This window comes from Balaenoptera ricei, chromosome 11, assembly GCF_028023285.1.
Source record: "Balaenoptera ricei isolate mBalRic1 chromosome 11, mBalRic1.hap2, whole genome shotgun sequence".
Taxonomy (NCBI): domain Eukaryota; kingdom Metazoa; phylum Chordata; class Mammalia; order Artiodactyla; family Balaenopteridae; genus Balaenoptera; species Balaenoptera ricei.
Window position 1 is genome coordinate 5597518 of NC_082649.1, and position 144179 is coordinate 5741696.

The 144179-nt window shown below is 42.1% G+C and overlaps 2 protein-coding genes and 1 non-coding gene across 4 annotated transcripts; 1 reads left to right on the forward strand and 2 right to left on the reverse strand.

The window, feature by feature from the left end:
• Positions 1 to 3338: 3338 nt before the first annotated feature.
• On the reverse strand, positions 3339 to 52168 carry CAGE1 (cancer antigen 1). 2 transcript variants are annotated; one of them, XM_059937872.1, is made up of 11 exons: positions 51206 to 52168; positions 43841 to 44364; positions 31862 to 32920; positions 29705 to 29854; positions 27719 to 27829; positions 25715 to 25795; positions 25395 to 25502; positions 8057 to 8161; positions 7381 to 7451; positions 6396 to 6464; positions 3339 to 3575 (listed from the first exon to the last, which is right to left on the reverse strand). In XM_059937872.1, exons 1-11 carry the CDS (start codon positions 51267 to 51269, stop codon positions 3497 to 3499), a joined length of 2421 nt encoding a protein of 806 aa, XP_059793855.1. In that variant the 5' UTR covers positions 51270 to 52168; the 3' UTR covers positions 3339 to 3496. The 2 variants fall into 2 exon arrangements, with proteins under 2 accessions (XP_059793855.1, XP_059793856.1); XM_059937873.1 differs by lacking the exons at positions 3339 to 3575; positions 6396 to 6464; positions 7381 to 7451 and having other exon boundaries at positions 8063 to 8223.
• On the forward strand, positions 51924 to 82182 carry RIOK1 (RIO kinase 1). Its single transcript, XM_059937874.1, has 17 exons — positions 51924 to 52509; positions 55554 to 55758; positions 58040 to 58130; positions 59024 to 59093; positions 60258 to 60300; positions 63558 to 63650; positions 64968 to 65080; positions 65192 to 65272; positions 66352 to 66438; positions 66853 to 66990; positions 67406 to 67509; positions 67727 to 67833; positions 70199 to 70264; positions 71053 to 71172; positions 72005 to 72058; positions 73955 to 74122; positions 75512 to 82182. Exons 1-17 carry the CDS (start codon positions 52439 to 52441, stop codon positions 75620 to 75622), a joined length of 1722 nt encoding a protein of 573 aa, XP_059793857.1. The 5' UTR covers positions 51924 to 52438; the 3' UTR covers positions 75623 to 82182.
• A 27970-nt stretch (positions 82183 to 110152) lies between these two features.
• LOC132375514 (U6 spliceosomal RNA) lies at positions 110153 to 110259 on the reverse strand. Its single transcript, XR_009506058.1, has one exon. It is a non-coding gene; the product is annotated as a U6 spliceosomal RNA (small nuclear RNA).
• Between the last annotated feature and the right edge of the window lie 33920 nt (positions 110260 to 144179).

Here is a 144179-nt window from a genome sequence, read left to right on the forward strand (position 1 = left end):
GGGAATTCCCTCAAAATGCATAATGGACCTCATCATTCCTCCACTTAAAAGCCTTCAGAGCTTCTCAGGACAAAGTTCGCGCTTCTTCACAAAGCACATGAGACAATTCACGATCACCTTCCTCTCCTGCCATATGAAGGACATGGGTTTTAGATTTTACTTGTGGTTCAGAGAGTATCACAGGATACCTCAGGCCTCTGTGCTGTGTGGGAAGAGCTTCCTCTTCTATCTACCTGGGGAATACCTAGTCAGTGATGAAGATCTGGCTCAGGTGTCATTATTTCTGTAAAATCTGCCCTGAGGTTTTCTCACCTAGTCCAGGGCCATTTCATCTATGCTTCTAGAGCACCCCTGACAGTTAGACCCATGCACCAATCTAAGAAAGAGTCATTTATCTATCTCCCCCACTAGATTACATGGTCCTTGGTGATCTCTGCCTGGTTTTTTGTTGTACCTTTGGCTTCTAACACAGAGGCTGTCACGTGGTTTATTGCACGTCACTAAATGTTTATTGCAAGAAGCACTGGCTTAGATGCTGCATCCTTGAGCCGTGCGCCAAAGGAGGTACGTTCACTGTGAGACAACCTTTTGGTAAAAGGTCATAAATGTCTAATAGCGCACATGGCAAACGTAGCACTTATGCACACAGCCCTGCTTGCGGACAAACTGTGTTAATCCTTCCAGTCCAACGATTTCACCATGTTCCACATTCCACACGCTGCACTATCCATCTTTTTGTTTGTTTGTTTTTGGCGGGGGGGCTGTGTCAGGTCTTAGATGCGGCACGCAGGATCTTCATTGAGGTACGTGGGATCCTTCGTTGCGGTGCACGGGCTCTTTGTTGTGGTACGCAGGCTTCTCTCTAGTTGTGGCGCGTAGGCTTAGTTGCCCCGCGGCATGTGGGATCTTAGTTCCCCAACCAGGGATCGAACCCGCGTCCCCTGCATTGGACGGTGGATTTTTAACAACTGGAACACCAGGGAATTCCCCCCGCATTAGCCATCTTAATGTTTGTCTTCCTCCTATCATATCTCAACTTTCCCTAGAGAATTCCATGAAACTAATAATAATGTCTCTTTTTAAAACCTGAATCACTTCCAAAGCTTTCAGGGCTTAATTTTTCAAATGAAACACTAATATAGCTGCAACTTACTGTGCATTTCTCATGGTTTGTCTTAAACCGTATCACAACTTTTTGAATTTGAGAAATTAACAAATTTTGCTTCAAAATTCATAATAAAATGTATCTTATAGAATTCCTCAACAAAAATAACATCAATAGTAATAGCTTTTATTTATTCAGCACTTCCATTGGGGCCAGCTATAGATTCTCCAATATTTCCCTCTTGCACTTACCTGACTAATTTAAGTGCAAAACTAATTTCAGTGAGATAAAATAATTTCTTCCCTTCCATTCAAGGTATATCTTAATTCAATAATTATACTTTCATCCTGGCGCTGGGATTTATCAAAAGGATAATATGTTATGCACATTCATTTTTCTGATACATCTTACAAAATTAGCTATCTCTGGTTTCTTTGTTTAAACTCAGAACTAATTCCTCAAAACTATGTTAAGGTGGAAGTTATAAGGGTGAAACCTCCTTTCACCTGGGTTTTAATTCCAAGGGATTTCAGTGTTAGTGTCTTTTTAAATTTGGTTAATAGTAGGAAGAACCTGCCTGCCCAGAGAGGAAAAAAAATTTGGGGTGAGACACAGGAAATTTTCGTATGTTACTAAAGGCCTGGCAATACAGGAGTGGTGTTCTGTGAGAATGAAAATTGACAGATATTTGGAAAAGAAGCCACTGTATTCAATTGTTTATGTTATATTAGAATACGTTTGATTGTTCACGGAAGAAATTAGAAGAATAGTAATCACATTTTTTGGAATGTAAAATTTCACCACTTACACAGATTTTAATGTATCACTTGTATCTGTGCATCTGGGTGCTATACTTAGTAATGACTCTCCTCCTGGAGTGGTTAACAAAAATGATTAATTGTTAATCTTCAGTCCTGCTTAATCTAAATCATTTCTATTTCCTTCTAAGATATCTGGCATATAAAAATGAAAGGATAAAAATTGTTTCTTCAGTTTTCAGGATAGACATTCAGGGACAGAAGAGCTGACTCTTGATTACATATGGAATTCCTACTCCATAAGCAGCGAGTTCTCGATTACATATGGAAAAGGGGCACAAGGAAAACCTACAGATAGATAAACTCCACAGATAATACTAATACTATATTTTAATCCATATTTTTGTTTGTTTCAACCTTTTTCCTATTAAGGAATATAACAAGGAGCAAGGTTGGTTGAGTTTCATCTTCCTTGGTTTGGTTGCCAGCTGGCAGAATGAAGAAAAAGGAACAGAAGCAAGGATCTGAACAATTCATGAAGTGACTCACCAGCAGAGCATAACTAAGAATTGGTAGTATTAAGGTGTCCTCATAACTCAACTATTACAACAGCTGCGTCTCAGTGGGACAGATAGAGACAGGCCCTTTGACTGTACCCCCTCTTCTGCAAAGCTGTGTCACAAATGGGCCATGGTATTCATGAACCCATACCCATGGCCTGACGTGGGACAGGGCGGCAGCAGGTGTATCTTCTACTAGGAATTACTCCAGCAAGTATAGCATTGGGCCTGGGTCCCGAGTCTGTCTAATATTTGACTCCTATTTAGTACCTATTATGGGATAGGTGCTTGGGGCATGCCAAAATGAATATGAGAATTCCTGCACTAGAAGAGCTCTAGTGAGGTCAGGGGATGTGCGAGCAGAGAACTGTAATGACACATCATAGGTGCTATTTTATCAGAGGGTACAATGAGGACACACGGGAGGAAGCAAGTCAGCTCTGCCTGGGTGGGAAAGGCTTCACGGAGCAGGTGGAGCTCCCGCTGGCAGGTGTCTGTGAGGCGGGAACTGAAGGAACGGGGAGAAAAGGGGTTGGGAGAGAGCATTCCAGGTTGGGGAGCTACCCGGGCAGCAGCCAGAAGGCACAAAGGTAACACGGCATGTGCAAAACATTGCAAGTGTTAGATATGGTTGGGGTGTATGATGAGAAGGAGGAAGCAGTGAACAAGAAGCCTGACTAGGAAGGCGAGGGCTAGACCACAGAGGACCTCTATGCCGGCTAAGGAGCTGGATTTGGTTCTGAATGCACCTGGGAAGCACTGAAGGGTCTCATGTAGGGCAGGAGCATAACCAGGTTTTGCTTCTGCACAGCCACTCTGTCTACTCCGTGGAGGGTGGAGCCAACTGGAGGCAGAACCACGAGTAAGCAGACGACTGTGACAGGCCAGATGAAAACGATGAGGCCCCGACATGAAGCAGTAGCCGTGGGGATGAAATTAAGGCTTCCAGTTACAGAACCAACTACAATCAGAGGCAAAAGAGGCCCTCATCTGAGGGCAGAGGGGAAAGCTAAGCTGAACATTACTGAAACATAACTTCAGGAACTCATATTTAATTTTGTGTAATTTGACAATTACATGGGAATATAGCATTCTTTATAATTATCATCAGTATGACCTACCACGGTCATGGACTTCGGATGACTTCTCAGTCTGCAGGAAACAGAAAGAGAATAATGTAAAACAAACAAACAAACAAACAAGTGGCGAGTGGTGGTGAGGAGGACTAAAATAGAGAACATAGTGAACAAGGATGCCATTATTGAAAATTTTCTTTTCCTCACTTTTCAAAGAGAAACTGTCATTTGGGATAGAACTATGAGACCCTAAAAGATTAAGATAAAGTTTTTCAATATGTAAAACATGGATCATTCTCAACTGCAATTAAATAAAAATATTGAGCCTCAGTATTGTTATGTTTTAACATTCTCCTAGATTTACTTAGGATAAGATTCTGGCTATGACTTGAAAACCTAATGAATCTCCTTGAAGTGATAAAGAACTAGAGGCCAAAAAAAAAGAACTAGAGGCCAAAACAAGACATCTGAGACTATTAAAGTGCTCACTTTTCTCTCCCTATTTCTCACTGTTTCCACTTCTAAAGACAACTGGCAAAAGCAGCACCAGAATTTTGAGACGATGCAGAGGTGGTCTAAAGCGTGTTTGCGTGCCGACTTGACTGAGGCCCATCGGTCAAGGGGAGGCTCATGGATAGTGCGGGGCTGAAGGCTGATGCGAGTCTGAAGTTCTCTAAGAAACAGTCTTCTCAGCTAGAAAGGGCCTGAGAGCTCTTCCACTCCACCTCACACCTTTGCTTCAAGGCCACTCTAAGTCTATATAAATGGGCCTCAAATCTACTGTGAAGATAGGCCAAGTATAAGTACACAAATATCTGAACTAGTGAAATGTGTGAATTTAGAAGCAAATTTTCTTATTGTAAAATAATGCCAGAAAAAAATATTCCACAGTTTCTTTCAGCAACTCAGAGAAGATTCACATTCAGTTTAAACTAGCGATTACTGAGCATCTGTAATATGCCAGGCATCAGATCATATTCTTTCATATTAGGGAGAAATCATAGTTAAACTATCATTTTGCAAACAATAGTGTAAACCTGCTAAAGGCTTTTGATTTTCAAAACATAGTTGTATTTGCAAATGGTATTCGGAACAATCATGACCCACGATATAATGAAAATGCAACTTTCATGTCTGCTCCCCATTTTAGCCTTTTTTTAAATTTTTTGGTTTTGGGGGTTTTTTTTGGCCACACCACATGGCACATGGGATCCCTGGCATGTGGGATCTTAGTTCCCCAACCAGGGACCAAACCCACGTGCCCTGCAGTGGGAGCTCAGAGTCTTAACCACTGGACAGCCAGGGAAGTCCCTACTTTAGCCTTTTTTCACTCAGGGGAGCTCTTTCCCTTTGCTGTTGGCTGAATAGGCAGCAGGCCCAGTGATTTTTTTTGCTCTAAGGTAACAATCAGCCCTCACTGTGAAGGATTAAGCACAGCTCAGTTCAGTTCGATGCCCCGTGTTAAATATTAATGGGTATATGTATAACTGATTCACTTTGTTATAAAGCAGAAGCTAACACACCATTGTAAGGCAATTATACTTCAATAAAGATGTTTAAAAAAATATATATATTAATCGGTCCTTTAACCTTCACTCAGGAGAACTTCTCATCCGTCTCCCTCAGCTAAGGCTTGTAGTTGGTGGACACCGCCTGCCCCTGAAGGTCAGTGTCTGCGCCCTCCTCACTCCCCACCTCCTCCCTTTGCAGAAGGAGGGCGGAGAAGTAAAGCAATAAGATACTTTTACTTGGCTGGGTGGCTTCACAGTCTCTGGGATTGGCTGATTCTTTCTCTTGGAGCTTGCCACTGCCAGGGACCCCTGCCCTACAGTTCCCTGGGCCCAGGCTGAGGCATCTCTCTTCCGGTGGTCACCTGATACTGCTGCACCAGCCCCTAAGAATGTGCTGCTCCCTTTCCACTTCTTGCTGCTGGCATCCCACCAGGCAGCCTTCAGCCAAGCCCAAGATGACTCAGATCTCACCTGCATGGTTCTTAAGAAACTGTCACAGACATTCTTTGTCCTGATGACAAGCTCAGGGAGAACAGGCCACCCAACTCAGCCCCTCTGTCATGCTGCCTGCCACACCTTGCTTTAATCTTCTCCGTCACTGATCCTCCCTTTCCTAAATGTGTTTAGGAAACACATTTCAAAGTTCCTTAGGTGATCTCCCAGAGACCCCTCACAAGGCTTTAGGTAAAAGAGGTAGAATGACTTGGGGTTGACGGGAGCTCATGACACGACAGAGTCAAAGAAATCTCTTCTGCAATTTTCCCCACACTCCAGATGTTTCATATACTGGATCTGGTCAAGGGATATGAGTCATGAAAAAGGTTCTTTGAAATTTCCCTCAGAACCTCTGCACATCGGGCAAACTCACTCTCGTTTTGGGAATCGGTAAATATTTAATTAGCATCTTAAGAAGTAGGTCAGGAAGAGTCCCATTTTAACATCCTGCTATGGTCTGAATCAACCCCATAGGGTTTGTGCATATACCTTGTAGCATCAAATACTGAGAGTTGAGAGTCTTCTAAAATAACGGATTATAAGATTTCACATTAGTGTAAGAAAATTTGATCATAAGATCTGGTCTGCTATATATTTACATCAGGGTAAGCTGTTTTATTGTAGACAAAATCTTAGCTCATAATCTGTATAGTATTTTTCTTAGAGATAATCATAAGTTCCATGAGAGCAGGTAACCAGGCTTTCCAATTCAGGTCCTACAAAAAACATCTATCAAAGAAACTATTTTATGCTAGGCAAAATACCAAGCACTTTTATATAATTTATATTAAACTGAGATAAGGAAAAGGGTTTTTTTAAAAATGTATAACATTATTATGCATATATTCTAAAGTTAAAGACATTATTATTTAGAAAAAGAAACAACTTACCTTGGTTTTCTGGCTCTCTCTCTGGGCCTTCTAATTAAATCTTCCAAATGTTTATTTCTCTCTTCTAAACTGAAAGAAAAAACAACTGAATTTTATGACTAAAATGGACTTTTCTAGGCTAACATTTTGCTAATTTCATTGGAGGATTTGAGTAGATAAATTTCATGGTGGTCTAGTTCTCTATACATCATCCATCCATCTTGCTTTATGGGAATCTGGAATTCTTTCCAAGCAACTCAAATTATTATTATTATTATTATTTTTTTGTCTGCGTTGGGTCTTCGCCTCTGTGCGCGGGCTTTCTCTAGTTGCGGTGAGTGGGGGCTACTCTTCGTTGTGGTGCACGGGCTTCTCATTGCGGTGGCTTTTCTTGTTGCGGAGCATGGGTTCTAGGCGCACGAGCTTCAGTAGTTGCAGCACGCGGGCTCAGTAGCTGTGGCTCACGGGCTCTAGAGCGCAGGCTCAGTAGTTGTGGCACATGGGCTTAGTTGCTCTGTGGCATGTGGAATCTTCCCAGAGCAGTGATCGAACCCGTGTCCCCTGCATTGGCAGGCGGATTCTTAACCACTGTCTCACCAGGGCAGTTCCTGAATCTCATTCTAATGAGAAAGTTTATTTGGTACTTGATATGTTTCATTTGGGGTGCATTCAAAAACTTTTGTGAATAAATTCTAAGCATAGCAATGTTACTTTACTTGAATACCATGGTAATATCCTCTAAAATTCTCGGATGTTTCTCTGTAATTTCTTAACCTCGCTCCCCCGACCCCCAAGTCAAAGGGAGTTCTGAGAAAGGAAGATGAAATTCTGCTTGTTCAAGTAGTCCAGACACTAGGCACACTAAATATATCATTGAAGAATGGTCTTGACTTACAAAACAGCACATTTTCCTCTTTCTAGGAGTCTAAAAAATGAACTTAGCAAGCCAGGGAGCAAAGTATCAGCAAACGTTTACAAAATTAAAAATTAAGCTTTTTCAACTTACTGTGCAATCTGGGAGTTCGATATTATGAGCCTTCGGTCAGCACATTCGATAATTTCTTCGTATGATGTAACCTTGAAAAACATTAGCTAAAACAATTATTCTGTGATAAATTCTAAGATATTTATTTAATTTTGCTTTTTAAGAATCTGTACAAGTTGAAGTTCAATTATATGGCTCCCATGAATGAAAGTTTTACAATAGGCAGAACATCTTCCTTACATTTTGAAATCAGGAATATGAATACAAATAGAATTGTAATGTGCCTGTTCATCATGCAGAAAAAGTGAAGTGTCAAAAAGCGGACAACTGTAGCAGCAAGTCAACTGTGATCCCTGCACGTGGTGTGGGTCTCAACCCAGGCTTTCAGTCCACGTGGTTAAAGTTCATGCAGTTTTCAAAAGGTAAACTAGCACACTATGTTGGCAAGATTTAGAGTGACCCTCAACATGAAGCAGCAATACTAAGACCTGAAAGTGCTGACAGCACAAGGACAGACACACACAATGTTCTTTGCTAGCTTTCAGCTAAAAGGCTAATGGAAGGTCATTATGAAGTGAAAGGAATCAATACAAATGTATTACATCATCCCTCAGATCCTTTTTAGCACCAAAATTCTATCGTTTTAATATTTCACACAGTTTTAAAAAGACAAATATTTATGTAAGAAAATGTGTACCTTATTTATTAAGTTGTCTAAATGTCTTTGATACTTGTCATTTTCTTCAATGAGTCTGTTGCAGTGGTCTTCTTTTAACTCTAGAAGATTTCCCAATTTTGCAATCTATGGAGAAACACCGGTAAAAATACTGACCTGGAAACTTCCATGAAAACCACGTGTGGATGCTAAGAACAAATCAGAACAGTGAGCTACACTTTATTCCAATATTCTCCTAAACTGATTTGTACCATAGGTGAATCAAGACATGCTATGAACCAGGTCCTAGTTTGATTGCACTTAGAACTGATGAGCAGAAATTAAAACAATATTTCAGCTTTCCTCCAATTTAATACTATGAAACAGCTTTGCAAATAATTAAACACCTGTTAGTGAATACAAATACTTATTAGCCCCAAATCTTCATTACCTTCTTTCCATATATAAACAATGGGTAGACATATTTGATTCTCTCTGAAGTAAAGCACTGATGTTGGGCTTGATGATGCATTTTCAGGTTTGATAAATATTCTCAAATATTCTCAAATATGCATAAATGAGAGTTTTTTTTTTTTAAGGTTCTGCTCAATGTATGTCACATTCTGACTTATGGTCCAATTTTTATTTGCAAAAAAAATTTTAACAATTTAAAAATTGTATTTCTAAAAGTGACATCTAGGATTAATTATCAGGAAAAGGTATTCACAAGTCCCTGAACAGTTACCTTAATTTTCAAAGCAATTATAGAAAAGGACAGAAATGTTCCCATTAAATAACAATGATAATAATGGCCATCAGTATTCTAATGCTTATTTAAATATTCTTATTTACATATGCTTACACGTCTGTAGTGAGATACCCTGGAGGAAGCAATGGCAAAACAAACTTGCTGCAGCCACAGCAGCTTTCTTGTTCTTTCTCTTTACATAAATATATTAAGGGAGACAATATCAAATCAGGGGTCCCAGTCCTCTGACAACACACATTATTTAAGGTAGGGAGTATAGATGTCACCTCACTTTAGCAGACCCAAGGTGAAGAGAATTTAAAAGATTTTTTTTTAATTTATTAATTTATTAATTTATTTATGGCTGTGTTGGGTCTTCGTTTCTGTGCGAGGGCTCTCTCCAGTTGGGGCGAGCGGGGGCCACTCTTCATCGCGGTGCGCGGGCCTCTCACTATCGCGGCCTCTCTTGTTGCGGAGCACAGGCTCCAGACGCGCAGGCTCAGTAGTTGTGGCTCACGGGCCTAGTTGCTCCGCGGCATGTGGGACCTTCCCAGACCAGGGCTCGAACCCGTGTCCCCTGCATTGGCAGGCAGATTCTCAACCACTGCGCCACCAGGGAAGCCCTAAAAGATTTTTTAAAGGACGTGTCTAGAAGTAGAAAAGACTAAAATCTCTACTTATCAACTATTAGCATTGGGCTTTTCCCATTCCATTCCTTTGCATCTCCTCAAGGCATCCTGGAGGGTGGGGTTCCTCTCTTAGCTTTACATACCTCATGACAGTTTACTGAAGCAACATGGAATTCCTTCTCACTTCTGTTGTTTTTTTTGTTTGTTTTTTGTTTTTTTTTTTAATTACAGACTTAATGGCACATCTTGAATTTCTTTACTGGCTTTCAAGATCAAAGTAATAACCCTTTTAAGTCCTCAGATTGATTTTTAAAAATTTGCTAGCCTCAGATTACAGAAAGAAGGGCAAAGGAGTTCTTAAAGATTGTTTATTTTAGCGATAAAAGAATTGCTCCGTAAAAGCCAGTTTTGGGGATTACAGTGAAAGGTAATCCAAAATTTTAAGTTTCCGCTAAAGAGTGTAGGGTTTAACCATTTTAAGAGCATAACTGTCATACAATAAACTGCATATATTTATAAAGTGTACAGTTTGATGTTTTTATCTATGAATACAACTGTGAAACCATCACCGCAATCAACATAATGAACATATCCACCCGCCCCCTGACCAAAGTTTCCTCTTGCCTCTTGATAACCCCTCCCTCCTGTCTGTCCTTCCCTCACTTCCATACTCTATGCCAGCCCTAGGCAAACACCCATCTGCTTTCTGTCATGACTGATTAGTTTGCATTTTCTAGAATTTTATGTAACAGAACCAAAGGGTGTTTACTCTTACCTGGCTCCTTTCAGTCAGCATAATTATTTTGAGATCCATCTAGGTTACACGTGTATCAGTAACTCACCCCTTTTTCTTTTTTTCCTTTTTTATTTTTTTATCATTTAAATTTTATTTATTTTTTTATACAGCAGGTTCTTATTAGTTGTCTATTTTATACATATTAGTGTATACATGTCAATCCCAATCTCCCAGTTCATCTCACCACCACCCCCCCTGCCACTTTTCCCCCTTGCTGTCCCTATGTTTGTTCTCTACATCTGTGTCTCAATTTCTGCCCTGCAAACTGGTTCATCTGTACCATTTTTCTAGGTTCCACATACATGCATTAATATATGATATTTGTTTTTCTCTTTCTGACTTACTTCACTCTGTATGACAGTCTCTAGGTCCATCCACGTCTCTACAAATGACCCAATTTCATTCCTTTTTATGGCTGAGTAATATTCCATTCTATATATGTACCACATCTTCTTTATCCATTTGTCTGTTGGTGGGCATTTAGGTTGCTTCCATGACCTGGCTATTGTAAACAGTGCTGCAATGAACATTGGGGTGCATGTGTCTTTTTGAATTATGGTTTTCTCTGGGTATATGCCCAGTAGTGGGATTGCTGGGTCATATGGTAATTCTATTTTTAGCTTTTTAACGAACCTCCATACTGTTCTCCATAGTGGCTGCATCAATTTACATTCCCACCAACAGTGCAAGAGGGTCCCCTTTTCTCCACACCCTCTCCAGCACTTGTTGTTTGTAGATTTTCTGATGATACCCATTCTAACTGGTGTAAGGTGATACCTCATTGTAGTTTTTTTTTTTTTTTTTTTTTAATTTATTTTTTGGCTGCACCGTGCAGCAACCAGGGATTGAACCCACATCCCCTGCACTCGGAGCAGAGTCTTTTTTTTTTTTTTTTTTTTTTTAATTTTATTTATTTATTTATTTATTTATGGCTGTGTTGGGTCTTCGTTTCTGTGCAAGGGCTTTCTCTAGTTGTGGCAAGTGGGGGCCACTCTTCATCGCGGTGCGTGGGCCTCTCACTATCACGGCCTCTCTTGTTGCGGGGCACAGGCTCCAGACGCGCAGGCTCAGTAATTGGCTCACGGGTCTAGCTGCTCTGCGGCATGTGGGATCTTCCCAGACCAGGGCTCGAACCCGTGTCCCCTGCATTAGCAGGCAGATTCTCAACCACTGCACCACCAGGGAAGCCCCTCATTGTAGTTTTGATTTGCATTTCTCTAATAATTAGTGATGTTGAGCAGCTTTTCATGTGCTTCTTGGCCATCTGTATGTTTTCTTTGGAGAAATGTCTATTCAGGTCTTCTGCCCATTTTCTGATTGGGTTTTCTTTTTTTTCTAATATTGAGCTGCATGAGCTGTTTATATATTTTGGAGATTAATCTTTTGTCCATTGATTCATTTGCAAATATTTTCTCCCATTCTGAGGGCTGTCTTTTTGTCTTGTTTATAGCTTCCTTTGCTGTACAAAAGCTTTTAAGTTTCATTAGGTCCCATTTGTTTATTTTTGTTTTTATTTTCATTACTCTGGGAAGTGGATCAAAAAAGATCTTGCTGTGATTTATGTCAAAGAGTGTTCTTCCTATGTTTTCCTCTAAGAGTTTTATAGTGTCCGGTCTTACATTTAGGTCTTCAATCCATTTTGAGTTTATTTTTGTGTATGGTGTTAGGGAGTGTTCTAATTTCATTCTTTTACATGTAGCTGTCCAGTTTTCCCAGCACCACTTATTAAAGAGACTGTCTTTTCTCCATTGTATATCCTTGCCTCCTTTGTCATAGATTAGTTGACCATAGGTGCGTGGGTTTATCTCTGGGCTTTCTAGCCTGTTCCATTCATCTATATTTCTGTTTTTGTGCCAGTACCATATTGTCTTGATTACTGCAGCTTTGTGGTATAGTCTGAAGTCAGCGAGTCTGATTCCTGCAGTTCCATTTTTTCCCCTCAAGACTGCTTTGGCTATTTGGGGTCTTTTTTGTCTCCATACAAATTTTAAGATTTTTTGTTCTAGTTCTGTAAAAAATGCCACTGGTAATTTGATAGGGATTGCATTGAATCTGTAGATTGCCTTGGGTAGTATAGTCATCTTCACAATATTGATTCTTCCAATCCAAGAACATGGTATATTTCTCCATCTGTTTGTGTCATCTTTGATTTCTTTCATCAGTGTCTTATTGTTTTCTGAGTATAGGTCTTTTACCTCCTTAGGTAGGTTTATTCCTAGGTATTTTATTCTTTTTGTTGCAATGGTGAATGGGATTCTTTCCTTAATTTCTCTTTCTGATCTTTTGTTGTTAGTGTGTAGGAATGAAAGAGATTTCTGAGCATTAATTTTGTATCCTGCTACTTTACCAAATTCATTGATTAGCTCTAGTAGTTTTCTGGTGGCATCTTTAGGATTCTCTATGTATAGGATCATGTCATCTGCAAACAGTGACAGTTTTACTTCTTCTTTTCCGATTTGGATTCCTTTTATTTCTTTTTCTTCTCTGATTGCCATGGCTAGGACTTCCAAAACTATGCTGAATAAGAGTGGTGAGAGTGGACAACCTTGTCTTGTTCCTGACCTTAGAGGAAATGGTTTCAGTTTTTCACCATTGAGGACGATGTTGCCTGTGGGTTTGTCATATATGGCCTTTATTATGTTGAGGTAAGTTCCCTCTATGCTTACTTTCTGGAGGGTTTTTATCATAAATGAGTGTTAAATTTTCTCGAAAGCTTTTTCTGCATCTACTGAGATGATCATATGGTTTTTCTTCTTCAATTTGTTAATACAGTGTATCACATTGATTGATTTGCATATATTGAAGAATCCTTGCATTCCTGGGATAAACCCCACTTGATCATGGTGTATGATCCTTTTAATGTGTTGTTGAATTTTGTTTGCTAGTATTTTGTTGAGGATTTTTGCATCTATATTCATCAGTGATATTGGTCTGTAATTTTCTTTTTTTGTAGTACCTTTGTCTGGTTTTGGTATCAGGGGGATGGTGGCCTCATAGAATGAGTTTGGGAGTGTTCCTTCCTCTGCAATTTTTTGGAAGAGTTTGAGAAGGATGGGTGTTAGCTCTTCTCTAAATGTTTGATAGAATTCACCTGTGAAGCCATCTGGCCCTGGACTTCTGTTTGTTGGAAGATTTTAATCACAGTTTCAATTTCATTACTTGTGATTGGTCTGTTCATATTTTCTATTTCTTCCTGGTTCAGTCTTGGAATGTTATACCTTTCTAAGAATTTGTCCATTTCTTCCAGGTTGTCCATTTTATTGGCATAGAGTTGCTTGTAGTAGTCTCTTAGGATGCTTTGTATTTCTGCGGTGTCTGTTGTAACTTCTCCTTTTTCATTTCTAATTTTATTGACTTGGGTCCTCTCCCTCTTTTTCTTCATGAGTCTGGATAAAGGTTTATCAGTTTTGTTTATCTTCTCAAAGAACCAGCTTTTAGCTTTATTGATCTTTGCTATTGTTTTCTCTGTTTCTTTTTCATTCATTTCTGCTCTTTTTATGATTTTTTTCCTTCTACTGACTTTGGGTTTTGTTTGTTCTTCTTTCTCTAGTTCCTTTCTGTGTAAGGTTAGATTCTTTATTTGAGATTTTTCTTGTTTCTTGAGGTAGGCTTGTATTGCTATAAACTTCCCCCTTAGAACTGCTTTTGCTGCATCCCATAGGTTTTGGATAGTCATGTTTTCATTGTAATTTGTCTCTAGGTATTTTTTGATTTCCTCTTTGATTTCTTTTTTTTTTTTTTTAATTCTCAGGCCCCACCCCAACTTCTGAATCTGTGTCTCAGAATTGGGTGATTGTGAGGCATGCTCGGGGTTTTTTTGTTTGTTTGCTTCTGTGGGCTTTTAAAATTTTTTATTTATTTATTTATGGCTGTGTTGGGTCTTCGTTTCTGTGCGAGGGCTTTCTCTAGTTGCGGCAAGTGGGGGCCACTCTTCATCGTGGTGCGCGGGCCTCTCACTATCGCGGCCTCTCTTGTTGCGGAGCACAGGCTCCAGACGCGCAGGCTCAGTAATTGTGGCTCACGGGCCTAGCTGCTCCGCGGCATGTGGGATCTTCCCAGACCAGGGCTCGAACCCATGTCCCCTGCATTGGCAGGCAGATTCTCAACCACTGCACCACCAGGGAAGCCCCTCTTTGATTTCTTCAGTGATATCTTGGTTATTTAGTAATGTATTGTTTACCCTCCACGTGTTTGTGTTTTTTACATTTTTTTTCCTGTAATTGATTTCAAGTCTCATAGCGTCATGGTCGGAAAAGATGCTTGATATGATTTCAATTTTCTTAAATTTATCAAGGCTTGATTTATGACCCAAGATGTGATCTATCCTGGAGAATGTTCCGTGTGCACTTGAGAAGAAAGTGTAATCTGCTGTTTTTGGATGGAATGTCCTATAAATATCAATTAAATCTATCTGGTCTATTGTGTCATTTAAAGCTTGTGTTTCCTTATTAATTTTCTGTTTGGATGATCTGTCCATTGGTGTACGTGAGGTGTTAAAGTCCCCCACTATTATTGTGTTACTGTCAACTTCCTCTTTTATAGCTGTTAGCAGTTGCCTTATGTATTAAGGTGCTCCTATGTTGGGTGCATATATACTTCTAATTGTTGTATCTTCTTCTTGGATTGATCCCTTGACCATTATGTAGTGTCCTTCCTTGTCTTTTGTAACATTCTTTATTTTAAAGTCTATTTTATCTGATATGAGTATTGCTACTCCAGCTTTCCTTTGATTTCCATTTGCATGGAATATCTTTTTCCAACCCCTCACTTTCAGTCTGTATCTGTCCCTAGGTCTGAAGTGGGTCTCTTGTAGACAGCATATAGATGGGTCTTGTTTTTGTATCCATTCAGCGCACCTGTGTCTTTTGGTTGGCGCATTTAATCCATTCATGTTTGAGGTAATTATCGATATGTATGTTCCTATTACCATTTTCTTAATTGTTATGGGTTTGTTTGTTGTAGGTCTTTTTCTTCTCTTGTGTTTCCCACTTAGAGAAGTTCCTTTAGCATTTGTTGTAGAGCTGGTTTGGTGGTGCTGAATTCTCCTAGCTTTTGCTTGTCTGTAAAGCTTTTGATTTCTCCGTCGAATCTGAATGGGATCCTTGACTGGTACAGTAATCTTGGTTGTAGGTTCTTCCCTTTCATCACTTTAAATATGTCCTGCCACTTCCTTCTGGCCTGTAGAGTTTCTGCTGAGAAATCAGCTGTTTACCTTATGGGAGTTCCCTTGTATGTGATTTGTCATTTTTCCCTTGTTGCTTTCAGTAATTTTTCTTTGTCTTTAATTTTTGTCAATTTGATTACTATGTGTCTCGGCGTGTCTCTCCTTGGGTTTATCCTGCCTGGGACTCTCTGCACTTCCTGGACTTGGGTGGGTATTTCCTTTCCCATGTTAGGGAAGTTTTTGACTATAATCTCTTCAAATATTTTCTTGGGTCCTTTCTATCTCTCCTCTCCTTCTGGGACCCCTATAATGCGAATGTTGTTCTTGTTCATTCTTTTTTCTTTTTTCTGTTTTGCGGCTGTGAATTCCACCATTCTATCTTCCAGGTCACTTATCCGTTCTTCTGCATCAGTTATTCTGCTACTGATTCCTGCTAGTGCATTTTTCATTTCAGTTACTGTATTGTTCATCTCTGTTTGTTTGTTCTTTAATTCTTCTGGGTGTTTGTTCTTTAATTCTTCTAGGTCTTTGTTAAACATTTCTTGCATCTCCTCGATCTTTGCCTCCATCTTTTTTCCGGGGTCCTGGATCATCTTCACTATCATTATTCTGAATTCTTTTTCTAGAAGGTTGCCTATCTCCATTTCATTTAGTTGTTTTCCTGGGGTTTTATCTTGTTCCTTCATCTGGTACAAAGTTCTCTGCCTTTTCATTTTGTCTATCTGTGAATGTGGTTTTTGTTCCACAGGCTGCAGGATTGTAGATCTTCTTGCTTCTGCTGTCTGCCCTCTGGTGGGTGAGGCTATCTAAGAGGCTTGTGCAAGCTTCCTGATGGGAGGGACTGGTGGTGAGTAGAACTGGGTGTTGCTCTGGTGGGCAGAGCTCAGTAAAACTTTAATCTGCTTGTCTGCTGATGGGTGGGGCTGGGTTCCCTCCTTGTTGGTTGTTTGGCCTGAGGTGACCCAGCACTGGAGACTACCCGGCACTTTGGTGGGGCTAATGGCGGACTCTGGGAGGGCTCATGCCAAGGAGTACTTCCCAGAACTTCTGCTGCCAGTGTCCTTGTCCCCACAGTGAGCCACAGCCACCCCCCGCCTCTGCAGGAGACCCTACAACACTAGCAGGTAGGTCTGGTTCAGTCTCCTATGGGGTCACTGCTCCTTCCCCTGGGTCCTGATGCGTGAACTACTTTGTGTGTGCCCTCCAAGAGTAGAGTCTCTGTTTCCCCCAGTCCTGTCGAAGTCCTGCAGTCAAATCCCACTAGCCTTCAAAGTCTGATTCTCTAGGAATTCCTCCTCCTGTTGCTGGACCCCCAGGTTGGGAAGCCTGATGTGGGGCTCAGAACCTTCACTCCAGTGGATGGACTTCTGTGGTATAAGTGTTCTCCAGTTTGTGAGTCACCCACCCAGCAGTTATAGGACTTGATTTTCTTGTGATTGTGCCCCTCCTACCGTCTCATTGCGGCTTCTCCTTTGTCTTTGGATGTCGGTTATCTTTTTTGGTGAGTTCCAGTGTCTTCCTGTTGATGATTGTTCAGCAGTTAGTTGTGATTTCAGTGCTCTCGCAAGAGAGAGTGAGGGCACGTCCTTCTACTCCGCCATCTTGAACCAATCTCCAACTCACTCCTTTTTCATTCCTGAGTAGTATTTCAGCGTATGCATGTACCACAATTTGTTTATCCATTTATCTGTTGATAGAAATTTGAGTTGCCTTCAGTTTTTGGCTATTATAAATAAAGCAGCTAGGAACCTTTGTATAAACATAGGCTTTCATTTCTCTTGGGTAAATAAAACACCTAGGAGTAGAATGATGGTAAGTACATGTTTAACTTTTTAAGAAACCACCAAAATGTTTTCCGAAGTGGCTGTACCATTTTACATTCCCACCAGCAGTGGATGAGACCTGCAGTTGCTCTGTATTCTCACCAATCCTTGGTATGGCCAGTCTTTTTAACAGACATTCTAACAGGTGTGTAGTGGTATTCACTGTGGTTTTAATTTGCCTCTTAATGATGCTGAGTATCTTTTCATGTGCTCATTTGCCATCCATGTATCTTCTTAGTGAAGTGTCTGTTAAAACCTTTTTGCCCATTTAAAAAATTTGGTTGTTTGTTTTCAAGGATTCTTTATATATTCTAGATACAAGTCCTTTATCAGATCTGTGATTTGAAAATATTTTCTCCCAGTCCGTGACTTGTCTTTTCATTAAGAGCTCATTATTTTAAAGTTAAAAAAAAATATTTCAAAATAGAAAAGTTTTGGAAGACAGTCTATTAAAATCAAATCACTGGAAAAGTCTAAAACATTTTTCTGAAAGCCTATCAAAAGGCACTTTTTAATGTAGACATAGAGAATGGACTTGAAGACACGGGGTGGGAGGGGGAAGCTGGGGCAAAGTGAGAGTAGCATTGACATATATACACACTACCGAATGTAAAATAGCTAGTGGGAAGCAGCCGCATAGCACAGTGAGATCAGCTCAGTGCTTTGCGATTGCCTAGAGGGGTGCGATAGGGAGGGTGGGAGGGAGGTTCAAGAGGATATGGGGACATATGTATGCATATGGCTGATTCACTTCAGTGTACAACAGAAACGAACACAGTATTGTGAAGCAATTATACTCCAATAAAGATCTATTAACAAAAAAAGGCACTTTTTAATAAACAAGGTCTAACAAGACCTCCCCTAACCCCGGGGTGCCTGAGGGCTGAGAGCAGGTGTGGCAGCACTCTCTCCCAGCCCCCCTGGTCCCCTTTCCTGAGGGGCCTGCCCGTGAGTACCAGGGCCGTGGTGCAGATGCAGACCCACAGAAGTTGGGATGGGCCTTGTCAGTCATCTAGGAGAAGCGGGTTCCAAGGGCAGGGTGGAGTTTGGTGGAGGAAGAGCACCGTGCCTGGCCCTGCCCAAAGCAACATGCACTTGACCGTAGTGGAGGAGGAAGTCCTCTTGGAAAGCTGCCCCCCTGCACTGTGAGAACAGCAGGCACTGAGAAGCAGGAGAGCAGTGGCTGCTGGTTTGGGAGGAGGTCCGCTGGGTCCAGGTGGGCTGCTCAGACGTGAATTCCTGTAGAGGAGGAGTTCCTGGGTTGGGTCCCCTCTGTGGTCCCCCGTATTCTAGATTTGTGGACACAGTTCCATGTTGATAATATATGGACTTGCCCCAATATATTATGGGACACTGAAATCCAAAACACTAAAGCAAATGAGGTCAACATATCATGTATTAGTTTCCTGCTGCTGCTATAACAAATGATCACAAACTCAGTGGCTTAAAACAATGCACACTTATTACCTTATAGTTCTGTTGCTTAGAGGTCTGACAAGTGTCTCATTCAGCTAAAGTCAAAGTGTCAGCAGGGCTGGTTCCTTTCTGAGGCTTTAGGGGAGACTTTCCAGCTTCCAAAGGCTGCCCACATTTCCTCAGCTTGGGTCCCTCCCTGTCTTCAAAGCCAGCGATGCTGCGTCTCTGACATCCTTCAGTGGTCACGTCTCTCTACGACATTGCTGGGAAGATTTCTCCACTTTTAAGGATAGTTGTGATTAGACTGGGCACATCCTGATAATCCAGGGTAGTCTATCTTCACACCTAAAGGTCCTTGATTTCATCATGCCTGCAACGTCCCTTTAGCCATAATTGCTAGCTTTCTTGTTTCATTAAGGAATGCAAAGTCCCTTTTGCCATGTTCGCAGAATAGGGCATGGACATCTTGGGAGGCCATCATTGTGCCTATCACACCCCTGAGAGGAGCACTGAGGGCTGCTGTGACCTGAGGTCCAACAGCCTGGCCTATACAGTCAGGGTATCTGGCTCTACCTAGTTCATGGTTCCAGGCTTCCTAAGAGGCTTTTGCTTGTCTTACACTCTGCTAGTGTCAACTCACAGAGAAAGTGTGTCAAGGTAGCTAGGGGGAACCTACTGTATAGCACAGGGAGCTCAGCTTGGTGCTCTGTGATGACCTAGATGGGTGGGATGGGGTGGGGAGGGAAGTCCAAGAGGGAGGGGATATATGTATACATATAGCTGATTCACTTCACTGTACAGCAGAAACTAACACAACATTGTAAAGCAATTTTACTCTAATTAAAAAAAAAAGAAAAGAAAAGAAAGTGTGTCAAGGTAGAAATAATACCATGACAGCGATGCATCAGTCATCATTATGAACAGTCCTGGAGACTGGGATATCTGAAGGCTGGCTGATTGACTGATTCCCCAATTCTTTACACAAAGGTTTTGAGATTGAATATATGCAATAAAATATAAATTAAAAATAAACAATTAGACCAGAATGTACAGAACAGATAAAGAACAACAGGCAGATATGAAGCCAGTTAAGCCCTGAGCTACAGCACCATGCTTTCGGAACTAAACTTCCTGGTAGCCAAAGCAAACAGAAACCTGGTCAGTTACATGATTTTCATTATTCATGCAATGAAAACACACCTGCTTCTAAGAAAAGCTTTTCCTAGTAGGCCTGAAGTCTCAAAGGACGTTCTCATCCAAGTGGCACTAAGGGAAGCAGCAATCTTTTTACAACAAATGGAAAAAGATGTTTCCTAGGATTGTTGAGGGCATAAAACACAAAAACACAACTCAGTAAAAGCAATTCTGTGAGGGCCAAGATAGCGTGTTCCAAGCAGCAGCTTTCTGATAACAAACATGATCCAGGTTGTACCTCAATAAGTATTGAAATGAATATATGAACAACATGCACACAAAAAATGGAATAGAACAGGATAGAATATGAAACTGGTGTTTTTTCTGTGTGTGGGCATATAGGTATCCGATCAAGATGTAAAATGTGTTTTTACTGCGGGTTACTGCTAGAGGAATGATAGGATGGCACACATAACCCTTCAGAGATACAGGAATCCTTACACACGCTCCTCCTAAGAGTTGGTCGGCAGATAGATTGAGGTTATATCCTCTGAAAAGCGTCTGCAGCGCAAATATTGTTTCTTGCGCTGGCTTTAGAATAGGATTTAGGGAAATCAGAACCAGGAAGGTGAGGAATAGGGTCAGAGCATCAGAGGAATGCCCAGGGAGCTTGGGAAAACAAGGAAATAGGTGGTAAGGTTGACATCTTCTCTGGAAACCGAGGAGCTGGGGTTCCACCTGGTGGTACAACCCTCCCACCTGTTTGACCTGAATCCTAGTGAACCCAGACCCTTCCTCAGGAGATTGGTCAGTAACACCAATGTAAAGTATACTCAAGGTGATACTGTGCCCAAATGCAGGAGCTGGCAGGTATGGTTCATAGTTCAGAGGGATCATGAGACAAGGGACTACGGTTATTTTCTTTTGGAATACCTAGAAAAATTTTCCTAGAGTAGTAATTTTATGCTTTACATATTTGTTCTTTTCTTATTTTTATGGCTATAGGACATAACATGAAAATAAAAATAATTATATATATATATGATGCTTCCTTCTGAGTATTTCTTTACAAGTTAACAAACTTCTAATTTTAAAGGCTACCAAAATAATAAATTAGGTAAATGGGTTTTTTGGTTTTTGTTTTTGGCTGTGCTGGGTCTTCGTTGCTGCGTGCGGGCTTTCTCTAGTTGTGGCGAGCAGAGGCTACTCTTTGCTGCGGTGCACAGGCTCTAGGTGCATGGGCTTCAGTAGTTGTGGCACATGGGCTCAGCAGTTGCAGCTCGTGGGCTACAGAGCACAGGCTCAGTAGTTTTGAGGCACAGGCTTAGTTGCTCTGCGGCATGTGGGATCTTCCCGGACCAGGGCTTGAACCTGTGTCCTTTGCATTGGCAGGTGGATTCTTAACCACTGGACCACCAGGGAAGCCCAAATTAGGTAAATGTTTTATGTAATATATAGAGTGCTAAAGTGAAGTGGTATATTTTAGGACAGTATTTTAGTTTTGTTTTTTTTTTTATATATATTTATTTATTTATTTTTGGCTGCGTTGGGTCTTCGTTGCTGCGCATGGACTTTCTCTAGTTGCAGTGAGCGGGGGCTACTCTTCATTGCAGTGCATGGGCTTCTCACTGAGGTGGCTTCTCTTGTTGTGGAGCACGGGCTCTAGGCGCACAGGCTTCAGTAGTTGTGGCACGTGGGCTCAGTAGTTGTGGCTTGCGGGCTCTAGAGTGCAGCCTCAGCAGTTGTGGCACATGGGCTTAGTTGTTCCACGGCATGTGGGATCTTCCCAGACCAGGGCTCGAACCCGTGTCCCCTGCATTGGCAGGCGGATTCTTAACCACTGCGCCACCAGGGAAGTCCAGTATTTTAGTTTTTAATCTTCAACTAGTCTACAATAATGGTTAAAGGATATCTTCTATAATACTGGTTAGAGAATATCTTCTTTTTTAAAAATAAATTTATTTATTTATTTATTTGGCTGCGTTGGGTCTTCGTTGCTGTGCGCAGGCTTTCTCTACTTGCGGTGCGCGGGCTTTCTCTAGTTGCGGTGAGCGGGGGCTTCTCATTGTGGTGGCTTCTCTTGTTGCAGAGCACAGGCTCTAGGTGCACGGGCTCAGTAGCTGTGGCACACGGGCTTAGTTGCTCCACAGCACGTGGGATCTTCCCAGACCAGGGCTTGGACCCGTGTCCCCTGCATTGGCAGGCGGATTCTTAACCACTGGACCACCAAGGAAGTCCAAATTAGGTAAATGTTTTATGTAATATATAGAGTGTTATAGTGAAGTGGTAAATTTTAGGATAGTATTTTAGTTTTTAATCTTCAACTATTCTACAATAATGGTTAAAGGATATCTTCTATAATACTGGTTAAAGAATATCTTATTTTTTACATGTATATGTATAACTGAATCACTTTGTTGTTCACCTGAAGCTAACACATTGTTAATCAACTATAGTCCAATATAAAATAAAAATTTAAAAAAGAGTATCTTATTTTTATAAAAAGGTTCCTATTTTACAGAAGATGGGATCTATGAGGAACTTGAGGGGTCAATCTTATTAGCCCCCCTTGAACCCGGAATGTCAGCAGTGTTAACTGGACTCTTGCCTCTTCCCTCTGACCAAATCCCTGACTTTGGTGTACCTTATCAAGGCCTTGTAGGACCAGGAGACAGTTTGCACTTGAAAGTTAAACATCCAGCTGGCTAGAGCCAGCAGGAAGGCAAAGCTGGGGTCCTGTCTCAGGATGGAGGAGGTCAGGAGGCTCCTGGGGCAGCCAATAAGATCAGAATTGTGAAGAAGAACCAAAGGCAAGGGTCAGAAGGACCACAGGAGTAGTACATGAGAAAGCATGAGAGGAGGTGCAAGCCACCAAATTTAACTCTGGCAGACCTAGTCTTCCTGGCCTAGAGTTCCTTGGAGAATGAGGAGTGAGCCTTCTAGAGCACACTTCTGCACTTCAAAACCAAAGAACAAAACTAAAGCCCTTTTCACTTTGGAAAATTCCAAAACACATACAAAAGTAGAGAGAGTAGTATAATGAACCTCCATGTACCCATCACTTAACTTCAACAATTATCAACATTTTTCCAGTATTTTTTCATCTGTCTCCAACTTCCCACCCCCCACTCTCACTCTGCCACCTTTTAAATTTCTTGGAGTATTTTAAAGCAAAGCTAGCCATCATGTTAGTTCACTCATAAACACTTCTCAGTATGTATCACTAACAGACAAGGGCTTTTAAAGACACAATGATACCACTATCACATCTATTAAAATTAACAATAAATTCTCAATAGCATCTAACACCCAGACTGTGTTCGGTTTTCTGCTGCTATCTCACGAATATCTTTGTGAAGTGGGTGTGTTCAAGCCAGGATCTACACACGATGCGTTTGCTTGATTTGTCTCAGGTCTCTAATCTCTGAGTCTAGAACAGCTCTTCCTCTCCTCTCCCTCCCCTTCCTTGTGCCAATTGTTTATGGATTAGAATTTCTCACGTTCTGGATTTTTATCATGGTCAACTTAACATGGTTCTTTATCCTGTCAGCTGGTCATGTGGTCTAGAAGCTTGCTTTCAGAACAGGTGGTTCAGGTGAGAACACCTCATGCACAGTGCCCGGTTCCCTCCTGCATCCCGTCAGGGGCATGTCTCACCTTTTGTGTGGTTGAGGCAGACAAGGGGGCTCTGGTGTTGGTCATTAACAGGTTCCTATGAGCCTTGAACTTAAACGTTTTAGCAGCCATTGTAATTGCCTGGATTCCTTATTTCATTCAGGGATGCAAAATGAAATTTTCTGCAGGTGTGTCTTCTCTTGCTTTTAATAGCTTACATTCTTCCATGAAGACCTCTCCCTCATCAATTATTTGGTTTCTCTGAGATACGGTTTGTACAAGAAAGTCTGCAGCACATGTTAAAAGCGACACAGTGTGTCTGAGCACTTCCGTTTGTGTCCTTTTCCTCACTCCAGCTTCCCACCCGGGGAAGATCAAGGTCCACTCCCATCCTTTTTATGCCTGAAGCACAGAAGCTGGTGATAGAGCCAGAGCTTACCGCGTGCCCTCCTCTCATCCGCCCACTAACAGTCTGGTCACCGTCCTCTGTGCTTCTCCCACCAGGATGCCATCGGTTCCTCCTCTGATCTCCTCTGCCGGATGCTCGTCACTGTGTATCTCTTTTTAAAAATGTTCCCTTTAGTCCTCGTAAATAATTATCTATGTATCGCATCTACTTTTCTAGATTCCTTGGAAGCAGGACTCATGGTTTTTTTTTTTTATAAATTTATTTTATTTATTTTTGGCTGCATTGGGTCTTTGTTGCACGTGGGCTTTCTCCAGTTGCGGCGAGCGGGGGCTACTCTTCATTGAGGTGGCTTCTCTTGTTGCGGAGCACGGGCTCTAGGCGTGTGGGCTTCAGTAGTTGTGGCTCACGGTCTCTAGAGCACAGGCTCAGCAGTTGTGGCGCACGGGCTTAGCTGCTCCACGGCATGTGGGATCTTCCCGGACCAGGGCTCGAACCCGTGTCCCCTGCATTGGCAGGTGGATTCCCAACCACTGCGCCACCAGGGAAACCCAGGGCTCATGCTTGATTTATCTTTCTATCTTCATAGCGACTAGCCCTGCTTAACCTTTCGTGGGAAGTGAACAATTACTTATTTAATGAAAAAAATGAACAAATTAGAAAAGAAGAAACCTTTAAGCCCTCACCACGTTGGACTTTTTTTTCTCTCTTAAAGATGAATGGGTGTGTAATGAATTTAGTACAGAATGCCGATTTTAATTAATTTATCATTAATTATTAATTAATTTTAATTAATTAATTATTTAATTTTTTGGCCAGACTGCTCGGCTTGCAGGATTTTAGTTCCCCGACCAGGGACTGAACCCGAGTCCTTGGCAGTGAAAGCACTGAGTCCCAACCACTGGTCTGCCAAGGAATTCCCTGATTTTTAATAAGTTAGAAATATGATGATAGACTTCTCTAGCTATTAAAAAATAAATTATGTTAACCTCTTTTTAATTAAGGTGGGATCCAAATGGGCTGTAACTTTCTAGATACCAAGATATTTTTATGTTCTTCCCATGTATTTTTCATGTTTTATCTGCCTTTATCTTAAATTTTCCAGCTTTATTGAGATATAATTGATGTAACACTGTGTAAGTGTAAGGTATAAAACGTGTTGATTTGATACACTTATATATTGCAAAATGATTACCACCATAGCTTAGCTAACATGTCCATCCCCTCACATAATTACCATTTCCTTGTGATGCCTTTATCTTTAGATGCCATCTAAAGTATGAGTGCCATTTTCCAAAGTACATCCCTTAATCATGATTGCTGTAGACACCTGTTGCTATAAGAATAGTGGTAGCATATGCAACAATGTGCTCCATCCTCTATGAAAAACTGCACATATTTGAAAATTTCTGCATTTTGAAAGAAAAAATCTGATTAAACAGAAATCAGGTGGGACAATATTTAAAATTTCAAAACCTGAAAATGCAAACTTCAATTGTATATTTTTGTGGGTGAATAATGCTGCTACTATGCCAGTGTGTGACCATTTCAATGAGCGAAATTTCTGAAGGTTGATAATTTCCTGAACTTGTTAATAAAATGGTGTTGTATATAAAAATGCTAGCAAAGCAACAAAAGGTGTTTCTTACCAAGAAATCAAGCTCTTCGTTTAGGTTGTGGTACTGATCCAGTTTGGCTCCCAGTAAGACAGGTACGTCTCCGACATTCTTGGCTTCATTTGAATCAAAGTCTGTAACCTGAAATGAAACATATTTGTACTCACTTCCAATATGTTCACACTCCTTGGAACATTTGACAATGAATATGTTATTAGTTTAACCATCAGAGAGATCTCTAGTGGTTTCAATAACAGATGTGTAGAACTTGGAGTCAGAATGATTTCAATGTTAAGTATCTAAAATTGTATTTTTGTATGTTAAAGATAGTACATAGTGAATGTTTAACTCACCTCAGTATCCTGATCTTGAAATGATTTTTCATTAGCAATTAACTCTCTGAAAGCTGTGATTCTGTCTTTATGTTTCAGTAGCTAAGGAAAAAAGCATTTTCTATTTCAGAGGAGAGGAAATAAAACTACATTCCATAACATTTATAATAAAGTCACCAAACTATGCACAGTCCCTGGTCTCCAAAGGTGTCTTGTTTTTAAAGCTCTTGTGTAGCAGAGAGTTCACACAGCAGGCCTGAGACTGCTGTCCTTAGAAAGGCCTGCTCGCCAGACTGCCCTCTGACTGGCATCTAGGAACTTGGATTGTGGGAGGGTTTCCATCATTTCCTGATATGAAGGCTCACTGTGCCTAACCTATTTGTACAAAGAACGTTTATGCTGAATACCCCTTTCCTTCGGGAGGGTCTGGAATTTTGGTACGTGGTAGGCAGAGGGCGCCTACCCAACCAGCCTCCAATCAAAACCCTGGACACTCAGTCTCCAATAAGCATCCCTGGGAACATTTCACGCATGCTGCACAGGTCACTGCTGGCGAAAGGAAGTGCACCCTGTGTGACTCACTGGGAAAGGACTCTTGGAAGCTTGGATCTGATTTCCTCTGGACTTTGCCCTACGTGCTTTTTCCCTTTACTGATTTTGCTCTGTATCCTCTCACGGTAATAATACATCATAGCTGTGAGAACAACTATGTGCTAAGTCCTGTGAGTCCAGTAAATCATTAAACCTGAGCGTGGGCTTGGGATCTCCAGAGAGCTTATCCTAATATTCAATTGTTTTTACAGCCAGGCTATTAAAATTCTTCTTTAAAGAAAAAAAATTAGCCAAATTTTTCTAGATGCAATTTATAGTCCTTTCTCCTTGTTTATTTGTTTGTTCCATGTAATAACAATAAATCTTAACATTCAATATTCTAACTCCTCCAAATATTAGTGAGGGCTGCACAGAATTTTTTTTTTTTTTTTTTTTTACTATGAACACTTTCCAGAAAAGAGGAAAAACTTTAATGAACGCCCAGGTAACTATTATCCAGTTTCAACTACTAACAGTTAACGGTCAGCCTTGTATCGTTAATACCCCAGCCACTTCCTCTTCCCTGCAACTCCCTTCACTGAATCAAATTACACACATCATATTATTTCATCTGCCAGTATTACAGGAATGACACAGAAATTTACCAAGAGAACATAAATATCTGAAATGGTATTTTTATAACATCCTACTCGAATCCTCAACTGGGTGTATTTCTGAAAACTGGTTTAAGAAGTGGAGGCCAGTAGTTTCTCTGCCTGTCTGTTTATTCCTTAGTCCTTTTCTCTAGAGGTTAGCTAAGAGACAAAGAGATTCCGCAGAATACCTGCAACAAATTTTCTATCCACCTCAGTTCAGAGAAGTCATTTCCTGATAATGCAGCACTGAAATTGAATCCCAGATTTAAATACGTTTTTTTTCCTTTAGCCAGATAAATTAGTCACTTCTGTATTCCTTTCAGATTAAAAGAGCACACATTCATGTCCTGTTATCACTTTCTCTGTATAACTGACTCTCCTCAGTCTCTCTCTCCATCCCTGCACCACTACACCAGGAAAAGAATGATTGAAGAAATTCCAAGAGCCTCTTCCCTTACCCTTGTCCCACTTGAGAAATAAAATTTGTTTTCAATGTATTCATTATTCCAAGTGATAAAGTTTGTAATCACTATAGAAATGTCAAAATACACTCTTCTTCAGGAATCAGTAGTACCATACAAAAGTGAAAAAACAATCATACCAAATTTTTGGTAGATGAATGAGATTTTCTAATACATACTTATGTTATAAAACAAGTCAAATGTTGAACAGTGTATCTCCTTAGTGAGGGCCAAAGTAAAGCTAATCTTGCCCCCCAAAATAATTCTTTAAAAAAATCCAAAATTTTAGGAGCCTCTTTATACTTTTACATGACCTTTTTCTGTCTTTTTTTCACTAAAAATGATACAATTTTTAGAATGAAGAATACATACAGTACCTCTTTATCTAACTTTTTCTTTTTAAGGTGAAAACTCTTCAATTTTTGTAGCATGATATCACTAACTTTCTCATTCTCTTTGAAATGTTCGGCATCGGGATTGGTGATGTCCTAAGGGTAACATTTTGAGAAGCTATATTAAAAAGTTTTCAGTAAAGTTAAAAGGAGGAAGGAAAGAACACAAATGAAATAAATCTCCCTTCCAAAATAAGTGGCTAAACCAAAGGAGATAAAATCATATTGAACTCAATTCTTCAATTACTCATCGTAAGCCATCTAATAAAGGGTTAATGTGGAAAGAATTCATATAGATTCACACTTGTATATAAATTGTTATTGGGACAAATTAGTATAATCACTGGGAAGTTAATAACTACACATGCTTATATACTCATACATACATCTGCTCTTAGCCTAGTCAGTTTACAAATCCAAATTTTAGACAAATTGTTATACCTGACACCAGAACAATCAGACATCCTCAACAATACTGAAACTCTAGATATTTCAGTGGCACCCACATTCCACAAGAATGAAGATACTTGGACCAATATAACCTAAGGGTCAAAAGTGCATGCATTACAGTCAGACTACTTGGGTTTGTATCTGAGTTCTGTCACTTAACCATCTGAGTTCTGTCACTTAACCACTTGACTTTGGACAAGAAACTCAATGATTCTAAGCCTCAGTTTGTTTTTCCATGTTAAAAAAAAAAAGTCTGATAATGTAAAAACTGGTGTAAGAATTGAATGAGATAACCCATGAAAAGCAGGGTCAACTTAAATGCCTCCAAGGACAGGTTGGGAAGTCAGCAAATATTGTTGAGTGCCTGTTAAGGGCTTACCCTGCATTAGGCAGAGGGCATCTGACATATGGAGTCTCTGATCTTGAAGGCTTAAGCAAACAGATATTTGTTTGGCCTGGGATGAGACCTACTAAGAAGAGGGCTGATGACTCACTCCCTTACTGAGAGGTCTTGTAGAGAAGAAGCAGACAGCAAATAAGACTGAGAAAGAACAGCAGCCTCCAGTGAGACAGGAGAAAGCCAAGCAAATATGGTAAGAAAGCAGACGTCTGAAGGGGCAAGGTGGGGTGGAAAAGGTTACAGCAAAGAAGAGTTTGTGCCATATTCAAATTCAAATATTAAAGACAAAACTTCAGGTGGATACAGTCTATGGGCCACCACTTTGTGATCACTGCTAAAAATGCTTAGCTTGGTTTCCAGCATTCAATAAATGATAGTGTGCAACAAATTTTAGCTAAAAGAAAGCAGGAATAAAGGTTGTGTTGGATCCGGAACATTGCAAACTCATGTCCCCAAATTTTGGCTCAGAGGAGTGCACTGAAGCTCAAAGAGATGTACAATGATCAGAGGGAAGAGGAAGAAAGACAGCTTAATAACTGAGAAGCTATCAAGTGTCATGCCCTTAAAATGTTCTCTCATTAAAATGTAGTGTTTGTAACCTCCCAGGGCAGCAGCAAATATCACTTCAGCTAAGGCTGAGAAAGGAAAATTTACTTGGCCAGGTCACACAACAGCAAGGTGGTGAAGCCGTGCCTTGAACTCACCAGACACTAACTTCATTTTTCATTCTACTAATTAATGTACACAGCTCTGCACTGCCCAACCCCTGCCCCAAAGCTGCATTTTAGATCGGGTAAACAGCTCATTTGTGTGAACAATCTCTCATCAGAGGCTGCCCTGAAGCACAAGACTATTACTCTGAGGGAGTTTTCCTGAAATGTGGAAAGCACTGAGGGAAGGGTTTCGCCTGAAGTTTTTATTTTTTTAATCTTATTATATTATCTTACTATAGATTTGTGGGAATTAGGTGTTGAAGAAAGAAAGAAGCAGTGGGAAGAAGGAAGGGCTGATTGGTTGGTTGAAGGATCTGTATTTTTACTTCCATTTTTTTTCTTTCACAACTTAATTGTCCAACCTTGATATCTCTTCTCCCAGTAAAAAATATGATTTTTTCTAATTACCTGGCACATGAGAAGTCGTACCATCAGAGCCAGAAGATTGCAAATTTTGGAGGTCAGCTGCGAAGTTCTTTTCATGTCTGGGGGATTCAGGCTCTCTCCTTCACAAGGTGAGTGATTCAGGAACAAATTAGAATGTATCATCTTTGCATCCTACATGTACACAATTCAGATTTGCCACAATAAAGACAAAGAATCTGGATTACTTTTTAGGTAAAATGCTGAATAAAATACCACTCTTAAAAACTCAGAGCAGTGGTTCTCAAACTTTTTGATTCTCAGGATGCCTTCACACTCTTAAAAATTATTGAGGATCCCAGAAACTTTTTGTTTATTAGGTTATATCTATCAATATTTATTGTAGTGAAATTACAACTGAGAACATTCAAAAATATTTGTTTACTAATTCAAATAACAATAAATCTATTACGTGTCAATGTAAGTAACAATTTAATACAAAGTTAGCACATTTTCCAAAATGAAAAATTAGTGAAAAGAGTGGCAGTGTTTACACTTTTTGCAAATATTTTTAATGCTGGCTTAATAGAAGATAGCTGGATTCTCATAATGTGCTTCCCACATTCCATCAGCCGTGAAAAGCAATTACACCATCACATGTCACATAGATTCCGGAAAACTCCACTGTACACTTGTGAAAGAATGAGAGTGAAAAAGGCAATAATGTCTTCGTATTTATTACCATGAAAATGCTTTTGACCTCAAAGATACTCCCGGAACACACTTTGGGAAAATGGACCTAAAGGTAATGAAAAGCAAAACTAAAAGCAGAGTAAAAAAATTGATTAGTCAAGATAGAACAAGGAACTTCACTGCTTTTTAAAGAAGAAAGCTCAGGAAAAAAATTGTATACTGGATAAACTTCTGCACAGTTACACTAATTTACTCAGTGTTTTCTAATTCAAAACTTGCCATGATTTGGCTACCAGCTAAACTTAAGGTCATCTTTGTTTAGGTCAGTGGTTCTCAAAGTGTGATCCCTGGACCAGAAGCATCAGTGAGATCCAGGATCTTCTTAGAAATGCACATTCTCAGGCCCCACTGCACACCTACTGAATCAGAAAATCTGGGTGGGCCCCAGCAATCTGCATTTTCACAGCTGATGCTGATGAATGCTAAAGTTTGAGAACCACACTGGCTTAGATAGTCCTTCCTTCTTTCTGGAGAAAAGATCACAGAGAGAATTTTTTAATAAGAGAACAATATTTTTCTGAGTCATTAAAAATAATAGAATTATTTACTTGCAAGCAATACTTATACTGATTACAGATTCATGAAAGAGAGTCCTCTAAGGACATCTTCAAGCAACAGATCAGCTCAGCCTAAGTTATTACGACAAATGTAAAAATAAACTCATACATTTTTCTAGATTAGATTAGCCTTCTTTCTAAGTACTCAGAGTTAATAAGATTGTATACTATAAATACTTTAAGGCAGGCCTACAAAACTGAAATAGAACAGATATGCTCTGGCTTGTGAAGATTATCACTACCAGGACATGCTTCCAGGCTGTCTGCCAAAAAAGCCATTTGAACTGCAAATACAAAATTACAGCCTTTCCAAACACATTGATATGAGGCTCTCATGATGTTTTTAATGAATGTTAAGTAGATATATTATGATGATCATTTTGCAATATATACAAATAACAAATCTTTATGTTGTATACCTGAAACTAATATAATGTTATATGTCAACTACATCTCAGTAAAAATGTTTATAACTTTACAAAATTACTATGTGATACAACATAGGTTTGTTTTACCTTGTAGACCAAATATGCAATTGTATTATTTAGTTTGAATAGGCAGATGTGGTATGAAAAGATTGCGAAACCCACCTAGAAAATCTTTTCTCAAAGGATGCTCCAGATGATTGGTCATAGGAACCCACAAAATTCCCACATTAATTTTCACCACTACCAAAATAATCACAAGAGGCCAGGAATGGCTGTTCTTTAATGTGAGTACCCAAGAACCAAAGAAACTTCTCCAAACCTGTGGTGCATTTTCCTTTCTCTCTTTTTTGTTAATGACTCTCTCTGCCAACAAATTTGTGTACGGGCCATGCCCAAATATGCATCAGAAGACTACTAGAAACTCCTGAAATTCTGCATTAGAGCTTCTGAATTTGTGATAATACCTTTGCCATGTCTGACTCTATCCCTTCCTCTAAGTCCTCCTTGAGTTGAGCTATCTCACATTTAGGGACATAATTTTGCTCCTCACTCCTTGCAACCTGCTGCTGAAGTTTTGAGTTTTCATTTTTTACTTTGTTGATCTGCTGCTGGAGTTCTGTATTCTTAGCCTTTTCATTGTCGGATATGAACTGCAAATTTTGAACTTGAGCGACCAATTTCTCAAGTCTAGATTTCAGTTTCTGTCTTTCACCCAGGTTTTCCTTTTCACGTTTCTGAAATTCCTCCTGTAAAGACAGGAACTCTTGTTCTCGGGTCTCTTTTTCCTTTTTCAACAAGTCCAGAGCAGAAGTGGTGGCCTTTTCCAGTTCTCCTTTGAGTTGCTGCAGCCTCTCTACCTCTTCTTCTTTCTTGCTTAAGGCTCTGTCCATCTCCATGCACTGACTTGTGGCTTTATTTTTTTGTTGCATTTCAGTCATGTACCTTTCCTGTAGACTAACATAATTGCCCTTGATCTTCTTAAACTCTAGCTGTAAGGTTTCCTTTTCATTCCTGGATTCCTGAAGATGTTTTTGGGTGTTAACTAAAATCTCATGCAAATCCTGCAATGTCTTCTCTGTATCATTCTTCTCTAGCATTACTCTGTATTTGTCTTCAATTAATTCTTCAACATTCTCCTTTAGCTTATTGATGATGTCCACGAACACGTGCTGTTTAGTTGTCTTCATCTGCAGTTCTTCAACCTTCTTCTCTAAATGCATGTTACTACGCTGTAGGTCTTGGATCAGAGTTTGCTGTTCTTTGTTAGTACGTTTTAATTTTCGTAGGACTTCGTTTAAAGCCATGTCCTCTTCCAGAGGTTGTGAGCTTTCCAAGCTCTGCTCTGTGTCGGGTGTCATGCAGTTCTCCCGAGCTGCTCCACCACTCCAAGAAATGCCTGTCGGAGACCAAGTTGAGACAATCTCTGGACTCTCCCTCCCCTCCACTGCGACTTCCTTTTGGTGCCTGACTGACATCTCAGGAATATCCGTAGAATTCTGTATTCCTTTTGAAGAACCTGCAATCTGTAAATTACAGTAAATAAAATAAGTATGAAAGAGTAGAAAGATCATGAGCTTTGAGGTCTGGCCTTGAATCCAAGATCCCTAGTTTGGTATTCTCTGTTCTGAAATAACAATGACAACATCTACTTCCAATACTGATGTCTAATTAACAAAAATACTTAAGTATTAATTGCTGAATGTATGTACAGCACCTAATAGCACAGCAGAGCACAAACAGTAGGTATATGATAGAGATATGTATTACACTTACTTTTACAGAGGAAAAATTAAACTTTGATACTCTCACCATTTTCTATGACACAAACTTTTCTGAATATATATAACTTTCTTTGACTTCAAATGAATTAAAACAGATTTGTCCATCACCCTAAGTCTGCAAAGCCTTTTTTAAAAGTTTATTTTCTATTGAGGTAACACTGGTTTATAACATTATGTAAGTTTCATGTGTACAACATTATATTTCTACTTCTGTATACCCTACAGCGTACTCACCACCAAATATTTAGTTTCCATTCATCACCATACAGTTGATCCCCTTTACCCATTTCACTTAGTATGTTCATTTGAGTTTTTTCCATGTATGAGGGAAATCATATGATATTTGTCTTTCCCTGTCTGACTTATTTCACTTAGCCTAACACCCTCAAGTTCCACCCATCCATGTTGCTGCACATGGCAAGATTTCATCTTGTTTATATAACAGTAGTATTCTATTGTAAACATATAAAACATTCTCTTTATCCATTCATCCATTCACAGGCACTTAGGTTGCTTCCATATCTTGGTTATTGTAAATAATGCTGTGATAAACATAGGGGTGCATATATCTTTTCAAATTAGTGTTTTCGTAGTCTTTGGGTAAATACCCAGAAGTGGAATAGCTGGACCATATGGTAGTTTTATTCTTTATTTTTGAGGAATCTTCATGCTGTTTTCCATAGTGGCTGCACAAATTTACATTCCCACCAACAGTATAGGAGGGTTCCCTTTTCTCCACATCCTCTACAGCATTTTTTGAATTTTTGAATTTTATTTATTTTTTTATACAGCAGGTTCTTATTAGTCATCAATTTTATACACATCAGTGTATACATGTCAATCCCAATCTCCCAATTCATCACACCACCACTCCCACCCCCCCGCCGCTTTCCCCCCTTGGTGTCCATATGTTTGTTCTCTACATCTGTGTCTCAATTTCTGCCCTGCAAACCAGTTCATCTGTACGATTTTTCTAGGTAGGTTCCACATATGTGCATTAATATACGATATTTGTTTTTCTCTTTCTGACTTACTTCACTCTGTATGACAGTCTCTAGATCCATCCACGTCTCTACAAATGACCCAATTTCGTTCCTTTTTATGGCTGATATTCCATTGTATATATGTACCACATCTTCTTTATCCATTCATCTGCCGATGGGCATTTAGGTTGCTTCCATGACCTTGTTATTGTAAATAGTGCTGCAATGACCATTGGGGTGCATGTGTCCTCTTGAATTATGGTTTTCTCTGGGTACATGCCCAGTAGTGGGATTGCTGGGCCATATCTCTCCAGCATTTATTATTTGTAGACTTTTTGATGATGGCCATTCTGACCAGTGTGAGGTGACAACCTCGTTGTGGTTTTGATTTGCATTTCTCTAACAATTAGCAAAGTTGAGCATCTTTTCATGTGCCTGTTGGCCACCTGTACATCTTCTTTGGAAAAATGTCTATTCAGCTTCTCTGCCCATTTTTTAATTGGATTTTTGTTGTTGTTGTTGTTGAGTTGTATGAGCTCTGTATATATTTTGCATATTAACCCTTATTGGATATATGATTTGCAAATATCTTCTCCCATTCGGCAGGTTGTCTTTGTATTTTGTGGATAGTTTCCATCACTGTGCAAAAGCTTTTTAGTTTGATGAGGTCCCATTTGTTTGTTTTTGCTTTTGTTTCCCTTGCCTGAGGACACATATCCAGAAAGATATTGCTAAGGCCAATGTCAAGGAGTATACAGCCTATGATTTGTTCTACAAGTTTTATGGTTTCAGGTCTAACATTCAAGTCTTTAATCCATTTTGAGTTTTGTGTATGGTGTGACATAGTGTTTTCTTTTTGTTTTTTTTGTTTTTGCATGTGGCTTTTCAGTTTTCCCAACACCATTTATTGAAGAGACTATTGTTTCTCTATTGTATGTTCTTTGCTCCTTTGTTATAAATTAATTGTCCATAAATGTGTGGGATTATTTCTGGGCTCTGGATTCTGTTCCATTGATCTGTGTAACTGTTTTTCTGCCAATATCATGCTATTTTGATTACTATAGCTTTGTAATATAGTTTGAAATCTGGGAGTGTGATACCTCTACCTTTGTTCTTTTTTCTTAGGATTGCTTTGGTTCTTTGGGGTCTTTTGTGATTCCATATAAATTTTAGAATTGTTTGATCTATTTCCGTAAAAATATCCTTGGGATTTAATAGGGACTGAATATTTAATAGGGACTGAATATTTAATAGGGACTGAATAATAGGCATTGAATATGTAGATTGTTCTAGGTAAATGTTAATTTTTCTAATCTATTAGCATGGAGTATCTTTCCATTTGTGTCTTCTTCAGTCTCTTTCAACAATGTCATAGTTTTCAGTGTACAGATCTTTCACCTCCTTGGTTAAATTTATTACTAGGTAATTAATCTTTTTGTTGCAATTGTAAATGAGATTTTCTTAATTTCCCTTTCTGCTAGCTCATTGTTAGCATATATAGGAACACCACAGATTTTTGTATGTTGATTTTGTACCCTGCAACTGTATTCATTTATTATTTCTGACAGTTTTTTTTTGTGAAGTCTTTAGAATTTTCTATCTATAAAATCACGTAATCTGCAAATACTGAGAGTTTTACTTCTTCCTTTCGAATCTGAATGCTTTTTGTTTCTTTTCCTTGCCTAATTGCTCCGGCTAGGATTTCCAATACTATGTTGAATAAGAGTGGCAAGAGTGGGCATTCTTGTCTTGTTCCTGATTTTAGGGGGATAGCTTTCAGGTTTTCAAATTTGAGTATTATGTTAGCTGTGGGTTTATATAGCTTTTGTTATGTTGAGGTATGTTCCTTCTATAGTAATTTTATAGAGGGTTTTTATCATAAATGGGGGTTGAATCTTGTTAAATGCTTTTCTGCATCTATTGAGATGATCATACAGTTTTTATCCTCCATTTTGCTAATATGATGTATCACATTGATTGATTTGCAGATGTTGAACCATCCTTGCATCCCTGAAATAAATCCCACTTGATCATGGTGTATGTTTCTTTTCCTGTATTGTTGTATTTGGTTTGCTAATATTTTGTTGAGGATTTTTGCATCTATGTTCATCAAAAATATTGGCTTGCAATTTCTTTTTCTGTGTTGTCTTTGTCTGACTTTGTTATCAGAGTAATGTTGGCCTCACAGAATGAGTTAGGAAATGTTCTCTCCTCTTCAAGTTTTTGGAAGAGTTTGAGAAGAATAGGTATTAAATCTTCTTTGAATGTTTAATAGAATATACCAGTGAAGCCTCCTGGTCCTGAACTTTTTTTTTTTTTGGAGGTTTTTGATTACTGTTTCAATCTCTTTACTAGTGATTTGTCTATTCAGATTTTCTATTTCTTTTTTTAAAATTTACTTATTTTTATTATTTTTTGGCTGCATTGGGTCTTCGTTGCTGTGTGCAGGCTTTCTCTAGGGGCGGCGAGCAGGGGCCACTCTTCTCTGCAGTGTGCGGGCCCCACACTGCAGTGGCTTCTCCTGTTGCGAAGCGTGGGCTCTAGGTGTGCAGGCTTCAGTAGTTGTGGCATGCGGGCTCAGCAGTTGTGGCTCACGGGCTCCGGAGTGCAGGCTCAGCACTTGTGGCTCATAGGCTTAGATGCTCCACGGCATGTGGGACCCTCCCAGACCAAGGATCAAACCTGTGTCCCCTGCATTGGCAGGTGGACTCCCAACCACTGCACCACCAGGGAAGTCCTTCTATTTCTTCTTGATTCATCTTCGAAGGTTGTATGATTCTAAGAATTTGTCCATGTCTCCTAGGTTGTTGATGTAGAGCTATTCTTAGTATTCTCTTATAATCATTTGTATTTCTGTGATACCTGCTGTTAATAGTCTCTTTTGTTTCTGATTTTATTTAGCAGAGTGCTCTTTTTTTCTTAGTGAGTCTAGCTAAAGGTTTGTAAATTTTGTTTATCTTTTCAAAGAACCATCTCTTAGTTTCATTGATCTTTTCTAATGTCTTTTTAGTCTATTTCATTTATTTCCACTCTGATCTTTATTATGTTTTTCCTTCTACTGCCTTTGGGCTTCGTTTGTTCTTCTTTTTTTGCTCCTTTACATTTACGTTTAGATTGTTTGAGGTTTTTTTTTTCCTTCTTTCTTTTTTTGGCTGCACCGTGCAGCTTGTGGAATCTTAGTTCCCCAACCAGGGATCGAACCCATGCCCTCTGCAGTGAAAGCACAGAGTCCTAACCACTGGACCGCCAGGGAATTCCCTGAGATTTTTCTTTTGTCTTGAGGTAGGCCTGCATTGCTATAAACTTCTTTTAAGAGCTGCATCCCTATATGTAGCATTTTAATCTTCATTTGTCTTCAGGTAACTTTTTATTTCTCCATTGACCCAACAGTTGTTCAGTAGCATGTTGTTCAGTCATGAACATATCTGTGATTTTTCCAGCTTTCTTCTCCTAGTTGATTCCTAGTTTTATACCATTGTGCTCGATATGATTTCAATCTTCTTCCATTTATTGAGACTTTTTTTGTCCCAACATATGGTGTATCCTTGAGAAAATTGCATGTGCACTTGAGAATGTGTACTTTGTTGCATTTGGATAGAATGTTCTGTACAAATTTATCAAATACATCTAGTCTAATGTTTCATTTAAGGCTGATGTTTCTTTGCTGACTTCCTGTCTGGATGATCTATCCATTGGTGTAGGTGGGTGTTAAAGTCCCCTACTATTATTGTGTTGCTGTCAATTTCTCCCTTAGGTCCATTAATAATCGCTTTATATATTTTGGTGCTCCTATGTTAGGTGCATACCTATTAATATATGTTACATCTTCTTCATGAATTGTCCCCTTTATTATTTTTATATGTCCATCTTTGTCTCTTATTACCTTTTTTGGCTTGGAGTCTATTTTGTCAGATATGACTATTGACACACTTTCTTTTAGCTCCCATTTGCTTGGAGTATCATCTTCCATCCCTTCATTTTGAGCCTATGTTTATCTTTAAAGCTGAGGTGAGTCTCCTGGAGGGAGTATATAGTTGGGTCTTGTTTTTCATATATATTTTTTTGCAGGGGGAGGGTCTTTGTCTTTTAATCCATCCAACCACTCTGTGTCTTTTGATTGGTGAATTAAATCCATTTACTTTTAGGATGATTATTGACAGATGAGGACTTGGTACTGCCATTTTATCTTTTGTTTTCTGATTGCTCTCTATCTCCACTGTTTCTTTTTTCTTGTGTTTCTGTCTGCTATTTTTTTTTTTTTTTTGGTGGTTTTCTATGATGTTTCTCTTTTTTATGTTTCACGTATTTGCTCTAGATTTATCTTTTGTGGTTACCATGAGGTTTGTGTAAAACATCTCATAGATAAGACAGTCTTTTTTCTGCTGATAGCATCTTATCTTCATTTGCCTATATAGGTTCTGTCCTTTTCCTCTTCCCCTCGTTTTTTTTTTTTCTCAAAATCTTTTTTTTTTTTTAATTTTATTTATTTATGGCTGTGTTGGGTCTTCGTTTCTGTGCGAGGGCTCTCTCCAGTTGCGGCGAGCGGGGGCCACTCTTCATCGCGGTGCACGGGCCTCTCACTGTTGCGGCCTCTCTTGCTGAGGAGCACAGGCTCCAGACGCGCAGGCTCAGCAATTGTGGCTCACGGGCCCAGCCGCTCCGCGGCATGTGGGATCCTCCCAGACCAGGGCTCGAACCCGTGTCCCCTGCATTAGCAGGCAGACTCTCAACCACTGCGCCACCAGGGAAGCCCCCCCCCTCTTGTTTTTGTTGTCTCAAATTATCCCTATTTATGTTGTGAGTCTTGTCACCAAATTGAAGTAGATATGGTTATTTTTTCTGCTTTTTTCTCCCTTGATATTTATGCTGTATTACAGTGTTAACAATCTATTCTGACATAGAGTTGCAATTTTCTGATTCTATTTATCACCTTACTCGAAGTTTTGTGTATTTTGCCTTTCTATTTTTGGCATAAGAGCTCCTTTCAACATCTCTTGTAAGGCATGTCTAGTGTTGATAAACTCCTTCAGCTTTTGTCTGAGAAAGCCTTTATTTCTCCTTTGCTGGATAAAGTATTTTTGGCTGACAGTTTTTAATATTTCAGTATTTTGAGAATGTTATTCCACTCCCTCCTGGCCTATAGAGTTTCAGCTGAAAACTGCTGATAGCCTAATGGGGGTTCCTTTGTAGGTAACCATCCTTTTTTCCCTAGTTGCCTTTAAAATTCTTTGCCATTGACTTTTTTTTGCATTTTTAATAAAATTTTTATTAGTTTCCCTTAATGTTAACATCTTATATACCATGGCACATTTGTTAAAATTAAAACAAAACAGGGCTTCCCTGGTGGCGCAGTGGTTGAGAATCTGCCTGCCAATGCAGGGGACACGGGTTCGAGCCCTGGTCTGGAAAGATCCCACATGCCGTGGAGCAACTAGGCCCGTGAGCCACAATTACTGAGCCTGCGCGTCTGGAGCCTGTGCTCCGCAACAAGAGAGTCCGTGATAGTGAGAGGCCCGCGCACCGCGATGAAGAGTGGCCCCTGCTTGCCACAACTGGACAAAGCCCTCGCACAGAAACGAAGACCCAACACAGCCATAAATAAATAAATAAATAAAAAATTAAAAAAAAAAAAAAAAAAAACACAAATGCACTGCTATTAACTAAACTCTAGATTTTACCATTTTCCCACTAATGTCCTTTTTCTGTTCCAAGATCCAATCCAGGGTATTACATTGTATTTAGTACATCTTTGTCATTGACTTTTGACAGTTTTAATATAATGTGTCTTAGAGAAGATCTTTTTGCAATGAGGTAATTAGATGTTCTCTTGGCTTCATGGATTTGTATATATAGTTCCTTCCTCAGGCTTGGAAAATTCTCAGCTATTATTATTTTTTTAAACCTTAATCTTTTTACATCCCTGATATGCTGTTGGTTTCAGTAATCTTTACTTTTATTTATTTTTTTCTGAAGAAAATCTTTATTCCAACAGGGCTCTTTATAGCAGTTAATTTTAGAATTAAAATGAGCAAAAATTCAAAGAGTCATGTTCCAATTATAAATCTCTGTTGTCATCACAATTCAGTCATGATTAATATTTTGAAAACTGAAAAATCTTTATTTTATCTCCAAGAAAATTAAACCAGGTAAAGAAAATTAACTTGAAGAGTGCTTTGAACTTCCTATTCACTTGAAGACATCATCTTATTTTTCCACTTCAGTATTTTTGTTTTATTGTGACATATACCTTATATACAGAAGCATGCACAAAACACTGGAGTTTACTTTAAAGAATAGTAATAAAGTAAGTACCTGTGTAGCCACCATCCAGGATAAGAAGTAAAACATTTCTCCCCCTGTGCCTTTTCCCAAAGGGAAAAGGCCCACGGGTATATATATTTTTTTAATTTATTTTTTGACCGCCCTGCACGGTATGTGGGATCTTAGTTCCCTAAGCAGGGATCAAACCCATGCCCCCTGCAGTGGAAGGTCGGAGTCTTAACCACTGAACCATCAGGGAAGTCCCTCAGCTATTATTTCTTTAGGTAAACTCTCTGCTCCCTTCTTCATCTCTTCTTCTTCTGGGATAACCCATTACCCTACTGTTGTCCCTCCTAAAAGAGTTGTATAGCTCTCATAGAATTTCCTTATTTTTTAAAGACTCTCTTTTTCTATCTGTATCATTTCTAGATTTCTATCCTCAAGCTCGCTAATCCTCTCTTCCATACGGTCTGCTCTACTTCCAAGGCTTTCTAATGCATTCTTCATCTTGTTTATTGAGTCCTTCAGCTCCAGAATTTGTTTGGTTCTTTTTTAGAGTTTCAATATTTTGGTAAAATATTCCTTCTGTTAATTAATTTGATTCCTTAGCTCATTAAACTGCCTGATTTTCTCATAGCTCCCCGAGTTTCTTTATGACAGCTATTTTGAATTCTTTATCAGTTAGATCTCAATATTCCATGACTTTAAGTTTGGTTTCTGGAGAATCATCATTTTCTTTTTGTGATACAGTGTTACCGTGGCTCTTCTCTTCCTTGGTGCTTGATGAGTTGTTCCTCTGCCAGTGCATTTGAAGTAGCAAATACCTTTCTTCTTTAGATAAACCTTTTTTCATTTTCCCCTCTCTTGATTCTAATGATTCAATAGGTTAGAAATTAGAGGCCTTTCTTTTGTTTTCCAGCAGGTGGCATACATAGCACAAGTTTTCAGTTTCTCTTACCTGTGCTACCTCTGGTTACATTTGAGAGTTGGCACTTTCCACCCTCCATGGCCTCTGACAGGTGCCCTTGCTATTGCTGCTTGTGCCTCTAAGGTGGTTGGTGCCTTGCTGCTGCTGGTATTGCTGCCTGGGGCACTGGGATGGTGGTGGGCGCTTCTGCCACGTCCAAGATCCTCTGAGTCACAGGCTCTGCCAACACGGGGGGAGGGGAAGAGAGTGGGGATCATGGGCACCCTGTTGTGCCTGGTGGTGTCAGGTTCGTGGGTGCTGCCACTGTGGGCTGGATTGGGCGGGGCAGAGTTATGGGTGCCTCTGCATGTGGAGAGATGAGGTTGTGGGCCCCACTGCCACTGCTGCCTAGTCACCTATGGTTGGGTACTGCTACTGTGGCCGGGAGGCTTGAGTCACGTGTGCCGCCTCTCCTGCTGCTACTGGGTTCTCTGAGGATGTGGGCTTAGCCGCCATGGCAGGGGGACCAGGATTGCAGGCGCCACCTCCACTGTTCCCCCAGTTCTGCCTCCTCTATGTATTCCAGTGCACCCTCCTTTAGATGTACAGCTGCGTGGAATTCTCCAGCACCCTGGTATGTTCGGCAGATGCACGTTTGTTGAGTTGTGGATGTTTTACTAGTTGTAGATTGAAGGGCTGAAACAGAGAGAGCATCTCAATCCACCATGATGCTGACGACACTCTCGTGAAGCCTCTTTTGAATAGAGACTTTTTTTTCCTCATTAAACCATTACCTCACTATGCTATGATTCCTGTGAACACTGGAAAGTCAGATGAACATACCTCATGATTGACTTTCTGCCCACAATACAGTTTTGGGTGGTTTAAAAAAGGACAGTAAGTTGTAGTAAGAAAACACTAAAATGAATATGACATAACAACCCAGTAAAAGATCTCTGAAGGGGTGGGCTGAATAACTTTCTAGAATTTAGGGATACTGGATTCTTATATTTAGTGTTTTTTTCATTGCTCTGAGATAAAGACAACTATCCTTACTGAGGCCTACAAGGTCCTGATATTGACCTTGATATCTAATCCATGCTACCTTTCCATCCTCATCAACAACATCCCTCTTCTCCCTCCAACCCAACAACATTAAGCTTCCTTCAGATCCATGAATGAAGGTACCATGCTCCCTGCAGCCACAGGGTTTTTGCACTTGTTGTTACTTCTGCATGGAATGCTCTCCCACCCACTGTTACCTAACTACTCCCACTCATCCTTCAGAGCTGAGCTCAATTACCACTACACTTCAGGGAAGCCTTACCCAAACTCCCCGACCAGGACAGGAAGACTCCCATCTTACTTTTAGTCACAGCACTTATCATAGTTGCAAGTTTATATGTAATTTTATATAACATTATATACAATTTATATGTAACTTTTATTCACAGCACTTACCACAGTTGAAAGTTTACATTTACTTATGTGATTGTTTAAGTCTATCTCCTCTACTAGGGTGTTCTTTTTATGAGGACAAAACCCACATCTTTTTGGTTTTGGTTTTCTTTTTCAGCCATTTTATAACCAACACATAGCACAGGGCCTAGGACATGATAGATGCCTGAAAGTTTTTATTGACTGACTGAATGGCTAGATGCAATGGGAAATAGGAAGGAACAATCTTGAGAAACCCTAATCAAACAACTTTTTAAAATGTTCTTTTCCAGACCTCAAAACAGGTAAATAAAGTTCTCTTGTAAATGCTGCTTCCAAATAAATGAACACAAAACCTGCTTATACTTGTAAATGATACATAACAGCCATAGCTTTCTCACCAAACTCACAATGATAAGGCACTATTTATGCTATTCTTGGATTGTTATCTATTTGCCCACACAAATTCTTAAATTTTTTATTTTTTTTGTTCAGAGAGTACATAGACTTTATACTGTTGGCATCTTCAGTGCTCTTAGGATACTACATACCAAGAATCAACAATTCAAAGACAAATTAATGTTTTCACTTTGGTAGAAAGATAAACATTTTTTGCTTGTCAGTAGAAATCCCACATGATAGAAAAACCATAAACTTTTCTTGTCAAATAATTAATACCTCTGTACTTCTTCCTCTTCTAACCTTTTCCTTACCGTAAACTCTGAGTTCCAATCAATATGATTCACCAAATATAAAAGCTTAGTATATTCAAGGCATCATGCAGATGCCAGGGTGCATAAAAGGATAAGTAAGACAGAGCCCTGACCCTCAAAGAAATTATCATTTGGTAGAACTAATCCCCAAGTATGGACTTGATTTTATTAGAAAAAATTGTTTCTAAATTGAGTAAGATCTCAGAAGGCATTTTCCCCGGAGAAGCAATGTCCCTCATGCTGATCAGATGATTTAGCACTACTTACAAAAGTCTCAGATTACATACAGTGTTTTTTGTTTGTTTTTTAAAAACACATCCTTTAATACCCTACAGGCTGTACTAACCATTAAAAATCTTACCTCCTCTGTTTTATAATTAGCTCTCAGATCAAGCAGGTTAAAGCTATTCTCCTTATAAAGTGGTTGTTCAACATCACTGTGTAAATTTTCCTCACACAAGAAGCCTTGAGGTTGACTAGGGTTGAGGGCAGATTCCATGGCAGTACTATTAGCCAGTGACATTTCCATGAATTTCAGCATCTCTCCACTGCAGTGGATTAGAGGTGGGCTTCTAGGAGGTTGTCTGACACACTCAAGAACAAGTTGATCTTTATTTGTGGAAGTGCTAGTTCCCTCTGGATTTTCTTCCTTAAATGAATCTTCCTGTATATTGGTGTCTTCTGCATAATTATATACATGACGTTGCAATTCTGGCTCCTCTGTATAAGATAAGCCTTCTGTCAGATTTTGAAATGTTATCATTTCATTATTAAATGCTTCTGTCTGATGAAATTTGCAAAGGGGTTCAAATTGTCTGAAGGAAGAAATGCTGGTGTCAACTGGCTGAGTTGGTACATTCTGTGAGTAATTTCCAACGTTGACATCTCATTAGAAAGAGAAAGATGGAAATAAGAATTAGCTGACCTGAAATTTATGACTTAACAGTTACATTTACATTTATGAAATCAACTGTTGGAGGCTTTTATGCATTACATATATTTCACCCTTTTTCATTGAGTGTATTTGTGCTAGCAGACACAACAAAACTTTTTTATGTGGAGGAAAATGTCATCAAGGGACTGCTACAAAAAAGCTTGTTATATATCATTCTTGTCAAATACCATTGCAACAAATTCCAAGACATCTTCAAAATTCTTTCGTTGTACTGTAATTTTAAAATGTTTCAAAACGATACAAACGCACAGCACATAGTGTAATAGCAAACACATATAAACTCATTTAATCTCACAACAATCTCATGAGCTAGGTACTGTTATTATCCCTGTTTTACAGATAAGAAAACTGAAACATAAGAGATGTTAAGTCAGTTGCCTAAGGTCACAGAGCTGGTAAGCAGTGCATCTGGGATTCCAGAATAGTATTTCTAAATGCTATGCTATACTGTTTCTCAATATGACAAATTACTCAGATTTAATACATTTTAAAAAATAAGAAGCAAATAAAAACAAAATGGAAAGAAGTAAAGTGTTACAAAATTAATAAATGACCCTTCCCTTCTACCTAAATTCCCTCCTTTTCCCCTCCCCAGAGAGAACTACTATACTGAAGCTGGTAAGTATTAATTCTTCCCATCTGTAGTTTTCTAATTTTACTACTCATTTAAGTACCTGAAATAATACATATCAAGTTCCCCGACTTTCTCATTTTGTGACACCTTAAAAGTCTGTAATTTTTTCACAGCACCCCTAGACCAAAAGAAATACTTAACAGTTCAATTTATTAAGTAGTTAAGCTCAAACAACTTAACGATTTTTCCTAACAACTTAGTAGCTGTTTAAAAATACACATAAACTGTAAAAGAAAAATATTTTATTTCATTCTTAAACAACCAAACTTGCCTGCTAGCTGGGTACATGACTGAGCACAGCACAATGTCTCAAACCTTGGAATCAAGCTGGACGCCAACCCTCACTTCTGACTTCACACTGATTTTCAGGAAGTACTTGCTTTTTATCACAGAAACCTCCAAAAACCCATCTTTGCAAACAAGGCAGCATAGAAAGAATTATAGTATGGTTTTTATACTGAAATAGTGAACTATCTTAAGCTAGTAGTTTGTGGGGTCCAACAGCTGTCCAGTATCACTGTTTTCTTCAAATTTCAAAATATCCTGCAGCACCCTGGGCAAACTGTGGGTACAGAGTATTATTTTGTTTTAAATTTTTTATATAAATAACATCATGTTTTATATATATCCATATAAATGTCTATTTCACTTAAATTTTTGCTTTTCAGACTTAGCCATGTAAATACATGTAGATCTAGTTCATTCTAAAGGATTACACTTTATTCCTTTTCTGTTAGATGTTTGTTTCTAATTTTGCTATTAAAAACAGCACTGCAGTAAACATCCTTATACACATTTCCTTGTACACTAATTTAAGAATTTTGGGGGGCTTCCCTGGTGGCGCAGTGGTTAAGAATCCACCTGCCAATGCAGTAGACACAGGTTCGAGCCCTGGTCCAGAAGATCCCACATGCCGCGGAGCAACTAAGCCCATGCGTCACAACTGCTGAGACTGCGCTCTAGAGTCCGCGAGCCACAACTACTGAGCCTGCGTGCCACAACTACTGAAGCCCGCCTGCCTAGAGCCCGTGCTCCGCAACAAGAGAAGCCACCGCAATGAGAAAGCCCACGCACAGCAACGAACACCCAATGCAGCCAAAAATAAATAAATTAAATTTAAAAAAAAAAATTTTTTTTTGCCTAGGCTCTGCGTATATACCTAGAAGCGGAATTGCTGGATTATAGGAAATATATATCTTCAACTTTACTAGATATTGCAAAGTTACTCTCCAAAATGGTTGTACCAATTTACACTTCTACCTTTGCTTTACATCCCTCCAACCCATGTCAGACTGACACATATGAAATGGTATTTTGTGGTGTTTTTAATGTACATCCTTTCAGGTATTTAATGGTCTTGCAGGTTTCCTTTTCATGATCTGCCTATTAGATACTATGTCTCCCCAAAACTCTTATGTTGAAGGCTTAACCCCCAGTACCTTAGAATGTGATTGCATTCTGAGATAAGGCCTTCAAAGAGGTAATTAAGGTTAAATGAGGTCATAAGTGTGGGGCCCTGGTGCAATATGACTGGTGTTCTTATCAGAAAAGACACCAGGGAGGCACAGAGAAAATGCCACATAAGGATATAAGAAGACAACTGTCTGAGAAGTCTCAGGAGAAAACTCTGCTGGCACCTTGATCTTGGACTTTCAGCCTCTAGAACTGTGAGAAAATAAATTTCTGTTGAAGGCACCCAGTTTGTGGCATATTTTGTTATGGCAGCTCTACCAAACTAATAATACAATTTGCCTGATTTTCTATTGAGTTATATGCGTCTTTTTCTTATTGGAGTTCTTTATTTTGTATACTAATCCTTTGTGAGTTGTATACATTGCACATATTTTCTCTTAGTCTGAGGCTTGTTATCTTACTTTCCTGATTATACTTTGGTCATACAGAATTTTTCTTCATTTTAATGTAGTCAAATGTGTTGATTATGGTTTATATTTCTTGTGTAACTCTCTGAGCCTCACTTTTCTCATCTGTAAAATGAAGGTAAAAACAGCCCTACTTAAAAAGAAAAAAAAAAGCCCGATTTCATAGGATTGTGGATTAAACGTGATAATGTACATAAAGTGCTTAGCACAGTACCTATTATTATAACAGGACATACACACAAAATTTTAGTTTCTCTGTTTGCATATTGCCGACAGAGAGATACTCACCACCTAACAAATTGCCTAGTGTGCTACAGATTTCTTTGGAAAGTGTGAGTTTAGACTCATTTTTCCTTTTTATATACTTTATTTCATTCTGTATTAATAACAAAAAGGCATTAATATTAATACTTCTAACCTCATAAGCTTCTTCTAAAGGTACATTGCTATATAATTTTTCTTTTAGTATTTTTTGTTGCAAGGGTAGAATGTGCTTTCTGGTATCTTTCCCCACTGTATATCTGAACTCCCTTCTAATTAAACCATACTAATAGAGTTACAATATTAAATTGCAATTAAATAAGTATCTTGCTATTTCAATATTTTGGGTTTTTCTGGTAAATCACATCATGTTACTATAAACATTCAAATATATGATAACATATATATCCCTTACTGATAATTCTTTGATGTTTATTAAATCTGGTCTAAACAACTTTAAGGTAGTTTTTATTCAAGTCATTTAACATTGCAGATACACAAAAAAAGGATTCCAGTATAACGTGGAATCTGATTTCACTAAACAGCAATCCCTAACAATTCATGTAGCTTATTTTCAAAGTTACGTTACTTCTACATAAGATGAAAGGGTTTATTAAGTAAATTAAAAATATAAATAAGATAGTAAGAGAAATATTTTAAACGTTTGAGGAAAACATTGGTTTAATCATGAATAGCGTATCAAGTATGGGGACCTAAATGATGCTCTTAAAAAATTCTTATCTCTTATTAAAGTCAGCTGGTTACAAACCTCTATTCAAAAATGCTTTTTTATAGCATTGTTGTACTTATTGAATGCATTTGAAGTACAAAAAAACCAAAGTATATTTTATAACAATCTGTTTTTTAGACGTGTTGCTGAGACCGTTCCTTCTAATTAGATTTTAAAAGTATCAAGAATAACATACATGAAAAACAAAATATAGCACTATTGACATGTACTGATGTTATATTTATACAAACTTTTTGGAACTCCTACACACTGAATTTTAGAGATCACTTCTAACACTAGTATTCTATGATATTTAACTAAAACATGCCTTTTGTTCCTTTGGTCTATACATTTTCTATAAAGAATAAAATGCTCAGTGAAACCCATGAGGAAGGACCTCCTCATATAATTTAAGACATTCATTCTTTATAATTCAATATATAGTATCTTGGTCCCTGATTAACCCTGTAATACTATGACAAAAATTTTTTTTCAAAATGAAAATAGTTCTTTATAATTATAAAAAATAATTTCGAACATTGTCTAAAACGAGAAAGTAAAAAACACTCAAAAGCCCACTACCCAGTGAGAAGCAGTGTGACCATTTTTCCATGTCAAGTATATATCTATACTATCAAATTTTAGGTTTACATATCTGCTATACATCTGTACAATAACTAGGCCCCTACTGATGAAAATTTAGGTTGTCTCCAATGTTTAGTTATTATGGAGAATTCTGCAAATATCTCATTTGTATACTTTCCTAGAGGTAGAATTAAAAGTAAAATGTGCAGTTAAACTCTTCATTTCCTACCACTAAACAGCCCTTTAGAAAGTTATGCCAATTTATGGCCTGAATCACATGAAATTGTCACTATTTGTCCATTTTCGAACTATAGAAAGGCAATTTCACATGGCACAACCTAACACACTGCTACTATTTCCCTACACTCAAGCTAACAATTATCGAACATTTAGAACATTAATGAAGACCTTGCAATATTACAACCTTTTATTTTGTGAGAAAGGGCACTAGGAATGTTCATATAGATACAAAGGAAGTCATTTACGTGCAGGGCACAGTCAATGTCATTACGAATCATTTGCAAGCTGACATAGTGGAAAATGCTCTAGACCAGATGATGTGATCTGAGTCGTTGTGCCCACGTCCCCTGGCTGCACTCATGGGCCTACACCAGGATGCTAGAAAGGATTGGTTTTAACACTCTATTTGTAAGACTCTACCTTTCTTTGTACACTAATGGAACTGGAAAAACCAAGCCCTATATTCCCCTCCTCTACACCTCCACTGGAGATTCTTTTATTATTCCTCATATTTTTTATGAAATTTAATACAGAAGACAATGTGAAGGATGAAGACATTCAAACCTCCCAGAATTTATAAGCAATGCACACCTGAGGCAAGTCTGAAGTGGTACTGCTGGTTTCCATAAAGGGAGAATCTGAGTGAGTTAAGTCTCAAAAAAGGCTGCTGAAATTCATAGCATCTGCTTCTGACATGCTTTCTAATTTTTCATGAGAAGCATCCACTTCAAAAGGTACAGGATCTGAAGGTGATGACCAAACTTTCTGATAGTCCTTGTTCCTAACTGTTGAATGATGAAAGTCCTCTTTAAAAAAACATAATTTTAGGGGCTTCCCTGGTGGCGCAGTGATTAAGAATCCACCTGCCAATGCTGGGGACACAGGTTTGAGCCCTGGTCCGGGAAGATCCCACATGCCGCGGAGCAACTAAGCCACAACTACTGAGCCTGCGCTCTAGAGCCCGCGAGCCACAACTACTGAGCCCATGTGCCACAACTACTGAGCCCGCGCCTAGAGCCCGTGCTCCGCAACAAGAAGCCACCGCAATGAGAAGCCTGCACACCGCAATGAAGAGTAGCCCCTGCTCGCCACAACTAGCGAAAGCCCGCGCACAGCAACAAAGACCCAACGCAGCCAAAAAAAAAACAATAAAAGAAAAACATAATTTTAATGTCTATTAGTATATACAAACAAAAAGCTGTTTTCCGCTTCCCTCCTCACATTAAGAAGGCAGCAAAGTTCACTACCCTAAATTTTAAAATATCATTTGTGAAGTCATTGGAAAAATATAAAATTAGTCTGAGTATGTTACAAAGTCATGGTAACTTTGCATGGTAGTAAATACTAATTTGGACAAAAAGAAGTCAGTATGTGTGGCTACCATCCAGTTATTCCCTAAAAGGTTTGGGACCCAGAAGGTGAAGGGATCTCTCAATTACTTAATCAAAAGATATTTACAAAATATTATCAGAGACCTATTAGGGTGCACAAAACACTGTATTTCTACTTACCTGATACTTTCTATTCTAACACCTCATTATCAAGTCAAAGCCAACACTGAACATCAGTTTTCCCTCCCTTCCTTATGCCAAACTTATTCTCTCAGGCACTTGGGTTTGAAAACCAGGAGACATCTTTGGCATCCTTCTACCTCACCACCCATGGGCTACTCAGTTACCAAGTCCTGTCTGATTCTCCTTTAAAAAATGTTCTTCATAACCCATGCTTTCTTTCCCTCCCTACGGCATCGTACTGGTCCATATTCTCATGACCTCCTCAGGTCCGTCAGGGGATGGGAGTAGAAAACAAGTCCAAACACACTGAGTCCAAATTCTTCTGCTTGACTTCCTAGGTCTTCCATAGCCTGAACCCGCATTACCTACCCAGTTCTCCTCTGCTCAAGTCAGATCAGGCTTCCTTCCCTGCAAATAGATCACGCTCCTTACCATCTCAGCAGTCTGCCCTGGTAAGTGCTTCTCCCTCCTAAAACTTTCCTATGTACCCGTTCACCCAGTTTTTAAATTCCTTCAACGTCTTTAGTCTAAACTTCCATCTCACAATTCAGCACCTATTGGTTGACTGTTTTAGTCTTCACCATTCTTTCAAGGGTGCTAGTGTCTGCACTCACATACTGTACAGACCTCAGGAGGAGCCCATTTACGGTTTTTCAACATCCCCTACAGCAAACCAACCAGTGTTGTTCCGAGAATATATCGAATAAATCCTGCACTTAAATGATTTATTTCTATTAAAACTTTTCAATCTGCAGCCACTTAACCACTCCCCTGGGGTGTTTTATTGAATTATCAAATTAATAAATAATTCGCCGAGGTTTAATTTTTTTTCAAACCTGTCATCATTTGGTTAAGGATCAATATAAAAAAGGCCAGGGAGCCAAGCCGGCTGGGCAGGATTGGTGAGAGGCCAGACTTTATGCTCACCTTTTCCTCTGTCTTCCAAATACGTAAATGCTGCCTGGGCTGTGGCGAAGGGGGTCTGAAACATCCTTCTTTTGTTTTCCAAATACAAAAAACCGCCAGCGCCTTATTCCTTCAAAATTTTTTGTTTGCAAACCTAGAACTCCCAATTATAACACTTTTACAACTTTGTTCATATGGCATAATCTACCAATTTCCTTTTTTTTAAAGTTAGGCTGCCTTTTTTCATCTTTCATTCTGTCCTTACCCGACTTATGCTAGACTTGAAAACAACAACCAAAAAAACCTTGTTCAAATGTTTGGATAGATATTCCAGAGACACTCCTAAGCTGTTTTAGGATGGGTGTTAAAAGAGGTGTCACCGGGGCTACTGGCAAAAATTCTCAAGTGTTTTTTTTTCCTTAAATTTTCAGTCGTATGTCAAATGTCAGACTTCTGAAAGGCAACTGTCTCATTTTCACCTCACAACAACGCAACAAACTTTTCAGGTCGCACACGTGTGCTCACTTCCAGGCTCCATCGCTGCTCGGCTCCACATTAAGGATTTCGGGCTGCCTCCCTCCGCACTGGGTAACGAGGGAGGGGGAAGAACGCTTTCAACCTTGCCCACGCACGGCTTTTCACGCCTCGCAGCGGGGATGCGGCAGCGCTGGAACGTCCCAGTGTGACGTCCGCCCGGCCGCGCCCGCCCCTCGCGGCCGCAACGGCGCCCGCCCGGCTCCCGCGCCCTCTGACCCTCTCGACGTTTCCATTCGCAGAGTTGGGAGGTTACATGGTGTGAGACCCCACGTCCAGCAGCCCCAGCCTAGCTGACGCGCCCTTCCACGGGAGGACACAAAGCGGGGAGCGCACTCGAAAAGCTCCGGAAGGAACAGTCGGCCCAGCCTCGGCAGGGAACGACGGGAACACGAACGCCCCACAGGCCTTGGGTACCTCTCGCGCCCTGCGGGACGCGAACTTCCGGCGCTCAGCCCGGCGCGGGGGCGGGGCTTCCGGTGGGAAGACGCATTCCATTCGGGGCGGGGCTTCCTGTCTGGGTGGCTCGGGGGCTAGGCTTGGAATTCCGTCCCCCGCACGTGGCGCGCGCTTTGGGCGCGGGGGCTTCTGAGCGGTTTGCGAGGCGGACGTCAGGCGCAGAGGCCGTTGGATCGGCGGGTAGAACCGTCCCTGTGCCGTTCCTGCCCCGGCGCAGGGCGAGCGGCCGCTGGTGGCTCTGAGGCTCGGCGCGCTTCCGTCATGGACTACCGGCGGCTGCTGATGAGTCGGGTGGTCCCGGGGCAGTTTGACGACGCCGACTCCTCGGACAGGTAGGCAGCCGTGAGTACACCGACGCTGTGCGCACGGTGCTCTCTCTTCCGCCGCCGCGGTCCCTTTGGGGAGTTGACGCTTGTTTGTGGTTTGGAGGGAGACTGGTAATTCATCACTCGGGGCCTCTTCACAGCCTCTTGCTGCTTTCTCCATCCCAGCCAGGTCTTTCTGTTCAGTTGCCGGCGGAGTTAATGAAAGCCCCTTGTCTGTCCGGAGAGTCCGGGGTTCCCAGATTGTTAGCATCGCTGAGAGGCAGAGTTGGAGAGAGCGATTGGGTAACAGGTGTTTGAGCTTTAACTACATTTAACGTTCAAAAAATATTGGAGCACCTATCGTGTGCCTATTTCTGTCCTCGGCGCTAAAGATAGTGATGAACAAGACAAAGCAAGGCCCTGCTGCCATTGAGTTCTGCCTTCTACTTGGGAGGGAGGGCACACCATTAGGTACATAGAGATATATTTTTTTAAAAACCCAGATGACATATTTACTATGCAAACAATTAAAATCAGTTGATAGACCTAAGTAGTGGCTTAGTTGTAAGGGAAGGGTTAAGTCCAACTCTGGGGACCTACTTGGTGATCCAGCGGTTAAGACTCCGAGCTCCCAATGCAGGGGACCTGGGTTGGATCCCTGGTCAGGGAACTAGATCCTGCATGCCGCAACTAACGATCCTGCGCGCAGCAACGAAGATCCCTTGTGCAGCAACCGAGACCCGGTGCAGCCAAAATGAATGAATGAATAAATAAATAGTCCAGATCTAAAGGACACGAAGGAGCCAACCTCAGGAAGAGCAGCGGGAACAGCAATTCAGGACAGGGGACAGCAGGTGCAGAGGCCCTACGGTGGGATCCCTTTTGGCTGTGAAAGGAAGATCTAGAAGCCACTGTGCCTAGAGCACAGTGCAGGTAGTTGAGGAGATTGGTTGGTAATGATACAGAAGTGAGAAGGGGCCAGAGCATGAAGAGTGTTACAAGTGATGGTAAGGTTTTGAGATATTATTTTAGGTCTTATAGAAAGCCACAGGAGGGCTTTTAGCAGGGCAGTGATATCACCTGATGTATGATTTAAAGGAATCATTCTGCTCTGGAGGAGATGGTTTTGGAGGGCAAGGGTGGACACAGTTCAAAAGTACTCAGGTAATTGAGTTCAAAGACGATGGGATCAAGCTAGGGATGTTTTGGAGGGTGAAGGGACAGGGTGTAATGGTGGGTTAGATGTGAAGTGAGAGGCAAAAGGAATTAAGGATAACTCCTACTTGAAAGCAAAATGAAACATAGAGTTCATTTTGGAATTCCAAGAAAATGGTTTTTACTTTATAGTAAGGGTTCACTACACATAGATTTTATTAATTTCAGTAAATATAGGTGGATGGCTTTCTGTGTGTCAGATCTCTTGTTAGTTGATCGTGATTGGTAAATACTCCCCTGAATGACACAGAGCTTGCACTCTACCAGGGGAAGCATATCGAATAATTAGACAAATTATTTGTATTAGATTTGGGTAAGTAGTACAAAGGAGAAGTGGGTAAAGAACAGGGCAGACTCTCCTGAGCAAAGATAGTAGGTCAATACTGGAAGGATACGTAGGATTTAGCCAGAGAAATGAGAAGGGCATCCAGAACTACGTTTTCAGATGAGCGTACAGAGGCCTTAGGAACTAAGTTAAGTGGGAAGAAGAAACACAGCCAGTGTGGCTGGTGAGTAGTTAACGGTCATGAGTGTACCCTAGACATTGTGAAGATAGAAACCGGCGGATTTTGCCCACTCCTGGGACTTTGGAGACATTTTTGTTTGTCATAGCTGGGGGGGGGGGGGTGGGGGGGCTGGTGTGCTGGTGGCGTCTGGAAGGCAGGGACCAGAGATGCTGCTGAACATCCTCGAGGCACAGGACAACCACCCTCAACAAGGGATTGTCCAGCCGAGGTGGTGAAGCCATGGTACAAATGAAGGTATAGCTTTAACATGCCGCTCTAGGTTATTGGCAATTGAAGGATCGACTTACGGATTGTGTTTATGAAATCCTAGTCAACAACAGGGGCTTACTGATTATTTGTTCTCTTCCCACCCATGTCCGTGGAGATTTGGAGCCCTCTAAGCCATGGCTAGTTAATGAGTCAGGATCGATAATCTGAATTTACTTAAACCACTGTCTGACTGTGTTTAATCTGGTAGGGCATATCATCATGTGTTTTATGTGGTTTCTGTACTCGTTCTCCACCTGAGGGCTCAAAACTGGTAGTACTGCCTCTGGAATCTGACCTGCAGACATGTTGTGTTTGGTGTGCACAGTGGTTTGTTCAAATTGAATATACCAGGTAAGTGGGGGATTTTACACAAAAACCCAGAGTTGTGGCTTCTTTTGAAAAACTAAGAAGATACAGTAACACTCATCTGAATTCTCACGTGGCATGAAAAGACCCTGTTAGCTGTGCTCCCTTTACTCTGGGCCAGTTCTCTGGGTTTGACAGTCTCCGCTTCTCCTCTTTAATTATACCCAGCCTTCTTCTCTCATTTGTGCTGCTTCTCTTCACCGTCCTTCCCTTCATGAGCAAGGGTGATTTGAAGTTCTTTGTGTAACACAGGTCTTGATATGGCTTCTTTTGTTGCAGAATGATAATTGAGTTCAAGGTAAGGCTTGAAATAAGGCTTTAGACTTATGCCCAAGTTTGGTCAGAAAGCTTCCCCCACCCCCTCCTAAAGCAGCTCTGTGAATGGTTTTCCTGAAGTTCAGGTCTGGTGTACTCATCAGAGTTAGTTCATTCAGCAGAGAAGATAATAATATAAATTCTAACTTCATTAAGGCAGGGGTGGATTTAACAACCTTATGTACTTCTTCCGTGGTAGGACCTGGAGAATAAGTGAACAGCTGGAACAGAACCCTGAGAAACAGGAGAACTTGGTGTTAAGTTTGAGTTTATTGGGAGATGTTGTAAGCGAACCTTTTAGATTTATTGGTATAGATGTAGCCTACTATATCATAAATAAATACATATGCAAGTCCAATTAGAGTATGTGTAAACATGCCAAAACATTGTTATTTCCAGTGAAAACATTGACTTGAAGACTGTCGAAGAGGAAGGTGATATTCTGTTTGAAGACCTTCAGAATAACGTCAATGAGAAGATGGGTGAAGGTGAGATAGAAAGGGAGGAGGAGGAAGATTATGACGACGATGATGATTGGGACTGGGACGATGGATTTGGAAAACTGACCAGGTGTTCAGCCTCAGGTGGAGGGAGTAACCAGCAGGTATCTGATGAACGATCGTGTACATCTTTGCGTTGTTTGCTTATGTCTTCTTTTTTAAAAGGACTTTTTGTGGTTCTAGAATTGAGTAACTGAAAGGTTTTCACCAGGTTATATTGCACCATAGCCCTAGCCTTTACTGGTTTTCATTCTTTGTCCTTTCCATATTTCTGATAATGATGTACATTTGTTCCATAATCAGTAAATTTTAAAAGTTATTTAAATTGTCATAAGATAATAAACCTAAAAATCTGCCTGGGAAAAGACACAAATAGGCAGATTACTACAAATGGTTAGGAAACAGAGAAAAAGTTCAGCTTAATTAGTAATTAAAGAAAAGCAGAGAGTATGTAGAGATTTTTTTTTTTCACTTATGAACTGACAGAGACACAAAATATGTAGTAAGTCTGTTGCCATGGAAAACTGTCTTAATGACATGGAGAAATGTTCCGGATCTGCCATCTTCTACCAAGTGCAGAATGCAGGTTACCAAGCCGTGTAGAGCCTGCCCCTCAAACTGCAAGGACTAAGAGTTGGGAGTGTGCAGAACCAGAGGGTTCAGACGGTGCATCTTCCTGGAACATAAAGGTTCCTAGAGCATGAAGATAGGGAGGGGGGGAAAGCAGCACTATTTCTTTGAAAATTAAAACAGCTATATCGTGGCATAGAATGCATACGTTCTTGAATAACCAAAGAAATTTCACACTTACATGCGGTATTGCTGTGGCAACTCCTTCACTGATTCATTGGTGAGACTGAGCAATTTCAACGTAGAGTGGAATTTCTTTTAATAAAGCTAGGGGGAAAAATATATATGCTTAAATGTTAACTGTTAATCTTTGGGCGCTGGGCTTATAGGTAATTAAAATTTTACCTGTGGTTTCTACTGTGAACATGTATTATTTTAAGTTATATTTAATAGAAAACAATTTTTAAGTTCCCTGTAAATAAGAAACTACTCAGCCTCCAAGTTCACGCTTAGATACCAGGATTGAATCAGTCCTTGTGACAGGCCCTTTTAATCTCTGTTCTCTTATTTATAGGTTCTGGATATTGTCTCCCCTCTCTTCCCTTTTTTTTCCATTATTTCAGTTTGTGCATTGCACCAGTCTAAGTGCTAAGCCTTGTACTTAGTCTTTCCCTCTCTTGAGACACTAGGCCCAAAATGAAATTCCTGGAACCAGTTTAACGTTGGTCTTAGCTCTTTATTATACACTTGGGGGTAAATGAACATTCTCACATTTTAAATCTAGAAACCAGTCAAATTAGAAAAATGCATTGAATTTTAATTTGTTATTTGTAATAATGAAGAATATGTTGTAGAGAGGTTAGAAACAAAAGCAAAAATGCAGATTATATAGACTTTATTTTAGCCAGTGACTTTGTCCTATTTCAAATGCCTTTTTTAAAAAAATTAATTTATTTTTTAATTTATTTTATTTATTTTTGGCTGCATTGAGTCTTCATTGCTGCACGCGGTCTTCTCTCTAGTTGCGGCGAGCGGGGGCTACTCTTCGTTGTGGTGTGCGGGCTTATTGCTGGGGCTTCTCATTGCAGAGCACGGGCTCTAGGCGCATGGGCTCCAGGCGCATGGGCTCCACTAGTTGTGGCTCGTGGGCTCTAGAGCGCAGGCTCAGTAGTTGTGGCGCACGGGCTGAGTTGCTCCACGGCATGTGGGATCTTCCTGGACCAGGGCTCGAACCCGTGTCTCTCCTGCATTGGCAGGTGGATTCTTAATCACTGCGCCACCAGGGAAGCCCTCAAATGCCTTTTTAAAAAACTTCTTGGGCAAATTTGATTGATGCTTCCCTTCCCTTAGGGTACTCCCCTAAGTATTGATACTTTAATAGTTAACTATGGGACTTCCTTGGTGGCGCAGTGGTTAAGAATCCATCTGCCAATGCAGGGGACCTGGGTTCGATCCCTGGTCAGGGAAGATCCCACATGCCTCAGAGCAATCCCACATGCCCATGCACCACAACTACTGAGCCTGCGCTCTAGAGCCCGCAAGCCACAACTACTGAGCTCACGTACCACAACTACTGAAGCCTGTGTGCCTAGAGCCTGTGCTCCACAACAAGAGAAGCCACCGCAATGAGTCCACGCACTGCAACGAAGAGTAGCCCTGCTCGCCACAACTAGAGAAAGCCGCCATGCAGCAACAAAGACCCAACGCAGCCATAAATTAATTAATTAATTAATTAATACTAAGGGAGAAAACATGATGAACCTTAGGCTTGTATTTATAATAAGAGCTTTAGTCTCTGGAACTCGTTTCTTCCAGGCAAATCGACAGACTCCCAGCTGCAATTCAGCCAAAATGTCTACTCCATCAGACAAGGTCTTACGGAAATTTGAGAATAAAATTAATCTAGGTGAGTTTTTAAGATAACATTTCCTCACTGGGCTATGAGAAAATTCTTCAAAAACCACAAAGTGTTATAAAATTTTATTAGATTAAGCAATGGATATATTCAGTGTTGCTGACTAAATACTAATGCTTAGAGAAAATTAAAAACTTAGTCATTTAAAAACATGACTTCAAGGAAAGACTTTAGCTTATACTTTTTTAGTTGTGTTTTCTCTCCTGTTGTAGAAATACGAAGTTACATATACCCATTCAAGTTATTGTCTGTTTTGTATTAGATTTTGTAGTAGGATTATCTCGTAGTAGAATGTTGAAAACACTAGGCTATTGAGTATAATTACGTTTTGTTTTACTCGAAACTTTTTGTGTGGCATTAATCATTTAGTGAGCCATTGAAAGCAAGGAATCAGAATGTGGATTTGAAGCCACTTGGGAAATGCAGGTTCATCTTTCTCTTGTAGACGCTGACCGTTACGGACCTGGTACAGCATCTCTCATATCTCATCATTGCCTATCATGGGCCCATAATTTGAAAAGAAACTGACATTTTTAGAATTAACTTGGAATACAGGCAGTTATATTATCTATGTTAGTCGTACAAAATATTTTAAAATGTCTGAAATTCAACATACGCAGGTAAAGTAGTTTTGAGAGATTTCTGGATCTAGATTTTTATGGCTCAGAAATGACGGCTGTCGTGATGAAAGTGACAACCCTTGTTAGTAAGGAAGCACAACTTAGCCCTTGCCCTTAAAAACATTAAACACTTTTTTCATTACTACAATAGATACTATGTATAATAAAATACTTAGAAAATGGAGAAGGCGGAAAGTATGCTTAGTCAGAAACTTTTTGTCTTACATGTTGTTTACGTTGTGGGGTTTTTTTTGTTTTTTTTAGAAAAACTAAACGTTACTGATTCTGTCATAAACAAAGTCACGGGAAAGTTTAGACAAAAGGAAGCAGATATGTAAGTAATATTTCAAGTATATAAAATAAATAAATAAAACAAAACCTGGCTGGTAGGAACTAATTCTAGACAAATTAGTAGCATCTTTGTCATAATTCTTTTGCAAAGGATGTTCCTTTGTGTACCTGAACCAATTCTTTTTTTTTTTTTTTTTAAGTTTAAATGAGGGTATTCTATGCCTTTGTAGGTTGAAAATATTAAATGAGTTTTCTTAAGAAATCTGTGCTAAAACTATAATCTTGTGAAATTCACGAATGTCCTCTCAGGAGGGGAACAGTGTTTGTACATTACAGTTTAAACTAGAATGTTAGAGTATGAAAATGTTCCCTTTTTAGAACTTATTAAGAATTGTTCCCTTCCATGGAATACATTTAAAAATTTAAGGGCAGATTTAAAACTAAACAGTGATACAACAGAGAACAGTTTTCATTTACAACTCTGTTCTCAAAGCCAAATGTTTAGGATCTGGCTAACCTCCTATTGCTAATGGCTCTAAGGCATTAACAATATATTATAGAAAGTGACACTAAGATGATATAAATGGCAGTGTTAGAACTGAACTTAAAAACCAGTTTTCTTCTAGTTTATTGTTATGCCCAAGGGATACCAGCTTTTTGAGAAACAGCATTTCTTATTTAAGTGTCTGTTTGAATCTTTAATAGTTTAGGTTAGTCTGTGAATTGAGTCACTTAGTGTGAGCCGAAGCCATCAGAGCCTGCGTTTTAATGCAGTAACTGTCTTGAAATGATAAAAACTTGTGTCTTTGTAGAAAAGGACTCTAAAGAGAAAGCCTTGTATATGACTTTAATTCTATACTAATATAATCATTAAAGGTCTAAGGACAGTAGTTACAGACTTGATGTTTTCTTTTTTCTGACATAGTTCACTCTATCCCACTGCTCTACTTATTTAATGCTTCTGAAACATGGATGGCATTTTTTTTTTTCTTACTGCAGATATGCTCCTTTTGCCCTAGGGAACTGAATTGCTTATTAAGGGGAAATGAAGTTTCACAAAGTGATGAAACTATGATGAGGTCGTGAAGCGTGTTATTAAAGGAACTACCTGCTTAGGAATTTCATGGAACGATGTACATTTAGAAACTTTTGATTTTGGCTTCTCTGAATTTTGAATGTCACTTCTGTTTTTTTGGTTCTGCCTTAGGTATCGCATCAAAGATAAGGCGGACAGAGCAACTGTAGAACAGGTACAGTTGAAATGTGTTGCAAGCTCTTATTTTAAAGTAGCATTTCTTCTGTCTTTGAGTTGTAATTCGCTTTCATCCTTCTTGCTTAATGCTAATGTCACCTAGAACTGCTTCTATGTAAAACTGCTCCTTCTTTGAGTTTAGAGAGCTACATTTTGCTTTATTTCTAATAGGACTATTAATAGATAAATTAGAATCATGCCCCCCTTCTGTGGCCCTGTGAAGCCACCACGCAATGCTTGCATCTTCTAGGGGGAAGCAGAATTGACTATAAGACCAGAAATCTTTTCTTTTGTCTTAAACAAGGTCTGCAGGGATTTTGTGAGCCTTCCCAGGTGGTGAGTCAGGTATCACCCACAAAGCGTGTGTGTGTGAGTGAGAGAGAGAGAGAGGTAGACAGATAATGCCTTCAAATTTTCAGTTAGAATCCCTTACTTGGTTTAGAAGTTATGCTTGTTTTATTCTTTATTCAAGAATGGGGAAAAATCAGCCCCTGATTTTCCCACATGTCGAGGGTTGTAACTGGGTATTAGGATTGGCCCAGATTTTTGTTGTGAAGAGAGAGAAAACAGGTCAGAACGTTGCTTCCGCTGCCTGCCGCCCTCCCCGCCCGTACACATAAGCACAAACACGTTTCGAATAGTAGCCTCTTCGCCCTACAGGTTCTTAGTTTAAGACACAAGCACCCATTCTATCCACCTCCATCCCAAGGGAGTCACACCCAACCTGAGCTCCAACCCATTTGTGCAAATGAAGAATTCCACCTTCAGTCTGGCAGGAGCAGGTCAGGTCTGGGATCTGTGTCTTTGTCATCCTCTAACTTATTTATTTTGTGTGTTCTCTTTTGTGATTGAGAGCGAAGTGTGGTCCAACTCAGAGGGATGAGGCAGCTTTCATTTTCAAAGACCCTGAAATCCTTTTTCTGTTGGGAAATTAATTTTGAAGAAGAGCATATATCTTGAGTCTTAAACTGTCTTTTAAAAATATATATTTGTGGGCTTCCCTGGTGGCGCAGTGGTTGAGAATCTGCCTGCTAATGCAGGGGACACGGGTTCGAGCCCTGGTCTGGGAAGATCCCGCATGCCTTGGAGCAACTGGGCCCGTGAGCCACAATTACTGAGCCTGCACGTCTGGAGCCTGTGCTCCGCAACAAGAGAGGCCACGATGGTGAGAGGCCCGCGCACCGCGATGAAGAGTGGCCCCCGCTCGCCGCAACTGGAGAAAGCCCTCGCACAGAAACGAAGACCCAACGCAGCCATAAATAAATAAATAAATAAATTTATTTATTTAAAAAAAAAAAAATATATATATATATATATATTTGTAAGTTGACTTGCCTCTCCTATTTCTCTTCCCCTATTTTGCTTTCAGCTGTTTGGGCCCCTTGTCCCTTGCTGGGCCTCTCGCTTGGCTCCCCAGTGATGCTGCAGAAGCCCAGGTCTCTACGCAGATTCCTCCTCACCCAGCTTACGTGCCCTCTGTTGACCTGCACGCGGAGAAGGAGCGGCAGTTCCTGCCTCTTTACTCACGTTCCTTTCACGCTGCTCTGCTTGCCCTGGTTGTAGCTCGCTTTCAGTCCTCCAGTCTTACAAGGTTGTTTTGTTTCTGTTAACCTTAGGTTTCTTGTGCGACCACAGCCACCTCGCTGAAGGGTAGGCCCTGAACTGTAGTTAGTTCTGGCCACTTTCACTGTCCCCTGCCTGGAGCTGGAGGGCTGCCTGCGCCCAAGGAGCTGCTGGCGCTGGCCCTGGGAATTGCACGTACATGTGCGGCTGCCTCAGTTTCACGTGTGAACAGCGTCAGGCTTTAAATTCGTTGCCTTCTGTTTGTTGAAGAGAATTTGAGGGTCCTCTGTACTCAAGATGGACTGCTCTGACTTTGAAGGAGAGCCTTTCCCTGATCTACTCATCTCTAGCAGGGGTCTGCAAACTCTTTCTTTAAAGGGCTAAATAATAAATACTTTAGGCATTGTGGGCTACAATTTTGTTTAATAATTTTTTTTTTTTTTTTTTTTTTACTTATTTATTTTTGGCTGCGTTGGGTCTTCGTTGCTGCGCGTGGGCTTTCTCTAGTTGCGGCGAGCAGGGGCTACTCTTCATTGCAGGGGCTTCTCTTTATTGTGGCGCACGGGCTCCAGGCGCCAGGGCTTCAGTAGCTGTGGCACGCGGGCTCAGTAGTTGTGGCTCCCGGGCTTAGATGTGGGATCTTCCCAGACCAGGGCTTGAACCGTGTCCCCTGCATTGGCAAGCGGATTCTTAACCACTGTGCCACCAGGGAAGTCCCTTTAATAAATAGTTTTAAAATTAAAAACCATTTTCAGCTTGCAGGCTATAGAAACACAGGCTGTGGCTGATTTGACTTGTGAACTGTAGGATGCTCGTTGCCGCTTTAAAGCTTCTTGTCCAGTGCAGCCGCCACGGAGCTTGTGCGGTGCGGCTAGCATGACGTGCAACGTGCTAGAAATGCACACGCACACCAGGTTTTGAAGGGTTTGTGTAAAAAAAACAGTGTTAAATCTCTCCCTAATAACTTTTTTTTTTTAAAGGAACTCCTTTATTTATTTATTTATTTATTTATTTTTGGCTGCATTGGGTCTTCGTTTCTGCGCGAGGGCTTTCTCTAGTTGCGGCAAGCGGGGGCCACTCTTCATCGCGACGCACGGGCCTCTCACTATCGCGGCCTCTCTTGTTGCGGAGCACAGGCTCCAGACGCGCAGGCTCAGCAGTTGTGGCTCACGGGCCTAGTTGCTCTGCGGCATGTGGGATCTTCCCAGACGGGGGCTCGAACCCGTGTCTCCTGCATTGGCAGGCAGATTCTCAACCACTGTGCCACCAGGGAAGCCCCCCTAATAACTTTTTATATTGATTACATATTGAAATGATAATGTTTCGGATGTATTGGGTTAAAGAAAATCTATTCAGATTAATTTCACCTGTCTACCGATGACTGGAAAAGACAATTTCCTCTGGTTTGATTGTATTTGTTAGCTAACATTGGTCTAGAGTCGGTTTCCGCTTCACTTGGACTTGGTAGCCTTTGATTGCCATGACTGAGTGAACTTGCTGGTTTCTTGTCTCTTTGGTTCCTTTGGTCTCACCTCACATTTTATTCACTGAAAATGAGAATGAACAAAAGCACCGCAGTAGTGACTCTTCTTTAGTCAAGCAGGATTGCACAGGGCCTTTGCTCTTCAGTTTCTTGTCTAACGCTTCAGTGAGAAATATTTGGTACTCTCTGAACTTTGTATTTCTTTTTAGGTGTTGGATCCCAGAACACGAATGATATTGTTCAAGATGTTGACGAGAGGAGTCATATCAGAGATCAATGGCTGCATTAGCACAGGAAAAGAAGTGAGCGGTTCTTGGGTTGCCTGATGCTTTCATGTTAGTTTTCTGATTTCAGATACCAGATGAAACTAAGGCACTTAGTAAATAAATTGTGCCTTTAAAAAGAAAAGAAAAAACAAAAACCCCATATACAAGCCAGGATAGTTTAATCAGTGCCATTTCTTAAAAATGGCTTTATTACATGCTATATAAAATAGATAACTAATAAGGACCTGCTGTATAGCACAGGGAACTCTACTCAATACTCTGTAATGACCTATATGGGAAAAGAATCTAAAAAAGAGTGGATATATGTATGTGTATAACTGATTCACTTTGCTGTACAGCAGAAACTAACACAACATTGTAAATCAACTATACTCCAATAAAAAATTTTTTTAAATGTCTTTATTAATGTTTATGGCCAGGTAGGAAGTTGTGCCTGTAATACGGGCTTTGGTCCTGGGTCATGGAGTCCGTCCAGGTGAGCCCAGCAGTGAGTTCAGATGGTCAGACGGTTACTGCTGGGACAGGGGGTCATGGTCTAGTTTCTGTTAGCCAACAAGTGTCCTTCTCACTGTTTTCTTTATATAAGGCGTGCTGTTTTTCTATTAGCAACTCATTCTGTGGGAAGCAGTAAAACTCACTTTATAAATCATGAGATGTAAGAATGTCTTCAGATACCTTCCACGTGCTTGAAATACAAAAATGTTTGAAACCGCTTCTCACGTGTGTGTATGTTATGTGTATATTTATTTAATTTGAAGACCTATTTTTTCAATTTATTTTTTATTGAAGTATAGTTGATTTTCAATGTTGTCCTAGTTTCAGGTGTACAGCAGAGTGATTCAGTTTTATATATACACACACACACGTATATTTATATATATTTTTATATATATACTTTTCCAGTTTCTTTTCCCATATAGGTTATTAAAAATATCGAGTAGAGTTCCCTGTGCTCTACACTAGGTCCTTGTTGGTTATCTGTTTTATATATAGTAGCGTGTATCTGTTAATCCCAAATTCCTAGTTTATCCCCCTCTTCCCCACCTTTCCCCTTCAGTAACCGTAAGTTTGTTTTCTGTGTCTGTCTCACATGTGTTTAAATTGGCCTTTACTATACATGTAAGTCGGAGGTGTATTTACCGTACCGTTTGGTGTGATGTTTATATTTTAATTCACATTCAAAAGAGGATGGTGTTCCTTATGCACAGAAGTTCAGTTCACTTGACTTTTTTTTTTTAACCTTTGAGGATAGACTCATAGATTGCAAAAGTAAAATACTACTTATAGTTACTTAACACAAACTTAATTTTCTTTGTTTTTGACTTAAAATAGGCTAATGTATATCATGCTCGCACAACAAATGGAGAGAGCAGAGCAATCAAAATTTATAAAACTTCTATTTTGGTGTTCAAAGACCGGGATAAGTATGTCAGTGGGGAATTCAGGTGAGCTCAGGTGGGTTTTTTTTTTTCCCCAGGTGGCTTGACTTCTATATCCTAAAAATAAAAACTAGAATAATGGAACGATCGAAATAGCAAATATTTTTCTCATTCAAGGTTTCGTCATGGCTACTGTAAAGGCAACCCCAGAAAAATGGTGAAAACGTGGGCGGAAAAGGAAATGAGGAACTTAATCAGGTGACTTTCTGGGGTGTGTGTGTCTGTGCTGTGTCCGCATGTCAGCCTCAGAGCTTTCCTCCCAGCAGGTCCTGGTGTGGTTCTGTCCAAAGATAGGGTCTCGCAGAGCTCCGTTAGATGTGCAGAGGTGAGCAGAGGAAACGCATTTCCAAGCAAATAGGAGCTACCTTCTCTCTCCTGTTTTACGAACCCATTACAGGAGAATTTTGCCCCGACTCACATTTATTCTGCAAGGCTGGGTCATGTGAAAAGCCTTGGGAGCCATGTGAAAAGGTTTAGAATTTATACTGAGGATGATATAGAGCCATTACAGGATTTGAAGCAGGGAAGTGACACAATCAGGTGGTGAGAACAATGTGTCATTTTTTTAATAGGTGTTGGAGTTTTAGGCAATTTTGTTAGGCCCTAAGCTCTTTATCGTAGTTTCCTCTTCTTCAGTCCCATTGTGGACACATTTATATATTCTTTGTTTGCACTGGCACCTTTGTATCAAGTAAAGGCATCTGAGATCAAGTTTCCTCAATTGAAGTTTTAAATTGGAAGGTTTTTTTTCTCTCTTTCAAATATCTTTTAACTTTTTATATGCTATACATAGGTGCCATACGTTGGATATTTTAGTAGTATTCAGCAAAGTTCACTTGTTTTGAAAGTCCTTCTGAAATCTTCTTATGCTCAGTTTGCGACTGGCTATGAGTCCACTATTTTTATTCATCATTGTTCACACTGATCAACTCAAAAGATAATTGCAAACACATCTGCTGTATTTCATCGGTTCTAAGGCGCCCATTTCTTCACGGTTTGACATCTCTGGCATCGAACTATGCCATGGAGGCTGTAGGATGTCATAGTTGAATTGCTGGTGTTTTGCCATTCTTGGTGACGTGTAACGGTGCCGCTTAAAATCACGGGTGCCTTAGAGTTTACGAAATAAAATAATACAGTCGAGAGGCCTGGGTGCTGTTTCCTCACAGCACTGCTAGCCTTGTGCACTGCAGCTATTGTAAGTTGTTTTAGATTAGGTGCTTTAGATGATTTGTTTCAGCTTTTCATTTGTCCGTTTATCTGTTTTCATATCACAGGCTAAACACAGCAGAGATCCCGTGCCCAGAACCTATCCTGCTACGAAGTCATGTTCTCGTCATGGGTTTCATTGGCAAAGACGACATGTGAGTGTGTAGGAGGCCTAATAATTACATGCCCAGAACTGTATTTTTAAGTGCTTTGAATTATCCAACATGTGAATATTTCCCATTTAAATAGCTCCTTACGTCTTGTAATATTTTTAATGAATCTTTCCCACTCTATTAGTGCATAGAGTTACTCATTTGTTCTGCTGTTTTTAAGTCCCAAGATGCTTCAGAATAACAAAGCTCACCTTGTTTTTTGGGGAATGTCTCATACAGTCAGCTGGGAAAGCATCTGTTTGTGGACAGCTTTTTATTGATAGAACCGTATCTCTGGAGCGAAGCACATTGTTCAGTGATGATTGATAGAAGAAAAGAACGGGTAACAATGTTAGGAAGCAAGAAGACTTGTTCTGGGTCCGTTTATCTGAGTTGTTCACTTTATTTTTGTTCAAGGCCAGCGCCGCTCTTGAAAAACGTCCAGTTATCAGAATCCAAGGCTCGGGAGTTGTATGTGCAGGTGATCGAGTACATGAGGAGAATGTACCAGGACGCCAGGCTCGTGCACGCGGATCTCAGTGAATTCAACATGCTGTGAGTGTGTGGCCCACACGCACCTCCCAGTAGCCACCTTTCCTTTGGGGAAGTGAACTAAATCCCCGTCCAAGAAGTCTTGCTAAATTCTCCAGTTGTAGAGTTGGCTTCCACAGGGTCACAGGATAGGATGTGTTCCCTGCCTTTGGTGGCCTCAGTCACAGAATTGACCACCCTGATCGTTAGCAGGGCTAAAGGACCTGGGAAATTTTCTCAGTTTTCATCTCTTGTTAGTCAAAGTGGCTCTTCTCCTTACCCACCTCGTTCATTTGATTAGTTCTTTCCATTGCTACTAAAGTAGAAATGTTTAAACAAGAGTGTGGGCGAGCCGCGGTGCGGCCTGGCCCCGCGTGCCCGGCCCTCATGCCAGCCTGGAGGCAGCGGGCGGCTCACCCCCGGCGCGCCTGGCCCACAGGTACCAGGGCGGAGGCGTGTGCATCATTGATGTTTCTCAGTCCGTGGAGCACGACCACCCGCATGCCTTGGAGTTCTTGAGGAAGGACTGCGCCAACGTCAACGGTGAGTGGACGCTGGGATCGTCCCCCAACTTGTTTGCGCCGGTGCTTCTCACTCTGGTAAACCGTGGATAGAGAGTCTTGGCGCCAAATCGTTTGATGCAGTGACACTGACACCAGTGTGGGTCATGGGGTATTTTTATCTCTTTGTTTCTCTAGGAAGGGGTTGGATTAACAGCCTCTTCCCTCGCAAAGCTCTCACGAATGTCCTCCTGTGACAGATTTCTTTCTGAAGCACGGGGTCGCCGTGATGACTTTGCGAGAGCTCTTTGAATTCGTCACGGATCCGTCAGTTACACACGAGAACGTGGACGCGTATCTGGCAAAGGTGAGGCGGGGCCGGGACGGGAGGAACAGACAATAGCAGTAGCGAGTGCACTTCTGAGGGACTCAGGGCTAGGCATGACTTTTGTTCATCGTGACAGCTTCCAGAGACTGTCTCCTGATTTCACAGATGGAGAATCAAGCTGTAGTAAAAAGCCAATGGTAAAGCCAGGTTTCTTGACTTTCACCATCAGCAAGATACACAGGCTGTCAAATTCGTGAATGTATAGTAAGAAACCTGTTAGTTTTGGGTCATTAATTCCTTTCCCTTGTTTCTCAGAGGCCTTTTTGCATCACAGAACTTTTAAAATTGTGGTAAAATATACACAGCATAAAATTTACCATTTTAACCATTTTTAAGTGTATGGTTCAGTGGCAGTAAGTACACTGTTGTGTATCCGTTACCACCATCCATCCATGGAACTTTCTGCATCTTGTAAAACAAATTGTGTCCCCATTCAACACTAACTCGCGGTCCCTCCCTTCCCCAAGCCCCTTCTGCTTTATGTGTATGACACCTACTCTAGGTACCTCGTATAAGTGGAATCATACAGTATTTGTCTTTCTTTGGCTGACTTATTTCACTGAGCATAATGTCCTGAAGGTTCATCCATGGTGTAGCGTGACACCGGATTTCCTTCCTTTTGAAGGTTGAATAATCTTCCATTGTGTGTATAGACCACATTTTGTTTATCTGTTCATCCCTTGATGGATACTTGGGTTGCTTCCACATGTTGGCTGTTGTGAATAACACTGCTGTGAACATGGGTGTGCAAATATCTCTTCAAGACCCTGCTTTCAGTTCTTTTGGGTGTATACCCGCAAGTGGGATTGCTGGATAATATGATCATTCTACTTTTAGTTTTTGAGGAACCGCCCTACCGTTTTCCCTAGTGGCTGCACCATTTTACACTGTCACCAGCAGGCTGCGTGGGTTCCAGTTTCTCCACGTTCTTACATCCTCACCAGCACTCGTTATTTTCTGGTTTTATTTTCTGTTTTGTTTTTTGAGTAGCTGATGGGTGGGAGGTGGGGTCTTGCAATTTTGATTGACATTTTCCTAATGATTAGTGATGTTGAGCATCTTTTCATGTGCTTGTTGGCCATTTGTATGTCTTTGGAGAAATGTCTATTCAGGTGTGCCCATTTTTTAATTAGATTGTTTTGTTGTTGTTGAATTATAGAAGTTCTTTATATATTTAGGAGATTATTAACCCCTTGTCAGATATATGATTTGCAAATGTTTTCTCCCATTCCATGGGCTGCCTTTTCACTCTGTTGACCACACCCTTGGATGCACAGAGGTTTTTAGTTTTGATGTCCAGTTTATCTGTTTTTACTTTTGTTGCCTCTCAATCGTAGAATACTGAACACAGGGCCCCTGAACAGGTGTTCAGGTTCATCCCACCTTTTCACACTCTCCCCTTTCCCTGGAATGCCTTCCCGTTTCTACCTTTGCTCGTCTTGCTCTGCCTAGTGAACTTCAAAGCTCAATTCAGAAAGCTCTCGAGGGGATATCAGGCAGAAATCATTGTTTCCATAGGTATATTTTCTATATTATCTAACTCTGTAACGGAAGTAGTCACACTGTATCCTTCTTATCACATTAAGTTCTTTTTAATTTTGTCACCCTCTGCTAGGCTATGAACTCTTAAGGGACAAGAGTTTTCTGTATCACTGGTAGCTAGTCAGTACCTGGCATGGAGGAAATAATCACGTTAATTGAATAAGTAGATATCCCATCACTTTTATTCTTAAACTCTTTAGCACTAATTTTAGTGTGTGAACTTAAAAAACTCTAGTACCACTGTTGTTTGCTTTCCTCTATGTATTCTAAATAGATTAGAGAACAAATCTTCAGTTTTACAAGCCAAAAGACTCTATAGACTCTTTGTCACCTTCTTAGTGTCAGTCATCGTTTGCTCAAAGAGCTTTCTTTGGGGGTCTGTCGTGCGGCAGCGTGAGAGCCATGGACTCAAGGTGAGAGGACCCTCCTGCTCCTCTGTGATCCCCTTCGTGGACAGCTTAAGAATTGAAGAATGGTTCTTTCATTCTTTCGGCGTCAGTTTTCCTTTAATAAATATTTTTGCTAATCGTTTAAAAATTAGTCCAAGCAGTATTACTCTTGAGGAAGAGTCTAGGGATGCCCTGAGGCTAAACGAGTTTGATTTATTCTGTTGACTTCTGGGTTCGATGGCAGCCTTTTTGGTGAGTTCTACCGTGGAGAGCTAACCTGTACCACTGGAGGACACGGAGTGTGAAGGCGTGGTACCCAGAGAGACTAGAACAGCTTTCCACTAAAACTGGGGAACGGATGTGTCTTCTGTGGATTGAATGTAAAGGAAAGTGATTTTTGTTTTCTTTCCAAGGCCATGGAAATAGCATCTCAAAGGACCAAGGAGGAAATGTCCAGCCAAGATCATGTGGATGAAGAGGTAAGATGTATTATCTGTTTACTGACTTAGGAAACACTTGTGTCTTGAGGTCTTTTTTTTTATATTGCTGGGGCATGATCTTAATTTTAATAGATAAACAGTTTTTTTAAATGATGATATTTCCTCGAGACGTAACATGTTACACGATTCAGCTGCATGAGGTTGTGTAACTTACATCCCATTACATCCTTCCACTCAGTGACCTGTTAGCCCCTTGTCCTGCGTGGAGAACATTTTTACAGAACTCCTTGGAGGACGTGATTCAAGAAGGAAAAGCCTGTTTCAGTTTGCTAATGTGAATTTTTAAGTGATTTAAATGTTGCTTTCAGTAACGCTGTAGTTTTCAAAGACTCGTGTTTGGTAAAAAGGAAGACTTTTTTAAAATCTTGGGAGTCAGTATATTTTTTTGTGAAGGTGAGCCATAGTAGGCTTTTTAAAAATAATAATAATCCTCACAGCTGTCGTGTGCGGTGTGATGGGTGAATATAAGGTACCCCGTACACGGCAGCTGTGGCGCAGGGTAGATGGCGTGCCCGGGAAGGAGCCTCTTCCTTTGTTAGGCATAGGCGGGCAGTGCTTGCTTGCGGCAGCCCCTTTCTCTGCCGTCGGAAAGGCTCTATGGAACGCGGACGAGGGGAGAGAAGTGTTATTCTAAGGGTAGCCGTGTATCAGCGCTGAGGGCGACGATGGTGATAAACTCCTCTGTGACTTGACGGGGTGAGGATGGTGAGTGCATGGGAGAAGTATGTGAATAAGTCTCCATTTTACTTCTCCTCTGCGTCTGTTAGGTGTTTAAGCGAGCTTATATTCCTAGAACCTTGAATGAAGTGAAGAATTACGAGAGGGATATGGATATAATGATGAAATTGAAGGAAGAGGACATGGTCATGAACGCCCAACAGGACAACGTGAGTCGCTGGTTTGTCTTCAGCAAGTGAGCTCACCGTGGAAGCTGCCGGCCCAGACCTGCGGTCTCGAGTGTTGGCCTCTAAGCTAGTGCGACGGCTCATTCCCTTCACATTAGCAAACCCTCTGCGCACATTGCTTGTAAAGGGAATCAATCCCCTGGTCTTTGTGAAAGGAAATGACACACTTGAATGAGTCCAACAGTCTATAATTGCAGGAAAAGGAAGATTTGTATAGAAGTCTAGGCTATCAATGGTTATTATACTAGCTCCACTAACATACATGTTTCAGAGTCTGGAAAATTTTTTTCTGCTAAAGGGCCAGATAGTAAATATTTAAGGCTTCGCAGGCCAAGAAGCAAAATTGAGGCTATTACGTGGGTTGTTATATAACAAGAGAGAAAAAACTTCCCCCAAATTTTTGATGAAATTAAAAATACTTTAATAATAATTGAAAACTTACAGCTTTTCATGATACAGGTCTACTAATGAGAGAAGAATGGAGTTATGTGGGGGGGAGGAGAAAACATTACATTTAGTTGAGATTCAGAGTTAGGGCTTTCTATCATCAAATTGATTGCAACTGTTTATCCTTAAAAACCACCAGGCCGCAGGTCAGATTTGGCCTGTGGGCCAGAGTCTGCTGACGCCTGCTGTGCCTGTGGGTGAGAACCACACCCATGCTACACACTCTGTGTCCCATGAGATAAATGTTAGGCACCTTTTTATAATCACACAAGGTATCATTTAGCCCACAGTGTTCTTTCTTAGTATTGCAGGGTACTTCCGTGTCCAGTTTTATGTTAATTCTTGTTTTTTTCTCTTTGGTTTCAAGATTCTATACCAAACTGTCACGGGACTGAAGAAGGATTTGTCAGGAGTTCAGAAGGTATGCAGAACATGTGTTACTGTTCATTTACTTGAAAACTCTTTCAAAGGATATAAAATTTCATGTCAGGTATTATTAAATTAACAGTGGTGTAATGTTACTAGTATAGATGCTTTCAAAGTCCATGGGCATTTTCAGAAATGCCCTTTTTATGTTCATTCTTCTTAACCGCGAGACTGAAATGTGGAAATGGTGGTTTATTCTTCATTCTGCCCCTGAATTGCTCTGTTGTTGTAGCTGAGGCATCGATTCTTTTTGTATCCTGGTCTTCATTTGTGAAGTTATTAACAAATAACCATGTGCTTGTTGATGTTTCTACAACCAACTTAAAGCAACAGTGAGATCTGGTCTCATCGCAGCGCACAGGCTGTCGAAGGGCTAGTCATGCTGTCTCGCAGTGCAGATTCCTGTAGTGTTCTTTTCTTAAAGCAACTTTGTTTTGTCTTACATTTTCAAACGGCAGGGATTGAGTCTTATTTAAGCAATAATAAAGGTAGTTCTTCTTTTAATATTCTTTTTTTTAAAAAATATTGATTGATTTGGCCGCGTCGGTTCTTAGTTGCAGCATGTGGGATCTTTTGTTGTGGCGTGGGCTCCAGGGAGCGTGGGCTCTGTAGTTTGCAGCACGTGGGCTCTCTGGTTGAGGCGCGTGAGCTCAGCAGTTGTGGCACGCAGGCTTAGTTGCTCCGCGGCATGTGGGATCTTAGTTCCCCGACCAGGGATTGCACCCACGTCCCCTGCATTGGAAGGCGGATTCTTAATCACTGGGCCACCAGGGAAGTCCCACTTCTTTTAATATTCTTAATGAAAGGCTTGAATATGAAGGATCACGGTTTACATTCTGAAAATTGAGTGTGTTTTTTTTTCTGGGAAGAATTGGACTAGGAGAATTCTGGGTTTTATGCAGCAGGTGTGATGGGGTAGGTGTGCTTTGAATTCCAGAGCAGGAAGATTCTGCTGTAACTGGCTGGAAAGCCTTTCTGTACAATCGCCTTTTAAAGATCTGGCTTTTTCTTATGAAAAGAAAACCTCATGGTTTTAAAAATGCTTCCTGCTGCTTTAAAAACTGCTAAATTTGGACTTCTCTGGTGGCGCAGTGGTTAAGAATCCGCCCGCCAATGCAGGGGACACGGGTTTGAGCCCTGGTCCGCGAAGATCCCACATGCCGCAGAGCAACTAACCCCGTGTGCCACAACTACTGAGCCTGCACTCTAGAGCCCGCGAGCCACAACTGCTGAGCCCGTGTGCCACAACTACTGAAGCCTGTGTGCCTAGAGCCCGTGCTCTGCAACAAGAGAAGCCACCGCAATAAGAAGCCTGTGCACCACGACAAAGAGTAGCCCCTACTCACTGCAACTAGAGAAAGCCCGTGCACAGCAACAAAGACCCAACGCAGCCAAAAAATTTAATTAATTAATTAGTTAGTTAATTAAAAAACTGCTAAATTTCAGGGAAAAAAATGAATGTTTCTCTTGTTTAAATGTTGTCTTCCCTCTTGATTGGATTAACAAGTGTTAAATGAAATTTAATTCATAGGAAATCCACTGTAAAGTTATCCAAATAACTTCACTTTTTACTTCTATGTGTATTTCACATCTTTCCAAATCCCGGCTCAACCCTCCTGATTTCCTGCAGGAGGTAGAACAGTCCTGTTGTTGATCTAGGTCACCCAGTGAAGCCCCAGTCCCTGTGTTTGGGTACATCCTTGAGCCGTCCTGGAACGGCTACTTCAGGCTTCCTCCCTGACATTGATTCCATCGTTTTGATGTTTCAATACAGGATGTCATTTTTCAAAGTCTGTCTGTAAGGCTGAAATCTGATTTTTGGCATTAACACATTTAATACCAATAGATAACTGACTGGTTTAGAATAACATGGTCCTGTGATATTTTCAAGGTCCCTGCACTCCTAGAAAGTCAAATTAAGGAAAGTCAAGTTAAGGAAAAGACTTGTTCTGATTCAGAAGATGCCAGAAGCTCTCAGTGTTCTGACACAGACTCTGAAGAGCAGGGAGACAACGCCTGCTCCAGGAAGCCCACCGCTGACCTTGAAGTTGATAAAAAGGTTAGCCACGAACTTACATTCCCTTGTTTGTCAATACGACGGCACAGCCCCTCAAGGCTCTCTGCTCAGGTATCTGGATCATAGTTGCCGAACACATTGGTCAGTAAGTCCCTCCACCTGAAGTTTTAGTTCCCAAGCGTGAACTTTGCTTTTTGGTGGTAACATCAGCTAGAGATTGGGCTTCTGCTAGGAGCTCCTTGGGCACTGCCTTGAGAGAGGGCACACTAGTTTCAGTGCATTGATGAAAAGTGATTGTCATGCACTTGAAGAACAAATGATGCTGGAGTTGCCCCATGGTGAAATACCAAAGAACCATTTCAGGGGGGTTACAGCCCAGCTCCCTGTTTCCAGAATCTCTGTTGCTACCACTCCTGGCCGTGGACATAGGAGATGCTACTGATGAAACAATCCATGGTGGCTAACTGTTACTCTTTAGTCTTAGCCTGATCCTTTAAACCTTCTAGAGTGAGGGTTCCAAGACTTCTGAGAGACATACCCAACTCCCTAGCGCACGTTCTCTTTGGCTATCTTCAAATTTCTATTAAGAAATCTTAAAGAAAATTTTCATCCCAAATTCTACCACCAAGCCATTATCATTTTCAATTTTTTTTTCTGTGATGCTCACTTTTTATCTTTTTACATATATATATGTTTTTTTTTAAAGATTTATTTATTTTATTTATTGATTGATTGATTGCTATGTTGGATCTTCGCTTCTGTGCTAGGGCCCTCTGTAGCTGCGGCAAGCGGAGGCCACTCCCCATCGCGGTACGCGGGCCTCTCAGTATCGCGGCCCCTCCCATTGCGGAGCACAGGCTCCAGACGCACAGGCTCAGCAGCTGTGGCTCATGGGCCCAGTCGCTCCGCGGCATGTGGGATCCTCCCAGACAAGGGCCCGAACCCGTGTCCCCTGCATCAGCAGGCAGACTCCCAACCACTGCGCCACCAGGGAAGCCCTTTTTACATATATTTTAAAATTTAGTTGTGGGGCTTCCCTGGTGGCGCAGTGGTTAAGAATCCACCTGCCAATGCTGGGGACACGGGTTTGAGCCCTGGTCCGGGAAGATCCCACATGCTGTGGAGCAACTAAGCCCGTGCGCCACAACTACTGAGCTTGCGCTCTAGAGTCCATGTGCCACAACTACTGAAGCCCGTGCGCCCTAGAGCCCATGCTCTGCAACAAGAGAAACCACCGCAATGAGAAGCCCGTGCACCACAATGAAGAGTAGCCCCCGCTCGCCGCAACTAGAGAGAGCCCGCGCACAGCAACGAAGACCCAACACAGCCAAAAATTAATTAATTAATTGTTAAAAAAATATAGTTGTAATAATAATATGAATACTCAGAATGAATGAAATTCGCAAATTTTTTTACTTTTTGTTTTTACAGGAAAGAAAAAAGATGGTCAAGGAAGCCCAGAGAGAGAAAAGAAAAAACAAAGTTCCTAAACATGTGAAAAAAAGAAAGGAGAAGACAGCCAGGACGAAAAGGGGCAAATAGAACCAGAATTGTATGATGTACAGTGATTTCCCATCACCTGCTCTCTGAGCTGCATCTGGAGGATGGGTTATTGATTTTAACTGAATGGTTATTACTGCAGTGTCCATGTGGACGGATTCACGTGTTTTCGTGTAATTATGTAAAAAGCTCTAAGCTCTAGTGTCTAGGTCTAGTCCCTAGCTCTGTGTGGTATTGATAGAGGATTGTTTAAGCTACTATTTTAATGAAGAACTTCATACAGTTTTACTTTTGTATATATTTTCTCCTGCAGTGTGGTTTTTGAAGCGTCGTAACTGTTTAAATGTATTGAGCATTCATGTAAAGGCACTTTGGACAAACTTGGGCAAATTGTTTTTGCTTTGTTTGTACGTGCCAAAGACCCGTCTGAAATCATTTGATTATAAGGCCACAGTTTCTATAAAAGGGGGTGTCACTGATTTAGAGAATTCAGTTGTTGATATAATCGTTCATCGCAACTTTGTTCTATGTGTATTGATGATTATTTACAATGAATTTACTCTTCATCTTTCATATTCTTTTTTGAGCTAGGACCTCCTAGTTTATAAGCTATTTCACATTCAACTATGAGACCTGTTCATTCATTCATCAAATATTTGAGTATTTTAGGTGTGAGGGATACAGCAGTAAATCAAAAGCAATTTCCATAGATAAACCTAGTTTCCCTTAAACCGAAGCTTGTACCTGCTTGTTTGAGAATCAGTGGGTTATTGAGGGAGGGGCGGGTCTACTGGATAAAGCAGACAAAAGTTACTACCCTCAGCTGGTTTGCGTTTTAATAGGAAGACAAGGCATTGAAACAAAATAAGTAAAAAATAGTCTATCAGCAGGTAATATATTCCGGGGTGGGGGGGAGAAATAATGTAGAGAAGAGAATGCCTGGGGCGGTGGGAGAGTGCAGGTTTAAAACAGGCCACACTGAGAGGCCATATTTGGGCAAATACTTGAAGGATGTGAGTCATGTGCCTATCGGGAGAGAAGAGCATTCCAGGCAAAGCAAACAGCAAATGCAAAGGCCCCGAGGCAGAAGTGTGTCTGAAATGTTCCAGAAACAGGGAGCTAGAGCATCATAACCACAGGGGGGAAGTAGCAGCTTAGATCAGGTGGTGGTATGTGCCTGGAAGGTTTTGAGCAGAGGAATGGTGTAATCTGACTTCTGTTTTGAAAGGGTCGCGATCCCTGTGGCTTCCAGGGAGAATTGACTAGGAGATGGATGGGGGCTGGCGGGCGGCTGGGTATGTACCGTGGTATCCCACGCGACAGATGTCGGAGGCTCGGTCCAGGATGGTAACAGTGGACATGGAGAGAAGCGGTTGGATTCTAGGTAGAGCAGGCACGGTGAACTGGATGTGCCATGAGAAATGCCGATTTTAGTCCTTGAATCAAAGGCAATTTCCTTAGATAAACCTAGTTTCCCTTAAACTGAAGCTTGCACCTGCTTGTTTGAGAATCTGTGGGTTACTGAAGGAGGGGCGGGGTCAATTGAGCTTTTAAAGTTTTAAGTCAAATTTATTATGTTCATAATAGCCTCTCTTCCTGACTTGAAAAAAGTTCAAAATATGAAGTATAATTTCAGTGAAACACAATTGTATGTCCTCTAAAATATTCTACAGTTAACACAACCAAAGAGAAAACAAAAAAGGAGGCTGAGCAGTCCAGTACACCTTGGGGGATCCATCTTCAGGACCCCCCGGTTCTCTCATGGGGTGGGTCTTACCTCCAGCCAGGCGTGTTGGAATCAGGTGGTCGGGGTCCTCAGTGCCATCTTTGGTGAATCAAATGCAATCACTAGGCTTGGATTCAGTTTCACTGGGCAAAAGCAGTGTCGGCAGGATGGACACTCATTACCTGCTGCCAGGAGGGAGTGGCTTGTGCCGTGCCAAGACTTGGGACGGTAGGGGTATTCTAATTTGAGGCGCCTTTTTCTGACAGCTTGCTGACGTGGCTGTTTCCCTGTCTGGATTCTGGGCTGTAGCTGTGGCTGAGTGGGAACCACTGGTAGCGTTCTTGCCAAACTGGTCTGAAACCGTTTCCCTTGTTTGTTTCTTGCCAGGAGGTCTGGAAGAAGGAGCCTCTTTGTAGGCCGACTTAACAGGGCTACTTTGTGGCTTTGACTGCAGTAGAATTTTGAGCAGTTGACAGGTTTTAGCGTCCCTGGATTATTGGTTGTGCAGTGACTTTCCATCTGGAGAGATGAGCTTTGGGGTCTCTTGATCCAAAGGCTGGGACATCATTTTGTCAGTTGTTGATGTATCTGGTTTTCTGTCCTATTTTGTTGATTTTCTAATCCCTTCAAAAAATGCAGGTGTTTCTAAAAGTTTACTGTGAGGAATCTGGATGATTTCGTTGAAGCACGAAATCACAGCTATTTCCTCTGCGGCTCTACTTATTCTTCCTCTGATGAAGCAGTTTAGGAACAGAACTTCCCCTGGCCCAGGAGCTCCGGCATTTGAGCCTGGCCTTGGAGTGAAGAGGTGGGCAGAGTGGCAGCTGGTTGCCTAGGTCTGATCAAATGCGAATCCACGTTTGGGGCTGACACCACGTTTTCTTCAGCTTTCTCTACTCCTTGATGAAGATGGACTCAATCGGTTGAAGAACTTTGTAGTTTGGTACTAAGACTTGTTGGAGAAGAGCTCTCCTTTTCATGGGTTTCTGTTGAATTCTGTGCAAGCAGCTTGTTGTTTCTTGGTTGCAGGCCTATCCTGTTTTGTGGCTATGATTTCATTAACCTTTTGGCTCAAAATGAAGAGATGAAGAAGTTCTTCTGGAAGCTGGTAGAAATTCACTTGAAGGACATCTCAAATGTCATGGGCTCTGAGTGTTGACGTTTCTAAAAATCCTTTTGGTTTTCAAGAGCTTGACAGATTTTCTAATTTTTAGTTGTTTATACACATATAAGTAAAGACCAGGAACATTCATTCAGAGCTTGACTTTGACTTCCGGGGTTTACTTTTTGATGATGAAAGGGTCACATGAATCAGCAGGTACAGCAAATCCTGCTCCTCAAGGTATAGTCTCCTGTGAAGATTTCCTGTGACCACATCAGATGGCTAAGATTTTCAACCATTGGTGATCATAAAACAAGAGCTCTCCATGTTCTGTCTCTTGAATTGGATTAGGTTATTACATTCCTAATCCATTTTGGTTGGAGTTTTTAACTTCCATATACTTTGGGTTTGTGTTGCCTTGGAAATCAGGGCTTTTATTAGTGCTCCAGGGGGAATGATAGTGTTGTGTCTGAAATCATTTAAGCTAGTTTCCGAAGGAAAAGATACCTTTCTCGCGTCTGTGTTCTCCAGAGATCTTAGTCGCGGTTGGTAGTGCTGTGGGAACCTCTGGGCTTGAACTCGGAGAATGAAGACTTGAACTTGTGGAATTTTTGGTTTTCGGCTTTCCTTCATTTTCTGTGTCACTCCACATCCTGCTTTGACTGCTGGCAGGCCGCGGTCATGAGGAGGTGGCCCTCGTACCGCCTGGAATAGCCACACACCCACAAAATCCTTTCTCTCTCTCCTTTTCTCCCAGAATGGCAAGGGCATCATCTGTGTGTGAGCACAGCTATTTCTAGCTCTCTGAGAGCTTTCTACCCCTCTTATCAATGCACCTTGATAATTTTAAGGCCGAGCAACTTAATCATCTCGGGGTGAAATTTTAACCTTTACACATTTTCTGCATAGCTGTCTTGGAGTCATAAACTTGTCAGTGAAAAAGTGGTGGGTCCTTGGGGTCCAAGTGCAGCAGCTGGAGAGACGGGCAGGCAGAGGATGGGCTGTTTAAAGTATGCATGGGGGTCGCCCTTGTGGGTAGCATCTGCGCTACAGCCGTGGGCGTGAGTGGCTGCACAGGGGAGCGTCAGAGGCTTAGGTCGAGGAACTGAGGCCAGGGTTTTGGAAGGACCATCTGTGTTAGGACAGGGCCTAGTTTTAGAGCGTCAGTGAGTGACATGCCTGAATCTTCAATGGGCTGGGAGAGGGGTGACGTGGACTTCTGTAACACTGGGGGGAGGTGAGGGGTGTCTGACGACGTCAGTGCCCTCCGGAGAGCCAGGGTTTAAACGGGGCAAGGAGAGGGGAACCCTCAGAGGAGATGTTGAGCGTACGAGGCTTCTTGCTGGTGTCTGACCCCACGTGGGTTCTAGACGGCACTGGGGGGCAGTGTTTCAGGATGGAGAAGAGTAGGAAAAGCCCCGTTGTGGGGTTGGATGTTTCTGGGTCTGAGGACCTGACCCCATTAAGTAGGCAAATGCCACAAGCACGTGGAGATAGAGAGTAGTGCCTGCCTCGTGGAGTTATTGTGAAGGACACTGAGGAGAGCTACGGGGAGCTTGGTAAGGGCTGGATCAGGCTGGTGAACCTGAACTCAGTCATTAAAGATGGAACAGTCAGACCCCTTGATGTTCCTGCAGTGATGTGAAAAGAGGTTCACAGAACCTAGAAAGTATCTTGCCTCCCCCCAGAAACGTTGAACCTCAACCCATGTAGCCGCCAGCTGTAGTCAGCAGTTTACAAAGTATACAGCTCACAGGAACAGGATAAATGATGCTGGGAGGATATAGCCAACCGAATTCAGAATGAGGGGGAAAAAAAAAGAAGAGGGAGAGCTATGATAAAGAGGTCTAAGAGACATATATCCCAATGCTGTGGGTTTCACTTGGATCCTGATTAGATCAAACCAACTGTAAAAAGATGGACTGTTTTGGGGTTTCTTTTTAGACAAATAGGGAAAACTAAAAATGGAGGAGGCGTTAGATGATAGTAAGGGATTGTTAATTTTACTGGGTGTGACAGTGGTATTGTTTTGAAAAATGGTTCTCTCAGAGCATGGACTGAAGTCTTTATGGGTGAGATGGATAGGATGCCTGCGATTGTTTCAAAATTCTCCATCCTTGACCGACTCCTAAAGGAAAGTGGCGGATGAAGCAGGAATAGCAGGAGGTCAGTAGTTGCTAAAGCAGAGTAATGGGTATGTAGGGATTTATTATACTCTTCTCTCTCTTTAACAGTTTCTGTAAGAAAAAAGGGTTTTTTTTTTACTGAGTCAAAGTAACTATATTAAATACTTAAAACAGGGCTTGTCACATAGTAGTACTGTATTACACAAGTATCTATATTTTTATTTTACTCGTTATTCTTAAGTAACTTTTTTTGCCCAGGCATCAAGGTTTAGTCATCTGGGCCAAAGAAGTAGGTCTAGGTAGGACTGTGATGGCTTCTGGTACTGGCCCAGCTCGGCAATGTCACTTGAAATGCCCTTTGTGAAGGCAGTTCGAGGCCTTGTATGTTGAACAAATGCTGACAGAAGTTTTAGTGCTGCCAAGCCTGACCCTTGTTTTAACATATGTCACCTTCTCAGTGACCTGTCCTAACCACTCTGCCTGGATTTGCAGTCTGCCTCCTTAACTAAGGCCCCTACACACCTTATTACCTTTGCTCTGCATCGTTTTTCTAAAGCTCCTCTAACTAACTTACAGGTAGACCTCGTTTTATTGCGCTTCACAGATAATTGCGGTTTTTACAAACTGCAGGTCTGTGGCAACCCTCTGTTGAGCACGTCTGTCCGTGCCATTTTTCCAACAGCATTTGCTCACTTTGTGACTCTGTGCTACATATTTTGATAGTTCTCACCATCTTTGAAACCCTCTACCAGCAAAAAGATTACATCTCGCTGACAACTCAGATGATGGTTAACTTTTTTTTAGCAATAAAGGATTTTTTAATCACTTTTTTTAGACACAATGCTATTGCACACTTATAGACTGCAGTCTAGTGTAAACATCACTTTTTTATGCACTGGGAAACCAAAAAATCCGTGTGACTTGCTTTATTGCACTACTCGCTTTATTTGGTGGTCTGGAGCCGAGCCCGCGGTATGTCCGAGCTCTGCCTGTACTTACGTGCTGAATTTTCTCATACGTATTGTGTGTCTTCCCTCACCTCCCAACCTCTTCCTAGAATGTAAGCTCCACAGGGGCAGGGATTTTTATCTTTGTTCAGTTTTGTATCCCAGCACCTAGAATTGTGTCAAAAATACCATAAATGCTCAATAAATATGTAAGGGAATAATACGTTGTGTTTCTTAAACAAAGGTGGAGTTGTGACATCAATTGGATACACACACCACCACCCCCCCTTGATGATAAAAATGAAGACTAGGGGTTGATGTGCATTGACTTGTGCCCTCTAGCCCTCCCTTCAGTGACCGGGGGCGCCCACTGTAAGGTGACCGACTACGCCTGGGGGCTACAGCGCTGGCCCTGCACAGTCTTCTGTCCTCAGACCCTCGGCATCAGCACAGCTCTCCAGCCAACGGAACGGGTGCATTTTAAACTGGATTGTTGTTTTGACTTTGACCACGTGAGACCATTTGACTCTTACCCAAAGTGCTTGGGCAACAGTGGATCGACTGATGAGTTATTCAATCCCAAATCGCCATAATGTAGGAGAATGGGAGACCTGATACAAGCCTAGGCTTATAGTCACACATTTTGCCAACTCTTCCCAAATATGGACTGAAAGTTTTGAAAATAAATTGATCTTAAGAGATGGTTCTGGTGGTGGTCTGTGAGAACGTTCCAGATACAGATGTATTTTTTTTCAGTAAATGATACGAATATTGGCGGTGATGTTGGGAGCCTCCCTCCTGCTGCCGGGCACGTGAACGTGGTCAAGGCTAGCCGGGGCAGCGTCGGGGGTGGGGGATTTGCAGGAATGGATAAGGCACTTTCCGTTGGGGGAAGATTTCTTGTCTGTGGATTGCGGGAATTGGACCAGATAGCCATCAAATTTCTCCTTTACAATTCTGTTATTTTAAAACGTGTAGCACAGATGACCCTTATTGAAAGAAGTTGCCAATAGGTATTTTGGGGACTTCCCTGGCCATCCAGTGATTGGGACTCGGCGCTTTCACTGCCAGGGCCCAGGTTTAATCCCTGGTCAGGGAGCTAACATCCCGCAAGCCGCGAGGCGTGGCATGAAAAAACCAAAGAAAACATTTTCGGAGAGAAGGAAAGGGGTCTCAGATGAAGGCTTGAAGAGGAATACGGAATGAAAAAGCACGTGTGAGGGCAAATAAATAACAGCCATTGACTGTTTAAAAAAAAAAAAAAAAGAAATTGTGTTTTACAGGAGTCCTGGATATGGCTAAACAAAGTGCTGTAGTTTTATCAGGATGACCAAAGGCTTCTCAAATTTCGTGCTCAAAGAAGTCTCATGTTTTTCTCATGGATACTGCACATTGTGTGTTATCTATTTCTGATTATGATTTCTGGCTTTATATAAAATTAATAAAGCAACTGACAAAGTGAAAAAAAAAGTGTAGCGTATCAATGATTTAGAAAAAGCCCTTCAGAGGCCAAAGGACCAGGTTAGAATTACACCTCTTAAAACAGTTTGTTTATTAAAATACAATAAGTGGGTTTAAGGTGCCAGTTATATCCCACAGGCCAGGTTTGCTTTTCACCTGTATCATAGTCTCATAAGGCAATTTTATTTTTTTTACCGTGTGCCATTTGAATTTAACGATGGGAATTCTGTTCATTGTCCTGCAATAATTTTTGCTCCTCTGGAGGGAGATATTTGCCTAAGTCTTATCATTAATGTCCTGCGAGCTGCAGGAATGGCCCGTGGACTATTGATTGCACAGGAGGCATAAGACTAGTCAAGTTCACGTCTTTACCTTCTCCTTGAAGAAGGATTAAATGAATGGATCCTTATGGCAGCAGGTGCATGTTCGGTGGTTGATGTTTAAATCAATCCTTTGCAAGAGCTCCTGAAGAAAGAGCTCCTCAATAACATTTCCTAGAAGTTGTAATTCGTTTAATCAGGAGTTGTTCGTTTTACTTTAAAATTAGACACATACTTGAAGCAAAGAATATCAACCACACACAAAAAGACTCCTAAAGAGCCTTAGACTGGAAATCTGACCTGTTATTAACTTGTGACGCTCACCTCGTCTTTCTGGGCCTCAGTTTCCTCATCTGTGAAACGACGACATTGGGGAGATGAAGCCTCTGATCGTTCTTGAGCTGCACTTTCCACGTGGTATCCACGGGCCGCATGTGACGGTCAAGTTTTTGCAATGGTGCTAGTCTGGATTGAGAGTGTAAAATACACACTGGATTTTGAAGACTTAGTATGAAAATAATATATATATATATAAAGTAACTTTGTAATTTTTTGATATTGATTACTTGTTGGAATAATAATATTCTGCACGTATTGGGTCAAATAAAATAAATTAGAATTAATTTCACCTATGTTTACTTTTCTTGTGGGGTAGAAAATTTTAAATGACATATGTGAATATGCGGTGTATAGGACAGAGCAACATACAAAGGAAGGAATGAGCAAGATTTTCCCCAGAATCTATCTCAACCCATCTTCTACAAGAGAGTTTTAATATTTCACATTCAAAAATATATTATTTCTGAAGGCAAAATTGCCATTCTAATTGGCTTAAATACAGATCGTATATACGGTGTATGAGGGACAATAGGACTTTTTAAAAATAAACAAGTAAAAGGAGACATTAGGACTTCCCTGGTGGTACAGTGGTTAAGAATCCGCCTGCCAATGCAGGGGACACGGGTTCGAGCCCTGGTCCGGGAAGATCCCACATACCGCAGAGCAACTAAGCCCGTGCGCCACAACTAAGAAGCCTGAGCTCTAGAGGCTGGGAGCCACAACTACTGAGCCCATGTGCCACAACTACTGAAGCCCGTGCACCTAGAGCCTGTGCTCCGCAACAAGAGAAGCCACTGCAATGAGAAGACCGCGCACCGCATCAAAGAGCAGCCCCTGCTCACCGCAAGTAGAGAAAGCCCGCGCGCAGCAACGAAGACACAACGCAGCCAAAAGTTAATTAATTAATTAATTAATTTTTTTTAAAAAGGAGACGTTAAATACTTGTTTTTTCCCCACAGTATTTTGTGCGCTTGTTGGTTTGCTCCTCAAACTTTCCTACCGAAAGGGATTCACCAAGACAGAAGAACATGGGCCCAGGATGCCTTCCACTCTACCTCCAGGCAGGCCTTTTATTTTTAATCTCTTGTTTTAGCTTAAAAGACAAAATCCATGTGAGTTTTGCATTCATAATAAATTTCTGTTAAGAACTTTGGAGAAAAGTTGTAAATTACCATCAAGTAATATCGATGCTCCAGGAAGTGGTGCCTCACGTATAACCCGAGGTTTCCCTGGTCCACATCAGGACCATCATAATCGTATTTTATTTTAAAGTCAGTTGCTAGTGAGGATAGTGTAGCAGGATTATTGCTTGTAAATTGCAGAATAACAGTGTCCATTATATTGCAGTAAGGATTAAATGAGATTTAATGCAGACAAGTCATTTAGCACACACTAAATGTTTCTAAAATATAAGTATTGGCTATTATTCTCATTTGGCTCCTAATAGGTGCCATACCACATAAAATGAAGGACAGAGGCTAAAGACTTTTTCTTAGAGAATGCTGACTGTACTGGGATGGCTCACATCAAGTTATAACATTGTATCAGGACTGCCGTTATACCAATGGGATACCGGTTTCATTTACAGTTTTGTTCATATTTATGCAGGTGTTAGTAGGAGTCCATGTGTCCTAACTGAAAAAGTCCCAGATTTGAATTAAGAAACCCTGAAATTTAGTCCAGGATCTGCTACTCCTTTTTATTTATAACTTATACCCTGTCTATGAAGAACTGTTAAATGGTCTTTAGTAAACAGCATATTCAATACCATCGATAAAAAGAACAGAGCCGTTTGGAGGAAGGGAGAAGTGAATACAGCAACAACCTATAGGCTGATATACTTGTTGCCTGGCTGAATTTCCTCGTGTGTTGGGCTTGGAAAAGTCATTTGACTCCTCATCTCCTTAACGAGGGTGATTGCTAAGGCCTAAGCACTGAACTTGCAAGTCAGACAGCCTGACTTCAGTTTCCACCTGGTTGGCATTTGAAGTCAGCCTAGTTTCAAATTCCACCTCCACTATTTGCTAGTGGGACAAACTTGGGCAAACCAAACTTTCTGAACTCGCTCCTTCATCTGAAGCGAGGATGGTACTCAGTTAATATTGGTTTCCCCTAAGAATTCGAGGAAATGCTAAGGCAAGTTCCCTCGCAGTGTCACTTTCTTGCTCTGTTCCCCTCTTCCGGGAGGAATACGTTTTATTTTACAAACAGGGTAACTGGGAACTTAAAAACGGAGAATTCCAGAGTGAGTGGTCTAAGTCCATGGACAGCCCTCGGAGAAGTGAGGAGAAAATGACCTTCACCACCAACAGGTTGCTTCTGGAATAGGGTTTTAGGAGCAGATGAGGGGTGGGAATTCCCTGGTGGTCCAGTGGTTAGGACTCCACCCTTCACTGCAGGGGGCACGGGTTCGATCCCTGGCCGGGCGGAGGGCGGAGGGCAGGGGGCGGGCGGGGAATCTAGTTATAAGCAAATTACTGAAAAAGGAGCAGATGAGGACCAAATGTACATGGTGAATTTCCGTGGAAGGAACCTCAACGAGGCGGAGGGCCGGGGACTGCCGGAGGGGTGAGGTGGGAAGGGCAGAGATGGGTAGAAAGGGGAGGGTGGAGGAGTCCGAAAGCCAAACGCCCAGACTTGGCAGTTTCACTTGCGCCAGCCCCGCCCTAGCTTAAAAGGGTGGGCGGAGTCGGCCTCATCCTGTTGGAAAACCCTCCCTGTTTGGGGGCCTGGGATCTCTGCGTGATGCTTGGCAGGCCCAGGTAGAGCTGGTTTGGCACCCACCCTAACACCTGAGCAGGAGAGGCCGGCCTTCCCAGCCAGGTGGAGGGGTGCGTGCTCACCCCAGGGGGAGGGCTGGGGCTGAGGCTGTGCGATCGGCTGAGCGCTGGACTCCCCGCCCCCGGGGACCCGAGTGTCTCTGGGCAGGCCGGCCATGTTGTAATTAGGATTGTGCAGTAGAGCCGTGGGTTGGATTGGGGGATGGTCGTTTTTCTGGTTTTGCTTTTTGGCTGCTTTTTGTTTGGTTTGGTTGGTTTTAGGTTCATGGCAGCCTACGGAGTATCTAGTTACCCGGCTTAGTGGAAAGTGGAAAGCCGGTGGCCCTTGCTTTCACCGGGAAGCCCACTCTGGTTAGGATTTCTCTGTCCCCTCCTGCAGGAGCTTCGCTCCTTCTTCCCCAGTTTATGAACGAGTCTGCTTTGTTTGCTGCTTTTAGCCTGTGCTCGCCAGGGAAGAAAGTGGCCAGAAAAGCAGTGAGCAGTCTTGGCCATTAGCTGGATTCACTCTCCCAGCATCTCTCTGAAATACCTTTGACCTTGGGGCATGGTTCTGAGGCCCTGGGATGGCCCAGAGGGGGCTGAAATCCTCCTGCCTCTGGAGTCTGGGCTCAGGGAACAGAGAGCAGGTTCTCTGGGGACGGTTCTCCAGGATGAGGCAGTTTCTCAAGGTGTCACAGAGATGGAAATCTAGCTCTCTTGACTGGAATGGGCTTGTTAGGAGTCCAGGAAAAAAAGAAAAGAATCCTTCAAAGATCTTAACAATGGGAAAACATTTTTGTAACAAAGAAAGGGCAAGCCCCTACGAGAAGGCAAGTTACAGAAAAGGTCTCCGAATGGTTGTGTTTGGGGTTTGAAATTTCAGCTGCTTCTACCTCCAAGCCCGAGGGAGGCCCCACCCAGCCTCAGTGGGCTGTTCTGGTCCAACCACCTTATGCTGGGCACGTTGCCAGCCAGTATCAGCATCCCAGCATGCAGAGGACTCTGTTCTCCAGACCGTGAGGACTGAGGGCGAGAAGAACCCGAGTAGACACCTTAGGGGTGCTTTGGATACAGCGGTTGGAGGCTGGGTGTGGGTGAGGCTGCCTGAGGCCGCTGGATGCTGGATGCTGGCCGGAGCTGCATCACATTGAGGCAGCGTGAGCACCGCCTGCACGTGATGCAGACCCACGTGTCCCCAGAAAATAGAGGACAATGAAGAAGGTCACCCAGTGCTTGTGGACGGGGGTGGTGCAGGATCCGTCTGGCCTTGTAGGAACGTGCGAGGCCAGTGTCTGTGGACGTTTCCAGGAGCAGAACCTGCAAGGCAGAGGCCAGCCCGACATAGCTAGGGCCGCCCGCTAGGTGGATGGAGGCGGTGAGGACCAGGCAGTCTGGGACTTGGTGGTCTGTCCTCTCTGGCTGCTCTTAGTGGAGGTGCTCCCCTTCTTCCGACCATCTCCTTGAAGCAGGCGAGAAAGATGAGGTGGATCAGGCACCGGGAAGAACTTTGCGGCACCTCCTGGCCGAGGCCCATTTTGTCCTCCCCAGCTCAGGGCGGGGCTGTCGTAGACTCTACACCCTGGATGTAGAAACGGGATCCACTTTCCCATGGCCCGTAAGGATCTTTCTTGGAGGGGTTTTAGATGCTCTCTGCCACACACAATTCCAAGAAGACCAGAGGAAGGAGGAAAGTTCTAGATGTGATGGTCAGCCCTGCTCTGGTTCTGAGGACGACAGTCCGGCTGCGGCAGCTTGACTGTCCCTCCCACCGGACTGTCTGGGCTGCTCTGGGGCTACTTCCCAGCCTCCGCAGGCCACGCGGCTGCTCACAGGCCTCTTAGGCACCCGTGAGTCTGTTCTGGGTTGCGTGGTGCTGGGTTTTTGAAGTAGGAAATGTAAACAGCTGAATGAAGCACCATCCGGAGCCCTCCTTGCTCTGGTTTATGATCTTTCAAGCTCCGTTCTTGGGGAGGCCTGGACCACACAAAGTCCAGTCTGAGGTCCCAACAGAGGTTTGAGAGCGGGCAATAAATTTTTACAATAAACAGAGATTTGCGTACCTTGGATTCTCTTTCTGACATCCATGCCCCATGGAACGAATCTCCCTGCAAATAAATAGAAAGTCAGTGAAAATCAGCACTAACCCTATAGTTCATTCTCTCTCTCTCTCTTTTTTTTTTTCTGAATTGAATATTATTCTAAACCTACTGATGATATGCTATTGAGAGATATACAAGATTTATACTTTAGCTACTGCCCTTAATGTTACTGCTTTCTCATGGAATAAAACACACACACACACAGACACACACACACTGGCTGCCAGCATCGGGAAGCCTCGCGCAAGGGGGGGAGCTTTGATTGCTTCATTCCTCAGTGTGTGAACGTTCAAGCCATCCTCTGCCCTCAGGACAGTCTCCTGACCCCTAACCGTGCCTGGCGTCCCCCGGTCCAGAGAGCCTCTCCTTTACCTTCCCCTGGCAATAGATCTCCCCGCTGTTGCCATGGGGGAGGAGCAGTCGTGGAGTGGGGGAGGGGATCCGCGGATCTAACTGCTCGTTAAACAGCTTTCATCCTCGACCTCCCGGGGAGGAAAGTCGCACCTCCTTTACTGCTGGCTCCTGGGACCCCTCGTGCTGCCATTCCCCGCATCTTTTAAGGATTCTGGGCTGTAAGTCAAGCTGTTCTCGGCTTCCCCCATTGGTTACACTCAGTCTTTTCAGGTCAGCAAAGTCACTTAACACTGTCCGTCTGTTTTCCAGCTTCCAAAGTTTTATTTTGTCTCCTCTCTCATTCTCCCTGGCCGTGTGCCGGTTTTGTTTCTTTGGTTTTTAGCATTTCAGGAGGAATGAAATGAGTTGTGTGTGCTCATCATGTATCTTTACCCAGGACTGCATCTCAGATTCTAACAGAACTGTTTGCTTAGTGAAGGATATACAAACAGCAGAGATGGCCCGGAAATCTTTTATTTCGTCCGTGTGAGCCCCTACGAGAAAAGGAAATAAAAAGATTACATTTCGATGAATGCGTAATTCTTTTATCTCTATTTTATCTTAAGAATCTTTTCAAAGCAGGCCAAGGAAGGTCAAGGAGAGGTAGTATTAATTCATCATGGACAGATTTCAGGTCTCTCTCTCTCTCTCTTTAATTGATAAAACTTTAAAGATCATACATATTTTCACTTATGACAATGGAAAAAAGGGATCACAAGAGGACGGGGTTACTTGGTGGGCAAAGGACCAGCAGAATTTTATCACTCACATTGCTTAGAATTGCCAGCACATGGTGGTAATAAAAAGCAGAGGGAGTTTTAATTGGCTTATTATTGTCGTTAAAATCTTTGCAGGCAAACCCATCCCTTATTGTCTGTACCCTCGATAAGGTCTCCCTCTCCTAGGACACCACTGCTTGGAGGTTCTGGTTGAGGATCCTGGGAAAAGAGACTTGTAGTGACGATGTGGAGATTTGAGACTTCAGGCAGAAAATGGCAAGTTTCTGGGCTTTCAGAAATTTTAAAACTTCAGAAACTAAAAATTGTTGGTGGTTCTTCATATTATTTCATCTCTATAAAATTCTGAACGTGGAAAAACTGTGTTTCCTCGTATTCTTCTTCATTTAGTCATGCATTTAATACATATTTATTGAGAACAAATTGTGTGCCAGCCCTGTGCTGGGACTTGAGGGATGCAAAGCTATTTAAGACTTGTCTCAGGGAGTTACTCTGGAGTCCAGCTGGAGAGAGAGATGTCTTCTTAAAAAATGCACTAGAGGGGGCTTCCCTGGTGGCGCAGTGGTTGAGGATGTGCCTGCCGATGCAGGGGACACGGGTTCGAGCCCTGGTCTGGGAAGATCCCACATGCCGCGGAGCAAATGGGCCCGTGAGCCACAACTACTGAGCCTGCGCGACTGGAGCCTGTGCTCCGCAACAAGAGAGGCCGCGATAGTGAGAGGCCCGCGCACCGCGATGAAGAGTGGCCCCCGCTTGCCGCAACTAGAGAAAGCCCTCACACAGAAACGAAGACCCAACACAGCCAAAAATAAATAAATAAATAAATAAATAAAAAGTAAAAGTCACATTGTTCTAAAAAATATATATATCAGGTTCATATTAAAAAAAAAAAATGCACTACAGGTGCCATGTGATACCTGATATAGTAGGGGTTTCCCCGACTACACAGTCCAGAGGAGGCCCAGAGAAGGATGGTATTGATTTTGCCTGGGGGCACAGGAAGCCTTCGGCTGGAGAGGGTGTCCAGATAGCAGAATAGCTCGGGCAGAGAAGGGGTGTCCCGGCGGGAAATGAAATCATTAAGGATGGCTGAAGAGTAGGGTGAGTTTTGGGACCAAGGTGCTTCAAAAGAATTTAAATTGATTTTTTAGGCAAGTGGATTTCAAAATCAGGTCCATGGCAGGGCTACCCTCTTACCACTCATTGGAGATCCTGACTTGGCCTTTCTTGGGTCCTCTGAGTCTCCATTTTTAAAAAAGCTCTCAGGTCTATTAACCAGGTTTAGGAACCATTGCTTTAGGCAGTGCAGTCCCACTGAAGGAATGTAAGTAGAAAGAGAACATAACAGATTGGCATTTTAGAAATATCCCTTTGGCCACAATGTGGAAGTTGGACTGGGCAAGAGACTGGAGACAGAAAAGCCACTTTGGAGGCTAACGAGAAAGTGGGCCTTTCGGAGGCAGTGGTACTCGGGATGGAGAGGATTCGACTTGACAGCACATGAAGATCCAGCCGTAGGGACGGAAGGAGAGCAACTCACTGACTCCCAGGTTTCCGGCCCTGATGGTGCCAGGGGAGACAGCGGGACAAGCCACCAAGATGGGGAATCAGGACGCGATCAGGTCTGGGGAGACGGAACAAGATACTTTGGGGGAATAATGAGTTTGCAAGTGTGTAAGTCGATGTGGCGACGTGGGAGTTGCCACTTGGGGGAGGAGCGAAGAGGGGGGTTTGACATTGTAGGAATAAGTGAGTTGCCCGGCAGAGTGTGAGGAGTAGACACGGGAAGAGAACATTGCTTTCAACACTGAAGGCAGGTAGGACAGTGCACGTGGGGTGGAAGAAAGTGGAGGACACAGGAACAGTGGCAAGCAGGAGCAGCCAGAGGGGCGGGAAGGAAGATGAAGTGTCCCCCCAACAGACGAGGACAGCCTGGAAGAAGAAGGGTGTGTTCATCCAAGCCCCGCGCTCCCCCAAGGCCCCCTGGGAGCGGGTGGCCACGTGCCCAGAGGGGAAGGGAGGAGAGCAGAGCTGGGGAGCTCCCTCAATTACTTTTTAATCTCCTTGCAGATTCTGTCAGGACTCAGCAGCATTTTCTCCCAGAGACAAAAGCTGGCAGGTGCTTGGGGTCTGGGTGGAGCTCCCTCAGCCTTTTGCTGAGTGAGAAGCTCCTGCAAAGCTTCGGTGTCCTGGCTTTGAAGGAACTGGGCTTTCCAGCCTCTGGGAAGAGGCCAGCTCTGAGCTGTGCGTTGCCGTATACATTTCTTCTGATTTTGGCAGGATACGCCCAGGGCTCAGTAATCATTCTAGACACTGCGAAAAAGAGAAATGACATTTAAAGGGAAAAAATACATTTTTTCCCCATATCCTATGCTCTCCGCTCTTTGTGCTTTCAGTTTAAATGAGCCTTTATGGTTATTAATGAAGGGTAATCAAGGCCCCCTATTATGAGATAAAATATATTTTATTTTATTTTATTTTTTTAATTAATTTATTTATTTATTTATTTTTGTCTGTGTTGGGTCTTCGTTTCTGTGCGAGGGCTTTCTCTAGTTGCGGCAAGCGGGCGCCACTCTTCATCGCGGTGGGCAGGCCTCTCACTATCGTGGCCTCTCTTGTTGCGGAGCACGGGCTCCAGACGCGCAGGCTCAGTAGTTGTGGCTCACGGGCCTAGTTGCTCCGCGGCATGTTGGATCTTCCCATACCAGGGCTCGAACCCGTGTCCCCTGCATTGGCAGGCAGATTCTCAGCCACTGCGCCACCAGGGAAGCCCCTATATTTTATTTTTTAAGCTTTTTTTTCAGCCACCAAGATTTAGTGGGGATTTTTTCTTAATCATATATATATATATTTATTGAAGTACAGTTGCTGTACAATATTATGTAAGTTTCAGGTGTACAATATAGTGATTCACGATTTTCTTAGTGCTTCACAGTTTTAAGAATTTATAGTTATTATAAACTATTGGCTATATTCTCCATGTTGTACAATATATCCTTGTAGCTTATTTTATACCTAATAGTTTGTACCTCTTACACCCCTACCCCTATCTTGCCCCTCCCCGCTTCCTTCTCCCCACTGGTAACCAGTAGTTTGTGTTCTATGTCTGTGAGTCTGCTAAAGATTTAGTGTTTTTGATCTGAAGATTTCAGGCCTCATTAGGGACACAAATGAATTAATCTATTCAGCACTCCCTGTAAAGTAGGGAAGAACAATCCTCTCTGTTTTGTGGAGCTATTTTTTTGGACAGATGATTTTGGATAGATAATCAGGTGCTAGGAGTACATTCACTCACTTATTCATTCAGCAGATATTTATTGGCTGCCTAGTCCGTACAAAATCGTGTATATGAAACTCTGCCCTGCCCACAGGGACACAGCCAGCCGGGGAGAGGAGATGTGCCATGCCCAGAAAGTTTAAAAACGCTGCCAAGACAAGGCTTAGGCCATTGCTCTCAAAACGAAAGGCAGAAGGTAGGAGCTTCTGTTGTTAGGTCTGTCTGGCCTGGGGCGGCTGGTGGAGGAGACGGCCTGGGAGCCAGATACAGCGGAGTGGCCCCTGCTGTGTGCTAGCCCTCGGCCTCCTCTGCTCTGGAATGGGTGTAACTCTGTCTCCCTAACAGCTGCTGAAAGCACGAGGTTAAGTGTGCCGGATGTTCTTCCCTGCGCCCCCCCCCCCCACCTGGTTTCCTCTCCCCCAGAGCCCTGCTCCCCACCCCAAACCCCTGCTCACGCTGCGTTTGGAACAGCCTGCACCCTTGCCTGCCGCCCTCACTGGCTGCGTCACCGTGACATCCCACCACGGCACATCGTGGGGACTTTGTCAATATTTGTTGAATGAGGAAATAAGGAGCATTGTGGATGGAGAGTAGAGTGTGGTCTGAGCAGAGTCTGGAAAGCGTTTGGGGTGCTCAGAGGAGAAGGTGAGCCAACCCGCCTGGCTGGGGGAGAGAACAGGGATGGGCAGATGCGGAGCCCACTGGGGCATGTCCTACATGTCCGTGCATCAGGCTGAGATCGGGATGTTGTCCTGCTCGTACCAGAGAGACACGGAACGGTTTAGACGGGGGTGGGGGGACGGGGGAGGGGGACTGACAGGGAGATGTGGGGCAGAGGTCAGCCTGGGTCGCTGTGTGGGATGAGGGGACAGGGCGAGGGGAGGGGGCAGGCAGCAGTGAGCACTGTGACAGGAGTCCGGGGGGGTAGGGTGCTGGCCGCTCCCACAGGGCGAGTACAGAGGCAAGGATACAGTTTAAAGAGCTGTGTGTCTGTGTTCCCCTAAAGAGCATTTTAGCCACTGAGGGGACAATGACATAATTTAAAAATCCAAACAAGTTTTATTCAGGCTGTACCAGAATGACCTAAGCTTCCGAGCAAGGATTGACCTGAAGCTCTGATCTTTGACCCCCAAGGAACGCCTGTCTGGTAAACAAGGCCTGTCTCCCTAGGAATTCTCTCTGGAGGCCGGATGGACAGAGATGGCGGCGGAAGAGTCTGAGCCCTTATCTTTGGTGTTTACTCTGACTCCCAGGAGAGACTCCAGGCACAGAGGTTGCTCTGGAGGGTGTGTGTGTGTGTGTGTGTGTGTGTAGACCTCCCGCCTGCTTCTCCAGATCTTATCTGCAGCTAAACACTGTCCAGTTGCTGATCCTAATCTCTGTTAAGAGAGTCTCTGGGACTCAGTAAACCTGGGCTTAAAAAGACCACAGTTCACACTTGTGGGAGCAGGGGAGCAGGGCGGGTTTCAGCAAACCTCTTGGCCTGCAGGTAAAGAGCTAATGGCAAATGTGACTATTGAAAGAAAGCTCCCGGGTGCCAGCGTTTAGATTTTTTTTTTCCAGGTTGAATTAATTTGGAAATGATGATTGTACATGTTGGCAAAGAGGGGGAATGAAAAAATGCCCAGTAAAGGAAGAAAGGTTAGTCATTCGGGAGGGAGAACGGGGAGGGACTGGGAATTCGGAGAGAGAGAGGGTAGCAGCAGACAGACAAGGGAAGGAAAGGACAGAAGAAACAAGGCAGGTGGGTGAGAATGCAAAGGACGGGAAAGGGAAGATTTGACTTAAATGAAATTTTGACCTTTTCACAGTTGCACCAGAATGTATTTTAAATGTGTATTAAAATGCGTACAGAAAACATCCACTTTGTAGCTGGACATGCTGCCCAGCTTTTACATTGAGTATTAGGAAATCTTGGACTTAGTGTGGATCAGATTTTGCATTTCTGCAGCATTATTCATGATAGCCCAAAAGTGGAAACAACCCAGCTGTCCATCGGCGGGTAAACAAAATAGGTATGTCCGCACCATGGAATATTATTCAGCAATAAAAAGGAATAAAATTCTGACACATGCTACCACATGGATGAACCTTGAAGACATTTTGCTGAGTGAAAGAAGCCAGTGGAAAAGAACCACATATCGTATGGTCCCATCTACCTGAAATGTCCATAGGTGGCAGATCCAAAGAGACAGAAAGCAGGTTAATGGTTACCAAGGACTTGGGGGAGGGGATATGGGGAGTGACTGCTAACAGATAAGGGTTTTCTCTTTGGAGTGATGAAAAAGTTCCAGAATTAGACAGTGGTGATGGATGCGCAACTTTCTGTGTATACTGAAAATCACTGAATTGTACACTTTAAAATGGTGAATTTCAAGATATGTGAATTATATCTCAATTAAAAAGATAAAAGAATTTTGCATTTCTGTGACTTCACTTCTCAATTTTGGCCCTACTCATTTTGTTTTGTTTCTATTTAAACTTTTTCCCCCTGGAAATAGTATTATTAGTCACATGTTTCAAGATTCAAAAGATTTGAAAGGATATCTCGCTCCCCTTCATCCCTCCAGCTACTCAATTCCCCTCTCCAAACGTAAACTTTAAAAGCAATAGGACCTTCTCGTGTGACTTTCACAGATTTTGTGCACACAGGCAAATAAGTATATAAAACTTGCCCCTCCCCCCTTTAAACAAATGATGGTATCCTGCAGCTCTGCGCCTGGCTTCTCTCACTAGACAGCGTATCTGGCTGAACGCTTTCCCACATCAAGGGGAAACAGCTGAGCTCCTTTCGACCTGCCAGGGATGACCGGGCCTTGTCAAGGGAGAACGGGAGTGGGGAGGGGTAGCAGGCTGGGCTCAAGCAGAGTCAAGGCAGCGAAACGTTACAAAAAGCAGGTGAGAGCGTTCGTCAGTGTAAACGCCATCAGGCCAGCTGTGTCCACTAATCGGCATTTCTCAGTGAGGCTTCTCCCCTCCTACAGCGAATGGGAGCCAGTGGCCCTGTCCTGCTTGATGATGACACTTAAAAGGAATGGCTTTGAACCTGCTATATAAAAATAAATAAATAAAATTAAAAAAAAAAAGGAAAGGAATGGCTTTGAGGTCTTTGAGAAAAATCGTCCTGGGTTGTAGCAGAAACACACACACATCTCAAAAGAACAGAGGAAAGATTTACAATTGTAAGTTTTTGGGTTTTTTTTTTAGCAAATGCTCCGAGAAAGGGAGGTCAGGGGCCTATCAGTAAGGGGTTGGCTGGAACAAATGGTAAATTTCTTTTGGCAGCTTTGTGTTTTTCCAGAGAAGAACACTGAGGTGGGAGGCCTGCGGGCTTCCCAGGGACGGGGGCTGAGGCTGCCAGAAGCCGTATTAGAGTTTGGTCGGGTCGCTTAGTGAGGGGGTTGAATGGAGTCTTTCACGTGGAGAGTTTTTGCAGTTCTCACAGGTCAGTGGCATTAAGTACATTCATGTTGCTGTACAACCGTCACCACCATCTGTCTCCCCAAACCGAACCCCTGTCCCCACCAGACACTAAATCCCCATCCTCCCTCTCCACAATCCCTGACAACCACCATTCTACCTGCTGTCTCTATGAATCTGAGACACCTCATTTAAGCGGAGTTCTATAGTATTTGTCCTTTTGTGACTGGCATATTACACTTGGCATACTGTCTTCCAGATTCATCCATTTTGCAGAATATGCCAGATTTCCCTTTTTAAGGCCGGATAATTTCCCGTTGTGTGTATAGACCACATTTTGTTTATCCATTCATCCATTGATGGACACTTGGCTTACTTCCACCTTTTGGCTTTTGTGAACAGTGCTGCTGTGAACATGGGTGTACAAAGAACCCTTCGAGAACTTGATTTCAATTATTTTGTTTATTTACTTTTGCATCTTCAGGGCTGGCCACCTGTTGGTGCCTCAATAAATACTTGTTTAAAATCTTGTTGAAGGAAATTCCCTGGTGGTCCAGTGGTTAGGGCTCCGTGCTTCCACTGCAGGGGGTACGGGTTTGATCCCTGGTCGGGGAACTTAGATCCCATAAGCCGCATGGCCCAGCAAAAAAAAAAAAAAAAACTAAAAAAATGTTTCTGTTGAGTGAGTTCTTGACAGTGGGAATGACCACAGCAGCTCTGCCAAGGCATACAATGGAGAGATTCCAGGAGGTCCATGTGGAGACGAGGGGCTCCTGGACCAGACCACGCCGTCAGTGCCCTGGAGGTAACAGAGCTGGACGCTGTTTCTGGAGGAACCTGGGAGTTCGAAGTACAGTGGCTTTCCATTGGCTGAGTTGTGACAGTCTCTCATTGGCTGGGCTGTTGCCAGGCGAGGAGAAATCTTTCTTCTTCCTGCTGGGTAGTAAAGAAGTGTCACTTCCTGCCGGAGATGCAAGGTAAGTCTCTTCCGGAGAATTCCCTCAAGGTCCAGTGGTTAGGACTCAGCGCTTTCACTGCTGGGGCCCGGGTTCGATCCCTGATCCCTGGTGGGGGAACTAAGAGCCCGCAAGCCATGCAGCATGGTTAAAAAAAAAAAAAGGGAAGTTTCTTCCCGTTGGGATCTGTAATGATGCAGGGTGGTACGGTAGTGAGACCACCCCCTTCTGGCCTCCCGACTCCATTTTAGTGAGCTTTCCTTTTATTAATTTAATTTTCACATTAAAAAAAGGCAGAATGAATAATGGTCAGTGTGGTTTCATGAAGAATGTTAAGTATCTCTGGTTGTAGTCTAAACAGCGATGGGGGAGAGGCAGTGACCCAAGACCCTGGCCATCCAAGACTTCCCTGGCCTGGGATGAGGGTTACGAAAGATCCCTGGAGCAAGCAGCTGAGTGGAACTCAGGCAACCAGATGATCTCGGGGGAGTTTGGGGGACCAGGCAGAGGACACAGCAAGGCCCCAGACTCCGGGATTAAGTTCAGGCACAAGATTATTCATTAGAAGAACCAACGAGAGTGGACAGGACTCAGCCAAGAGGAGCCAGACGTGAGGCTGGAGCGCCGAGCCTGGGGTTGGGCCTAAGGAGAGCAGACAGAAGAGCCCGATGAGTGGGTCCACGGAATCGGGTTTGCGTGAAACCAGCCAGCAAGCTCCGTCTACTTTGCTTTGGGCAGCGTTGGCCTAGAGCCCGGGCTGGGGGTGAACAGCCTCCGCATTCTGATTTCAGGGCAACAGGAGCCAGAAGCAGGTAGGCCGCTATAGCAAGCATGGTGTACTCAAAAAAATGATGTTTCATGGGGTATAAAAAACAAAACAAAACAAAACAAACCCCTCAGACCATAAAGGAAAGGGTGAAAAAAGTGAATGAGTTGAAACTTAAGGGACTTCCTTGGCGGTCCAGTGGTGAAGACTTTGCCTTCTAATGCAGGGGGTGTAGGTTCGATCCCTGGTCGGGGAGCTAAGATCCCACATGCCTTGTAGCCATAAAACAGGAGCCATATTGTAACAAATTCAATAAAGGCTTTAAAAATGGTCCACATCAAAAAAAAAAAAAATCTTATAAAAAAATAAAACTTAAAAAAATTTTTTTTCATCAAAAGCATAAACAAAGCAGGGACTCAGATCCTTGTACACCCATGTTCAGAGGACTATTATTCACAATAGGGAAAATGTGGAAACAACCTCAGTGTCCACTGACAGATACATGGATAAACAAAATGTGTTGTATACATACTATGGGTATAATAGTATTCAGCCTTAAAAAGGGAGGAATGGGGAGTTATTGTTTAACGGATATACAGAGTTTCAGTTTTGCAAAATGAAAAGAGTTCTGGGATGGATGGTGGTGATAGTTATACAACAATGTGAATCTACTTAGTTTCATTCAATTATACACTTAAAAAGGGTTAAGATGGTAAATTCCCTATTATGTGTATTTTACCACAATTTTTAAAAAAGGAAGGAGATTCTGACATATGCCTCAACATGGGTGAACCTTGAAGACATTATGCTGAGTGAAATAAGCCAGTCACAGAAGGACAACTACTGTATGATTCCACTTATATGAGGTCCCAGAGTAGCCAAATTCATGGAGACAGAAAGTAGAAGGGGGGCTGGGGGAGGGGGGAGGGGGAGGGAGTTGGTGTTCAATGGGTACAGAGTTTCAGTTTTGGAAGATGAAACATTTCTAGAAATAGATAGGGTTGATAGTTGCATAACATTGTGAATATATTGATGCCAATGAAACCTACACTAAAAAATGGTTAACGTGGTCAATTTTATGTATGTATATTTTACTACAATGAAAAAAAAAAAAAAAGACAGCATAAACAAAGGGAAAAGATAAGCTTCAGACCAGGAGAGGATACCAGTTAAGTTTTTATATCTATTATTCATTTAGTATCCTGACTGGAAGCATGAGGTTTCTGGATCAGAGAAGAGACCAGTGATTTGCTGACATTATCAGTCTTTCTGCCAATTCCCAGCAGGCAACACAGTGAGGGCAGATGTGTCCTGCAGGTCCAGGGGCTTGTAACACAGGGAAGAGCTGGAGAATGATGGCTCTCGGAGCCGGTATAGATGCTGCCGGCACATCTGTCCCTCCCTTGCACTCTGGAGGTAGAGGGAGAGACCTTTGCTCTCTAATCTAAACCACTCCGCTCTGGGGAGAGGAGAGGAAGTTCTCTGGGTTTTTACAACCATTTGGAATGTAAACAAATGGCTCTGGGTTTATCACCTTTAGAAAATGAAGAGAAAAATGGGTGTGGGGAGAAAGGAGACCATTTCTACCTTTATAGCATGTCAATATTTGCTGCTCCAAAAGGTCTGGACAGTGCAGGGAACACTGGGAAATCCAGGGAGCATTGCCTTCCAACAATATCTGCAACATATTGAACCGATAAAGGACGCCTGTACAGAATATGTAACTAAGTCCTACAAATAAACAACGAGAAGGCAAGCAATCCTATTTAAAAACGGATAAAAGAATGTAAATTGGCATTTTCAAGAAGAATCCCAAATGGTCAATAAGAATATGAAGACGTTGTCTGAATTACTAGTAATTAGGGAAATACAAATTAAAATGGGCAGCAACCACATATTGAATCTTTCCCCAAATTACAGAAAAACACTAAGCAAAATGTTATGTGGTCAAGTTGTAGGAATTTGTGAAAAGAAGGAAAGTGTGGTTCCTTCTTTTATGAACTTATATGAAAGGTCCAGAACAGGCAAATCTATAGGGACAGAAAGTAGGTCAGTGGTTGCCTAGGCCTGGGGAGATGGGGAGGGGGGTATGGGGGTGACAACTAAGAGGAACTGGATTTCTTTCTGGGGCAATGAAAATATTTTACAATTGATTGTGGTGATGGATGCCCACCTCTGTAGATAAACTCAGAGCCATCAGATTGTACACGTTAAATGGATGAATTGTATGGTCTATGAATTATATCTCATGAGGCTGTTTTTAAAGAGGGAGGAATATACCATTTTATTCCTGCCAAATGAGCAGAAACTAAAAAGTCTGACTATTCTATGTGTTGGTGAAGATGTGGAAAGATAGGAATTCTCCCCACTGCTGGTGATATTGTAAGCTGGTACACTTTGGAAAGCAAATTGGAAGCATCTAGCAAAAGGAAAGCTATGCTATTCTGTGTCCCAGCAACCCTACTTCTAGGTAATGAACCTAGGACATGCACACAAGGGGACTTTACAAGTATGTTCATGGCAACTTTATCTGTAAGAGAAAATTTCAAGCAACTTCAGTGCCCATGATCAGGAGAGTAGGTAAATAATTGTTTTTATTCATGCAGTGGAATACTATACAGCAAATTTAAATGGATGAACTAGAGTTACATGTGTCAACATGGATACATCTCATAAACATAATTTTCGGTGAAAAAAAATGTTTTTAAGAAGCTGCATGTAGTGGGATGCCATTTGTATAAAGCCATGGAAAGCATAACATATTTGTATTATCACTAACATATGAAGTCATGATGTAAAATATGCATGGGAATGACAAATAGCAAAGCATGGTAATAGTTAGCTCGGGAAAGAAGGAGAGAAAGAGGATTGGGTACAAGTACTCAGGGAATATCAACTCTACCTGGACATTTGTTTCTGTCGAAAATGTCGATATTTGATAAAGCTAGTATATACATATTTGCAAAATCATCTGTACTTTTCAGTACATTTGAAATATCTCCCAGTATTAAAGAAAAAGGTGAGTGAAGTTTTATGTTGTCGGGCTGTAGGAATTTGTGGACAGAGTGAAAGTCTGCTGTCTAGGGGAAGCTGGAGCTGGGGGAGCGGGGGGGACTCGGGGATTGGAGCGTGCGGGGCCCACTGCTGTCGCCATCTCCACGCTCCTGCCCTCACCGAGGCACGGGGCAAGGTGCTGGTGGGCAGTAGATGTTAGCAGACGCACGTTTGTCTCTGTCCTTGCTGTCTGGGCCAGAAGAGCACAGGCAAGGTTCCTCCCTCGGTGACTGTCTCCTGATCCTGGAGGCTGTGGGTTGAAGTTTTAGGTCTGGGAAGGTCCTCGACTCTGCAGTACCCCTAATTACTTAGAAATTGTGCCCTAGAGCCTCAACCGTCTCTTAGTTTATAGGGTGACAGGCTGGAAGGCTAGAAAATGAGACTGCTCGGATGACTCCGGCATTCCATAGGTGCTGAGAAGCCACTGCTGGTTATCAACGTTGCCATGACAACCACTGGGCACATGAATAACTTGACAGAGGTGAAAGGTCATTTCAGACACTGATAGATGGATGTAGTAAAACCTCTTATGTGCCTGGACTATGTTCTTGAGATGCACTGGATGGCTGGTTTGAAAGGTAATTTTTCTCTTCACTCTCAAGTGACCTCCTATTAATTTAATCTCTTTTTCAGTCTATTGCATTGGAATGTTGCTTAGCAAACAATTTTACCTGGTAGTACTCTTCGAAGGAGCATGTCTATTAACTACGTTAAGTACGATCGGAGATAAAACTGTCTCCCTAGTTTGTACAGGCTTTAAACAACCATGACTTCCTTACCTCCATCCAGTGCTGTGATGCGCTAACATGAGCATGGTTTGCAAATCAGACTCTTAAGAGTCAAGATAATTAAACTCAGAATAATTAAAGACTCAGATAATTAAGCTCCCAGAAAGCTGGTGTTGAGGGAAGCCACGGATGTGCTCTAAGTCTTATTTTTCAAGAGGGCAGTGTCCACAGGTGGCTTTCTCTGGCTGGCCCCCTGCTACTCAAAGTGTAATCACTGGACCACCAGCAGCAGCTGAGAGTTTATTAGAAATCCAGAGGCTCAGGCCCCACCCAGGTCTATAGGATCAGATTCTGCATTTTTTCTTTTTTAAATTTATTTTATTTATTTATTTTTGGCTGCATTGGGTCTTCGTTGTTGTGCGCATGGGCTTTCTCTAGTTGTGGTGAGCGGGGGCTACTCTTCGTTGCAGTGTGCGGGCTTCTCATTGTCGTGGCTTCTCTTGTTGCGGAGCACGGGCTCTAGGCGCATCGGCTTCAGTAGTTGTGGCACGTGGGCTCAGTAGTTGTGGCGTGCAGGCTCAGTAGTTGTGGCGCATGGGCTTAGTTGCTCCGCGGCATGTGGGATCTTCCCGGACCAGGGATCGAACCCGTGTCCCCTGCATTGGCAGGCTGATTCTTAACCATTGCGTCACTAGGGAAGCCCCAGATTCTGCATTTTAATACAATCTCCAGGTGATTTTTCTGCACATCAAAATCTGAGAAACCATCTTAAAACCTGAGGTGACTGCCTTCTAAAAGACACTGGCATTGTAAGAAATAAAGCTTTCAGAAAGGGGAGACGCTCCCGGGAGAGTTCAGGAAGCAAAGCTATTCTAAAAGCCACACAAACAGAGATTCTCTGGGCTGTCCTAAAGCACTGGATTGCTATTTGTAGATTATATTTTGTACAAAGTTGTTATTCCCTTTCCCCATCCATTGAAAATATGAGTTCGATTCCAGAAAATATCAGGAAAAAGGGTGGGGGAGGAGGGGTTAAAAACACAGAAGTCCCAGTTCTCGCTGAATCATCTTCTTGTGTGATGTCCATCACGACTGTGACCCCACTGTGCCTGAGCTTCCCAGACTTTGAAAACAGTCCAGTCATTTCGCAGGGCCTGCATGGGACTCGGAAGCCAGTGCTTTTAAGGACTTTGCGGTCCCCAGTGAAAGGCGTGGCCCAGGCGTGAGGCATTACTGGGGCCATTGCTGCAAGGCTGGCGGGCTCCTGATTCAGCAGCCTCCTAGCTCTCTGGGCCCAGGGTGTTCACTTTCATTTCCATCCCTGGCTTGTCTGGAGGAAAGGCTGGGGAGGGCACAAGGGTGAGAGGAGGGAGATAAAGCAGCTTTGTGCACGGATGAGTCAGAAGAAGCCTCGTTTGTCGTTGGCAGGTCCACATCATTCACCGACCCAAGGTTGAGAGGAGCAGGAGTTTCTCCCTGCACTTCCGTGGTGGGAGGGGGACCACTGCCCGTGTGCCCCAGCTCCCTGGGGCGGGGCAGTTACAGAATGACATTGTCAGGCAGCAGGTTTGCCGTCACACACCTGCCAACACACAGCGACGGAGGTGAGTAAATGGCCATGACTCACAAAGTGGTTTTTAGACATAAGCAGGAAATAAAATGTCTGTAAATGAGTGACTCTCACAGAATCTCCTGGAAGAAGTGATTGCAAACGGGCAGGTGCCTGAGCAAAACATATCTCAGGTGTGCCTGGCTTTAGGAAATTCGGTATACATAATCTAAACTTCTCAGAGTAGTTAGGGGGAGGAGGTGTGATTCCTGACATTATTCAAAATGAGACTTTGCTTTACAGTGGGACTCATCTATGCCTCTCTTCATATTTTAGAATTTTGTAATGAACAGTACTAATTTTATAATCTGATAAAAGATGCTGTTTTTTTAAATTTTATTTTTATTTTTATTTTATTTATGGCTGTGTTGGGTCTTCGTTTATGTGGGAGGGCTTTCTCTAGTTATGGCAAGCGGGCGCCACTCTTCATCGCGGTACGCGGGCCTTTCACTATCGCGGCCTCTCTGGTTGCGGAGCACAGGCTCCAGACGTGCAGGCTCAGTAGTTGTGGCTCATGGGCCCAGTTGCTCCACGGCATGTGGGATCTTCCCAGACCAGGGCTCGAACCCGTGTCCCCTGCATTGGCAGGCAGATTCTCAACCACTGCGCCACCAGTGAAGCCCCAAAGATGCTGTTTTTAAAACATAAAAGGAAATATCAAAAAGAGGCAGGATGATGAGAACATTATTTCATTGAAAAAAAAATAACGTAAAATAGAGTACTAGCAGGAGAAACACTCAGAAATGACAGTGGAGAGCTAGGATCCCATGCCATGCTTAACTTTGTCACACACTAAGGATGGTCCTAAGCATTTTCTGTAATCTATCATAAAATCGAGGAAGAGTAGACCTGAAAGAGACACTGTGATTGCATGCTAACCCCTGTACACACTTTCTCAAGAAGAGGACGATGACTTGCTCAGACTCACATGGTATCTATTTTTTTTTTCCTACTGTGTGAGCTGTCATTTTATCTTGAGAGTTATGAAATTCTCAGGTAGGCAGTGGCATATGAGGGCTGGTAAACGTTGAGTTACAACTCTTAATTGTGACATTTTAATTCATGAGAAGAGAAAGATTTAATGTCTCTGATGGGAGCATGACACCTTCTAAAACAAAGGAAGGTCACTACTACCTAAAATAGACGTTTTAGGTTTGGCTGGTTTGGTTGGAGGGAAGCTAATCTTCTAAAAGACATGCATGGCTAGTCTGAAATTCAACTTCCATGAGTATCTGTGGGTAAGTAGGGAGAGAGATGGAAATTGTGTTTTGGGTATATATCCTTGTTTTTAATACAGTTGCTTTATATTGGCCTCATGGGAAGGGGACCTGATATTCTTTGTATCAAATCTCTAGACAAAAGAAGTGAAATGTTGATCCCGCAAGTTGTGGCTTGTGTTGGCAGGTGAATGAATATGTTTTCCCTGGTGGAGAGCTGAAGCTTGCTGCTTCCCACACCCATTCCTGAACTGCAAGAAAGAAACCTACCCAGAAGCTGGAAGGAATCCAGAAGACATGGGCAAACCTACAGCTGCTCCCTAGAGAGAGCTGTTCATTTCGCAGGTCTACTGAGTCTTAAGATTAATGAGGGATTGCTTGCCTCGGAGGCATTTCACAGAAGCAGGCTTGGTCCTGACCAGCAGCATCTTAGGCTGTCAGGATAGACACAAACTGGGGCTCCTCCGTCTGTGAAATCCCCCAAATCACAGCTGCTGACCTAGAATTTTGTAGACCCTCTCAGCATTTTAAGGCCGAAGGAACTCAGTGGCGAACACCCCTGGGGAGGTCTTCCTTTCCTTGTTACATCTTCAAATTAAATTAAGGTGAATGATCACAGCTAAATTTGAGAAATTATTAGCGCAACTGTCAGTCAAATTCTCTAGATGGAAAACATTATTCTTTAGAACAGAATCTGAGTTCAGAACCCATCTAGGATTTTTCAGTACCCTTGGGATCAACTTAAAAATTCCATTACCTTTCTTTCCAATGCAGACGTCCATCAGGGTAATGTGATGGGGTTTTCTTCCAAGGCACTCAACTTGACAAATCTGGTCACAGAGAGAAAAATATTGGTAAAGGTGTCAAAAATAAAAGACAACGGCATTCAAAATATTTGGCCCACCTCTAACCTTAGTCATTTGCCCTAGTGAAGTAAAGCAAAGAGCTAGTTAGCTGGGGGTTTTTTGAGGGGTAGATTTTTGGAATTAGTGTAGATAATAATTATTTAGCTCCTACATTTAGATCTAAGAATGAATTTTTGTGTATAGTGGGAGGTAAGGTATACTTTTTTTTTTTTTTTTTTGCCTTGGCATCTTTGTTGGAAAGCAATTGATTGTGACCATAAGGGCTTATTTCTGGACATGCCATTCTGTTTTATTGACCCATATGTCTACGTCTATGCCAATACAAGGTTGTCCCAGGGAATTCCCTGGCGGCCCAGTGGTTAGGACTCCGTGCTTTCATTGCCAAGGGTGCAAGTTCGATCCCTGATTGGAGAACTAAGATCCCACAAGCTGTGCATTGCAGCCAAAAAGAAAAAAAGATTGTCCTGATTACTCTAGCTTTATAGAAAGGTTTGAAACCAGGTAGTGTAAGTGTCCCAACTTAGTTCTTTTTCAAAACTGTTTGGCTCTTCTAGGTTCTTTGCATTTCCATGTAACTTTTAGGGTCAGGTTGTCAAATTCTATTATACCAAAAAAGCCCTCCTGAGATTTTCGTGGGGATTATGTGGAATCTTTAGATCAATTTAGGGAGGACTGCCTCTTTAACAATAATTGAGCCTTCCAATTGATGTGCATGGTACGCCTCTCCATTTGATCAGACGTTCAGGTAAATATCTCAGCAATGTTTTAGGGGTTTTGGTGCATAGTTCTTGCACTTTTTTGTTAAATTGATTCTCAAGTATTTTGTTCTTTTTTTTTTTTTTTTAGAATAATTCTTTATTTATTTTATTTTATTTTTTTAATTTTTGGCTGTGTTGGGTCTTCGTTTCTGTGCGAGGGCTTTCTCCAGTTGCGGCGAGCGGGGGCCACTCTTCATCGCGGTGCGCGGGCCTCTCACTATCGCAGCCTCTCTTGTTGAGGAGCACAGGCTCCAGACGCGCAGGCTCAGTAGTTGTGGCTCACGGGCCTAGTTGCTCCGCGGCATGTGGGATCTTCCCAGACCAGGGCTCGAACCCGTGTCCCCTGCATTGGCAGGCAGACTCTCAACCACTGCACCAACAGGGAAGCCCTGTTCTTTTTGATGCTATTGTGAATGGAATTGCTTTTTAATTTCGTTTCTGAATTGTTCATTGTTAGCATATTAAAATATAATTAACTTCATATTGGTTTTGTGGCCTTGCTGATCTGGTTTATTCATTCTAGTACGTTTTTGGAGACTCCTTAGAATTTTCTACATACAGGATCATGTTGTCTGTGAACAGAGACATTTCTACTTCTTCCTTTCCAGTTTATATACCTTTTATTTGTTTTTCTTGCATTATTTAACTGGCTGGAGATTCCAGGACAATGCTGAGTAAAAGTGATGAGAGCAGATATCCCTGCCTGGTTCTCGGTCTTAGGAAAGCATTCATGCTTTCACTATTGTATTTACTTATTTTTATTTTAAAAATTGTGGTGAGGGACTTCCCTGGTGGTGCAGTGGTTAAGAATCCGCTTGCCAATGCAGAGGACACGGGTTCGAGCCCTGGTCCGGGAAGATCCCACATGCCGCAGAGCAACTAAGCCCGTACGCCACAACTACTGAACCTGAGCTCTAGAGCCCGCGAGCCACAACTACTGAGCCCATGTGCCACAGCTGCTGAAGCCTGCGAGCCTAGAGACCGTGCTCCACAACAAGAGAAGCCACGACAACGAGAAGCCCGCGCACTGCAATCAAGAGTAGCCCCTGCTCGCCGCAACTAGAGAAAGCCCAGGCGCAGCAACAAAGACCCAACGCAGCCAAAAAAAAAAAAAAATTGTGGTGAAATATAAAATTACATAACATAAAATTTACCATTTTTACCATTTTTAAGGGTACAGTTCATTGTCATTTAGTACATTTGCACTGTTGTGCAACCATCACCACCATCATCCGTGGAACTCTTTTCATCGTCCCAAACTGAAACTCTGTACCTTTAAACAATAACTCCCTGTTCCCCTGTCTTCTCAGCATCTGGCACCAACCATTCTACTTTCTGTCCCTATGAATTAGACTATTCTAGGTACTTTATATAAGTGGAATCATACAGTATTTATCTTTTTGTGACTGGCTTATTTCACTTAGCATAATGTCTTCTAGGTTCATGCATGGTGTAGCCTGTGTCAGAATTTCCTTCCTTTTTAAGGCTGAATCATATTCCATCACACATTCAGTCTTTTAGTGTTAAGTATAATGTTAAATTGTGGAAGCTTCCTTTTTTCCTTAGTTTATTGGGGAATTGTATCATGAACGTAAATTGGATTTTGAGAAATGATTTTTCTGAAGCTATTGAGATGACCATGTGGTTTTTGTCCTTTTTTTCTATTACTATAGTGAATTACATTAATTAAATTTTGGGTTTTAAAACAACCTTACATTCCTAGGATAAATCCCACTTGGTCATTACATTGGTGTATAATCCTATGCTTTTTTTTTTTTTTTTTAAGCATTACATAGTTCTAGCTCTTACATTTAGGTCTATGACCTATTTTGAGTAACTTCTTTTAGATGATGGAAGAAAGTGGTCCAAAATCGTTCCTTTACATATTGTTGAAAAGACCCTTCTTTCCCCATTGAATGATCTTGGCACCCTTGTTGAAAATCAGTTAATTATAGATGTGAGGGTTTATTCCTGGACTCTCTATTCTGATCCCTTGATATATACATCTTCTTTATGCCATGCCACATTGTCTTGATTACTGTAATTTTATAGTAAATTTTGAAATCAGCAAGTATGAGTTCTCCAACTTTGTTCTTTTTCAGTATTGTTTTGGCTAATCTGGGTCTCAGACTTCTCAAAGTCCTTTTTGACTTTACCTCACCCGGGAAGAACAGCCTTCACTCAGTTGTGATCTAGTGTTGTGCACGAGGCTGATGACTCTGAAGCTTGGCAATATATAAGAATCACCTGAGGAGCTTTTTAATCTGCTGCTGATAAATGGGCCTCATCCCATTATCAGAACCTCTGCAGTGTGAGGCCTGAGTGTTGGTAGAAGTGCCCAGCTGAGCTCAGCCCAATTTGCTGACCCTCAGGATCATGAGCAAATAAAATGGTGGCTGTTTTAAGCTTTGGGAATATTTGTTACAAAGCAACAGATAACTGATACAAACTCTATATCCCAGCTTGAGAACCTCTTTATTATCCTTTACTATAGAGTTTTACTTTACTGCTTTTGCTCTAGGAATGTATGATATAGTTTCTACTCTGTCATGAGTGGGGCGGGTGGAAGCTAATATGAAATTGTGTATGAGGTATATAATTTAGAACCAAATTTTTCGAAGAGCTAAGCTTCCCTTGAGGAAGTTTCTTTTCCTAAGAATAAGGACTATGTAACTGACCATATTTTCCTTTTCAGTTTGGCTGGTAGTAAACAAAAAGTAAAAATTCAGGCTTAATTATGGCAACTATATAATTCCTTATAGCCTACATATTTATGATTTTACTTTGCCTCTTCCGTTATTAGCTTTTATTTTATTTTAACTAGTCATGTTTAAGTTACCCATGATCCTATTATTTTATTCTTATTTGTATTTAGTCATGTTATTGTAGGTATCTTTGTGGTAAATCACTTTATTTTATTTTTATTTTTTTGGCTGCATTGGGTCTTCATTGCTGCCCATGGGCTTTCTCTAGTTGCGGCGAGCAGGGACTAGTCTTCATTGTGGTGCACGGGCTTCTCATTGCGGTGGCTTCTCTTTGTTGCAGAGTGCAGGTTCTAGTCACGCAGGCTTCAGTAGTTGTGGCATGCAGGCTCAGTTGTTGTGGCTCGCAGGCTCTAGAGAGCTGGCTCAGTAGTTGTAGCACACGGGCTTAGTTGCTCCACGGCATGTGGGATCTTCCCGGACCAGGGATCGAATCCGTGTCCCCTGCTTTGGCAGACGCATTCTTAACCACGGCGCTACCAGGGAAGTCCCAGTAAATCACTTTAAATCCCTGGAAGGAAAAAGTAATGTATAAATAAATGCATATAAGACTTTGACTTTTCCTTTAAAGAGCCTAATATGATGCTCAGAACTTCCGGTTCTCCACCAATATATGTTTGGAGTGCTGAAATAAGGCAGAAGGGCAGGAAAAACTAGGTAAAACTTTATCAACTTGATCAGGGACCAGGATCCAGCCAAGCCCATCTATCATATATCAGTCATATGCTGTGCTAGATACTTGCCTAGACCATCGTGCTCAAAACTGGGCTGGGTAACGGTGGCGGCTAAGTTCCCAATAACATGGACTTTGTGATTATATTCACATCTGCAAAATGGGTGAGCAATGCCTACCTCACAGGAATGTTGAAAGGATTAAATGAGATAATATATTTAGAGCACCTACCACAGAGTCAAGCACGTGCTGGGTTTGTTAATACAGTCAGCCCTCAATCTGAGTATTGCACATCCATGGAATGAACCAACCATGGATTTCCAGCTACGGTTTGTTGAATCTGCGGATGCAGAACAGTGGACACGGAGGACTGACTGGCATTTTCTTTCTTTCTTTTTTTTTTTTTTAACATCTTTACTGGAGTATAATTGCTTTACAATGGTGTGTTAGTTTCTGCTTTATAACAAAAGTGAATCAAAAAATATGGAACGCTTCACGAATTTGCGTGTCATCCTTGTGCAGGGGCCATGCTAATCTTCTCTGTATCATTCCAATTTTAGTATATGTGCTGCCGAAGCGAGCACGTACAGGGCATTTTCTATGAGGGACTTGAGTAGCTGTGGATTTTGGTGTCCGTGGGAGTCCTGAAAGCAATCCCCCGCAGATGCCGAGGGACGATTGTATTATCTTCCTTCTTTACCCTCTTCCTCAATTAGATGCTAAGATAACTTAATAAAATTATGCTTGCTTTATGAAAAGAATACAATTTGTTGAATGTGCAAATGAACTTTGCCATGTCTTTTTTTTTTTTTAAATCATTGTTCTCCCTGTAGTTTTTTATTAATTAATTAATTTATTTATCCTTGGCTGTGTTGGGTCTTCGTTTCTGTGCGAGGGCTTTCTCTAGTTGCGGCGAGCGGGGGCCACTCTTCACCGCGGTGCGCAGGCCTCTCACTATCGCGGCCTCTCCCGTTGTGGAGCACAGGCTCCAGACGCGCAGGCTCAGCAGTTTGTGGCTCACGGGCCTAGCAGCTCCGCGGCACGCGGGATCCTCCCAGACCAGGGCTCGAACCTGCGTCCCCTGCATCAGCAGGCAGACTCCCAACCACTGCACCACCAGGGAAACCCTTTGCCATGTCTTGATCAGAGGGAAACAGGGAGTGAGAGGCAGGGCTCCCTTGTTGCCACGATCAACACCAGACATTTCTGTATGGTCTCATCACTGTGAGGGCTCGAGTAGCAGAGACATTGTGATGCTGGACAACATCAGAAGAGGAAATATCAATAGATTCAAAGGAGGGGAGGTGGTCAGGTGTGGAATGAGAATTCCCAGCAGCAGCCATCCTTAAGGACACGGAACCCTCCCCTCTGCAGAGCCGGGACTCTATTGCCTAAAAGCTATCAGTTCCCCACACTGCTTTCCCAAGGAGATCACATCCTACCTGTGTACCCCTTCCTCAGCCTGCACATCTTCTCAGCCCAGACCCAGGACCCAAGCAGCCAACAGCAGGGCCCGGAGTCACTCAGCCTGTTGGGAATTGCCCCAATGGCATCCTCTTCTGACTGTCCCTGTTCTGCTTGGCTTATTTGTAATAAACTGACAGTTTTAAAGTTGGGGATGGGGGCATGGAAAGAGAGACTCTTCTTTTCTTGCTACTGGTTCTCTGAAGAGTATGGCTGAGCTTTAAGAGTCTTGGTTCAGTAGCTCTTAGGACCACTCATTCTAACTCAATCGTATTTTACAATCCAATAACCCAATTTATGTTGTGTATGTTAAGATGAAGATGAATCACCTGTTATTACTTATTGAGGATGGTAACACATAGAACCACCCGGCCTTACTCTGTATTTTCAGTCTCACTTCTTATCAGCTTACCCCCATATCTATAGCAGTATAGATCCATACAGAGTTGTCCCAAACCCATCACTCTTTTTTGTGTTTTTGTGTTTCTTTGCACGTGCTGTTCCCTCTTCCTGGAGTGTTCTCTTGTAAGCATGAAAATGCCTATTCATTCTTCAGTATTCACTTTTTTTTTTTTAACATCTTTATTGGTGTATAATTGCTTTACAATGGTGTGTTAGTTCCTGCTTTATAACAAAATGAATCAGCTATACATATACATATATCCCCATATCCCCTCCCTCTTGCGTCTCCCTCCCACCTTCCCTATCCCACCCCTCTAGGTGGTCACAAAGCACCGAGCTGATCTCCCCAGTATTCACTTTTGACTTTTACCTGCCGCCATGAAGACCATCACCACCCTTCAACCCCTACTCACTTCTTTTTGTGCCTTTATCAGACTTTATTTTAATGATTTATTTATATGCCAGTCTCCCATGCTATACTGTGAATTCCTTGAATACAAAATCTCTATATTATTTATATTTGTATTTCCAACACAAATATAAATAATATATTCATGTGGGTGTGATAAACATTTCTGCAATTTTACATTAAAGACAAAAAATTCATGAGGGGAATTCCTGAACTTATTTTACACCAACAGGTTAACGATCTACTTCTGGGGTTATTCCCATCTTAGTTATTGGTTAGAATGAAAATTACACCCTTTTGGGGACACTCCCAGAAAAGCTAGTAAATGTTCTCAGTCTTTGTTTATCTACAGGATGGCATGATGCCATAAAATAAATAATTATACATGTGAAGTATATAATATGCTGTGTAATTAAAGATTTGATGATAATTGAGTCTACTTCCCTGCAAGAGCTGTCTCTTAGCAATTAGTCTTTAGGGCCGGCTGTGTGGTGTATCTTGCATAGTACAATTTGAGCAGAACAGAGAAACCAAAATAAAAGAAAATCGAGCAAACTAGCCATCATATCAAATCTAACCAAATGTCACTTATACAGAAGTATGTATCTATTTTAAAGGCTCTCTTTTCATTTTTAACCAGAAGTGTTGTTACAGTCACACTTTTTTTACCTGTGCTTTTCAGGAGGACCTTTTCATTTAGGAGGTTTAAATATTTGAGGACATGTCTGATTTGCAGGCAGCTCACTCTTAAATTCGAAAGTGGAGATCCCAGAAAATCAGTTCCCTGATCCAACTGAAGGTTTAGAATCATCCAAATGAAGTTGCAGAGATATTCAAAGAGGCTTGAAGTACATAAGGACCATATGTGCTCTCTTTTAAACATGTCCCTCTTTAAAAGCTGAACTTACACTTCTTTAGTATCCCAGGGATGTCCTTTTCTTTTCTCCTAACAATCACCTCTTTGTACTTCTTTTTGCATCTCACAGGGAGCTGGGATTCTCTATATATCACGAACGTATTTTGAGCTTCTTCTATGTGCCAAGCACTGCCACGTACATTAGCTCAATGCTCATGCTTTTCTAGAGATGGGTCGGAACACTGCAGTGCCCCAGAGCCAGTGCCCTGCGGGGGCACAGGAGAGTGCTGGGTAGTGCTGTCCTGGTACAGCTGGTGAACCCCTGACACCCCAGGAGGAGGGTTTGAAATCAGATTATCTGTGAGGAGGGGACGTGACTCTAAGTAGCTTTCTCTTAAAGTAACAGAATTCAACGTTCTGCTGAATAGGAAACTGACATATCTTATCCTAAAAAGTAAATTAAAAGGCTATGGAAGCCATAGTGCCTTTTTTTTTTTTTTTTTTTTTTTTGACATAAGAGATGCTGGAAGATTAAACATTTTCTAGCTAAGCAAGCTTTCGGGCATCTGTCATCAGAGATTTTTTTTTTTTTTTTTTAATTTAACATGGCAAGGGAAGTAAGTGCCACCAGAATAATAAAGCTTGGGCATAGAAAGTGAACTTAGAGGTCATTTTCTCAGCATCTTGGGGTGGCCCCAAAAGCCTGTGGATCAGTCTGCTGACTCCAAGGGTGAATCTTGCTTCTCCCAATTTGTTGGAACACATCTTCTCTGCCTATGGTTTTTGTGTATTTAGGCATATTTTGGCATCTAACACAAAATGTCTTTGAAATAAAAGCCTGGCCTTTACCACATACTCTCCCAATATCTACCCATTCCAGAGAGTGCCAGGTACACATTGCACCTTGCTTCTGCTCCTCACATCTGCCAACTCTCCTTTTACTTTATAAAAAAAAATTTATTGGGGTAAAGTATGTTTAACAGAAAATTCGCCATTTTAACCATTTTAAGTGTACAGGTCAGTGACATTAAGTACATTCACAATGTTGTACAAGGATCACTATCTATTTTCAAAACTTTTTCACCACCCCAAACAGAAACTTTGTAAGCATTAAGAAATAACGTTCCATTTGCCCCTCCTCCAGCTCCTAACCTCTATTACACTTTCTGTGTCTATGGATTTGCCTATTCTAGATGTTTCATAAAAGTGGAATCATACAATATTCGGCTCTTTGTGTCTGGCTTATTTCATTTAGCATAATGTTTTCAAGGTTCACCCATGTTGTATCAGAACTTTATTCCTTTTTTATGAGTGAATAATATTTCATTGTATGTATATAACACATTTTGTTTATCCATTCATCTGCTGATGGACACGGGTTGTTTCTACCTTTTGGCTACTGCAAATAATGCTGCAATAAACGTTGGTGGACAAGTATCTGTTTGAACACCTGTTTTTAATTCTTTTGGGGTATACCTAGGAGTGGAATTGCTGAATGATATGGTTATTCTATGTTTAGCTTTTTGAGGAAATAGCAAACTGTTTTCCAAAGTGGCTGCACCATTTTACATTTTCACCAGCAATGTATTAGCGTTCCAGTTTCTCCACACCTTTGTCCACACATTATTTTCTGGGTTTTGTTTGTTTGTTTTTGATAATGGCCCACCTAATCTGTGTGAAATGATATCTCAATGTGCATTTGACTTGCATTTCCTTAATTACTAATGATATTAAACATTTTTTAATATGCTTGATGGCTATTTGCATATCTTCTTTGGAGAAGTGTCTATTTAAATCCTTTGCCCATTTCTTAAGTTTGGTCGTTTGTCTTCTTGCTGTTGGGCGTTAGAAGTTCTTTATATATTTTGGATATTAAACCTTTATCAAGTATTTGATCTGCAAATATTTTCTTCCATTCTACAGGTTATCTTTTCACTTTCTTGGTAATGTCTTTGGGTGCATGAAAGTTTTTTAATTTTGAAGTCTGATTTATCTATTTTTTTTCTTTTGTTGCTTGTGCTTTTGGTGTCATATCTAAGAATTCATTGCCAAATCCAAGGTCATGAAGACTTACCCCTGTGTTTTCTTCTAAGGGTTTTATGGTTTTAGATTTGATATTTAGGTCATTGATCCATTTGACTTGATTTTTGTATATGGTGTGAGATAGGGGACTGACTTCACTCTTTTGCATGTGGATATCCAGTTTTCCCAGCATCATTTGTTAAAATGACTTCACCCATTGAATGGACTTGGCACCCTTGTTGAAAATTATTTGACCACAGACACATGAGTTCATCTCAAGACTCTTATCCTATCCCATTGGGCTATATGTCTATTTTTATGCCAGTACCACACTGTTTTGATTACTGTAGCTTTGTGGTAAGTTTTGAAATTGGGAACTGTGAGTCCTCCAACTTTGTTCTTCTTTCTCAAGATTCTTTTGGGTATTTGGGGCCCCTTGCAATTCCATATGCATTTGAGGATCGGCTTTTACCTTTCTGCAAAAATACCTGCCAACTCCCCTTTGTCCTCTTCTCATAAGTAGTATTCAAACAGCTGTCTTCCACTCCAAAGTTTGCCCTGGCACCAGCTCCCCTTAGGCTCTCTGTATGATCCTTATCACAGGTGTTGGTCCTACCTGCCTCTAAGGACAGGTTAATCATCTCCTTGGATGCAGACTGCCAAGAGTCAGTTGCTCAACCCTTTTATCAACATTATGCACATGAGGATAAGTCAGCTTTGCGTTTCGACCCACGAAGCTCCTTTTGGAGGTATAAGGACCCCTCTGCCTTGGGGCTGATGCTTTTTTGAGCTGTATTAAGGAAGTAAGGGGAGAGCTGGTGCAGTTGTGACTTAAAGGCTATTTCTATGGATTGAAATAATATGCTTAAATTTTATCTCTACTCCTTTTGCTACTAACCCCATTTCCTGGGCCAAGGGAAAAACCTCCATGGACTTCTGGGGTGTTGGCTACTGTCTCAGCATTAATTTCTTGAGCACCTAGTATGTACTGGATCTGGCATGTAATAAATACATAAGAAGTCCCAAATTTATAACCTCAAGGAGTTTAGAATCTCCTGGGGGAGTTTGCATGAATATTCCAAACATCTTGAGCATTGGCATAATACATTATTTAATATCTTGGTGGATTTTGTGGTATAAATATGTGTGATTAGGATTCAGCCAAGGGAGAGTGCCACCTGAACAGTAGTAATCACGAAGGGCTGTGTGGACAAGGCTATGTATAAACTGGGACTTCAAAGATGGAGAGGATTTTCAGAAATAGGGAAGAGGAGAGAGGACAGCCTGGTAGGTGTAAGTGATGTGATGCAGGGAGAAGACAACAAAATCCAAGACACAGTGGAAGTGAGTTTAATGCCTCTGTGAATCAAGAAGAATCTGTTCTAGTGTAACCCACCCATCTTGGAGAGGAGAGAACACCCAGTTGCAGAGCCAGGGTGGGGCTAAACAAACTGAGAGGGCCTTGAATCAAAAGGAATTGTCTGGAATCATTGGTGTCTCCAGACTTATGAGCTCACCTTACATGGCTTTGGTAACTGCTGCCTTTCCAGTTTCTAGAGGACTCATTGTTCTCCAGGTGAAGGTGGAATGTGGTCCTCACAGATGCATCAGCTGGTGCAGGTGCCTGGAACAACCACCAGGCACACCCATCCGTCTCCAGCTTTTATTCTGTGGCCACCACCCTGGTCAAGGCCCTTGTGACCCCACACCTGGAATGAGTAGTATTCATTAGCCTCACCTCTCATCTGACCTCCCTGCCTCCAGCCTCACCTCTGCTCCAACCCACAAGGCAAACCAGTGCCTTCTAATGTGCCCGCAACAGTATCAACCACCAGGCACTCCTTTGCTCCAGTGTCTTAGACCTTGAGCTGGACTTCTCTCTCCAGTGCTCAAGGCCCTCCATGATCTTTCCTACGGTAAGCGTCCCACTAACTTCCCACCGTTTCCACAAACAAAGCAAACACAATTTGCTTCACTCATTCAGTTTTTCAACCATTTTCTCACCATTTATTACACTTCAGGTGTAGGCAGTGTGGTGGGCTGAACTGTATCCCTTCAAAATTCATATAGTAAAGTCTTAACCCCCTGGACCTCAGAATATGACTGTATTTGGAATTAGGGTCTTTAGAGAGGTAAGTAAGTTAAAACGAGGTCAGTAGGAGAGACTCTAATCCAATAAGACTGGTGTCCATAGAAGAAGAGGAAGTGAGGTCAGGACACAGACACACACAGAGGGAAGAGGCCTCAGGAGCAACCAACCCTGCCCACACCTTGATCTTGGACTTCCAGCCCCTGGAACTGTGAGAAAATACTTTCCTATTGTTAAAGCCACCAAGTCTGAGGTACTTTGTTACGGCAGCCCCCGTTGACTAACACAGGCACCTTTGCCAGGCCTTGGTCAATGGCAGCCACCTCCCCTCACACACTCACTCCCCCCGATTCCCTCATGTGTCTGTTCCTCCAGCCTGACCCACTCAGCCTTTTGTGCCTCTTCTCTGACCATCCAGACATCAGGATTCTCTCTCTTCCAATTATGACGTCTAGGCCAATTATTCGCTAATCTGCTTTTGTGCATTGTCTTGTTTCCCCAGATCGTAAAACTTTTTTTTTAATAAATTTATTTATTTTATTTATTTATTTTTGGCTGCTTTGGGTCTTCCTTGCTGCACACGGGCTATCTCTAGTTGTGGTGAGTGGGGGCTACTCTTCGTTGCGGTGTGCAGGCTTCTCATTGCAGTGGCTTCTCTTGTTGCAGAGCACGGGCTCTAGGTGCGCGGGCTTCAGTAGTTGTGGCTCGCGGGCTCTAGAGCGCAGGCTCAGTAGTTGTGGCGCACGGGCTTAGTTGCTCCGCGGCATGTGGGATCCTCCCAGACCAGGGCTCGAACCCGTGTCCCCTGCATTGGCAGGAGGATTCTTAACCACTGTGCCACCAGGGAAGCTCCATAAGACTTTTCAAGAGCGATATCCATGTGGCTTCTCCCCTGTGTCCTGTGCAGAGAGGGAGGTAAGGTGTGAAGGAAAGGAAGGAACCAGGATGACTGATCCTTGTGTTTTTGCCTCGAGCAGCTGAGTGGATTGTGGTGCATAGTGAGATGGGAAAGACTGAGAGAGAAGATCTGGTTATGTATAGGCATGTGCACACATTGTTTTCTTGTAAAAAATGATATTGTACTATACATATGGTTTTGAAACTCAGTTTATTTAACTTAGCAATACTCATGGGACATCTTCCACATCAGTATTTATAAATCTACTGCATTCTTTTTAACACGTACATAGTATTATTATTCCATGTACTTCCCTCAGTCTTTTTAACAGAAAAACATTAATGACATTAATTTTATTAAAACTCCTAGAATCTATAACGTGCGTGAATATACGTTGCCTTCAGAAAGCGAAGATGGGTTGGAACTCACACTTTCTATGGGAAGGACCACAGAAGCCACCTCCTGGAACTCCCAGATTTTAGAGATGCAAAAACAAAGGCCTGGGGACTTCCCTAGTGGCGCAGCGGATACGACTCCACGCTCCCAATGCAGGGGGCCTGGGTTTGATCCCTGGTCAGGGACCTAGATCCCACATGCATGCTGCAACTAAGAGATCACACGCCACAACTAAGTTGTTGGTGAGCTGCAACTAAGGAATCCACCTGCCGCAACTAAGGAGCCCACGTGCTGCAACTAAGGAGCTGGTAAGGCGCAACTAAAAGAGCCCGCGAGCTGCAACTAAGGAGCTGACCTACTGCAACTAAGAAGACCTGGTGCAACCAAATAAATAAGTAAGTAAATAAATAAATAAAAACAAAAAACAAAAGCCTGGAGGATTTAATGACCCCTAAGATCATTCCCAAGGTAAATGTTCAAACCAGCAGAAGAATCCAAACCTCCAGGGTCATCCCCACTCTATCTCAGTGCCGCTGAAATGGAGGGACCACCACACCCTCCCTGGGGATTGCTATATGGGTTCTCTTCCATCAGCCTATCTAACAGTCATTTTTATAAGTAAGGAATCAAAAAACATAACTAAATATGACTTTAGAGGTCAGTTGATCTAACCTCATCTTATAGATGAGAAACACGAGGACCCGCATTGACTGGGTAGAGTTCTGATTGTAATCAATATTTCGTGTAAATGAAATCACACAACATGTGGCCTTTTGTGTGTGGCTTTTTATAAAACATCAGTCCAACTGTGTTCATCTCCTTCAGCCCCTATCACACTTGCAATGATGACCACACTCTTTCCCACAGCCTCAAAGCCCCTTCGCAGCTGCCCCTGCAGCTCACCTTATTCTCCCCCTGCTCACTGTGCTTCTGCCACCCTGTCCTCCGTGCTGTTCCTTAAACAGCCAGACTTTTTTTGTTTTAAATTTATTTTTATCATATAGTGCATACAAATTATTTTAGTTTAGTTTATTGAAGTATAGTTGATTTACAATGATTCTGCTGTACAGCAAAGTGATTCAGCTATACATACAAATATGTATATATTTTTTCAGATTTTTTTCCATTATAGGTTATTACAAGATATTGAACGTAGTTCCCTGTGCTATACAGTAGGTCCTTGTTGTTTATTTTACATACAGTACTGTGTATCTGTTAATCCCAAATTCCCAGTTTATCCCTCCCCACCTTTCCCCTTTAGAAACCATAAATTTCTTTTCTATGTCAGACATCCAGATATTGATTGAAAATCTATTCCAGGTAAAACCAACTGGCAGATGTTAGAAGAAATTTCACCTTGGTCTTTGATGCACTTATAATATATTGGGGGGGTGGGTGAGTAGGATTCATTCTTTCAGTCAATCATTCAATACAATATTCTTATCCACGTATACATTTTAGGTCCCAAGCTGGTCACTGGGGACACCAAGTCCAGCAAGACTTGGTGTCCCCAGTGACCTTGGGTCCAGCAGGGAGGGCAGCCAGGTAAGGCAGCAGTAGAAGAGCAATCACTATGTGCTGGGGTGACTGGACATCTGAGGAGAGGTCCTTGATGCTCCAAGGAGGCTTCTCAGAGGAGGTAACAGCTGAGCCGTGTCTAGAGGAACTATTGGGAGTTAGTAGGTCGACGTAGGAGGCAGTGGGGTTTGCGGGGGGCGGGTGGATCGGGAGGATTAGAGGCCTGAGAACAGCACGTGCAAGCTTGGGCGAGTGCGCATGCGCGGGCGAGTGCGCATGCGCGGGCGGCTGCCTATGGCGGGCTGCTCGCTGTACTATCGCGGCTGCATTTGGCTGTCTGCTCGCTGCTCTATCCTGGAGGTGCATCTTAGCGGCAGGAGGTGCAGCTGGGCCTCGGCCTGCAGGGCCTTACAAGCTTAAAAAAAAAAAAAATTATTCTGCGAGTTATTGGCTTTAAATGAAAAGTTCTATGTGGGAACATGTGTGTCTTTTATAAGCTCATCGGGGGCATAGTGAGCACTGGATTTTCTTCTTGTGTCACTGCAGCCAGGGGCCAATTAGGAAGTTGTTTTCTTAATTAAAGGAAAAAAAATCATAAAAGTCTAATCTGATGAGTGTTTACCACATATGCTAGTTTCTCTCGGTGTGTGTGTGTGTATAAAATTTTGGAGAGTTTTTTTTTTTTTGAACCCCTTTTGCAGATGAGGAAACTGAGGCTCAGAAAAGCTGAAGGCTAACCTCCCCGAGGTCACACAGGTAGCGAGCAGGGTGGAGATTGGGGCGGCCTATCTCAGTGCTGCTTAGGAAGTCCCGCCCCTGCTCCCGGGATGAGGATGGCCTGAGCTACCGCCTGCGAGGAAGGATGAGAGAGATTTCAGACGCAGATTTGAGAGGACTTGAGTGTTGAATGAGGGAGAAGAAGGAATCTGGAATCATTTCCGAGTTTCTGGCTCGGACAGTGAGAGATGGAGGCATCGCTAAGGTGGGGAAAGGAAGAGGGAGCACAGGCGATGCTGTGATACAGGGCAGAGCGGGTGGGTACCACGCGGAGCCCTGCCGCACTCTGGGGCAAGACAGTGAGGCAACCTGGGTGAGGGTATCAGAGAAGAATCCAAGCGGACCGTGTCATTTGAAGCAGATTTTGGATTAGGAGAAAAGAGCTTTGGGCAGGTGACATTGCAAGGAAAAGCTTTCTAGGGAGAAGAAACAGGCCTGCAGGTAGTGTTTAGGGAGAGGCAGTGGTAGACTTTGGGGAAGGGCCACCATCTGTGACCTTGAACGCAAGCAGAGCAAGGTGTTTCAGGCAGAGGAGAAGACATCCTCGCCTGGGCTTGAGGAACGGAATGCTGTCAGGGTTGACCTGGTTGATTTCGAGTGGTTACAGAGCCTGGAAGCGGGGAGCCCAGGTCAGGGGGCTTTGCAACAGTGCAGGGAAGAGGTGATGCAGCCTGGGCTGGGTGGGGACACGGGTGCTGGAAAGAAGAGGGTGGGCGGAGTAGAGAGGTCAGTGGACATGGAGTCGATAGGCTTTGGTAACTAGATGTGAGGCTGAAGAATGGGGAGGTTGTCCAAGGTCATTCTGAAATTTAGGGGCTTGGGTTGAAAGAAATAAATGCCATTTTGGAAATGTTGGTTTATGACAGCAATCACCTATCCAGGCAGTGTGGCCCAGGAGAAGTTTGAAATTGGTCTGGAGAAAGGTCAAGACGAGAGATAAACGTTTGGGATCATCCTCATGGAGGTCACAGCTGAAGTCTTGACAGCAGATGACCTTGTGAGGGCAGACTGAAGAGGCAGACGGGAAGGCACAGAGCATCCCTTTGGGAAAGAGCCCCCTTAGGGGAGGAGGAGGAGGAGAAAAGGTGACCTCAAAGGCAGGTGCAGGAGAATTAGGGCAGGTGAGAGGCTCAGAAGTCTGGAAGAGGCATTTCAAAGAGGAGGTGACAGAAATAAAAAATCGCTTCAAAACCCAGAACCTTGATGATGTAGCATGCTGCCACTTCTATCATATTTTGGCCAAAGAGTAGGTACAACCCTTTCCCTTTTTTCTTCTTACTACTGCTGTGACATACTGAAACTTAAAAAAGAAAAAGACTGTTCCAAGTACTAAACAGAGAACAGAAACGATACAGTAAATATCAGATTTGCAAGGTATATGGTTCTAATCCAGCACAGCCAGCTTCCTGGGTTTCATCCCAAAGGGGAGCAGGGTTCTCCGCACCCCAGCCTCAAAGGGGGTCCTTGTCCGGGCATCCTCCTTCCAGGGACTGGATATTTCCAGTTGACTGGCTTCCTTCTGCACCCCTCACACAGGCATCCCTGACTTTACAGCTGGCATCTGGAGTCTGGGCAAGAGGGCTGCCCACCCAGGACCTGAGTTCTCTTTTCCTTTGCCCATCGTGAGGGCCCTCTTGTCCTGCCACCAGTGACACCAGGAGTCACGTCACTCTTCAGGTGAGACCGTGGCTATCCTCAGGGCCGAGAGGACAATCATAGGTTAAAGAGGTGACAGCTGTGCAACCTCGCAAAGGCAGAGCGATGAAGGGTGGGGGGGGGGGGAGGTGAGAGCGGAGGGCATTGCTCTCAGAGTCAGAGGGAGTGAGCATTGCGGTGGCCCCGGGGGCCGGGATGGAGAAGGAGCCTCTGGAAAATGATGAGACAGCGGCAGTGATTTTTGGAAGAGCCAATCGGTAGTGAGGCTGGGTTGACCAGAGCAACCGCAAGGGGTTACAGAGGGAGCGTGGAGGGAAAGGAATCCACAGCCCCTTAGAGATGTTCGCCTCTTCCCTCCTGCTTTGGAAGTATACTGTCTCCTCTTTTCTTCATCCTGTGCAGTGGGGCTGCCCAGTCCCTGCTCTGCTGTCACTGGTGGGTGATTAAACCAGGAAGAAGCAGAGGCCTCTCCGTTTCTCCCAGGCTCCCTGCCCTCTGCAGCGGTGGAGGGTGGGGGGGCTCTGCCTTTCTGAGCCCAGCTCTTGAGACCCAATTGGAATATTCCCCCCAGTCTGGGTTTACACCTCCTCCATCTGTCCTTCCCTTGCCCGCTCCTCTGGCTTATGGCCGGCCACGTGTTCTCTCCTTTTGCGCATAAAAGTCCTAAACCAGGGCTCTGAGTTCAGCCGTGAAACGACAGGAAAGTCACACCGTGGATAAAGGTGTGAGCATCAAAGTCCGTTTGCTTTTGTTTGGGAGCCACGTGCATCACAGGAAACAGTAGAGCAAGTCTGGTAATGGAGCCAAAATGATGGATTTTCAGGCTACGAATCTTAGTTTCTTCTTACTTGTGGTCAATCTGTTTATCCCAAGTTTTCCAAACATGCCACCTTTTTTTCTTTTAAGTTTTATTTATTTCTTTATTTATTTTTGGCTGTGTTGGGTCTTCGTTTCTGTGCAAGGGCTTTCTCTAGTTGCGGCAAGCGGGGGCCTCTCTTCATCGCGGTGCGCGGGCCTCTCACTATCGCGGCCTCTCTTGTTGCGGAGCACAGGCTCCAGACGCGCAGGCTCAGTAATTGTGGCTCACGGGCCCATTTGCTCCGCGGCATGTGGGATCTTCCCAGACCAGGGCTTGAACCCGTGTCCCCTGCATTGGCAGGCAGATTCTCAACCACTGCGCCACCAGGGAAGCCCTCTTTTTCTTTTTTTAAAATTTAGCTTAATTTTTTTTTTTTTGGCCGCACTGAGCAGCTTGCGGGATCTTAGTATCCTGACGTGGGATTGAACCCAGGCCCTCGGCAGTGAAAGCGCAGAGTCCTAACCACTGGACCGCCAGGGAATTCCCTCCTCTTTTTTCTTCAAGGGCAACCAAGCCTCTTCTTGTTGACGGTATCACAGATACACCGTTGTGTCCAAGTCTTCCTGTTGCATTCCACACAAATATGACAAAAACAGTGCTCGTCCCTCAGCTTAAACTATTAGAGCAGATCCAGGGTGGGCCTGATAGTGAGCAATCTCTTCCCCAGAGAACCTGTTTTCAAGATAGCTATTCATCTCTCACTCCCTGTTTTTACTGCAATTACACCCTCTCACATGGCTCTATTTTTTGGCAGGATGCTGGGCTGTGGGTAACAGGGCTGCGCTTTAGGTAGCCATTCACTGGATTAGGACACAAAGGATTTGGATTCTGAATTCTGACACTAATTTATAGTGTGATCCTAGATGAGTCATTTCCCCTCTCTGGGGCTCAGTTTTCTTATCTATAAATAAAAGGCTTGCATAAGATCAATGATGTGCTAGTAAATTTCTAAACAACCAGTTCTTGGTGGAGGAGGGGGAGAGAGGGAAGCCCTGATTTGTAGTGTTTGTCAATTTCTGTGGTGTGAGGATCCCACCAAAGGCCCCTTTCAAGCTACCAACTTGAAATTAACTGGTTCACACATTTCCTGAAAATTTAACAGTTGGTTCTGATGAGACAGTGTAAGCCAGTTCCAGCACGACTCCGGATAAGATCAATACTGCACATTATTTTAATCCTGAAATTCTTTGATGTTATAGATTGAAAATCCCCTTCAGCCCTAAAATGCTATGAGTCTATGATTCCAACACTGGGTGGTTATTTTTTTTTTCTATTGAAGTAGTTGATTTACAATGTTGTGTTAGTTTCAGGTGTCCAGCAAAGTGATTTAGTTTTACATATATATATTCTTTTTCAGATTCTTTTCCATTATAGGTTACTACAAGATATTGAGTATAGTTCCCTGTACTACACAGTAGGTCCTTGTTTATCTATTTTATATAGTGGTGTGTATCTGTTAATCCCAAACTCCTAATTTATCCCCCACCTCCGCCTTTCCCCTTTGGTAACCATAAATCTGTTTTCTGTGTCTGTGTATCTGTTTCTGTTTTGTAAATAAGTTCATTTGTATCATTTTTTTTAGATTTGACATATAAGTGATATATGATGTTTGTCTTTGTCTGACTTACTTCACTTAGTATGGTTCTCTCTAGGTCCATCCATGTTGCTTCAAATGGCATTATGTCATCCTTTTTATGGCTGAGTAATATTCCATTGTATATATGTGCCACATCTTCCTTATCCATTCATCTGTCGATGGACTTTTAGGTTGCTTCCATGTCTTCGCTGTTGTAAATAGTGCTGCTGTGAACATAGGGGTGCATGTATCTTTTCAAATTTGAATTTTGTCCAGATATATACCCAGGGGTAGGATTGCTGGAACATATGGTAACTCTATTTTTAGTTTTTTAAGGAACCTGCATGCTGTTCTCCACAGTGGCTGCACCAGTTTCGTTCCCAGCAACCAACTGTGGGTGATTTTTAACTTGTCAGCATACACCCAAGCCTAATTGACTGCACTTGCTGAGCACATCAAGTCCATCAGCGTCCTGATTACAGCTGCCTTTGGTCCAGGTTGGGAGTGGTCTTCCGTCTTGAGCGAGCAGCTCTGATCAGGAGACCTTGGAACAATAATTTGCTCTGAAACTGTCACGGCTTCTGAGCTGGGACCTTGGGTCCTGATTCTCCACGAGTCATTCTGGAGCTGCTGCTGCCTTCCCTGGAGTGGTCAGAGGGGCTGTGATTCATCACCATGGTTTTCCAGCCCCGGCTTCCCAGGGAGCCTGGAAGCAAGGAAGGCCTGAGAGGCTGAAGCCGACGGAGGGAGAACAGGGAGGAGGAGAGCACGGCACGCCCAGGGTGGAGCCCCCGCCGCTGAGAGGTGAGCCGGTGTGAGTCACACTCTGTCCGCCTGGGCAGCCTCACCCTCTGCCCAGGTTCTGAAGGCCGGGCGGAGAATTTGCCTACCCCAAGCTCCCGTGATCAAGTCAGAGCAGGTTTCCTGAAAGAGCATTCCCATTAAAATGAATGGAATTAAAATAGGCTGATCTCTCCTGAAACATGACTTATTTTCTTTTCTAAATGTTTCCGGAGTGTTTACAGAGAATCCTGAGAGTGTAGAAAAGAGAAAAGAGGAGGAAGCATACTTTGACATCAAGGAGGCCGGGGGCTAGAGCGAGGGGGAGGCTTTATATGATTCCATCCTGCCAACCTACAGAAACCAAGCTGAGTGCAGAGAGGGGTGGAATGGGCATGAATCCTCACGCGTTTCTGCACTGTGATCAAGATCTTTCCGTTGTGTGTGTGCTACTGCTACTGAATTAAGAAGAAGAGTTCCAAAAGGGAAAGACTTGGTATAGGTTTCAGGGACACACTTCACATCCATCAGGAGGGCTGCTATCAAAAAAATCCCAAAGCCCAAAACAAGTATTGGCAGGCATGTGGATAACTGGAACCCCGGCCCACTGTTAGTGGGAGTGTAAAATGGTTCAGCCCCTGCAGAAAACAGTATGGCGGTTCCTCAAAAAATTAAACATGGAATTACTACATGACCCAACAATTCCATTGCTGGATATATACCCCAAAGAAAGCAGGATCGCAAAGAGATATTTGTACTCCCATGCTCACAGCAGCATTATTCACAACAGCCAAAAGGTGGATGTATCCCAAGTGACCATCACTAGGTGAATGGATAAACAAAATGTGGTCTATACGTACTATGGAATATTATTTGGCCTTAAAAAGGAAGGAAGTTCTGACACATGCCACAACATAGATGGGCCTTGACAACATTCTTCTAAGTGAAGTAAGCCAGCCACAAAAAGATAAATACTGCATGATTCCATTTATATGAAGTGCCCAGAGTAGTCAAATTCACAGAGACAGAAACAAGGAGGGCTGGGGGAGGGGGAGGGGGAGTTAGTGTTTAATTGGGACAGAGTTTCAGTTTGGGAAGTTGAAAAAGTTCTGGAGATGGATGGTGGTGATGGCTGTACAACAATGTGAATGTACTTAATGCCACTGAATTGGACACTTAAGAATGGTTAAAGTGGACAGTTTTATGATATACGTGTTTTACCATAATTAATCTATTCACACACGCACTCACACACACACACACAAACCTTGGGGACAGACCTGTGGGTCTGAATCCCTGTTTCATGGTTTGCCAGAAATATGAGCATGGTCAAATTACTTGACCAGTGTGAGGTTTTGTCATCTGTAAAATGGAGTTGATAATGACGCACTTCTAGGGCTGTTGGAAGGTTGAATGAGACAACTCAGGTAGGGCACTTGGCACAGAGTTTGGTGGATACTAAGTGCTCAATAGTGGTAGCTATTGTATTGTTGAGGCTTCGGGCATCATGGTGGAAGGTCAACTAGAAGCTGGCCATGGGCAGTCTTGTTTAATGTGTCCTTTTTAACTTGATCTCAAAAATAAAACAATAATTTCCCACCACACGTATTTACATCCGGAAATACACACACCATTAAGACCCACGTGGAGTACAGACAAGCTAACATCTCTAGTCAGCATATTTATTTCATGTATAATTTTGTCTTTTCTGTTTACATATCGGAGTCTTGCTTTACCCTCAGGCAGACTGCATTTAAGGCAGAGATGTTTTGCGTTCACTGACACCGTCAGACATTTGTGTTCTATGAGGGACTGCTGGAATCGCGTCGGAGGTGTTACAGTGGTGTCCACGTGAGCCTCAGAGCAAGGCCTGCAGGAGCGAGTCAGGTCTGTAGTTAGGGCAGCAGCAACGGCAGAGCCCCTCCAGCCCCACACCCCAAGAATCACAGGAACCCTCTAAGTCCGTCCTGTGCTCCCTGCTGCAGCCGCCCGCATGCTGCCCCCGGCGGAGATGCCTGGGAAGTGATCTGACGAGGGCCCAAGAAGGCAAGGGCAAGGAGAAAAGCAGGTGAAAATGCTGGGGAGAGCTACCATGGAGGCTTGAGATCTTTGAGATGGTATTTAGGGATGAAGTATGGCAAAATATGCATGTGTGGTATTGCAATTCCAGCGAATAGTTCCAGAATAGTTGTTCTTAACTGGGGGTGGGGTGAGGTGGGGATTTCACCCTTCTGCTCTGCACCCCCAGGGGACGTGCAACCACATCTGAAAACATTTCTGTTTGTCACAGTCGGTGCCAGGATGTTGGGGGTGTACAGGAGGGTGGGGTGCTTCCTGCAATGTTCAGGACAGCCTCACCGCAAAGGGCTCTCCAGGCTAAAATGTCAACAGGGCCAAGGCTGGGAAATCGTGCTCCAGAACAGCCAGAAGGGATTAAAAGAAATCATTTCCTAGCTGAGAGGAGGAGGAAAGAAAAGAGCCATTAAAATTGGATGGTCATAGGGACTTCTCTGGTCGTCCAGTGGTTAGGACTCTGCACTTCCACTGCAGGGGGCACAGGTTCCACCCCTGGTCGGGGAACTAAGATCCCGCATGCCTGTGGTGAGGCCAAAAATAAACAAAAACAAAGACAAAAAACAAAACACAGTAGAATGTGCCTCATAGTGCTGTTGGGTGGATTAACTGAGATAATTAACACAGTAATACACGGAGCACGGTGCCAGGTCCATTGCAAGCCCTCTGTTAGCTGTTACAGTTAGGATGAGAAAACAGGACGCTGATACATTTATAAAGGCTAAAGGACAGAATAGAGTTCCTTTTACATACAATCAGCTTTTGATGTCTCTGTGGCTCAGAATAATCCTTAAATTGTTTTTTTTCTAACTGTTCATTTTATTTTATTTTATTGAAGTATAGTTGATTTACAATGTGTTAATTTCAGGTGTACAGCGCAGTGATTCAGTTTTATATATATATGTGTATATATATATATATAGATTCTATAGATAGATAGATAGATAGATAGATAGATAGATTCTTTTCCAGATTCTTTTCCCTTAGAGGCTATTGCAAAATACTGAGTATAGCTCCCTGTGCTATACAGTAGATCCTTGTTGGTTATCTATTTTATATATAGTAGTGTGTATATATATGCTTAAGTTGTTTTAAAACTGGACAAAATGTGATTAATTTTCTTTTCCTGTTTCAGGAAATAATAACCCATAGTTGTAGTGGCACCAATGAATGCTTACAAAATTAGAAAAGAGGATTCAGGGACTTCCCTGGTGGTGCAGTGGTTAAGAATCCACCTGCCAATGCAGGGACATGGGTTCGAGCCCTGGTCTGGGAAGATCCCACATGCCGCAGAGCAACTAAGCCTGTGTGCCACAACTACTGAGCCTGCGCTCTAGAGCCCGTGAGCCACAACTATTGAGCCCACGTGCCTAGAGCTTGTCCTCCACAACAAGGAGAAGCCACCACAGTGAGAAGCCCGCGCACTGCAACAAAGAGTAGCCCCCGCTCGCCGCAACTAGAGAAAGCCCCTGCACAGCAAGGAGGATCCAATGCAGCCAATAAATAAATAAATAAATTTATTTAAAAAAAAAAGAGGATTCATGAAGAACGAGCCCAAGAAAGAGCATTTAGATAATTTACTGCCAAAGGAAGTTTAAGAACAGGTTTTGTGTTTATGCAAATTCTAGATGCTCAATAAACATTTATTGACAAAGGAGACTAGGAGGTATTTTTTGGAAGAGGAAAAGTAATACGATAAGGGAAGGTTGAGCAGTAAAGAGGAGAGAAATCACTGTGTAGGTGAGACACTGGCTTACAAAATACTGCAGGAGTTTTGAAGCTCTCAAGCAAGGATGCCGAGCAAATGGTTCTTATCCCTGGCTGCACACTGGGGGCATTTTTAAGAATCCTGGTTCTCAGACTGATTAAATCAGACTCTTGGGGGCTGGAGCCCAGGCATCTGTATTTTGGAGTCCCCATTGATTCCAAAGTGCAGCCAAGGTTGAGGGACGATGCTCTAGACCAATTCTTCTCAAAGTCGGATGGCATGAGAGTTGCCTGGGGATTTTATTAAAACTGATTCAGTGGGGTGTGTGTAGGGGGAGGGAACAGAGGCAGGAAACAGGAGGCTAAGATACTGAATTTCTAAGAAATTCCCAGGAGATGTCAGTTCTGCCGTTCTGGGGATCTTATTTGGAGCTGCAAGTCTCACATGCTTTGAAAATGGCTCCATGTAAATAAACATATGTTATCGTTATAAAGTGCTACCGTTCTTCTTTGAGAGGAAATTCACTTGTTCAGCAAATGTATAAAAACCTACTATAGGGGACTTCCATGGTGGTGCAGTGGTTGAGAATCTGCCTTCCAACGCAGGGGACGTGGATTCAATCCTTGGTCAGGCAACTAAGATCCCACATGCCACGGGGCAACTAAGCCCATGCGCCACAACTAGAGAGCCACCGTGCCGCAACTAGAGAGAAGCCCGCGCGCCACAACGAAAGATCCCACATGCTGCAGCAAAGATCGCGCATGCTGCAACTAAGAACTGATGCAGGGACTTCCCCGGTGGCGCAGTGGTTAAGAATCCGCCTGCCAATGCAGGGGACACGGATTTGAGCCCTGGTCCGGGAAGATCCCACATGCCGCGGAGCAACTAAGCCCGTGTGCCACAACTACTGAGCCCATGTGCCATAACTACTGAAGCCCACGCGCCTAGAGCCCGTGCTCTGCAACAAGAGAAGCCGCTGCAATGAGAAGCCCACGCACTGCAACAAAGAGTAGCCCCCACTCGCCGCAACTAGAGAAAGCCCACGCATAGAAACAAAGACCCAACGCAGCCAAAAATAAAAATTAAATTAAAAAAATAAAAAATAATTAATATAAAAAATTTAAAAAAAAAGAACTGATGCAGCCAAAAATAAATATTAAAAAAAAATCCTTGTACTTGATAAAACATTTAGGAAAGATAGAAAAATATAAAGGAGATAATAAAAATCACCATAGTCCCTCCATGCCAAGATAGGCCCTGTTAATAGGCTGATAAATTCCTTCCCCACCATGTTTATTCCAGATGTGGATTATGCAGCCTAGACAGCTTTGCTAGCCTACTTGTTCACTTATCATTCTTGCTAAATAACGTTGAATGGGGAAATCAGTTTTCTTAGTCATTCAGGAAAATAGCTCTTCTGTGGTATGAATTCCCATTGGTGGGTCATATCCTTCATTATAACATCCTTTGTTGCTCACCTACGGGGCACAGCATCTGGTAAATGAATTATCCTGTTCTCCAGAGCCTTGTGGCAGGATTGGACTCCATTAGACTCGCTCAAGAGTGATTTTGTCTGTGATAGGAATTAGTTAAGGTAGCTAGAATTTGCTCATTTCCACTCTCGAAATATCCTCGGAAATAAGGAGATGCCAGGCTTTGGAGAGTAGCCTCTACTGCCCCCAAAAGTGCCACCTGTGAGTTTGTAAAATAACGTCGTAATATTTGCTTGACTGACTGCCTAATCTACCCTCGGGACTTTTTCATACTAAATGCTCGGTATTTCTTAAGCTTGCCCTTTCCTTCTCACCTGTCCATTAACATCGAGCCTCCTCAGACAAGTCTATCAGCAAGCCTTTATTGCACGTTGACAGCTCTGGAATTTTAGGAATGGCAATGATCAGGTCCCTAAAGCTTTCTTGGGAGATAACTTAGACTAGAGCTTCATGGTTCAAGGAGCCCATGAGCCCTGGTTCTTGTCCCTGGCTACACGATGGAGTCACCTGCTTTCGTGCTGAGGCTGAGCCTCAGACTAGGTGAATCAGCCTCTCTGAAGATGGGACTCAGGCATGTAGCTTTTAAAGCTCCCCCGACTCCAGTGGGTGCCCAGGGTGGAGAACCAGAGCCATGGAGCACTGATTTTCATCTAATTAGCTGCACCTGAGGATGTTTCTTTAAAAATTAAAATGCCTGAGCCCCACCTGAGAACAAATGAGTCAGACTCTCTGGAAAAGGAGTCCGAGAAACTGTATTTTTTTCATAGCTCCTTCAGATGACCTGATACACAGTTTGGGTTGGGAATCATTGCCATCGGCAATCTAGTGAATGAGAAAATCTAGATTTGAACCCATTTTTGGCTCTTTGGCTTTGCAAGCCATGCATGACTGTACGATGATGAGTTACCTCAAGGAGGCCACGTGGGGTAATGGACACAACCCTGGGCTGGGCGTGAAGGACCCTGAAGGCATGACTCATGTCTTGCTCTCTGATGTCAGACAAGTTTCAGAACCTCTCTGGGTCGGGAGCCCCTATCTCTCTACCTATGATTTCTACCAGGCCTTGTGTTTTCAGACTTTCTTTCTTCTTTAATTGATGTTTTACTGGTTTTCATTTGGTGATCAGTATATACGCATGATGATCAATTTCTATATAGTTCTTAATGCAAGTACTGAAAAATTTAAAAGCTATATAATTTTTTTCCAAACAGTTATTCTAGTGACTTTCCAGCTTAAAATTTGGAGACAAATTGTTCTTAAAAAGAGGTTCTGCAAGGACTTTGAGGGCATTCTGCTAAGTGCAATAAGTCAGACAGACAAATATTGTATCATCTCACTTATCTGTGGAATCTTAAAAAAACAGACTTATAGAAACAGAGCAGAGAGGTGATTACCAGGGGCTAAGGAGTGGGGGTAATGGGGAGATGTTAGTCAAAGAGTACAAACTCCCAGTTATAAGATGAATAAGTTCTGGGGATGTAATGTACAGCATAGTGACTACAGTTAACAATACTGTATTATATACTTGAAAGTTGTTAAGAGACTAGATCTTCAATGTTCTTACCACACACACACACACACACACACACACAATTATACGAGGTGATAGAGGTGTTAACTAACCCTACTGTGATAATCATTTTGATACATACGCATGTATCAAATCACCACATTGTACACCTTAAACTCACACAGTGTTATCCCTCAGTTATATCTCAATACAGCTGGAAAAATATAGACCATGATTTTAAAACATTGATAACTTGTTAACTAAAATTCTACTAGGTCATCATTTAATATCGTATACACTACATGCTCAAAATTTTCCAATTTTTCACAGCACTTTAACAGCGTTATTAGGAAAAGCTGGGCTACTGAGAACAAAGTTGTCACAGAGAGCGCCCAGTTCTATTAGGAAGAGCAAGGATCAGGGAACAGTTTTATAAATAATTCCACCAAAAGACAACAGGGAGATAAAGTAAGTCATAGAAAATCTTTACAACAAGTTAAATGCATGATTAGAACTTCAAATTGCCATTTGGCTATGCTTCTTGTTACATTAAAAACTTCCAACACACGCTCCCCCCAGCCCCAGCCTATGATCAAAGCCTCCTTTAAATTGATATTTCATTAATTTTTGGTGGTACTGAAAACAACCAACCAGCCGATGAACTCACTTCTTAAAAAATGTATTTATACTTATAAAAAAATTTTTAAGGCATAGAGTGGGTATCCTTCTTCTTAAAAGTGTATTTCTAGAACAATTAAAATCTTGCATTTACAAAACAGTTGGTAGAACAATTCCTCTGGATTTTACAAGAAGGGGAACACCAGGACAGCTGGTGAGACTCCCTTTATGTTGATCAGATTTGGCTTCTTTCTCCCCTGCTCCACAGAGGCTGGCCTTTCCTTAGCAGCTCTATTTCTGCAGGTGCGTCTTCTTTCATTTCTTGGTTGGTCACTTTGGCTTGTTTTCCTTTTGCATCCCCTTTTCCTTTTGTCTGCATGATTTTTTTTTTTCACATCACCGTTTGCAGGATCAGATTTGGATGACATTTGGTGGATCTCTCCTTGGGCTCGGTATCAGGGAGATTCATTCCAGGACCCCTGGAGATGCCAAAACCCACAGATGCTCAAGTCCCTTATGTAAAGCGGTGTAGTATTTGCATATAACCTACGCATATCCCCCCCACCCCTGTGTACTTTAAATCATTTCTAGATGACTTTTTTTTTTTAACTTCTAGATGACTTTTAATACCTAATACAATGTAAATGTTATGTAAATAGCTGTAAATACAAAGCAAATGCTTTGTAAATAGTTGCTGGATGGCAAATTCAAGTTTTGTTCTGGGGAACTTTCTTGAATTAAAAAAATAATTTTATTTTTGATCTGCGATTGGTTTAATCTGCGGATGTGGAACCACGGATACAGAAGGCCAGCTCTACTGCCTTTTGAGCTGACCTGCTGTCTCTCCTGGGCATCTTGGCAGAGGCTGTGGTGGGGAGCACCTGGGTGTGGGGACAGCACAGCGAGCGCCTTCGCAGAGCTGAGTGGCTGGACATTGCCACTCTTGCCACTCCCGAGCTGCTGGGACTCCTGTTGTCAAACTTTGTAAAAGCACCAGAACTCCTTTTTATTCATGAAACCTTGTGCAGAATCCGACACTTATTAGGGATAGAGACGGAACTGTCTCTGTGAGCTGGGGATGGTCCCGTGGAATGCAGATACATTTAACTTGAAAATCTCACTGCTTTTTCATGCAGTGCTGCAAAGACTTTTACTTGGGAGTATGAAAAATAATAAAAAGCCTTTTAGAGGTTTTTTTTTTCCATAAATGGGAATTACTTGTCCCTTCCACCAATTCTTGGGATTGGAGAAAACAAGGTAAAGGGCGGATGCTGGCAGTGAAGACTTTGGGAGCTAATGGCTCGTACAGTCCTGACCCTGATGCCAGTGAAGGAGGGGTGCTGGATGGCAGGCCTCATGGGGCGGGGGAGGGCAGCAGCCAAATCTGAAGGCCTAATAGGCACGGATATGGCCCCTGTGTTCCCACGTTTTTTACTTTCTTCAGCCGTAAGTGCGGGTGGAGAACGAGAGGGGCATTTCCTTCTGAGACAGAACGTGGTTGGAATGCAGCTGTGCTCGACCTGGTCACCCTGATGACCCATCAGGTGCTCGGCCCGATAGAAACCATCCACTGAGCCATCCTATTAAGTGACCCAAGACCTTGATTAATGACCACTAATCTGTATTCATTGTTTACCAGCAGGTGAATAAGGCCTTTAATGATACCAGAGAAGAAAACATTTAGGAAAGTACAGGCTAGATGACCGTATGACCTGCAGAGCCTAGACTTTTATCTGGCTGATCGGTTTGGGCTCTGCAGTAAGCGTATCCCCACTTTTTAAAACTAAATTTATTTATTTATTTTTGGCTGCATTTGGTCTTTGTTGCTGTGCGTGGGCTTTCTCTAGTTCGTTGCGGTGCGCGGGCTTCTCATTGCAGTGGCTTCTCTCGTTGCGGAGCACAGGCTCTAGGCGCGTGGGCTTCAGTAGTTGTGGCATGTGGGCTCAGTAGTTGTGGCTCACAGGCTCTAGAGCACAGGCTCAGTAGTTGTGGTGCACGGGCTGAGTTGCTCCGCGGCATGTGGGATCTTCCCCGACCAGGGATCGAACCCGTGTCCCCTGCATTGGCAGGTGGATTCTTAACCACTGCACCACCAGAGAAGTCCTGAATTGATTTTACTATTTATCACACAAAAGGGATGTACAACCTTGGAGGATTCCTTTTTTACTTGTGCTTTTGATGTAAAGACTAAGAAATCCAGACCTGGAAGGGGAAAACGATAGTAAAACCAACTATTAGCCTGTGTGGCTTTTTGATGATCAGCCTGAGGGTCGAGCCTGAATTTTCCTTGAATGAGGGTGCCTGTGTTTATACATTTGTTTGCTGAAGCCACAGGCCTCCTGTTTATTAACTCATTCATTAATTTATTTCCTGAGCCCTTTTATGTGCCAGGCATTGTGTTAGAGGCTGAATTTTCCAAGGGGGAGGTCTGTTCTTCACACCCGGGGAGACTTGGAAGCCCAAATAGAGTATTTATAGAGTTCACCTTCAGAGTTCAAGAAACACCTAATTTCGTAAAATAAAATATTACTGCTTTTAATTATGCCACGTACATAATAAGAACTCTAAATGCATTTTGGGATAAAGGTAATAGTATTGTGCATGTTTCTCTAGAATAAATCAGGACAAACTCTGGATTGGTTAGATTGTCATGAATCCAAATCATTATCACTTTTTAAACTAAACCCAATCTCTTTGCCAGTTAATTAACAACAATGCATTGCAGTCCGTCATGGTGGGGGGCTTGTCTTCCTGGGACTAACAGCTGACTGACATTTCGGTCGCCCCTGTCCTTTTAGCTCTACTGCAAGAGTGAGAGTCACCACCGACATCTGTGCATTGCTGTGAGGTTTAAAGTCTCATGTCAGAAGGATCTCTAGGCTTCTTCAAGGAAGTATTCGGTAGGTGTATGAAAAACATATTGAATAGCCTTTTCTTTTTTTTTTACATCTTTATTGGAGTATAACTGCTTTACGATGAATAGCCTTTTTGAGCTGTGCAATAAGTTGTCAGTTTTTTACTTCAAATGATTTCCTGCGAGCTCATGGCCATGTCACAAATAAGAGTGACAATATAAGGCTCGCCCAAGGGCACAGGGGAGGAGGGTGATTCTCTTCACTCCTCTTCTGTCCCCTGGGCTGGCCTGGTGGACCTCCCCTTGTCACTCCACTTTCACTTGACTAGGAGGAAGCAGGTGGAGCATGGGAGGTGCGGCCAGAGCAGGCTGCCTGCGTGTGTTTCATTTTCAGGAAAGAGGTCTGACTCTCTGTGAGGGAAATTATTCTTCCAGATGAAGGAACCATTTCTGGAAAGGGATACAGATGAAAGAGAGAGAGAGAGAGAGAGAGAGGGAGAGAGAGGGAGGGAGGGTGGGAGGGAGGGAGGGAGGGAGAGAGAGAGAAAGAAAAAGAAAGAAAAAAAGAAAGAAAGAAAAAGAGAAAGGAAGGGAGAGAGAGAGAAAGAAAGGAAGGAAGGAAGGAAGAAAAGAGGGAGGGAAGAAAGGGAGGGAGGGAAGAAAGGGGACTTCCTTTCTCCTATTCTTAAGGGAAATTCATTCATTCATTTACCATATTTATTAAATTAAAAAAAAAAAACCCACTTTCCTCTTCTTCCCATAACCGCCATGTTTACTGACTGCTGATTTACCACAGGAACTCTCTCCCACCCCTAATATACTTGTTTTCTCCTGCACTGGGGACCAAGCAAGAAGGGTGTTTAGGTTGAACCCTCTCCCCCACAAGTTTTATGTTCTAAAAATGATAGAACATCCTGATTACTGAAGGTTTCATAAAATGTACAAAGAACCAGAGTGGCTTTTGACCTCTCAATGGCAACTCCACAAACAGAAGACAATGTCCAACCAACACTCAACAGGCAATGGGAACCCTTAGTGGGAAGATGGAGGGAAATTCCACATCAACAGTGGAGAAGCAGGTCTGGAGAGCAATGGGCTCAGATTAGAGCAAGTCAGAAGATTCTAGGGAGGATTTCTTTCTCCCTTTCCCCCTTTCTTCCTTCCTTCCTTCCTCCCTCCCTCTCTGTCTCTTTCTTTCTTTCTTTCTTTCTTTCTTTCTTTCTTTCTTTCTTTCTTTCTTTCTTCTTTCTTTCTTGCTTTCTTTCTTTTTGAGGCTGCAATATCTTTTTTAAAAAAATTAATATTTTTGTGAGGTAAAATTGACATATAACATTATATTAGTTTCAGGCATACAACATAATGATTCAATATTTGTATATACTGTGAAATGATCACAATAGGTTGTTGTGTCTAGTTAACAATGTTTTTTTTGTGATGAAGAATTTTGATTTACTTTTAGCACCTTTTTATTCTAATTGAAGTATAGTTGATTTACAATATTGTGTTAGTTTCAGGTGTAGAGCAATATGATTCAGTTTTATATATATATGTGTGTGTTTTTCAGATTCTTTTTCATTATAGGTTATTATAAGATAATGAATATAGTTCCCTGTGCTATATAGTAAATCCTGTTGTTTATCTATTTTATATATAGTAGTATGTATCTGTTAATCCCATACTCCTAATTTATTCCCCCCCCTTCCCCTTTGGTAACCATAAGTTTTTTTCTATGTCTGTGAGCCTGTTTCAGTTTTGTAAATAAATTCATTTATATTTTTTTTATTTTTAAAATTCTCTCTTTTTAATTAATTAATTAATTTATTTATTTATTTTCGGCTGCGCTGGGTCTTCTTTGCTACCCGCAGGCTTTCTCTAGTTGTGGCGAGCGGGGGCTACTCTTTGTTGCGGTGCACAGGCTTCTCATTGCAGTGGCTTCTCTTGTTGTGGAGCACAGGCTCTAAGCACATGGTCTCAGTAGTTGTGGCTCGCAGGCTCTAGAGTGTGGGCTCAGTAGTTGTGGCGCACGGGCTTAGTTGCTCCGCGGCACGTGGGATCTTCTTAGACCAGGGATCGAACCCGTGTCTGCTGCATTGGCAGGCAGATTCTTAACCACTGCGCCACCAGGGAAGTCCCTGTATTATTTTTTAGATTCCACATATAAGTGATATCATATGATATTTATCTTTCTCTGACTTACTTTAATCAGTATGATAATCTCTAGGTCCATCCAAGTTGCTGCAAATGGCAGTATTTCATTCTTTTTTATGGCTGAGCAATATTCCATTGTATATATGTACCACATCTTCTTTATCCACTCATCTGTTGATGGACATTTAGTTTGCTTCTATGTCTTGGCTATTTTAAATAGTGCTGCTAAACACTGGGGTGCGTGCATGTCTCTTTTCGAATTATATGTTTTTCTTTTCTGGATATATGCCCAGGAGTGGGATTGCTGGATAATAAGATAACTCTATTTTTAGTTTTTTAAGGAACCGCCATACTGTTTTCCATAGTGGTTGCACCAATTTACATTCCCACCAACAGTGCAGGAGGGCTCCCTTTTCTCCACACCTTCTCCAGCAGCGTTTATTGTTTGTAAATTTTTGGCCGTTCTGACTGGTATGAGGTGATACCTCATTGTAGTTTTGATTTGCATTCCTCTAATATCTAGTGATGCTTAGCATCTTTTAATGTGCCTGTTGGCAATCTGTATGTCTTCTGCCCATTTTTTGAATGGGTTGCTTGGGTTTTTTGATATTGAGTTGTATAAGCTGTTTGTGTACTTTGGAAATTAACCCCTTGTCAGTCACATCATTTGGAAATATTTCTCCCATTCTGTAGGTTGTCTTTTTGTTCTGTTTGTGGTTTCCTTTGCTGTGCAAAAGCTTTTAAGTTTGAGTGGGTCCCATTTGTTTATTTTTGCTTTTATTTCTTTTGCCTTGGGAGACTGATCTAAGAAAATATTGCTATGATTTATGACAGAGAATGTTTTGCCTCCTAGAAACTCTTCTAGGAGTTTTATGGTGTCATGTTTTATATTTAAGTCTTTAAACCACTTTGAGTTTATTTTTGTGCATGGTATGAGCGTGTGTTCTAACTTCACTGATTTATAGCAGGCTGTCCAGCTTTTCCAATACCACTTGCTGAAGAGACTGTCTTTTCTCCATCCTATATTCTTGCCTGCTTTGTCGAAGATTAGTTGACTGTAAATGTATGGGTTTACTTCTGGGCTGTCTATTCTGTTCCATTGATCTATTATGTCTGTTTTTGTTAGCAACTTTCAAATATACAGTACAGGATTACTAACTATAGTCACCAAGCTGTGCATTCCACCCCCATGACTTATTTATTTTATAACTAGAAGATTATATCCTGTGACCCCCTTCACCCATTTCACCCACCCTCATCCCCCCACCAGGAGGGATTTCTTCAAGCAGATGAAATTAATAGAATACCTGATACGAATGTTTGTGTTGAGAAGATATTTACTCAACTCAGGATGAGCTTGGGAATAAATTAATGATAATTACCAACAACTAAGCAAAAGCAAAAAAAAAAAAAAAGAAGAAAGACAGTTATTAACTCTGGGAGGAGTGGAAGTTCTAAAGGAAAAGTCTATAATAATTTTACTACTTAAAAAAAAACAACACAGCAGCATTATTCACCATGTCCAAAAGGTGGAAGCAACCCAAATGTCCATTAGCTGATGAGTGGATAAACAAAATGTGTAGTAGATATACTGTGGAATATTATTCAGCCTTAAAAAAAAGAATGAAATTCTGTCACATGCTACAACATGGATGAACCTTAAAGACATTATGCTCAGTGAAACAAGCCAAATACAAAATAACAAATACTGTGTGATTCCACTTATATATGGTACCTAGAATAGTCACATTTATAGAGACATATAGTAGAATACAAGTTCCCAGGGGCTGAGGGTGGGTAGGGGGAGAGATTTGTTAGTCTTTTTTTTTTTTTTTTAAACAAATGCCAAACATATGTAGAGACCTTGACAGTTTACAAAATCCATGTCTATTACACCTTTGTTTCTCACACCAACACTTTTTTAAAAAATTAATTAATTAATTAATTAATTAATTTTTGGGTGTGTTAGGTCTTCGTTTCTGCGCAAGGGCTTTCTCTAGTTGCGGCGAGCGGGGGCCACTCTTCATCACGGTGCGTGGGCCTCTCACTGTCGCGGCCTCTCTTGTTGCAGAGCACAGGCTCCAGATGCACAGGCTCAGTAGTTGTGGCTCACGGGCCCAGTTGCTCCGCGGCATGTGGGATCTTCCCAGACCAGGGCTCGAACCCGTGTCCCCTGCATTGGCAGGCAGATTCTCAACCACTGCGCCACCAGGGAAGCCCAATTTGTTAGTCTTTAATGGGTACAGCTCTGTTTGAGATGATGGAAAAGTTCTGGAGGTGGGTGGTGGTGATAGTTGCACAACTTTGTGAATGTACTTAATGCTACTGAACTGTACACTTAAAAACAGTTTAAAGAGTGAATTATATGTTATATGTATTTTTTTCACAATTAAAAAAAAACACCTTGTCAGTTCCTGTACAAATGAATTGGATTATAATTATTTTTCTCATACTGATAAATATCAGATTTTTAACATTCGGGTGTTAGGGATCTCACTCTCATTTTCAAAACTAGGTACAAAAGCTATCTGTTTCTTTAAGAATTGCATACCTCTATTTAAAAGAACTATTATTAGAAATCTATATTCTAAAAAATAGGTCTTCCAGTGATAACATCTATGCCTTAAGATTGTACGTCTCTTTTATTTATTTATTTATTTTTATGGCTGTGTTGGGTCTTCGTTTCTGTGCGAGGACTTTCTCTAGTTGTGGCGAGCGGGGGCCACTCTTCATCGTGGTGCGCGGGCCTCTCACTATCGCGGCCTCTCGTTGCGGAGCACAGGCTCCAGACGCGCAGGCTCAGTAATTGTGGCTCACGGGCCTAGTTGCTCCGCGGCATGTGGGATCTTCCCAGACCAGGGCTCGAACCCATGTCCCCTGCATTGGCAGGCAGACTCTCAACCACTGCGCCACCAGGGAAGCCCCAAGATTGTATGTCTCTTATAACACATAATTTCTAATATAAAAAAACTGACCACACTATATATATATATATATATATATATATATATATATATATAGCTTAAAAATTACCTTTTTTTAACTTTATATTTTGCCTTCTGTCTATATAAACACACCCATTTTCTTTAAATGTTTATAAATTTTAGATTTACACACCCATTTTTTTTTAACATTTATCTTTAATGATAACTCTGAGATCAAGATGTATTTTTTTGTCTTATTTATTTATTTATTTTAACATCTTTATTGGAGTATAATTGCTTTACAATGTTGTGTTAGTTTCTGCTGTATAACAAAGTGAGTCAGCTATACATATATATACATCCCCATATCCCCTCCCTCTTGTGTCTCCCTCCCACATTCCCTATCCCACCCCTCTAGGTGGTCACAAAGCACGGAGCTAATCTCCCTGTGCTATGCGGCTGCTTCCCACTAGCTATGTGTTTTACATTTGATAGTGTATATATGTCCATGCCACTCTCTCACTTCATCCCAGGTTACACTTCCCCCTCCCCGTGTCCTCAAGTCCATTCTCTATGTCTGTGTCTTTATTCCTGTCCTGTCCCTAGGTTCTTCAGAACCATTTTTTTTTTTTAAGATTCCATATACATGTGTTAGCATACAGTATTTGTTTTTCTCTTTCTGACTTTCTTCACTCTGTATGACAGACTCTAGGTCCATCCGTCTCACTACAATTAAGTCAATTTTGTTTCTTTTTATGGCTGAGTAATATTCCACTGTATATATGTGCCACATCTTCTTTATCCATTCATCTGTCGATGGACACTTAGGTTGCTTCCATGTCCTGGCTATTGTAAATAGTGCTGCAATGAACATTGGGGTACATGACTCTTTTTGAATTATGGCTTTCTCAGGGTATATGCCCAGTAGTGGGATTGCTGGGTCATATGGTAGTTCTATTTTTAGTTTTTTAAGGAACCTCCATACTGTTCTCCATAGTGGCTGTATCAATTTACATTCCCACCAACAGTGCAAGAGGGTTCCCTTTTCTCCACACCCTCTCCAGCATTTATTGTTTCTAGATTTTTTGATGATGGCCATTCTGACTGGTGTGAGGTGATACCTCATTGTACTTTTGATTTGCATTTCTCTAATAATTAGTGATGTTGAGCATCCTTTCATGTGTTTGTTGGCAATTTGTATATCTTCTCTGGAGAAATGTCTGTTTAGGTCTTCTGCCCGTTTTTGTATTGGGGTGTTTGTTTTTTTTGATATTGAGCTGCATGAGTTGGTTGTATATTTTGGAGATTAATCCTTTGTCAGTTGCTTCATTTGCAAATACTTTCTCCCATTCTGAGGGTTGTCTTTTCGTCTTGTCTATGGTTTCCTTGGCTGTGCAAAAGCTTTTAAGTTTCATTAGGTCCCATTTATTTATTTTTGTTTTTATTTCCATTTCTCTAGGGGGTGGGTCAAAAAGGATCTTGCTGTGATTTATGTCAAAGAGTGTTCTTCCTATGTCTTCCTCTAAGAGTTTGATAGTGTCTGGCCTTACATTTAGGTCTTTAATCCATTTTGAGTTAATTTTTATGTATGGTGTTAGGGAGTGTTCTAATTTCATTGTTTTACATGTAGCTGTCCAGTTTTCCCAGCACCACTTATTGAAGAGGCTGTCTTTTCTCCATTGTATATTCTTCCCTCCTTTATCAAAGATAAGGTGACCATATGTGTGTGGGTTTATCTCTGGGCTTTCTATCCTGTTCCATTGATCTATATTTCTGTTTTTGTGCCACTACCACATTGTCTTGATTACTGTAGCTTTGTAGTATAGTCTGAAGGCAGGGAGCCTGATTCCTCCAGCTCCGTTTTTCTTTCTCAAGATTGCTTTGACTATTCGGGGTCTTTTGTGTTTCCATACAAATTGTGAAATTTTTTGTTCTAGTTCTGTGAAAAATTCCATTGGTAGTTTGATAGGGATCGCATTGAATCTGTAGATTGCTTTGGGTAGTATAGTCATTTTCACAATGTTGATTCTTCCAATCCAAGAACATGGTATATCTCTCCATCTGTTGGTATCATCTTTAATTTCTTTCATCAGTGTCTTATAGTTTTCTGCATACAGGTCTTTTGTCTCCTTAGGTAGGTTTATTCCTAGGTATTTTATTCTTTTTGTTGTAATGGTAAATGGGAGTGTTTCCTTAATTTCTCTTTCAGATTTTTCATCATTACTGTATAGGAATGCAAGAGATTTCTGTTTATTAATTTTGTATCCTGCTACTTTACCAAATTCATTGATTAGCTCTAGTAGTTTCCTGGTAGCATCCTTAGGATTCTCTATGTATAGTATCATGTCATCTGCAAACAGTGACAATTTTACTTCTTCTTTTCTGATTTGGATTCCTTTAATTTATTTTTCTTCTCTGATTGCTGTGGCTAAGACTGCCAAAACTATGTTGAATAATAGTGGTGAGAGTGGGCAACCTTGTCTTGTTCCTGATCTTAGAGGAAATGGTTTCAGTTTTTCACCATTGAGAACGATGTTGGCAGTGGGTTTGTCATATATGGACTTTATTATGTTGAGGTAAGTTCCCTCTATGCCTAGTTTCTGGAGAGTTTTTTATCATAAACGGGTGTTGAATTTTGTCAAAAGTTTTTTCTGCATCTATTGAGATGATCATACGGTTTTTATCCTTCAGTTTGTTAATATGGTTTATCACATTGATTGATTTGCATATATTGAAGCATCCTTGCATTCCTGGGATAAACCCCACTTGGTCATGGTGTATGATCCTTTTAATGTGCTGCTGGATTCTGTTTGCTAGTATTTTGTTGAGGATTTTTGCATCTATGTTTATCAGTGATATTGGCCTGTAGTTTTCTTTCTTTGTGACATCTTTGTCTGGTTTTGGTATCAGGGTGATGGTGGCCTCGTAGAATGTGTTTGGGAGTGTTCCTCCCTCTGCTATATTTTGGAAGAGTTTGAGAAGGATAGGTGTTAGCTCTTCTCTAAATGTTTGATAGAATTTGCCTGTGAAGCCATCTGGTCTTGGGCTTTTGTTTGTTGGAATATTTTTAATCACAGTTTCAATTTCAGTGCTTGTGATTGGTCTGTTTATATTTTCTATTTCTTCCTGGTTCAGTCTCGGAAGGTTGTGCTTTTCTAAGAATCTGTCCATTTCTTCCAGGTTGTCCATTTTATTGGCATATAGTTGCTTGTAGTAATCTCTCATGATCCTTTGTATTTCTGCAGTGTCAGTTGTTACTTCTCCTTTTTCATTTCTAATTCTATTGATTTGAGTCTTTTCCCTTTTTTTCATGATGAGTCTGGCTAACGGTTTATCAATTTTGTTTATCTTCTCAAAGAACGAGCTTTTAGTTTTATTGATCTTTGCTATTGTTTCCTTCATTTCTTTTTCATTTATTTCTGGTCTGATCTTTATGATTTCTTTCCTTCTACTAACTTTGGGTTTTTTTTGTTC

Bases quoted from the DNA above. Each gene is read 5' to 3' on its own strand.
- RIOK1 (XM_059937874.1), top strand. From the start codon at position 52,439: ATGGACTACCGGCGGCTGCTGATGAGTCGGGTGGTCCCGGGGCAGTTT. The intron at 52,510-55,553 runs GTAGGCAGCCGT...TGTTATTTCCAG, and splicing joins GACGCCGACTCCTCGGACAG to TGAAAACATTGACTTGAAGA. The intron at 58,131-59,023 runs GTGAGTTTTTAA...TGTTTTTTTTAG, and splicing joins TGAGAATAAAATTAATCTAG to AAAAACTAAACGTTACTGAT.
- CAGE1 (XM_059937872.1), bottom strand. From the start codon at position 51,269: ATGTTTCAGACCCCCTTCGCCACAGCCCAGGCAGCATTTACGTATTTG. The intron at 44,365-51,205 runs GTGAGCATAAAG...CTTTCTAATGAG, and splicing joins TTTGGAAGACAGAGGAAAAG to ATGTCAACGTTGGAAATTAC. The intron at 32,921-43,840 runs GTAAGATTTTTA...TGTAATTTACAG, and splicing joins CTAATTATAAAACAGAGGAG to ATTGCAGGTTCTTCAAAAGG.